The sequence below is a fragment of the Schistocerca piceifrons genome, chromosome 4, assembly GCF_021461385.2.
Source record: "Schistocerca piceifrons isolate TAMUIC-IGC-003096 chromosome 4, iqSchPice1.1, whole genome shotgun sequence".
Lineage (NCBI taxonomy): Eukaryota > Metazoa > Arthropoda > Insecta > Orthoptera > Acrididae > Schistocerca > Schistocerca piceifrons.
The window spans coordinates 545,854,596-545,998,774 of NC_060141.1; the positions used below are offsets into that span (position 1 = coordinate 545,854,596).

The 144,179-nt window shown below is 40.7% G+C and overlaps 1 protein-coding gene across 1 annotated transcript; it reads left to right on the top strand.

Moving 5' to 3' along the window:
• Positions 1–18,223: 18,223 nt before the first annotated feature.
• LOC124795990 lies at positions 18,224–109,773 on the top strand. Its single transcript, XM_047260071.1, has 4 exons — positions 18,224–18,259; positions 24,672–24,824; positions 94,605–94,882; positions 109,524–109,773. The coding sequence occupies exons 1-4, from the start codon at positions 18,224–18,226 to the stop codon at positions 109,771–109,773; spliced, it is 717 nt and encodes a 238-aa protein (XP_047116027.1).
• The last annotated feature ends 34,406 nt before the right edge of the window (positions 109,774–144,179 follow it).

Genomic DNA, 144,179 nt, shown 5'->3' on the forward strand with positions numbered 1-144,179 from the left:
GTTAAGACATTATCAAGAACTCTTCAATTTGTTAATGGTAGTGAGAGGGGGATTCTGTAGAGGGAGTGCAAAGTATGAATAGAGTAAGCAGGTTCAAATGGATGTAGGTGACGATAGTACTCTACAGATGAAGAGGCTTACGTAGGATAGATTAGTGTGGAAAGCTGCATCAAAATAGTCTTCGGATTGAACACAACAGTAATCTAGCAGCTGCGAATGACGTCTGTTCTCACAAGCAAAATGTTTGCTACTATTCCCTAGGAGCATCAATTGACAGTTTTATTCAGAAGGTTGAAGGATGTCGACACAAATGTGATTCGCCAATAACAAAATCAGTTGATCAGTTACATTTATATGTATTAAAGTAACCCAGTTGTTTGGAAAAGTCATTATGACTCTTAAAAACATTGATATAACTGCAGATGTAAAACACTGACCCTGATTGCAGTTGCTACTTAATGGATCCGGAAGCAGCCAAATAAAAATCTCAATAAAAGACCTATTTGTAGATGGCTAACCACCAAATAAAAATCAGGAGCCAAGACATCCACTCACTCAACGTCGCCTCCGAAACGCTTCTTGAGCGACACGGTGGTGTTTGTATACTCGTGTAAGACAGCATTATCAGCACCTAACAGGGGTTTGAAAGCGCCATCATTTTGTGTCGCCATTCGACCAGGTTGTCGAATCATGTATCCAGATTTGTATGACGTTCAGATGTCAGTGGCCCGAAGATGGACTGTTGGGAACGTGAGGGCAGGTGTCCTCGTCTAGGTTCCAGTCGACCGTCTCTCCACCACCGTCCTATTAGAACACAACCAATGGTCCGTGAGAGCAACACTGCATTTCGGAATTGTTGACCAGTGACCATTAGTTATGCTGAACACTTAGAATAGTTTTTAAATGATAACATTGCTACCATTGGACTGTTTTCTTGTAATTACCATTGTCACTTGACGATGATTGAGAAGTGGAGATTTATTATAGTAGAAATAATAATAATAAGCGGACAAAAGTCGACAGTCTGTCATTTTGAAGTGTGAAGCAGTATATGCATGAATTAATTTCCGTTCAATAGTAATACTGTTCCTCCATCTCTAACGTTTCCTTTATTTCCTGAAAAATTTATAGAAACACATCAATGCCACTATAGCACTTGTTACAAAAATCTGAACTGTAATTACCAATATTCTCTGAAAAGGTGAAAAAATAAAAGTATAATTTTCGTTAATAGTACACAGTTTCTATAAGGTAAATTGGAAATCTACCTAGCGAGGTGACGCAGTGACTGGACTCGCATTCGGTGGGACGACGGTTCACACCCGCGTCCGGCCATCCGGATTAGGTTTTCCGTGATTTCCATAAGGCGGCCGTTGTGGCCGAGCGGTTCTAGGCGCTACAGTCTGGAACCGCGCGACCGCATCCGTCGCAGGTTCGAATCCTGCCTCGGGCATGGATGTGTGTGATGTCCTTAGGTTAGTTAGGTTAAAGTAGTTGTAAGTTCTAGGGGACTGATGACCTCAGAAGTCCCTTAGTGCTCAGAGCCATTTGAACCTTTTCCCTAAGTCGCTCCTGACAAATGCCGGGATGGTTCCTTTGAAAGGGCACGGCCGATTTTATTCCACTTCCTTGACACAATCCGAGGTTGTCCGTCTTTAAACCCAATCTTCCTTCCTTTACAGACGAATAGCAAAGCTGGTAGAAGCCGACGGTGAGGAAGATTAATTTGGATTCCGTAGAAATATCGGAACACGTGAGGCAATAATGACCCTACGACTTATCTTACAAGCTAGATTAAGGAAGGGCAAACCTACGTTTCTAGCATTTGTAGACTTAGAGAAAGCTTTTGACAATGTTGACTGGAATATTCTCTTTTAAATTCTGAAGGTGGCAGGGGCCAAATTCAGGGAACGAAAGGCTATTTACAATTTGTACAGAAACCAGATGGCAGAGTCGAGGGGCATGAAAGTGAAGCAGTGGTTGGGAAGGGAGTGAGACAGGGTTGTAGCCTATGCCCGATGTTATGTAATCTGCATATTGAGCAAGCAGTAAAGGAAACAAAAGAAAAATTTGGAATGGAGAGATGTATCAAAGCAGTTTCTGGACTGATGACCACAACTACTTCCATCCTTCCTTTGAGGAAATCTTAGCTGAAAAAAACCATCCGAAGAAAGTTTTACGAGTTACGAAAGACAAGGAATTGATGTTTGTAGTAGATGGGTAGTAGTAACTCCGACGCGGATTGTACCTCTTCGGTTAAGTTTTTCCTTCCTGTTCCTGTTAGTCGGTCTACGGCATAGGTTAAACCATATTTGCCGTAACTTGCTCATTTACGAACTACCATAAATAGCTGGAATTTCTTATCAGCGGTTGTCCTGACTTCCAGATCAGTATTCTAATAATTTATCTATACACCGACTAATATGAAATCACGATAGTGCTGTAACTGCTACTGATTTCTTCATAAAAACTGAAATTTTCTGGAAAAGTATGTTGAACGCGAAAACTGCCTTTGTCACCCATCGATTATTGCACACAGTTCTGGTAATACAGAAATTCAGTGGGAGAGCGGACATCTCTAGGCACTTCAGTGCTTGCTATCATGTAAACCATGTCATATGGGCCACAAGTTGCTCTAGCAGTAAGTTGAAACTGCTGCTTAGAACTAAATAAAAAATGTAATACAGCAAGGGAGGTACGTCAGGTCACTATCAAAAAATGTTAGATTTGCACTGGCACTATTTGGTTGCTTGCCGTCGGATCACAACAAAGTACCTTAATTTTGTTGGTTAAGATGGGTTTGCGTTTTTTTCTTTTATCATTTCATTCCCCTCGCCCCATCTGTTGACACAGATGAAGAGGCAACAGAATATTTCACGAGAGCTAAAAAAGTAAATAGTCGGTGTGAAGTAATGAGTGGGCCCGGACTGCCAGGAAGTGGGGATGTAGCAGTTGGGGTGGTGCTAAAAAGGGTGTCTGTGAGGGCGGATGGATAGGTGCGGGCGGATGGATAGAGGAGTAATGCGGGAGAGTAAAGAGGGATGCCATTTCGGACCAAAGTTCAGGATCTGAGTGGAGAGGAGTTGAAAAGAAGGGAGTCCTGACCGGCGGAGGTGGGATTTGTGCTTTTACATCTGGTAAGATGGTATACGTAAGGACGGATTTCATGGTCGAGCAAGGGAATGCGATCGAGGATCGGTAGGGTGTGATAAAAGGAGGGATGAGCAGGAATCCACGCATGTTCATAGCAGGCGTTTGCGTTTACACGGACCAAATTTTACAGAAATGTGTGACCGAAATAGTGTTGCGTCAACATTACTGCAATGTGGCTGCAAATCACGATATTTTGTGGTATGGCCCGACGATATTGCTTATGCAGCAGGCTGTTAAGAGTAGTTGCCGAGGTGTTGCTGGTGTCACCAAGGGTGGAGGAGTATATTTCATATGGCCGGGTGATATCTATCTTATTGTTGTCTGTAATGCTTGCCTCTCTTCTTGTCACCTATTTCTCACCTTGGTAGCGCTGTTGTACGAAGTCACGTAGTCTGAACGGTGAAACAATTGAAAAGTGTACTCGATTTGTGAGTCTAGAAGAACACTGAAATGGGCAATTAAATTTTATCCCTACAACTATGGCCAGAGCTATCGAACATAGAAATTAATGTCTGCAAAGACAGAAATCTGAGAAAGGACTTCGCGAAACTACGCTCGCCTTTAGAACTGCAGTAGTAAGTGGGGGTGAAATAGAGACGAACGTTTTTACGGAAATATTTCATTTTGAAGCAACGTCTATGAAAATCTGTATTTGGCTTCTTTGTTGGAAATGAAAAATACTTGTTCATTTTTTTTTTGGAAAGTCAACCTCTAAGGGGTGAAATAGCGCCAGACTGATTCATTGATTCATCCCCCAGCCTCAATCGCTAAGGATAGAAACTTTTCACTTGTATCTTACACAGTAGGCATCGTTTAAGAAGGAAATTTCCGAAATTTTACCCCTAAGGGGTTGAATTAGGAGATGGGAATTTTTTTGGAAATATCTCGCTATTAAGGGAATGTTGGAGCTAGAACAACGAAAACTCACACAAATAAGAACATACGTGTTCCGGCATTTTTGGAAACTGACTACTAAAAAAATAAGACAGTAGGTTAGAATATTTAAAACTACATTTATGGAATTTGATATTTGACTTCAATGCTAAAAAAACCCTAAGCAGGTGAAATAAGGGACGAAAATTACGAAGAAACTATTCCTTTATATTAAAAAATTTTAAAGCTAAGCCTATGAAAACTGTTATTTTACTTCTCAGTTAGATACAAAGAAATATTTGTATGGAAATATCTCCAAGATCGCAAAAGGCATGATTAACAAAATATCGGATTCCAGCTACCAGAATCGCATCAAAACCTTGGGGCTCCAGCTACCAGGATCACTTTTTGATCAGAAGTGAATTCGGAAAAGACCATGCTTCTGAGGGCTTAATGAGCGTGAATTTTAAAAGGTGTTGCAATTTGTGAACCGCAGAAGAGTTCGGTTAAAGAAAAATAAAAAATAAAAAAATGTGCAGGCCATACAGTCTATGCGAGCGAAGCAGCGGACGCTAAGCTAGTAATAATAATAATGTAAAACTACTAACAGTACAATATCTTGTTTATGAAAAATCGCGTAACATGTTTCTTATGGAAAACATTGTGGTTTTTTTCGTAACAGCTTAGCAATAGCAAACAACATGCTGCTAGTAATGTTAATTAAGTTAATAATTAAAACAAATATTAATTTCCATTAATTGTGCCTCTAATTATTACACATGAAATAACTAAAAAGAAATTTACCCGATAAAAGACCTTCCAACATTTACAATTTGGTAATGGCATTCCGATATTCACACAACGAAGATTTGAAGCAAACAACGAAAGTTCTATTTTATTACTGTACACATTTTTATTTTTATTCATTGAGTACGCGAATAGCATCCTCATTCACACCGCAGCAAAACACGCCATAATGCTGCTTCATCGAGAGACACTCATCGTCTGTCCGAGCTATTTAATTATGGGTCACTTAATTTTGACATATCACTCGCGTTAGGACCTGTAAGTCGGAAGAAATTTTTATTCAACCGACAGTCATGATTCCGCTGTATTACCGATTTCGGTTGTCAAGCAACAAACAGCAGCTCATATGATAGCCATGCCAGTATACCAAATTAATACACGTTCAAATAAACCTGTACTGTCTTCATTCTGTAAAAGAAGCAAAGCTTGGTAGACTTCGCTGTCGCGACACTGTTTGCTTTACAAGTAGGAAGACTTCCCGCTGGTATAGTCAGTAGTTTGCCACGGTGCGTCGCCACACACAGTTCGCAAGGTATCGCTGCAGACAGTGCACTGATCCCTTCTGGGTTTTAGTCTCAAGTTTCCCCCATTCTGCCCTCTCCTGCGTGGTTCTCCGCCAACCTCGTATTCTGAAGGATTTTATATCTTCTTCCACATCATCTATCCACCGTTTTCGTGGTCTTCCTCTGTCTTCTTCCGGTTGGCTTCCATTCAAATATCTTTTTAGTTCTAACATCCATTCTGAGGACATGCCTAAGCCAGACTATTCTGCTTTTTATAATTCTTACGATATCAGCTCCTTGTATGAGGTGGTCCAGCTCAGTATTCGTTCTAGATCTCTAGAAACCATTATTATGCTGAACTGCCCCATAGATCTTACGCAGCACTCTACTTTCAAATATCCTGAGGTGTTGCTCATCAACACTCGTTAGCATCTGTTTCGTATCCGTAGGTTACAAGTGGCCTGATCATTACCTTACATAGACAGTTACAGCTTCAGCTGCCTATTTAATAACCTAGAGGCCAACAATGTCTTAAACGTGTGGAAGCATCTCACTTAGGATGCGCAGTTTTATTTCAGTTGAAATGGAATTAGTGCTGTTGACATTAGAGCCCAAATAGTCAAAGTGCTTCACATGTTCAAAATTGAAACCGTCTGCTGATAGTCTATCGCAAGTTATCATTTTCCTTCCTTGGGAAATTCATTTACTGCGTTTGTTTCACTTATAGAAAGGCCTCTAGGTCCTCTGGCTTCTTTCAGCTCACATATTGTCCTTTCTAATGATAACCTTCTTTTTTACTAATTGCTAAATCATCAGCATATGCACATATCTGAGTCGACTTTATGCCTATGTAACCAGATATCTGAAGCTTTTGTATGGCTGCTTCAAGATTCAGATTGAAGAGCATTTTCTGACTCCTTTACTAATGCTAAACCAATTGCTCAGTTCTCCGTCCACTCGCACTGTAGCCTTGGAACCAGCCAATGTTGCTTGAATAAGTGAGACATACTTCAATGGTATACCAAGCAGCAGCAAATCATTTAGCATTTGTGCTCTATCGAGACTGTCACACTAGTAAATGGCTTTGCTGTGTGCTAATGTTTTTATCCAACCTAGTATCATGATTTCAGCTCTCAGGACCGTGAATCACGCTCATCCCGTGCTACTGTCACCCGAATCATGTGCCTTTAAAGGGTTGAACGTTTTCCTTCAAAATGGCACCGCCGAGAAGTCGTAGTTTATCTTAGCTATGGATCCCACTGCAGCTAAAATATCATTCAAAAAAGATAAAATCTTCTGAGTCGTTAGGCCGCGTCATATTCCTTTCCAAACCTCTTCACTACTCCGGCGAGAGACGGTGTTACCAAACGTGTTCTTCGTTTGATTTTCTAAAACCGAACGGAGAGAGCGATTCAAAAATTGGACTTGGGACGGTAGTAAGGATCGAACCCGACCCAAAAGCTGAGCAGTCTCTGGCGCTATCAGCTTACTGTGAGAATAACTGACACTAATTGTATCTGGTGGGCCGCTTGGATTTCCATTGGCTAATTTCAGTGCTAATAAACTCGGAAACGGCGCAGCGTTTCGAATTTTTTTTTTTTTTTTTTAAATTACTTCTCAGCACAGCCTACCCGCAACACCCTTAGCTTTCCAGATTGTTTCTGATCACCCTGTATATGCATATGAATTCGACTGTCTAGAGACATCAGTGCATAAACAAATACAAACATAACTTGCCGACACACTCGCGTTCAATGTTCGTCAAACACCTAAGATTTTAAAACTCCCGTCACTTAACTTGCAGTCACTCTTAATGTCCGACAGCCATGTAGGATTCAATATCTTTTCTCATCAATATAATATGCGTCAGTCAAGTAAGACTTTAATAATATTAATAAAAATAAAACTTGTAAAATGTATAATAGTTTATCAGAGTTTAGTACAATTCAGAGAAGTATATCCCGAGTGAAACATATGTCCAGCAAATTGAGGGGTAGGCAATTTTTTACGCAATATAAAATACTGTGCTCATTATCAGCATTTATTTAGCACTACTGTAGTGAAAACGTGTCTATGGCTGTGTATGTGTGAAGATTTGGAGAGTGCTGTTTTTTAGTCGTTTTCGCCTGTGTTTAAGTCGGTCCTTTACGAAGAACAAATTTGGCGGCTCTGCCTCTGGCAGGCTGCTTGAATTTGCCCGCGCGGCGACCTGATTGGCAAACTTCAGTGCTACCGGTAATTAACTCGGAAACGGGGCAACGTGTCGAATATTTTTCTTGATAATTATTTCTCAGCACAGTCTACGCTGCAACACCCTTCCATCTACATCTGTCATACTCCACAAACCACCTAATGGTGTGTGGCGGAGGGTACTTCTCGTACCAATGAGCCCTCCAGCCCTGTTCCACTCACGAATAGCGCGTGGGAAGAATGATTGTCGGTAAGCCTCAGTGTTGGATCAAATTTCTCGAATTTTTTCCTCATGGACATTACGTGAAATTTATGTGGGAGGAAGTAATATGTTCTCAGATTCTTCTTAGAAAGTACTCTCTCGAAATTTCAATAGTAAATTTATCCGCGATGCACAACGCCTCTCTTGTAGCGTCTGGCAATGGAGTTGAGAATCTCCGTAACGCTTTCGTGCTGACTAAACGATCCCATAGGAGAAACGTGCTGCTCTTCGTTCAGTCTCCTCTATCGCTTGTATCAGTCCTATCTGGTAGGAATCCCAGATGAAGAATACTCAAGAATCGGTCGAACAAGCATCTAATGAGCCACTTCCTTCGTGGGTGTGTTACATTTCTTTAATATTCTTCCTGTGGATCTGAGAATGGCATCTGCTTTTCCCACTATTTGATTTATGTGGTCATTCCACTTAATGTTGCTATGGATATTTTACGACAGATAACCGTTTCAAGCTGTTTGTCATCAATAGCGTAGCTGTACAGTAGTGGATTTCTTTTCCTTTGTATGCGCACTGTGCTACATTTATTTACGTTCAATGTCAACTGCCAGAGCTTACACCATTCATCAATTCTCTGGAGGTCATTCTGCAGATCGTTACTATCTCCTGGTGTTGCTACTTTGTTATAAAAAGCCGCATAATCTGCGAACAGCCTTAGAGCACCCTATGCTTTGTACTATGTCATCTATATGTATTGTAAACAGTAACGGTCCTGACACACTTCCTTAGAGTAATCCGGAAATTACCTTTACATTTTGCGATTTTGTTCCGTTAAGAGCGACGTGTTGAGTTCTATCTGCAAGGAAGTCTTGAATCCAATCGGAAATCTGCTCCGATACTCGATAAGCTCTTATTTTTTCACTAAATCGCAGTGCGGGACGGTGTCAAATGCCTTTCTGAAATTAAGGAGCACGACATCAACCTAATCGCAGTTGTCTCTCCCGCTATGGATCTCGTGTAGCAACAGAGCGAGCTGATTTTCGCAAGATCTCAGCGTAATTCATATTAATTTTTATAGAGGAGATTTTCATTCTCCGAAAACGTCATAATTGTTGACCATAAAACATGTTCCATAATTCTACAACAGACTGACGTCAACGATATAGGTCTATAATTGTGCGCTTCTGCCCTACGGCACTTCTTAAAAACGGAAATGACCTGAACTTTCCTCCAGTCGCTGGGTACCCTTCATTGCTTACGTGCTTCCAGACTGTTTCTGACCACCCTGTATGTATACTTATAATGCGAATTACGTAAGCTTATTCTTTCGAGGTGATAAGTATTCTGTCGCTACCGAGGTTACCGACGTAGTCATATCCTGCAGTCAATGCGTACCAGCGTGCATTGTGACTCATCAGGCGACTAATTCCACACTTCGAGCGTCCAGTAATGTTGTTCATGCGCTCATGCTAATTCTTTGTGCTCTGTGACACGAGGTGACCAGAAGTATGTGCGTGGATGGTAGCTTCCGTGTGCCACAACGAGGATACAGCTTCGAAAGCTATGTTGGTCCAATAGTTGGTGCTGTCAAGCACTGAATCGGCGAGTGAATTGTTGCTGTCAATTACAATCCCCAACAGTAAACGGCGACGCCTGTCCCCTCCTGTTCTAACACGTTTAGCGCAAGGTATTGTTTAATTTTGTTACTGAATTGATGATACCAAAATAGAGATTTACGCTGAGTCTTTCGCCAACAGAAGCAGGAAAGCAAAATACACATCTGCTTCGGTAACACGAAAATTGTTCCAGACACTGAATTCAGAATTATACCTACTCATTCCTCTCTACAACCCCTCCAAGTGCATAAGGAGAACACAGGAAACTGTCTCTTTATGATCATTAGATAGATATGTGTTTTCAATTTCGTATTACTCATTCCTTTCTACACAAGCTATATCTTCTAACAAATCTATATCTTCTAACAAATCCACCTTAGCTTTAAGAGTTCTAGAATTGGAGCCATTTAATAAAGGGCATTTACAATGTGTATAATTTGGCATCTAAAATACTATCTGGGTTACTCTCATCTTAGAATTCTACAGGTTTCTAAGCGTTATGAAAAGCTAAAATCTTCTACTTTTTGAAGTATAACGCTCTTCTCATTTGTTTCAGGTGAACTCTACAACCCAAGTACTGAAGAAATCAAGAAATGCAGGGAAAAATGACTGGGGCTCTGCAACGGAAGCTGTCATCACTTACATCGAAACCATCTGAGCGTAACCACGGCACATACTAGGAACTGTACTAACATCATATAACCTACTTAATTTACGAAAGACTGTCCATTTTCAATAACATGCTGAAACTCACTATTCTAAGCAAATAAAAATCTTGAAATGTAGCTGCTCCGTGTGTTAATTATTTCATAAATCTCTTTTTTCAAGTTAATTCAGTACGTTTAAGTCAAGATAATTCCACAAATCACACATGACGGTTTCTGTACGAAGGGGACATCATTTCACAAACAGTATTGAAACCAACAGTGACAGTTCAGTTTGCGCAAATGTAGGGCCAACGTGAACAGTCTCTTAAAATGTATCTCTAAATAGTGTAAGTGGTGCTGCTGATATCAGAGAAATGTAATGATTGATAGTGTCTTAGGTTCATCTCACATTCACCGAAAGATGTGCCAAGTTAATTGCTTTGTGAGGTCGTGCTAACATCAGACGTGATAAACTTATGAACCTCGCTCAGTGAAAGTTTGCTGTGTGCTGCTGTACACTAAAGCAACGAAACGCCCGCATAGCATGCAAGTTTTTATTTTTAAAATTGTAATGGCCTTTGGTGAAAATACATTAGATTGACTGATAGTCGAATACCAGGGTATAGTGCTACATGATGGAAAATTATTACGTTAATCTCTTACGTTGTGCTAAAAAGGGGACAAACACAAAAAAAAGTATCGTACTTTCGCGGATCCTAAGACAATTTGTAATTTTAATTAAGCAGAATTTGTTGTAAAGAAAATTATTCGCAAGAAGCTCAAAATAAGTGTCGTGCATAACCAAGTTGTCTTACAGTCGCTTGAGTACGGTATTCATCTTCGGTAATTCTAAATACACGTACATTCTTTATAATTCAAGCCATGTCTTAGTTTTTACTAGTGTGCATTTGAACGCACTTTTTTCACGAAAAATCTGTTCGTATCTTAAATGATGAATCTATATATTCTCTTTAGACGAAAACCACAAATGGATGCAGAAAAACACTGCGGTTTGTCTTCTAGCTGCATACAAGATGTGCGATATTGGTGTGCAAGACACGGAAGAGCAAATAGTCGCTCGACCTTTGAAAATATGAAAGAAAACGAAGACGTCGTTGAAAGAGTTCTTTATTGGAGCGTCTATATTGCATATATAATATTAATATTCAATACGCATTCGTAAACAATACTGTGTATTCTATACTGTGCAGAATTACTGATTACGAGACATTTTTCCGATTTAAAAAATAATTAGTGCTAAATATCATTACTGTTTTTCCTATTTCAAGAGAATGTTTATTACCAGATACGTTCTTCAACTAGAAAAACTGCTTAACGCTATTTTGTGTTAGGTAATTCTGAACAAGAGAATGTATATTACCAGATACGTTCTTCAACTAGAAAAGCAACTGCTTAACGCTATTTTGTGAGGTAATTCTGAAACAGTAATTGTGGCTACACAAAACTAGTGCATTCCCAACATTCCTAACTGATCAGTTTCATCTGAAATAATCGCTGCTCTCCAATTATCACTCACTCGTTTCTCAACTAAAATTCGTGTGTGTGTGTGTGTGTGTGTGTGTGTGTGTGTGTGTGTGATATACTATCGAAGGATACACGTTTCGTTAAGGCACATTTAAGAATGCCTAGCACTGAAGTTCACCACCATACTGAAAGATACATCGGCAGCTCATCTGAAACGTTGATGTAAAAGTATCACAGTTCTGCAGAGAACTGTTGACATTTTTGTTTTGTAATGAAATCGTTGAGCCTAATGTGGTTATCGTTATATCAAGACATTTTTCTAATTAGGATAGTGATAATTCGTGTGAAAGAAAGTGGTATAGCAGTTTGTAGGACAGACGAGTTTTAGCTAGTCTACAGAAATTTTGATTTGCGCCGTAGTTCCAGGAGCTAGCTTCTCTGTTGTGGCTTGGCCTGAACTTGCGCTGAATATTACACATTCTCCATATTATACCTAAGTCAACGGGAAAAGCGTGCGAGGCAGCTGTACAAAAGTGAACTACATCTCAAACATTAAACGTGACATAACGCAAAATATCTGACGGACCACTAATCACCTGTTACTGCACAGAAGACAAATATTAACAGATTCTGCCCTTGTTTCTCAGTTAAATGTAATTTACAAAATAAATAGTAAAAACAACTGCTTGTTTTATACTTGTATCTATTCATGTTAATAATAGGTTTTCCGCTTGCAAGTCCATCCGACAACTATTAGATCACACGTGGACAAAGATTTTTTAAAATTCAAGATGGCATTGGTTTCGCGCCATACACCACCACTAAAGCATAAAATTTCACATTATATAATGGGAATCGAAGCCTATAATAAATATGTTTGAAATGCACTTGCGCATCAAAAAATTTGTACTGCACGTGTTAAGATGGTAAAGATTTTAACTAGCAGACTGCACAGTAAATGAAGACATGATTTTGAGAAAAACAGAATATTCAGTACTGCACAGTTAATATACCAACAATTGATGTAGCACATCAACAGCGGTCAGTAAACTGGAAAGTGGTACAAATTTCTGGCTCAAGTGTTAACTTCAGCCGCTTTTGCTCTTCGCACAACTACTCGTCTTGGAAACAAGTGAATCAACCTCCTAATATTTTGTGATTCCACTCAATACGAATTATGGAATAATTTTCTGGGGTAACTTTATCACTTAGAAAGCAAGCAGTAATACGGAAAAATTACCTTCGTTACTTATTATTAAAGCTGACAGAGGCTCAGGAGTTCAATATGCAGCAACAATAATTTTTGATTAGTTAGGACGGCAAAACAAATTTTAAATGTAACCTAAACTATTTCTTCTGGGCAGCTCCTTTTCTATAGACAAAGCCTGTAAAAAGTAAATTTAAAAAACTTTTTAAAAAATGTAGTTGCATTAGATATCCTGTAAAAAGACTCGTTCCACATTGTTTCGCCAAAAAGTCTTTCAAATAATCCATGGAACGTGGAATTAACTAGCATATAATACTGAACATACAGGTATGGAATGGGCGAATCTGATTAGTCCGGAAATGGGTTAAAATCACTTCATTCCCAACTCACAGTTAAATGAATATAACATAATAATAATGTTTATCAATTAGCCGTTTGAGCATGATTTTTAACACTGAATTTCGAGACGTGTGAAACGGCTCGCTCCTAGTATACGAATACATAGTTGTATTTTTGCTTCGTAGCTGCCTCTTTGGACAACAGAGTACAGACACAAGCTCCTTCGATGAGCCAATGCATTGTCCCTTTTCTTTAGAAACTGAAATTTTTGAAGACAACGAGTTCTTATCAGTAACGGACCCATATCTTTGCAGTAAACTATACATATACATCAAGCGTATGATTTACGTTGTCTTTTACGTGAATAAACAAACAAAAATTACAGAACTGAAAAGAAAGTAGTGATGAATATCGGTACATCCCATGTAAGGTACAGTACATAGCACAAATAAGTTCATCTGTTCCCTGTTCCATATGCATCTGAAGCGAATGTGACAATCGTTCTCTTCGTAATGATTGGAATATTGATTGTATTGTTCTCATGGTTTGCAAGAGGAGTATAACAGGGAGGCAGTACTATTATTTTACAGTAGCGTACATCTGAAATAGTAGTTCCTACAAAGTTTTGGGAGAACATCACCTTTCTTCTTAAGAACGTCATTTAAAAATCATCGGTAACTTAACAGTTCCGTATGAACGAAACTGGATAGTTACTTTTCTAGAAGCACGTCTCTAGACGTCTTGTTGCAGGAATATTTGACGATAAACCCAAACATGAAAATACTGCAGAATATTCCACAATAGAGCTTGATTAGCAACGTCTTTAGCACAAGAGATACACATTTCCAAACATCAATAAATCTGTCTTACATTAACCAACCATATGGTTCAATGTGCTCATTCTAATTTATATGACTTTATGTGAATGTGATTATCGAAATATCTTTCATCAATTTGATAGAATACAGAGGTATTCCATTCTGCTGTAGTTTGATACGTCGTTTCTATTTCCTCCTGCTTGTACGACTTGAGTTACATTTATCCACATTTAAGACGAGCTGTCATTTGTTTCGCTAAATGAAATAACTAAAGCTCGGTGGAATGTTTAAGTTGGCTAACAATAACTTTAGCAAATAACGTCTTCTGCGACCACAAAGAGTGCTCCTCGCGTTACGTATTCACTGAGAACAGGAGCGGTCCAACGACGTTTCCTAGAATATATAACTTTTAGTTTTTCTGTCAAGAACTCCCACAGTCGATCGTATATTTGAGAAGACACTCGTCACTTAATATCTGTTGTCAGATGCATACAGAAGAATAAAGTGAGCATTCGGATTCGTTTAACAGAAATTTTGTTGTCATCATACATTGCCTCTGCATTCATGTTGCTATATGGTACTTAACTGTGAAAAGTAATTGTTCCTCCTCCTACATATTTCGATTTACATCTGTTGCAGCAACAATTATTTCCCATTGATGTTACAAATAAATAAACTTGTAACAACAGGACAAATACGAGTAAGACCAGGTCCATACATTCGAGCCAATATAGGCGCCAACAGTGTTCAAAAAATGGTTCAAATGGCTCTGAGCACTTTGGGACTCAACTTCTGAGGTCATTAGTCCCCTAGAACTTAGAACTAGTCAAACCTAACCAACCTAAGAACATCACGCACATCCATGCCCGAGGCAGGATTCGAACCTGCGACCGTAGCGGTCTTGCGGTTCCAGACTGCAGCACCGAGAACCGCACGGCCACTAAGGCCGGCGCCAACGTGTGGATCTATGAAATAGCTTTGGAATCAACGTTGGCCCCGCTGTTTGTACGACTCCGTTGCTTGTCGGTATTTCGACCAAACATCAAAGGACACTGGACCAATATCAACAGCCGACCACACAGTGGCACCAACATTGTTCGTTTTCTGTGTTTGTCATATCGAAACCGATCTTGTCCGTTCGTTCGTCGTCTTCGTACTTATCTTGGCTACAATAATGTGTTCACTATGCTGTTCGTAGTAGCTTATCGGCGCTCCTATTTTTAATTCATTATTAAACCTACTCCTGCATTACCGTTATTTGATTTTGTATTTATGACTCTGTATTCACCTGACCAGAAGTCTTGTTCCTCCTGCCACAGAACTTTACTAATTCCCAATATATCTAACTTCAGCCTTTAGCTACCAATCGAAAACATTTCCAGTAAATGGCTGCTGTCTCTAGGAACGAAGGGGTGGGTATGATAGTTCAATGCGAACACTGATTTACAGAAAGTATAATAAATCAGCGAGCTCTCAGTTTTTGTAGTAAATTTGTGACAGTTTCTACCTATGATTTCGACTGTGGCTATAAACTTGGATATAATCCTCTCCTTGACCTATTCTCTTTTGACTTCGCTATCTGTGGACCTTTTTCTCTCTATAGTCGACGGTACAAGAGTTTTTACATATGTTTCACCAAACTAAACTCTAGTGACGGACCTCCGCTTTTAAACCGGATTTGTCGAATGGTGATGTCTCAGTAAAATAATCTCTGCTTACCGCATGGAATAAATGAAAGCATCATCAGTTTGGTGCTATTGTCTCAACAAAGTATGCAGAAAAGTTATAATACGCCATGTGTAGCTAAAGAGTAATTTGGAATTTGGCTGAACAGTTGTACATTGGTAGGGGCATCGCTTCCAGTCTTTCTAGCATTGCTGGAAACTACTGCGGTCCATCTCGGCTGACCCCCCCCCCCCCCTCCCCTCCCCCGTTTGTGCATATCGACTATGCCAGTACTGTGCTTTCGCATAGACTTTAATTTCTAGGAGCAAGGAAAAATAGCTCGAAGTCACTTCCGGCAACGTGGTTTGAGTGAACATAGAAATGTTCTTTTCTGTAAAAAAAAATGGATGCGAAGGATTTGTGACAGAGAGCACAGTGTTCCCAAATCAGTCCTTCTCTGATGACGTCGGGCACTTGTCTTAAAAGAATTTGGTTTAAAGTATTTTATGCAGGAAAAATAAAAAAATGCTGAACAATAAATTACTCATTGCAAATTATCAATGAAATTGGGGAAATATGGGCTATTTTGTATTCGTATGATATTGCAGTGCCAGTTTTGTTGAGAAGAACGACGCAGTGTTCCTTAAACATTCCACCGAGATTTAGTCATTTCATTTAGCGTAGCAAATGACAGATCGTCTTAAATGTGGATAAATGTAACTCAAGTCGTACATGGGATATGCATGCCGCAACAACAATTGTTATGAAGTACATGAAATGTAGTCGTAGTTGCGAATATGAACAACAGTCATCTATATAAGGGAATGACGAGAGTGAAAATCTGTGCCAGATCGAGATAGAACCTGGATTTCTCTCTTTACGTGAGCAGTCTCCTTAACAGCTTTGTCCTCCGTGCACGACTCACGGCCAGATCCAAACATCCATATGTTGTCGTTCGTCATACATAACAACCTGCACTCGCACACATTATGCAGTTCATATACAGGGGTGGACATTTTAATTGGAAATGGCTGCCTGTATTGTAAAGAAGTATGACGTAACGTTCCTTCGGGAATGCATGCATTTGCTCATCGGCAAAAATGTTCATTGTCGTCATTCCCTTATACAGCTGATGGTTGTTCGTATTCGCAACTGCGAATACATTTCGTGTATTGTGGATTCTGTTCACAATGTCACGGAAGACATTCTTCTCATTATCTTATTATTCAATAGGTTTTTTTAACCGTCTTGAGGGAGACCTTCCTTTTTATTTGTCTTTCGCTTGCAAATACTCTACCGACTGAGCTGTTCATGCACGACCCACGCCCCACGAAAAGGCTAAGCTTTCGAGTTCGAGTCCTGGTCCGGCGCAAAGTTTTAATCTTCCCGGAAGTTCAATCAAAAAAAAAAAAAAAAAAAAAAGGTTCAAATGGCGCTAAGCACTATGGGACTTAACATCTGAGGTCATCAGTCCCCTAGAACTTTGAACTACTTAAACCTAACCAACCTAAAGACATTCCGCGCATCCATCCCCCAGGCAGGATTCGAACCTGCGACCGTAGCAGCAGCGCGGTTCCAGACTGAAGCGCCTAGAACCACTAGGCCACAGCGGCCGGCGAAGTTCAGTCCCGTATATTCCTGTGCAGAGTGAAAATTCAACCTTCAAACAATCCCCTAGGTTGTGGCTAACCCGTTTTCTTCGCACGGTCTTTTCTTCCAGGAGTGCTGGTCCCGCTAAGTATGAAGGAGGACTTTTGTGAAGTTTGGAAAGAAAGACAGAAGCATTAGCGGAATTAAAGCTGTGAAGGTGGGAAGTCAAGTTTCAGGAAAGAAAACATCGGAGGAAATCATCTGCTACGACCAGCTGCGACTGTAATGTGCAGAACTGATCAATAGTAAAACATTGTTTCGTACTGTATAACAGTTTAATACTATGTCAGGCACACAATTAGCGAAGAAAATGTGCTTTGCCAAAAGCGAATTACCGTGGCAAAAGCGGCTCTGAAAAATTGTTTGAAGGTAATATTCCTACTGATGGCACCAGATAAAATGTTTTATTATGGCATTTGTGAAAAAAATTAACTTTGGGCTACATAATAAACATACAGCTGAACGAACTACGTGCACGTGAAACAAATATGAAATAAAATTTTCTATCACAGTACTTTCTAGGTGCAGAGCGATGCAGCCATATTACACTTATATCATTATCACATCTCATTTTATCAATTTCCGAAGGAGCTTTGTTTATTGCAAAGCCAGCATGATACTACAGTATATGCAAAGGGAACAAATGGTTGTCTGGTAAAGTAATAATAAATAAAACGGCGAAAGAGTGTCAGAGTAATAGCTGGAGTGATGCTAATAACACAACTCTTCGATTTTTCGTTTGTGCAAGAGGCCTGCTTGAGATCCACAAAACATTGCATGTCAGTTGAATGTCTCATGTGCTGAAGCCATATAAATCACTACTGTAGACTGGTTTATTCCACATAATAAATTTTCGTTTATAAACCTAGGCAGACTTTCGTAAATCCCGTCCTCCTCGTACTGCATCAACAGCTTCAATATCGTTGTCAAAACTTCAAAACTGTTGTGCAGTGATTCCACTGATACCAACACAATCTCGTGGATATTGATAAACTCAAGGCTAATCATAAGTATTTAATCAGCTGGACCGAAACATCCGAAGTCATTCACGCTAACATGGCGCTGGCGACAGCTGTACAGATTGCGTTGCTGGTAAGTGAAGTTTATATCTTGTTACGCTGCAACTCTTTGTTAACATCTAAGGCAAATAGAAAGTTACACCAATGTGAGAGAAGGACTAGATTTATCCTTTATTTAGAGAACCATCATGACAAACATCTAACTTGTGGCAGGGGGAAGTATCCTATGGTTCGCATGCTGCATAATTACTACACAGGGCTGTCACAACCAGTCTGAAAAGCTTGTAAGTATGTTGCAGGGTAGGTTGAGCTAAAAAAATAATTTTTAAGAGAAAAATTCTATACGCTACGCTGATTCGAGTTATATAGCATTGACGTTCGCCGATCAAGTTGTTGTATATGCGAATTCAAACACTTGGACGCGCTAGAATGCTGTAAAGCACAGATATCACTGGGTGTGATTTTTTCGGAAATGAGAAACTGAAGCTAGATGAGCAAAAGCTACGTTTGTACGGTCTGAGAAAAGCATACGAAGAACACTTTTCGCGATGCCATCTCTGGCAGGCTGCTAGAATTTGCACCCACGACAACCTGACTCGCTGACTTCAATGCCACATAACTCGACAACGGTGCAATGTATCGAGTTTTTTCCTCCAGTATTATTTCTGAGCACAACCTCCCCTGCAACACCCTTACACACTTTTTAGACTTTTTCTATTCATAATGAGATAATACGTTTCATAGGGAGGCACTACCTTAACGCAATCCCACTCATGTGAATATACTGCATCATTTATTTTTAGACACCTTTTAGCAGGCAATCTGTTGGAATAAATGCACAAATACAATCGGAGCAAGAAGTCAAGGTACGTTACAAAAGATGGTAGTTTACTTAAAATGAATTATTGAAAACAGCGACATGAGCATTTTTTCAAACAAGAGTGCTACACAAAATCTTATTTCAGAGTTCTATTCCACAGATCAAATGTTATCGTTTGATAATCATAACAACAATAGCCCATTCAATGTTTATTTTTGTAATATTATAGTAACTTTCGCTTCTTTGTGTGTCTAACAGTACCATTCTCACCTCGACCCAGTTGAATCAATATCTTACAAACTTTTTTCACATAAACATTCAAGTGGTCCACTTACATTGGCCTTCACCTTGATTTAAGAAAACGATAACTAACACAAGTTATCTAGTAATTGTGAATTACAGACGGCCATGTATGCCATATTTGTAATATGTGTAGCTGTCAGTGTGTTTGCATGACATATTTTATGTTGGCAACATATACTGGATCCTTTTTATGAAGTAATTTTACTGCAGCAGTTATTTGTTATTAATATTTTATCACCTCGATGCGTATTGGCAGCAAGCTGCCATCATCAAGTGCATTTACATTTACTTTTACATTGGAATTAATATGAAGTGAAGTGGGGTGAGTTTTCTTTGGTGTGTGTGCCAGTGAGTTTATGTATCGAAAAAGCGCCTCAGCAGGAAAATAAATATGTTAGTGTACATTATGTGATAAGCATGACTATTCATTTTGTTATCGCATTTACTTAAATTTTTTTTGGTAATTTCGCTGTCTGGGACACAGAGCACAGTAACAAATACATCACAACGTAACACTTCTACAATCATTTGTTTACTTCAATCCAAAGTGTCTTAAAATCTAAGATAGTTTAGTTTCTGCTGCTAAAACAGTCGTGTACAGTGAAGAGAATTTTGTATCAAGATGTATTTATGTCATGGCACAAATTGAGTAGCTGCTGAAAATAACATTTTCAATGAAAGAGGCCTTCAGCACTGGAGAAGTTTTTAAGGAAATTAATACTATTACTTTCAAGTTGATCACTTAGCAACATGTCTCCATGTACTGTGCCATGAGTGAATATTTACAATTCTTAATTTAAGTCCTTTTGGTGCCCATTGCCCATTTTATTAACGTACGAAGTTCACGTGCAATATCATGAAATTGGCGGCCTTTTCTTTATGTCTGTGACTGACGCTGATTTATTATAGTTGTTAGTGTGATAGGCATTTACATGTTCGTTGTATCTTTTTTGGAATTCTCTCCCAGTGTGACTTACGTAGAGGGCTTTGCAGATACTACATACTGTTTTATGAATGGCTGATTCTAAGTTTTTATCTGCATGTATGTTAATGCTGTGTCTCAGTGTGCGTTGCAGTTCATTAAGATCCATATGACATGGATAAGTTTAATGTTGGGTCCATTGAAATTCTAATAGAATCTCAGGGCAATAAACACATAGAGTATCCAGAGTTCTTTATTTGACTCGTTGGTGATACCAACTAAATCAACATGAAAACCCGAAGAGAAGCACTTGAAGATACGACAACGATCAGAAAGAATTAAAAGATAAGTATTATACCCACAAAAACCGTAGATTTGTCGCTCTTCAATTTTATGTTCCGCTTTGGGATTACGAGCATTAATTATATCTGACTCTCACTTGTTTTCAAAGTGTCAGATATTTTTTATTTCAATTGTAAAGTAATATGAGGCAATAGAATTTCTTTTATTTTTTTTCATTTTACACGTCTAATTCTTTAAGACCAAAGTGAGGAGCAAATCTCCAAAGACATGCAACGTATCAGCATGAAATTGCAACATAAAAGTAATTACAGATAAAATAAAATGTTTATGAAACAAAAAAAAACAAGCCAAAAGTTTATGCAAAGGCATTCACCAATATAACGCAGGAATCAGGTTAATTTTTTAAGGAACTCCTCAACAGAATAGAAGGAGTGACCCATGAGGAAACTCTTGAGCTTCTATTTGAAAGCACATGGATAGCTGCTAAGATTTTTGAATTCTTGTGGTAGCTTATTGAAAGCGGATGCAGCAGTATACTCGAAACCTTTCTGCATAAGATTCAAGGAAGTGCGTTCCAATTGCAGATTGGATTTCTGCCCAGTGTTAACTGAGTGAAAGCTGCTAATTCCTGGGAATAAGCTGGTACTGTTAACAAGAAACGAAAATATAAAAATATATTTACTGAGTGGCTAATGTCAGAATAATCAGACTACTGAACAGAGGCTGACAAGAGGTTCACGAACTGACACCACTTATTGCCCGAACTGCCCGTTTCTGAGGCAAAAATATCTATTGAGAATGGGAAGAGTTGCCCCAAAATATAATACCATACATCATAAGCGAATGAAAATAAGCAAAGTAGAATACTTTCCGTGTCGAACTATCACTTTCTTCAGATACCGATCAAATAGTAAAAATGGAAACATTAAGTCCTTGAACATGATTCTGAATGTGGGCTTTCCACTACGGTTCACTGTCTATCTGAACATAAAGAAATATGAACTGTTCAGTTTCACTAATCATAAGCCCATTGTGTGAAATTAAAACATCGGGTTTTGTTGAATTTTGTGTTAGAAAATGTAAAAACGGAGCCTTGCTGTGATGTAGCGCTAATTTATTTTCCCCCAAACCATGAACTTTTGAACTGCACTATTTGAAACAGTGCCAATGTTGCACACGACATCCTTTACTACTAAGCTAGTGTCACCAGCAAACAGAAATCCTCTGTAATACTAGAGGGCATATCATTTACATAAATAAGGAACAGGAGAGGTCCCAGCATTGATCCCTGGGCCACCCCTCATTTGACCATGCCCCACTAAGACCCAATATCATAACCATTCTCAACACTATGAATAACGACCTTTTTCTGCCTGTTGTTAAAGTAGGATGTGAAGCAATTGTGAGTTATTCCACGTATTCCGTAATGGTCGAACTTTTGGAGCAATATTTTGTGATCAACACAATCAAACGCCTTAGTTAAATAAAAAAAAGATGACTAGCGATCGAAACCTTTAGTTTAATTTATCCAGTACCTCACAGAGAAAAGAGAATAAAGCAATTTCAGTTGTTAAACCACTTCTAAAACCGAAATGTAGATATGATAGCAAATTATGTGAAATAAAATGATCAATTATCCTTACATACACAGCGTTTTCAATACCTTTAGCAAACACTGATGGCATAGCAATAGGTCTAAAATTGTCTTCGTTATCCCTTTGTCCCTTTTTATAAAGCGGCTTTACTAATGAGTAGTTTAATCGTTCAGGATACTGACCGTTCTTAAAGGAAAAATTACAAGTGTGGCTAAGTACAGGGCTAACGTTCGCAGTGCGGCACTTCAATATTCTGCTAGGCACTCCATCGTATCCATGAGAGTCCTTAGTCTTCAGTGATTCAATTATTGAGTCGATCTCCCCCTTGCCAGTATCACAGAGGAGTATTTCAGACACCAGTCTCGGAAAGGCATTTTCTAAGAGAGTTATAAGATTCCCTGGAGAAATAAAGTTTTTGTTTAATTCACCAGCAATTCTCAGAAAGTGATTGTTAAATACTGTACATATGTCTGACTTATCAGTAACAGAAATATTTTCACTACGAACTAACTTTATATCGTCGACCTTGTGCTGCTGACCAGAGACTTCCTTAATGACTGACCATATGGCTTTAATTTTATCCTGTGAATTAGCTATTCTATTTGCGTATCGCGTATTCTTCGCCTTCATAAAAATTTTTTAAGAACCTTACAGAACTGTTTGTAATGGGCTACTGAAGCTCGACTGAGACTACTTCTAACATTTTGATACAATTCCCACTTTGTTCGACATGATACCCTTATCCCACTAATCAGCTACCCAGGCTGCCTTTTACTGCTAGTACCCTGTTTATAACGTTCTAATGGAAAGCAACTTTCAAATGGGATGATAAATGTGTTGAAGAAAGCATTGTATTTGTCATCTATGTTATTGACACTATAAATATCCTGCCACTCTTGTTGCTTAACGAGGTTTAAAAAACTCACTATTACCGTTGGATTGGCTTTCCTACATAGTTTGTAATTATATATAACGGTTGTTTGAGTAGAAAAATCTTTTAGTATTAAAATCTGTGCATCGTGGTCTGAAAGGCGTTTTCCCTTTTATTAAAAGAATGGCCATCTAGTAACGAAGAATGAATAAAAATATTGTCTGTGGCTGTGCTGCTGTTCACCTGCATGCTGGTTGGAAAAAACACGTTCTGCATCAGATCATATCAATTTAGAAGATCTTTTAACATCCTTTTTCTTGCACAATCACATACAAAATTAATATTGAAGTCACCACGTATAATTACTTTCTGGTACTTCCTATAAAGTGAACCAAGGAACCTCTGTAGCGTGAGGAGAAATGCTCTTAAGTCTGAGTTAGGAGACCTATAAACAACAACAATTAGAAGTTTAGTTTTACTAAATTCAACTGCCCTTGCACAACATTCAAATACCTGTTCAGTGCAATGCCGAGATACGTCTACGGACTCAAATGGAATACTGTTTTTTACGTACATAGCGAATCCGCCACTGCGCAAAGAACTCCCTGAAAAACAGCCAGCTAATCTGTAGCCTGGTAAAGGAAGCCTCTGAATTGTCAAATTACGAGTATTTAGGTGGTGCTCTGATATACCAATAATGTCAGAGTCAATATCTACAAGCAATTCACTAACTTTATCTTTAATACCGCTTATATTTTGATGAAATATACTAATTCCTTCACTACTTGTATATCTAGTCTCCTCTTAAGGTGAGTCCTTTGTTAGAGGGACTTCCTTTAAGAAGGGATACCTCTCAGCTGTCTTCAATCCAAAAAAGGTGCAGCTCTAACACCAACTACCACATGACCATCAGCGCCTTCTCCAGCCCATGTTAACACATGTAACAGCAGCATTAAGATGAGGCCGATCATGACGCTGAAGCAGCTGCACGAACTGCACAGTAGTGCTACCTGTTTGAGTAGCTATCTTTACCAGGCCACCACCTACATCACACTCTTCGTCCCGGTCAAGACTATCTAAGCTCCACCCACAATTACTACCTGATCATCTTTCGTAAAATTACTATTTAACTCCCCTATGTTGTCAGTTACCTGACCCAACGCTGCACTAGGCTTCACAATGCTTGTGACCTGGTACTCACTATTCAACACTTCCTGAAACTGCTGGCCCACACCTCTGCCATGCGACTACCTAGCAGCAGAACCTTCTTTTGTCTATTAGAATTTGCAACTGACTTAGGCTTCCTAACTGCTGAGGACTACTGCATGTTTCCTACAACTACAGATACAAAAGGCTCCTCTCCATTAAACTCTGACAGTTGCTCAAATCTATTGGTTACACGCAAAGTACAACTGTCTAAATATCTCCTTCTCCTAGCTGCCTTTTTAACAATTGGCAGTTGAGTATGTAATTAGCGTGTGTACAATCCAGTTAAATGTGTCTTAAAGCATACCCAGTATGCAAGCTGTGCAATATTTTTGTTCCAATGACCGGCAATATAAAGTTTCCGGAATCGCACTTTGAGTATCATTTCGATGACAGAACTGTGAGACACACTGGAACTGCTGTGGATTGTTGTGAAACACTGTGTAGAGCTCATACGTTTCCCAGTTGCAGCTGCTGAGTGCCGTCCACACCAGTCCGGCAGTCACCACGCCAGAGGTGTCTCCGTGGGCAATCACCACGCCGGAGCTGTCCACCGTCACCCCGTGGGCAATCTGCACGGCACCTAATGAGACCATCTGCACCAGCGACTGCTCGCAGGTAAGTTTGCTGTTTCCGACGGGTTTTAGGTGGCCAAGGCTCGTGCAAAGTAAATTGGCCAATGAGCAGAGATACTGGGCTGCTGTGTAAGTTCGTAGCGTTTTTCCGTAAGATTAATAAACACAAAGGGTACACATAACCGAAACCTTAGCCATCAGTAATGGCTTTTCCTTCACTAATTACAAGTCTACCAACCCTGGGATAGCTTTTCGAGTCCGCGACTGTAGAAATCACATGGTTTTGAGACGAGAAACTCGTTGAGCCGTGTTCGGAGGGCATTTTCATCCAGAAAGGATATTCTTTGGAGATTGCTCGATAGAGAACGGAGAAGATGAAAATCTGAGGGCGCAAGGCCAGGTGAATAACCAGCCAAAGTCCTGTATAGTGTTTTTTGTCAGTCTGTCAGAATGCGGGCGGATGTTGTGGAGAAGCATCACTTCATGCAGTCTTCCTGGTCGTTGTTCTTGGTTTGCGTCTGCAAGGACGTCTCAGTTATTGACATTAAATGTCAGCAGTGATGATTATACGTCAGGGCACCAAGTCGTAATATCGTAATACTCCATGCCATCGCTGTTCCACCAGACGTATAACATTACCTTTTGTGGATGCTCACGTCTTTGTACAGGGAGTTGCTGCTTTGTTTGGGATTAACCATTCCTTTCTTTTTCTATTGTTAGCATAAAGACACCATTTCTCTTCAATAGTAGCGACACGGGACAGCAATGGTCGGTGTTGTTCAAGAGCCAATTGATGCCGAACAAACAGAGATGCACTTATTGGCACCTGTTGATTTTTGTGATTTTGGGTTAGAGCATGCGGTACCCGTACACCTGATTTTTGAACCTTCTCCAGAGCAAGCAAATGTCGCACCGTGGTGGAATGATCACATCTCCCAGTTCTCGAGTGCTTTTAAACCATAATAAAACCCAAAAGGTTTTCATGAAAGTGGAGAGTCATTAATGTCAAAACGGTCCTCCTTAAAAGCACAAAACATTTTTTGCCGTGCTTTGTTAAATGGCATTGTTCCCATACACGGTGCAAATGTTTCTGGCTGCCTCCATTGCTTTCACCCCTATATGAACTCAAATGGAAAAATAAGTCAGAAATGTTTCGATTTCTCCACTTGACATTCCATTTTCTAGCGTTCACAGCTACACTCATAATCTACAAATGAGAAAATGGCAGTACGTAAACTCAAATAGCAACAGTGAATTACAAACAAAAAAAATTAAAGTCGGTAAATAAACCTATAGCAGCTGGAATAGCAACATGGAAAACGAAAACGCTACTTGTGCTCTAACCTAATACATTCTCGACCAGAGCGCAGTGAGAGCCTATTCCTCTGTGTCAAAGAGGCGGCCACGCCAGTTGCCTGTCGCCTGCTGCACCGTGTGTTTCACGCGTTAGGAATGGCCACAGCAATTATCTGTTTTGAAATTCTACACTCCTGGAAATTGAAATAAGAACACCGTGAATTCATTGTCCCAGGAAGGGGAAACTTTATTGACACATTCCTGGGGTCAGATACATCACATGATCACACTGACAGAACCACAGGCACATAGACACAGGCAACAGAGCATGCACAATGTCGGCACTAGTACAGTGTATATCCACCTTTCGCAGCAATGCAGGCTGCTATTCTCCCATGGAGACGATCATAGAGATGCTGGATGTAGTCCTGTGGAACGGCTTGCCATGCCATTTCCACCTGGCGCCTCAGTTGGACCAGCGTTCGTGCTGGACGTGCAGACCGCGTGAGACGACGCTTCATCCAGTCCCAAACATGCTCAATGGGGGACAGATCCGGAGATCTTGCTGGCCAGGGTAGTTGACTTACACCTTCTAGAGCACGTTGGGTGGCACGGGATACATGCGGACGTGCATTGTCCTGTTGGAACAGCAAGTTCCCTTGCCGGTCTAGGAATGGTAGAACGATGGGTTCGATGACGGTTTGGATGTACCGTGCACTATTCAGTGTCCCCTCGACGATCACCAGTGGTGTACGGCCAGTGTAGGAGATCGCTCCCCACACCATGATGCTGGGTGTTGGCCCTGTGTGCCTCGGTCGTATGCAGTCCTGATTGTGGCGCTCACCTGCACGGTGCCAAACACGCATACGACCATCATTGGCACCAAGGCAGAAGCGACTCTCATCGCTGAAGACGACACGTCTCCATTCGTCCCTCCATTCACGCCTGTCACGACACCACTGGAGGCGGGCTGCACGATGTTGGGGCGTGAGCGGAAGACGGCCTAACGGTGTGCGGGACCGTAGCCCAGCTTCATGGAGACGGTTGCGAATGGTCCTCGCCGATACCCCAGGAGCAACAGTGTCCCTAATTTGCTGGGAAGTGGCGGTGCGGTCCCCTACGGCACTGCGTAGGATCCTACGGTCTTGGCGTGCATCCGTGCGTCGCTGCGGTCCGGTCCCAGGTCGACGGGCACGTGCACCTTCCGCCGACCACTGGCGACAACATCGATGTACTGTGGAGACCTCACGCCCCACGTGTTGAGCAATTCGGCGGTACGTCCACCCGGCCTCCCGCATGCCCACTATACGCCCTCGCTCAAAGTCCGTCAACTGCACATACGGTTCACGTCCACGCTGTCGCGGCATGCTACCAGTGTTAAAGACTGCGGTGGAGCTCCGTATGCCACGGCAAACTGGCTGACACTGACGGCGGCGGTGCACAAATGCTGCGCAGCTAGCGCCATTCGACGGCCAACACCGCGGTTCCTGGTGTGTCCGCTGTGCCGTGCGTGTGATTATTGCTTGTACAGCCCTCTCGCAGTGTCCGGAGCAAGTATGGTGGGTCTGACACACCGGTGTCAATGTGTTCTTTTTTCCATTTTCAGGAGTGTATATTTTTCAGATCATTAGTAGACATATATACACTGTTTATACGATTTTTAAGAGACTCGATAGCTGTAGATTATAAGTTCTGCGAGACAAACATTTTTGCGAAGCATTCAGCTGTGGAGCTCTACGTCCCTATGGAACGATGGCTGTTAGCAAAGGGATCCCACCACTACATCTGCATACATACGTACTTCGAAAGCCACCGCACGGTGCATGGTGGAGGATACCACGTACCATTAACAGTAGTATCCTTTCCCGGTCCACTGGAAATATAGCGAGGGAAAGATGACTGTGTATAAGCGTCTGTACGGTCCCTAATTCGGCTCATCTTACCTTCGTTGTCTTTACGTGAAATGTACAATGGTGGTTGTAGAAGCGTTCTGCAATCGGCCTAAAATGCCGATTCTCTTAATTCCCGCAGTAGTGTCTCGTCAAAAGAACGTCGCTTTCCCTGAAGGGATTCCCATGTAAGTTCATGAAACATCTCCGTAAAAATTGCATGCTAACCGAACCTACCGGTAACAAATCTATCAGCTTGCCTCTGAAGTGCTTCGATGTCTTCCTTTAATCCGAAGTGGTGGGGATCACAAACACTCGAGCAGTACTCGAGAATGGGTAGCTGTAGGGTTTCGTATGCTGTCTCCTTTGCAGATGAGCTACACTTTTCCAAAATTCTCCCAATAACCCGAAGTCGACATTCACCTTCCCTACTACCAAGCTGATGTGCTCGTTCCATTTCATATAACATTGCAACGTTACGCCCAGATATTTAATCGATGTGACTGTGCAAATCGGCACACTAACAATGCTGCATTCGAATGTTACAGCTTCTTTCTCTAATCATCCGCAGTGACTTACGTTTTTCTACAGTTAGGCCCAGCTACAATTCAGCACATCAATTGGAAATTCTGTCGAAGTATCCTGTATGCTTCTACAGTTACTCAGCAATGACACCTTCCCATAGCCACAGCTTCGTCAGCGAACAGCAGTAAATTGCTACTCATCCCTACTGACAGATCATTTTCGTATACAGAGAGTAAGAGTGGTCCTATCACATTTACCTGGGGCGCTTCTAACAATACCCTTGCTTCTGATCGACGCTCGTCGTCGATGTCTGCGTTCTGGGTTCTACTGCTTAAGAAGTCTTCGAGCTACTCACATATCTGGGAACCTAATCCGAATGCTCGGACGTTCGTCAACAGTGTGAAGTGGGGCACCGTGTCAAATGCTTTTCGGAAATCAAAGAACATGGAATCTGGTTTCAGTCCTTCATCCATGTAAGGAAAGGACAAGCTGCGTTTTGCATGAGCGATGCTTTCTAAGTCTGTGCTGGTTCGTCGGCCGAAGTGGCCGAGCGGTTCTAAGCGCTACAGTATGGAACCGCGCGACCGCAAAGTTCGTAGATTCGAATCCTGCCTCGGGCATGGATGCGTGTGATGTCCTTAGGTTAGTTAGGTTTACGTAGTTCTAAGTTCTAGGGGACTGATGACCACAGCAGTTAAGTCCCATAGTGCTCAGAGCCATTTGAACCATTTTTTGTGCTTATTCGTAGACAGAAGCTTTTCCGTCTCGCGAAGTTTTATTATATTCGAACTCAGAATGTATCCAGGAATGCATGAGGACGACGATGTTAAGAATATTTTGGCCCGTTCTTTTACCCTTCTGATGTACAGTAGTCACCTGTGCTTTTCTCCAGTCGCTTGGGACTTTGCACTAGTCGTTGTCTGCCCCCTTCTCATGACTGGGAGCCGAAGGACATGCATCAAGTATGATTGAGCAGTTAACTGCGGTAACAGTTATGCTATTTTTTCTACTACAGCCTTGAAAGAAAAGAGTGCTTCAAAAATAGAATAGATATGTGAAACAGGGAACTGATATATAACGATTATTGAATAATAATTTCATATTATGAGTTTATTGTCAAGATACATACTTACATTGCATAACGACATCACTAACAGCACCAAAAGAAAATGACAAAAGAATGTGGCCATAAGCACTGGCCTAGCATACCATGTATGTCACTAAGTGTTGAAATGCCCACAGTCTACACTCATATGCGTTTGCAGTTGTTCGCGCCAGGAGCTTTGGGCGAACTGAAGCGGTACCTTACATATCATTGCACATGCACATAGCACATGCTACGTTTTAAATCCGTTTCGGCGTCGAAACGTGTACATAGACTTCAGCCTTGAGCTTACCCTAGAGAAAAAAGTCTAGTGGTGTCGTTTCTGGCGAACCTGTGGGAACTTGTAACATCTTCACATCCCACCCAACATCCAGGAAAGACGTGAGAGAGCGCTTTCCAAGCCACAAGCAAGTAGTGCGCCGGTCACCGATCGTGCTGGTACTACATACATCTACGTATTTCAAGTGGTACTTCCTCTACGAGAACCGTCTGTACTTTGTAAGAAATTGTATGTTTCTCTTACCCCTTAAGTTTTCCTCGATGAAGTATGGTCAATCTCGTAGTCTCCAATAATTGCACATCAAATGTTCACGCTCCACTGCCTCTAATGTTCAAGCTTGAACATCAAAACAAAGCGGAAGAAGTCCACGTGTCCTCTGCAGTCCCGCTGGTTAATCTGCTAGTGACGTTACACATGGTGCGGATGCAAACTGTCTGAGCGGGAAATGCGAACAACACTGGCCTGACTTATTCCGCAAGCACTCGCACTTCCTCTTGGGATTACATAGGGATTGTCGTCAACTGTTGACTCAACAACTACTTCGTTCGCTCGTTTCAGGCTTGTTCCTTACTCTTTAAATAGTATTCCAGTGCTCTTAATATAAGAATATTTTACACGTTCGCTGAAGAGTGATTCTTGCTGAAAAAATTATATCGCGATACCTTTAAGCGTAAAACTCAACTGTTCTCTTAGCGTTGCTTCTCTGTTCTACATGAAGAAGTGGCACACCTAACTTCGCTTTGCTTCTGAAAGACGTTTACGAGGTGTTTGAGAAAAGTAATGAGACTGTCAACACTGCAAGGGATCTGGAAACGCTATATTGTTCTGCTTGTTTAACCAGTGAGTTCATCCCTTCCAGATGCTCAGTCCGACTTTCAGCTCCGTAGAGCCATCATGTGATTTTTGATGGCGCCATCAGTGAAGTTGTGTTTTGTTGTGTGTCAAAAAAACGGAACAGCGAAATTTAGAACAACGTTATGCAATCACGTTTTGTATTAAAGTTGGGGAATCCGCGAGTGTGACCTTTGAAAAGTTGAATAAGGCCTACAGGAACATTCCTCATCAAGAGCACAAGTTTTTCGCTTGCACAAATCATTTTTGGTAGACCGAGAACATGTTGAAGATGAATCTCGCTCATGGAGACCTTCAACTTCAAATAACGCCGGAAACATCGAACGTATGTGTGCTCTTGTGAGATCAGACCGACGTTTAACAATATGGGTGATGTGAGACCTGTTCAGCTTAAAAATTTTCACTGTCCATCAAATTTTGAACGAATGTTTGCACATACGAAAGGTGTTTGCCAAAATGATGCCGAAAAACCACAAAACGGAGGGCAATTGAAGAAATGTGTGCCCTGATCTTCTTGAGAGGATTGCCAATGACCACGAATGGTTCAGCGTGTTATCATAAGTGATGAATCTTGTAGTTTTTAGTACGACCATGAGACAAAACGGCAAAGTGAGGAATAGCACACTGAGACATCTCTTCGACCGAAAAAAGCTCGAATGAGAAAATCAAAGATCAAAACACTGCTGATATTTTTTTTTTGGACAGTTGGCGAAAAGAGCATAAGAGTTTGTTCCTCCAGGACAAACCGTCAACCAAGTGTTTTACAAAGATAACCTTGAAAGGCTCAGGAAAAGAGTGAATCGAGTAAGATGGGACACTGCAGACAAGTGTATGTTGCATGATGACAACGCCCCATGTGACACAGATACTCACACTACGGAACTTTTCACCTCAAAAGCCATTTCCGTTTTTCCACAGTCGCCACCCTACCCCCTTCTCCCAATTCACCTGATCTGAGTCCTTGTTACTTTTTTTCCTTCCCCGAAATTCCGAAACTGAAAGATGTGTTAGAAACGCCGTCGTGTCAGGAATCAAACGAATGTGACCAATATGTTGATATGATAAAGTCCGTACCAGTTGTTGACGCCTTTCAGCGCTGCTACCAAGACTGGGAACAACGACTCCGCCGGGTCGAAGGGAACTACACCATGTGATCAAAAGTATCCGGACACCCCCAGAAACATTCGTTTGTCATACTAGGTGCATTATGCTACCAGATAGTGCCAGATACTCCATATCAGCGACCTCAATAGTCATTAGACATCGTGAGAGAGCAGGAATGGGGCCCTCCGTGGAACTCACGGACTTCGAACGTGGTCAGGTGATTGGGTGTCACTTGTGTCATACGTCTGTATAAGAGATTTACCACTCCTAAACACCCCTAGGTCTACTGTTTCCCATGTGATAGTGAAATGGTAACGTTAAGGGACACGCACAGCACAAAAGCGTACAGGGCGACCTCGTCTGTTGACTGACAGAGACCGCCAACAGTTGAAGAGGGGTTGTAATGTGTAATAAACAGACATCTATCCAGACGATCACACAGGAATTCCAAATTGTTTCAGGATCCACTGCAAGTACTATGACAACTAGGCGGGAGGTGAGAAACCTTGGATATCATGGTCGAGCGGCTGCTCATAAGCCACACATCACTGCGGTAAATGCCAAACGACGCCTCGCTTGGTGTAAGGAGCGTAAACAATGGACGATTGAACAGTGGAAAAACGTGGTGTGGAGTGATGAATCACTGTACACAATGTGACGATCCGATGGGAGGGTGTGGGTACGGCAAATGCCCGGTGAACGTCATCTGCCAGCGTGTGTAGTGCCAACAGTAAAATTCGGAGACGGTGTTATGGTGAGGCCGTGTTTTTCATGGATGTGGCTTACACCCCTTGTTGTTTTGCGTGGCACTATCACAGCACAGGCCTACATAAATGTTTTATGCACCTTCTCGCTTCCCACTGTTGAAGAGCAATTCGGGGATGTCGATTGCATCTTTCAACACGATCGAGCACCTGTTTATAATACACGGCCTGTGGCGGAGTGGTTACACGACAATAATATCCCTGTAATGGACTGGCCTGCTCAGAGTCCTGACCTGAATCCTACAGAACACCTTTGGGGTGTTTTGGAACGCCGACTTCGTACCAGGCCTCACCGACCGACATTGATACCTCTCCTAAGTGCAGAACTCCGTGAAGAATGGGCTGCCATTCCCCAAGAAACCTTCCAGCACCTGATTGAACGAATGCCTGCGAGAGTGGAGGCTGTCACCACGGCTAAGGATCGGCCAACATCATATTGAATTCGAGCATTACCGATGGAGGGCGCCACAAACTTGTGAGGCATTTCCAGCCAGGTGTCCGGATACTTTTGATCACATAGTGTACTTAGAAGAGGACAATATTGGTGTTTGGAAAAAATAAAAACTTTCGGAGACAAAAATAAGTCTCATTACTTTTCTCAGACACATCGTATAGTTTCAGACTAACCAGCACTCGACAAACGTGAGCGATGCAGGCAAAATGAAAGCTACATTTCCTCTGCGCCCCTTTTGTACAAGCATCGCGGCTGTGCAATACTCTGTTTCCACCTTATCCCTTGTGGCCCATTTCCATAATTGGAGATGAAATCACGAACTTCTGCCTAAGACAGATATTGGCTAAATGTTTAAATGTGATAAATCTAAATTTATAAATATTATAATTTTCACAGAATTGCTAACTGGATTTTGAAGACTGTAAAACCATTGAATTAATCTCTTTCACAACTACGATACTAATAATAGAAATTAGTTTCTTTTAAAAAAACGAATTTGCCACCGATATCTGTACATTTAATGTAACTTCGGTTGGTGAGACCTTTCGCAGAATTCACTTGGATGGAAACAGAATCACGAATTCCTAAACGCTTACGGAAAAATTTGATGTGAAAGACAGCTAAATCCCGACCCGTCAGACCCAATGTCTGTAGGTACCGTAAGGAAGAGCACCATTACAGAAGAAGAGAGATTAATTGGGGAGAGACAGTATTCTGACTTTGATTGCTGTGCTCCTGCTTCTCGCCTTTTCTGTCACTCCACGCATCGTGAATTCGGTCAGAGGTTCAAAACTTTTGGAATCCAGCCTACGATTTTTGTGGATGTTTGGAAGTGAATATCTAAGTTTACTTAAATACTGCTCTCTGTAGTCCGTAAGTGTATGTTATACTTTTTTATCCCTGAGACTCTGATGAAAAATTCCCAATTATACAGCCAAAGAATGTTTGGTCTAAGGGGGCTGCAGATCACAGGGCAAAAGAACCAAAACACTGCGTACGAAATTTAAAATGATGATTTGTGATGTCACACAGTAATTTAAAAATAAAATTGAAGAAATCCTAAAAAGGCTTTTTCTCGAGCTCCATTTCACCACTCTTCTATTAAGATCGTTACGTTAAGAAGAAGACAGAAATCTCTAACGAACTTGCTAACAAGGTTTAGTTCCATAATTCGTAGGGGGTATGCGCTCCACCAGATACGAAATACCCCTGCCATTTTCATTTATTTTTTAAAAAGAGTGTTTTATAACGTAGGTGATTGTAATAAGTATTTCTATCAAACTAAGAATTATCAGTTGTTATTTTTTTGGATTTATTACACTTTCTTACTGCACATTACTCTGTTTTTGCAGGTAATGGTTTGTATAGGCGATCCTTCAACTGCGTACCTGCCTACGGTGGTGGAAACATGCGACTCCAGTACGAGGTGCAGCTCAGAGCAGGCCGCTTGCGTTGCACAAGAGGACTCAGACTGTGCGGCGTAACCGCCTTGCTGGAAATAATAACTGTCGAAAAAATAAATAAATCAAAATTTTCACGAATATTAATCTTGAAGGAGGTAGCGAATAAAAGTTCTTGAAGTCGAACGGGTGTAATTCAGATTGTTTGAAAAAATGTTGGTGCGAATTTAACTTCCTTTCGTTGTTCAGCTGCAGTTGATTCTTCCTGTACGTTTCTTAACTGATGACAAGCCAGAGAACACCAAGCATCTCTAATAATGTGAAAAGTCAAAAAGAGACTCAGGTGTACGCAAATTTAGAACTCTGAATGTTGTTTATTTCTTGACTTGATGGTACATCACACATTGCAGCTCAAAATTTGCAATATATTGGCCCCCTCCCACAATTTCTAGCAGGTCTTATACACGTTTGTTAACAATCAGAGCACTGCTACTTGTAGTAACTTCGATAATTACAATCACAGAAGTTGATCTAAATTGCAGAAAATGTTATCATTCGGTGATTACAATTGAAAGATATGGAGTAGGATACAAGGTCAAATACATATCTGTCGTTTTCGTGGAAAAATAAGTGAAACAATTCAGATAAAAAAATGCTAATTATTTTTGTTATATTAACTAAAACTACTACAGGAACCTGGTCTCAGACTCCTACAGTCGTCAGCAGAGAACCAGGTGGGTCGCGGTGGTGAGGACCTAGTTACGCTTGAGAGCGCCAAGAAATCATTGAAATAACACATTTATTAGGCAGTTATACAATATTGTGGCTACGCCACAGTCGGGCTGGAAGAGCAGCGCCTCGTCAGCAGATGAATGCCAGTGTGCACACGACTTGGAGTATCGCCAGCACAACAAGCTTCGGGTGCCGGCTGCTACATCATGGGGCGGCTGTCGACGCAAGAACTGTGGCGGCCTCCAGCTCCACGTAGTGATCTCCAAAGTGCACTCGTTGATGTCGTAGATTCACACTCAGGAGGCAGGCCCCAGGTTCCTCTGAAGTACTCTCTGGCTCGCAGGGAGTGGCTCACAGCTCCTGTTTAGCAGACAGGATCCGGCAGCATCGGTGTCTGCCACAGGAGTGGCAAGAGCAATAGCAGTGCAACTCTTCTCGAAGTCTCGAAGGTGGGGGATGGACAGTGTCCAGGTCACGCAGGTCAAACTTCCAGCAGGCCTGTAGGGTGATGGCATTATCTGCAACCCACCAGTGTTGTCTCGGAAGTTGCCAGTGCAGCATCCTTCCACCGAGACTCGTTGTTACATAGACGATCGAAGGCAGCTAGGAGTGCTTAAGCTTCGACCTCCATAGCCTTCCCTCACGCTGGATAGCTGACACAAGGGCTAAGACTATGCAGCAGGAAGTTGGCCCACTCAGCAATCAGACATTTATTAAGAAAGGTGGGCATTTATGTTGGTGTTTTCTGTCCACTCCACAGCGGTGGGATGGCTACGACATCATGTGTCCAGGTTTACCATCACTGCCAGCTCTCCTAGTGAATTCACACTTTCGCAACTTCACCTTTCAGAGGCTCTTTCCTGATGCCTTGACACCTGAATACTTATTGCTGCGTTGTACCTAGCAATCTTTACGAAAACTTACTTTGTCACTAGTAAGATGGTATCTCTCGGCTTCCACGATGTCATTATGGTTTGGCTGCACACTTGGGCACTTGGCCGTCCCCTTGCGCTGCGATGCCTTCTGTGTCCGCCGCAGCTCGCTCAGCATTTCCCCCTAACTAGCAGTCTACAGGTCACTGACACAGGCGGTTCGGCTTCCAGGCTCTGCCAAGGTAGAACTTGATGATTGCAGTAATTACGAATTAATTGTGCAATCAGCACTCAGTAATCAGACATTTATTAAGTATTCCTACCGTGTTCTCTTCTTCAAACATGCCAACAGTGTAGATAGGATTACAATATACAATTCAGTAGCCTAAATAAATACTTTGTTTAGCTACACCCTCAATTTAGTTTTGTGTTGTGAATTACAGTAATCGAAAAAATTAAATGTTGTTATATTAAAAATAGTGTAACAAGTTGACAGTATGACATATAGAGTTGTTACAGGTTTTTATATTTCATAAAACAGTATGTACTTGCTGCTTTTTTTGTTATTCAGTTGTTTGTAAGCGAACAGTGCTAACTGCAACTAAACAAATCGACGGTACATGTCTCTACCAATGGACAGACGTACTATTAACTAATACTATGGCATGAAGTTGTTGAAAATCATGTTGCGGAACTCAAAAGATGAAATTACATAATGGGTCCTATCTAATGACGTGGCAGATGATCGAACGATACAAATTAGCTTCGAAACCATATGAAAAAATGACTATTACTTTTCAATATACTCCCGAAAGCATTGTACACTCACAGGTAGGTCAAAAGTTTTGCAGGCAATCCACAAAACAGCTAACAAAGTATAATAACTTATACAGTCACACTTATGACAGTAATTACAACACAAACAATACATCCTTTAGAATCGATCAGTCATGTGAAACAGTAATACTATGTATAGGACGTAGCTCTTTCAACTTCTGTTATATAATAAAGCACCAGTCTTCTTCATTAATGTAACTCATTTTCGATTGTGTTGGATCAAGGCAGACAAATCTAACATATCTCTTAAATTTCATTTCGAGACAGGCAAGCACAACTCATATCTCAATCTTTCACATCAAAATAACATTTAGTGAAAGAATTATAGATCCCCCTATACAAGATTTTATTGCCAGTTATCAGTATATCATTTCTCAAATCACAGCCTATCAACCATCAGTCTCTTCCCACTGCTAAAAGATACAATAAACTGTCAATATTTTTTCAGTGTAGAACGTCTACATTCAAATACACCTTTTCTTTCCACACAAAGCATATCAGCATAAGTTCTCTTCCTTTCTGTGACAGAGCTTTCCAAGTAAAATAGCATTGTGTTCTTCACATGATACAATTTACATTTCTGAGTATATATAACATACGGCTTTATAATCCGTATAAAGTTTAACTTCATGACCAAGTAAATAACTCCTGAATGTTGCTCATAGCTCCTTTTCTGTGATGATGTAATAGTTCTCACCTTTCCGTAAAGTTCCTCAGGCGAATGCAGCTGAATGATGTTCTGTAATACAATTTACTACTTTTTCCTGAAACAAGTGAACACCCAAGCCTGAATTGCTGCTATCAGTCATTAAACAGAATGGAAAAGAAAGATCTGATCAGTGTAGAATTTCACTCTTACTAAGTTTTTCCTTTTTCTCATCAAAGGCAATTTGACTCTCCTCACTCCATTCCCATATATCATTATTTTCCAGGAGATGGTTTAAGCAAAAAAAAGGTGCACTTAAAGCTTGACATACCGTGTATAGAAACCCACAAAACCAAAGAACGATTTTAGAACTCTCTTAGGCATAGTCTTAGGAAATTCTACATTGACGTTGATTTTCCCATTGTCAGTCATAATTCCCTCCTCTGTTATTCTGTGGCCAAGAGAATTAAGTTGTATAACATTAAATTTGCCTTTCTCTAACTTCAAAGTTATACCTCCTAGTCTCAATTTCTCCTTCGTTTCTCTTAACTACGCATATGATCCTTCCAGTTCTTCTCCCCCCCCCCCCCCCCACCCCCACACACACACAAAAATCTAACCATGTAATAAATTCAGCTACAGAAACGTTGAACCCAAATGGAACCACACAATACTGAAAACACTAACCATTTTGTGAAAGTGCAGTATACTTTCTAGAGTCATATTCTAATTCTACGTGATCAAAACCGGAAGTATCGTTAAGACTAGTCATGTATTTTACATTCTCAGCTTTATTCATTAACTCATCTTTGTTTTCTGGGTGATCAGTCTCTGTCTCCAAGTATTTATTCAAATATCTAGAGTGCAGAGCTAGCCTAATCTCACCATCTTGTTTAGAAACTACCACCAACAGGTTATTATATTGACTACAACGCCTTTCCGTTGTTCTCCATTTTTATGTTTTCTGCAACTTCCTTTCAACTGCTTTTCTCCGATAGCTAAGTACACCATAAAGCTTAATGAAAATGAGTCATGAGGTTTCAACTTTAGTTTACATTTATAATTCTTCACTCAACCTGGTCATTCATCAAGCATGTAGGTATATTGTCATAAAACTTTTTATAGTTCCTCTTTCTCCTCTGTATTCAAATTTTCTTCCCCTATCTTTTTTGATACAAGTTCACTATAAAAATCATTAATCATTTCCCCATCACAAAATATTCCTCATAGTATCTTCTCTCACCAAATTCCTCTGCCTCCTGATCTGATTGCTATTACTATTATTTATTATGACATTATCTACCTCCCCAGAAATTCCGCTCTTAGGATTTGTAAATGATAATTTCACTTCATTCCTATTAAAACCAACTTTAGCTTTGACAATCCAGATTATTCCCAGTATTAAACTTTCATTCAACTCCTTAATCACTAAACACCCCTGCCCAAAAGAAACATCATTTATCTGGAAAAAACAATAAACTTGTCTGGTAATTGTTTTACTACTTTCACAGTGGCAACTTTAGTTTTGACTCCAGTTAGAGGAGCAAAGTTCTCCCCATATTTCACTCTGCCTCTAAGCTCTTTTGATATTCCACAAATAGGACTTCCAGGGTCGACCAGGCAGTTACCCCTCCAATCATCAGGTTGTAGACAAGTACACTGAAGAGCCAAAGAAACTGGTACAGGCATGCGGATTCAAATACAGAGATATGTAAACAGGCAGAATACGGCGCTGCAGTCGGCAACACCTATATAAGACAACAAGTGTCTGGCGCGTTTGTTAGATCGGTTACTGCTGCTACAATGACAGGTTATCAAGATTTGAGTTAACGTGGTGTTACAGTCGGCGCACGAGTGATGGGATACAATATCTCCGAGGCAGCGACGAATTGGGGATTTTCCGGTTCGACCATTTCACGAGTGTACCGTAAATATCAGAAATACGGTAAAACATGCTATCTCCGACATCGCTGCGGTCGGAAAAAGATCGTGCAAGAAAGGGTCCAACGACGACTGAAGAGAATCGTTCAGCGTGGCGGAAGTGCAACCCTTCCGCAAATTGCTGCAGATTTCAATGCTGGGCCATCAGCAAGTGTCAGCTTACGAACTATTCAAAGAAACATCATCTATGTGGGCTTTCGGAGCCGAAGGCTCACTCGTGTACCCTTGATGACTGCAAGATACAAAGCTTCACGCCTCACCTGGGCTTGTCAGTACCAACATTGGACTGTTGATGACTGGAAACATGTTGCCTGGTCGGACGAGTCTCGTTTCAAATTGTATTGAGCAGACGGACGTGTGCCGGTATGGAGACAACCTCATGAATCCATGGACCCTGCATTTCAGCAGGGGTCTCTTCAAGCTGGTGTAGGCTTTGTAAAGACATGGGACGTGTGCATTTGGAGTGAAATAGGACGCCTGACACGTCTAGATACGACTCTGACAGGTGACACGTACGTAAGCATCCTGTCTAATCACGTGCATCCATTCCTGTTCATTGTACATTGCAACGGTCTTGGGCAATTCCAGCAGGACAGTGCGACATTCCACGCGCCCAGAATTGCTATAGAGTGGCTAGAGGAACACTCTTCCGAACTTAAACAATTCCGATGGCCACCAAACTTCCCAGACATGAACATTATTGAGAATATCAGTGATACACTGCAACCTGCTTCGCCCTCTCGTACTCTTACGGATTTATGGATAGCCTTTCAGCATTCGTGGTGTCAGTTCCCTCCAGCACTACTTCAGACATTATTCGAGTCCATGGCACGTCGTGTTGGGGCGCTTCTGCATGATCGCGGGGTCCCTACACGATATTAGGCAGGTGTACCAGTTTCTTTGACTCTTCAGTGTATATGGACTCCCCTGTACATCATAGTTATCAATGTCTTTATCTTCATACAACAAATCCTCTTCTGTCTCTCTGAAACGCATATCTTATTCCTTATCTACAGACTCTCCACTTTTCACAGGCTGTAAGCTTTCCAAAACTATAAGTAATCTGCTGGCTCTTCATTAGCCTCAAAACTCATCCACATATCCTGAAAAAATTTCTTGCAAAAATCAGTACCGTTGCAAATATTATCAAAATATCAGAAGAAACCATCAAAATCGTATCACTAATCACCTCACTTTGCTTACCAACATCAGAATAAGTGGACACTATTTCACTGATATTAACTGGTAGAAGCGGATCATTAAGTACTTCCCTATTCTTCACTAAACCATCTCAAGACTAACAATTGTACTCTTATCATCATCTTTCAACGTTCTTTCTTCTTTGATCGTGACATAAATCTTCCCATCAAATTCTTTATAAAACACAGTTTCATCATCACTTTTCAACATCAGAACATAACCAACGGCATCATTACCTAAATCCTCATCAATAACATCACTATTCAGAGCACAAGCATCATCAACACCACATTATCATCATAGCTACTGCCTATCATATCTTCTGCCCTCTCAAGTAGATGATTCTCAGCCTCAACACATTCACCCTCAACACAAATATGTTCACCATTCTCTCTATGTCTCTATATCATTCATTAACTTCACGAAACCAAACTTATTACAATTATCATGTCTAGGAGCTTCAGTCAGAACTCTGTTATTGCTACAAGATTCATCAAGTAAGTCCATGAAGACGTCGTTATCAAGATCAGTGTCATCCCTCTACTTCTTATTCTCTTCCTCATTCATTTCCCTTAATATATCTTCCCAAAATTTCCTGCTAAACTTCGTCTTATTTACTTGGAGTCAACTACTGTAATCTCTACCGTGTAACTCCTCTGAAGATTACATCTTACTCTCCTAACATTATGAGCCTGATTTTGGGATCTGTTTTTTCTCACCCCAAACCGACAAGCTCCCCATGCGAAGTTTAATTTTCTGATTGATTCCATCTGTTTACAAAATTCGTCTCATCAAACCTTTTGTCGTTACCCTCCCATTGATCTACTTCTTTACTCATGACACCCTTCATCAGTCCCACGCCTAACATTCATATTATTATTTCTAATGTCAGCATCCCTGCAATTGTCATTCCCTTGGTTGTCCCTCCCATTCCTATTATCATGAGAATTGTTCCTGTTATCGTTTATTCTGTCTCTGTCTCCATGATGATCATTGAGCCACCTCCCCCCCTCCCCCCTACCCAATTGTGATAAAATCCATGTTCCTTTTGCCTATCCCTCTGTCCCTCATTTAGTTCCCATAACATATCTATTTAAGCAAAATATCTTAAAAAATTGTTCAACATAGTCATCCGGTACGTATATTAACCCACACTATACGTTATATAGCAGTTGCCTCTTTGATGCATTTATTTGTACTATTTCACCTAATAGTGTGTCTAAGTGTACAAGTTTTTTAAGTTACTGTTCACGAATACCTTTCATGCAAATGCTAACTTCCTCGAAACATGGACAATTCAAGAATTCTGATTTGTTCCTAGCTTATTTAGTTTAGGACCAAAATTTGTTCACAAATCATTTTTAAAATTCTGTGAAAGTCATATATGTATGTATACTTTAGTTAGCTCATAACGGTGCCTCCCCATCTAAAAATTTCCTCAAGAATTTAATTTTTAAGTTGTCCAACAAAATAGTCTCTAGAGGGTCAAATAAAGTCCACAGGGTGAAGCTTGTTTTCCCTGGGAAAATTCTTTATGTTTATACTATTCCATGTACTACCATTGTTGCAACAAAAATTTCTGGTTCTAACATTTTTATTGATATCATCTACACTCCTGGAAATGGAAAAAAGAACACTTTGACACCGGTGTGTCAGACCCACCATACTTGCTCCGGACACTGCGAGAGGGCTGTACAAGCAATGATCACACGCACGGCACAGCGGACACACCAGGAACCGCGGTGTTGGCCGTCGAATGGCGCTAGCTGCGCAGCATTTGTGCACCGCCGCCGTCAGTGTCAGCCAGTTTGCCGTGGCATACGGAGCTCCACCGCAGTCTTTAACACTGGTAGCATGCCGCGACAGCGTGGACGTGAACCGTATGTGCAGTTGACGGACTTTGAGCGAGGGCGTATAGTGGGCATGCGGGAGGCCGGGTGGACGTACCGCCGAATTGCTCAACACGTGGGGCGTGAGGTCTCCACAGTACATCGATGTTGTCGCCAGTGGTCGGCGGAAGGTGCACGTGCCCGTCGACCTGGGACCGGACAGCAGCGACGCACGGATGCACGCCAAGACCGTAGGATCCTACGCAGTGCCGTAGGGGACCGCACCGCCACTTCCCAGCAAATTAGGGACACTGTTGCTCCTGGGGTATCGGCGAGGACCATTCGCAACCGTCTCCATGAAGCTGGGCTACGGTCCCGCACACCGTTAGGCCGTCTTCCGCTCACGCCCCAACATCGTGCAGCCCGCCTCCAGTGGTGTCGTGACAGGCGTGAATGGAGGGACGAATGGAGACGTGTCGTCTTCAGCGATGAGAGTCGCTTCTGCCTTGGTGCCAATGATGGTCGTATGCGTGTTTGGCGCCGTGCAGGTGAGCGCCACAATCAGGACTGCATACGACCGAGGCACACAGGGCCAACACCCGGCATCATGGTGTGGGGAGCGATCACCTGCACTGGCCGTACACCACTGGTGATCGTCGAGGGGACACTGAATAGTGCACGGTACATCCAAACCGTCATCGAACCCATCGTTCTACCATTCCTAGACCGGCAAGGGAACTTGCTGTTCCAACAGGACAATGCACGTCCGCATGTATCCCGTGCCACCCAACGTGCTCTAGAAGGTGTAAGTCAACTACCCTGGCCAGCAAGATCTCCGGATCTGTCCCCCATTGGGCATGTTTGGGACTGGATGAAGCGTCGTCTCACGCGGTCTGCAGGTCCAGCACGAACGCGGGTCCAACTGAGGCGCCAGGTGGAAATGGCATGGCAAGCCGTTCCACAGGACTACATCCAGCATCTCTACGATCGTCTCCATGGGAGAATAGCAGCCTGCATTGCTGCGAAAGGTGGATATACACTGTACTAGTGCCGACATTGTGCATGCTCTGTTGCCTGTGTCTATGTGCCTGTGGTTCTGTCAGTGTGATCATGTGATGTATCTGACCCCAGGAATGTGTCAATAAAGTTTCCCCTTCCTGGGACAATGAATTCACGGTGTTCTTATTTCAATTTCCAGGAGTGTATTTTTGCCGTAGCGTTTGAAATATTACTAACCCATGCACCAATATCACCGCTGACATCTGACAGTTCTGTATGAAGTATTCTGTTTGATTCACTCAGTTTCAAATTAATATTGTCGCTTTCATTTTTAGTAATAGAATGTAAGGTTTTTAAGTTCCTATCATTTCTATCTATATCATTGATCAGATCATTACCTACCTTCTCAGTTTTATTTTCTGCAGAACTAATATGAAGTTTCATACTTACTATGTTCTCCGTTGACACTCATTTTAAAATTCACTTTCTAACACCTCAGTTATCTCTATAATTTTCTCTACCTGAACTTTGACATCATATAAATATTTTCTGATACTTTATTGTTCTAGACCTAGACTCTCTAAGTTTTTATCCAAATGGTCAAATTTGTTTCCTTGTTGATCCCACTTTTTGTCTAATATATAACTCTGTTTTTCAAGTTTTTCCAAATCTGACTGTGTAGCTTCTCACTTCGTTTCTCCAGTTCCTCCACAATGAGTCTGGCAAGGATATTAAGAAGGTTGCTACTATCGCCAACTATTTCCTCATGACTAAAAACTTGGTCAGAGGACGGATATTGTCTAAATCTACACCTACAGCTTCTCCTCTTAATTGTATATCACTATCATTCACTTGAACCTTCTCCTCATTATTTTGTATCAAAGTTACTGCCTCCTCCACTTCTTGGCTGTGGGCCCTACTGTCATCGCACATGATGAAAATATTATATGAAAACACACAAGAAAAGAAGAAACTCCCTAAACAAAACGTTGTTCATGACCTACAGAACTGCTGATGTTGAAGGAAAGATAAAAATATAGTAGCAAATATAACTCGGAAATCACGATGTTCAAGATCGCTGTAGCAATAGTACTGACAGTTTCACAGGCCAGTTTCCCTGTCCTTCTAATTTTTTGGTTCTAGAGTGTTTCAGCGTGCAGTCTAAAATTTTGCTTCCGAAATAAAATCATCTTTTAGTCTTGGTGTTAGAATGGTACTCCTGAAACTCACAAGCTAACTTCAGCACTCTGATTCAAATTCAATCACGATACCAGCTCCCAGTAACATATTGCTCTGTAGGTGCCTTGGTGGGGGTAATAATTCTCAAAAAAGTAAAAGTCTTTACGAATATTAGTCTTGAAGAAGGTAACGGAAATAAAAGTTCTTGTAGTCGAACGGGTATAATTCAAATTTCGAAGGAAAACATTGGCGTGAACTTAACTTGCTTCCTGTAGACTTCTTTAAGTGATGATGGGTCATAGAACACCATGGTTCTCCATTAACATGAATGGTCAAAAAGTAATTCAGGTGTACTCAGAGTTAGAACTCTGCATGTTGTTTATTTCTTGACTTGATGTAACGTCACAAAGTACAGTTCAAACTCTACATTGTGTTGCCACCCTAGAGGCATTTCTCGCGGGTCTTCCATACATTCACTGACAATCAGAACATTGTTACATTTAGTAATTTCGTTAATTATATTCACAGAAGTTCTTCAAAATTACAGAAGATGTTATCATTCTGCGGTTACAATTGGAATATATGAACTAGGATACATGGTCAAATACATATCTATGATTCTCATGGAAAAATTAGTGAAATGATTCAGATACACAATGCGGATTACATTTTTGTTAATTGCAATGGAACTACATAATCCCAAGTATTCATACCATGTTTCCTGCTTCAAATACGTGTACAAATCATTTTTAGTGTGATTCAATATGTAATACAGGTGCCTAAATATACACTTTTTTTTACATTATCAGTGCAGTTCCTTATTGGGAATTACAGTAATTACGAAGTAATTAGGTATCGTTATGTTACACAATGGTATAGCAAGTTGACAGTATGACAAACAGAGTTGTTACAGGTTTTTAAAATTATAAAACACAGAAAAGCACTTCTCTTGCCATCCAATTATTTGTAAACGAATAGTGCTAACTGCAACTAGACGAATCGACAGAACATGTTCCTACTAATGAATAGATGTACTACTACCGAGATGAAACTGTTGAAAATCACACTTCAGAGCTCAAAAGCACTGCATGTTTCTTACCTAATAACGCAACAGTTAATCAAGTGATTCTAATTAGTTTCGAAATCGTATGAAAAATGGACTGTTACGGTTCAGGCAACACACACCACAGGGACGGATGCTTCCCTGACCCGTCCGATAACTAGAAATATATCTGTACTGAGATCAAGGCAGGGTCTGTGCGTGGAACTTGCAACGACGCTACGGCCTACAATCCTCTGAGAGCAGACTGCAGGTGAGTCAAGTGATCCATTTTTCTGCTGCAACTACACTACTTCTTCTCACAATAGGTTTCAGGAGTCATTTCGTGGTAAGGAAGACACCTCGCTGTGGTTGTTGTGACCTTTAGTCCGAAAAATGGTTTTATGCTACGCTCCATGCCAATCTATTCTCTGCAAGCCCCTTCATCTCAGCATAGCTGCACCCTACATCCATCTGAACCTGCTTTTTTGTAGTAAAACACTAAGTTTTTAACGTCTAAGCTTCCGTCAATTACCAATTAGGCGAGCCACACTGAAATGTGTGACACAGTCCAACTCCCCATTAAAGAATTCTCAGTGCTGGCGTTCACTATCCGTGATAAACTCAAATCCGTGCAACGCTCGATAAAATTACTATTAAGTATTAACTGAAGCAAAAATATTCAGGGTATGACTCGGCTGTCTGAGTTATTACTCAGCTCGATGCGGATTTATTCCACGTTCGCGCCAGCTCTACACATGAAAATCACAAATTTAACTGCACCAAAGACAAAACTATTCTAAGTGTTAGCTGGTGCTGCCGCGAAAAACTGGTAATTACGTGAAACTGAAGGATCCAAACCACGGCGCAGAAAGGCACAGATCCTGCCTCAGAGTGCCTCGGCCAGTATAGCCTAGATCAAAGATAGCTGCCTGTTTTTATAAGATCGGTTTCGCTCCCACTGGAATTCCCGAGCATGGACATCATTCAGAGCGTCAGAGAGATCACCAGCCTGAATTACAACTTTTGATTCAGGAATGCGATCTTACGGCTGGGGCTGTCAGTAGACGAGCACTGAAAAGTTGTTTGAAATGATATACTACAATAAAAAATAGATTAAGAAGTTCGCCCACAATCATAGTCAGTAAGATTGCACAACTCAAATGAAGACAGGATCTTCAGTTTTTTTTAATTGTGCTTTGAATACTTACAATACATACATAAACGGCACATCCGTTTTATAGGAAACGATCTCCTTTTTCCATTACTGTCCATGCAGATTTATATCTCTGTGATTGAATTTAAATTTCTGTTGAAACTGAGAAAAATTCTGATTGATTAATTGAAATTAGCCATTTAACTTTAAAATGTTATAATCTAACTGTTGATTATGAAGTGTGTCTACGGTATCGACTACATGCTGCCATGATGTTCATGTAGCTATCTTGGGTAATTCATTATGCTGACTTTAATTAAACATCTGCTTGGATCGTGTCTCATTGGCTACATAACTACGTAAATAAACATATAAGTAGCTTACTCGATGCGTTTAGATGTGCTCTTTTATACGGTAGGTCAATCTCTTTGGAAGATCAATTATTACGCTTGCTATTAAAACTATTGTGATAGTTCGTTACATGTACGTTCTTGGGTCATTGACTAATTAAATGTATCATGTGGACAGTCGATATATATATATATATATATATATATATATATATATATATATATATATATATATATATATATATATCAGCTACATCGAGTATCTAGTCTTTGTGTGCTCTGTAACTGCTCGCATGACGTCACATTTGGACTCATGCGAATTTGACAGTATGGCGTGAACCGGCCACAACTGCCTGTTACAGGACCGACAGCCACCGCCCTCCGCCAAACATAGAATTGTGCTCTATCAAAACTATGGTTCGGGGGTTTTGCTACAGTACGTAAATGGCGTACTAAATTATAGAACTACCGGTAATATTGGTAGGGAAGGAAACATGAATGAATATGTAAGAGATTAAATGGCAGCCAACGATTTCGCTTACTTTTTTATTTATTTGGTTGTTTGTTTTGCACATAATTAGAGCCGCACATCATTGAGTATTAGTCCATTGTGTATCTTATATTGTTACAAAATGTAAATAACAATTTAAAAGTAATAAAAGTTGGCTGATGGATTAACTTCTGCCCTTTTATGTAACCAAAGCAGTTACCTTTGATGTAAGTCCTGTTTACATGCATAAACATAAAAAGACATATAATTAATGTTATTTAGTACTCAATAGAACTTTCATCGTCGTGATCAAAGGCTATAATTTCCTGCTGTTATTGACAAATCCAGAACTCGTTTTTAAATAACAGCAAAAAAAGTTAAAAGTGTTCAGAATGCAACCATATTTGCTACGCAAATGTAAGATCACTCGTTCCACACCATTACGGTCTATTATGCAAAAGATACATGGCACATGTAACTAACTAACTAACCGTAGCTTCGACGAAGTATTGAAGCGATGTCTCATACATTTTAATTTTGCAATTTTTTTCATTTTACCCTTTTGTTTTTGAGGAAATTGTGTTTATCAGCGCTATATGAAAAATCTGTATTGTTTCCTTTAATTTTATCACAATATCCTTTTAAAAATTTCACTTTACAAATCAACAGTTTTAGAATAAAATTGAATTAAAAATTGATTATTTCAATTTTGCTATAAATACTGTTTACTTTTTATGTAACAGACAGAAGGATAGCTAAGTAGAACAAAAACGTTCCGTAGGTTACACTCAGTTTCTAGACGGTTCACCACTTCCAGTTTCTAGGAGACGGTAGTAAGACACTGATCACATATTTTTAAAAAGCTGTCGTTGTGAGTTAATGCCCGATAGGTACGCAGCACACCTAATGTACAGGTAACGTGGGTGTCACCTTATCTGACCAATGCTACTAGGAAAACTACGTAGGCTACTCGTACTTATACAGTAGTGTGAAATTCAAATCAACGGCCCTCTGGCCGAGACACCGCGCTGACAAGGAGACCACAAAACAATGGCATGTTTCTACTTTTTTTTATATTTGTGGTAAGTGAAGATTAAAGTTCAAATATCTCTCGCCCAAAGTAATTCGATGTAACTGTCTAAAATTCTCTTGAAAATCAAGTTCTCAGTTTTTTTAGTGTCTTCAGTGCCCTGAATCAAGGTCATTTTTCAGTGGCTAGCGTTACTTGGGTATAGAATGCATGCCTACGACAGGGAAGGTCCGGGAAAGTAGCAGTGGTAAATTTTCAAACAAAGGTACGAGCATTTCCATGAAGCTTAAAATTCACAAATATGAGAAAATTATATTTGTGATATTATTTTAATGTAAACAATCTTTTATAAAAGCTCGGTAATTTAGAATTTATACACTGACAGGAAAGTAATCACGTCACCAAGAAGGAGTTGTGTGACAGAAACGAAAGTTGGTAGGCGTGTTTCTACAGCTGAAACGTGATGTCTGTTGAGATCTCGCACCAGTCGCGTAAGAGGGGCGCTAGTAGCGCCACCATGAGGATAAAAATCAGGTTTTCTGTAAATACACGCTGTAACGATCGTGAGCGTTAGTTTCCTTTGAGACTGGACGTGGTCAGTTGATGTTAGTCAAGAGTGCTTTTGCGGTGACAAAGTCGCCATTATCAACACCTCATTGAGTTTGAGCGAGGTCGTGTAATAGGGTTATGAGATGGTAGGTGTTCCTTCTGCGATATTGCAGAAAGACTTGGCAGCAATGTAGTCGCTGTACATGACTGCCGGCAGCGGTGGACACGAGAATATGCGGTCGCAAGAAGACCGGACCGTGGACGGCCACGTGGTACTAACGAGAGGGAAGACCATCTTGTTCCGCATATAGCTCTGGCTCATCGTACTGCACCAGCAACTGCAATATGAGAAGCAGTTGGCATCACACTGACACAACGAACTGTTACAGATCGGTTACTTGATGGACAGCTCGCCTTGTACCATGCATTCCACCAAGCCCAGACCACAACCATTTGCGACTACAGTGGACTTAAGTGAGAGCTGATTAGACGGCTGGGTGGAGGTCTATTGTGTTTTCTGTTCAAAGCTAGTTCTGCCTCGGTGCTAGTGATGGTCGTGTATTAGTTATAAGGAGGACATTTGAGGGCCTACAGCTAACCAGTCTGTGTGCTAGACACACTGGACCTACACCAGGAGTTGTTCTCTTGGCTGTGATTTCGTATGGCAACAGGAACATACACCCTGGAGGCAAAACTGTACGTCGATCTGGCCATTCGACTTGTTGCGCTGCCATCCATGAACTGTATTCCAGGGGGTGTTTTCCAACAGGATAATGCTCGTTCACGTATTGAAGTTGTAACCGAACATGCTCTACAGAGTGTCGACGCGTTGACTTGGCCTGCTCGATCATCAGATCTGTCTCCAATCAAGCACATATGCGACATCACCGGACGACGACTGCGTCATTCACGAACAGCATTAACCGTCCCTGTATTGACCGACCAAATGCAACAGCAATGCAACACCATTTCACAAACTGAATTCCTGCACCTGTCAATATAATGTACGCATGTCTGCATTCATCATTCTGACGATTACACTGGTTATTAATGTACTAGCCATTTCATATTTTCAATGGCTTATCTGGCTTATCTCACCCTTACATGAACCTGTGGTCTTGCAGTGTTAATCACTCAAATATGATTAGTTTTTGGTGCTGCACCTTTTTCTGTCAGTGTATCTGCAATTATAAGGGATTTTTTCGTGTGACATGTAATTGGAAATAAGAAGACGTGCGTTTTACTTAAAAATAACAATTAGACAACCATTAGTTAGCATATATTCAATGAATGTTGTGTTTAAATGTCACAAATATTCAGATTGAATCAAACAAAGAAATAAAATTAATGTCTGAAACGAGACTCGAAGCAGTGATTATGTCTCGAGCCCTACCAATTTTGCTCAATCTTCGTGTATTTTACTCTTCACGGAAATGCTCATAGATTATGTTCGTCCGTTTAAAAATTTTCTTCAGCCTAGAATCGTGCCCAGGGTCCCCACGTAGCAGGCGAGTATTATCTCAGAGCGTCACGCTACCTGTCGAAAGTACATGGTATTAAAAACGCATCCAAAACCTTGAAAATCGTTTTTCCCGAGAGTTTTCTGAGAAATGCATGGAATGGAAAAAACAATGAAATGCTTTGATCGACTGATACTTGAATGCTGAACTTCACGTACCAAAGCCGGCCACTATGACCGAGCGGTTCTAGGTGCTTCAGTCCAGAACCGAGCTGCTGCTACGGTCGCAGGTTCGAATCCTGCCTCTGGCATAAATGTGTCTGATGTCCTTTTTTTTTTTTTTAAAAAAAATCTCTTTATTGATACAACAACAACATTATAACTCAATTGAACAAGTTTTGATACAAATGACTCATAAAACAACGAAACATTGTGTGATACATACTGACCCACCACCTTACATAATTAGTGGGTCCAATATTATATATCTTGAAAAAACATGCAGCTTATTTATTACTATTATTGATTGATGGCACTAGCTACGGACAGGGTTAATCTAACTACGTGTCTACTTTGGTTATTCTACGACTAGCTACTCTGCAGCGTTACAAGCGTGCCAGATGATATATATAAACCTACTGTATGGCCTGCTCACTGAGCTAACCCCAGCGAGCGTGCCCCTGGCACTAGGCTGGCCAATACTTTGATTTCGCTGCAGTCCCTACCTATGTTAATTGTTTTAGTGTTCTAATTCCACATTTTTCTAATGTATCTACTTCCTATAAAATCTAGTGCGTAAGTCAAGTCGGGGAATGGTGCTCCTGCTTCCCTGATCCGATAACGCGGCGGATTCCAGTTGTATGACAACCGGCCAGTACCGCGCTCGGCGGCAACTGCAGGTGCACCTAAGTCTTTATCAGGTTGCTTTTCAGTCGTATTGATTTCTAATGAAGTCCCTCAGAATCTTTTTAGAGATTTCATTTGCCAAATTGTTGAGGACATTGAAGGTCTCAGGACGTCGCAGTAATGTGTAAGTGTCTCTATTTGGTAGTTGATTTCTAAGTTCGAGCACCACGTCGTCATACAACATACAGTCATAGACGACGTGTTCGGGTGTTCCATCCGGAGCACCACAGTCGCACGCTGGTGTTGCCCGCTTTCCAAATCGACATAAATATGTCGGATATGGCCCGTGACCCGTTAGAAAGTGCAGCAGACCTCTACTCGGCTCAAAGTAGCTCATTTGTAGCCTTTCTTCGACATTTGGTAGTAGCTGGAAAACCCTCCTTCCCGTTTCCTCAGTTTCCCATTGCTGTTGCCATAGCTCTTCGCCCCTTCTCTTTATTGCGTACTTATCCCCCACTTGTACCCCCATGATTTCCCTGGTTTTATCTATTTTTTCTTTGGAGACCCAGTACCACGCTCCCTGCTCTCTTATTTTTATGTCTAAAGGACATAATCCTGTTATTATTAGCAGGGCCCCCCCAGGTGTTGTTCGATATGCCCCAACAGAGCGCAACAGCATGTTTCGCTGCACCCTTCTCACGGTCACTGCAGGCACCACCCTCGTGAGCCTGTGTGCCCAAACCCCACTCGCATATCCTACTAGGGACGTTAAAACGCTGTTATGATATAGTTTTATTAAGTTAGGAGGTAGGTGGAATCTTCTATGGCCTATACTTATGAGATTATTTAGGACTTCTAATGCACGTTGTGTTATGTTTTCTATATGGGTATTGTAACTCCATTTTTCATCTATTATGACTCCTAGGTATCTGGCCTCTCGACGCCGAAGAACTGGTGTTCCCTCAATTCTGACAGTTGGATTCCTGACTAGACTACCTTTCATTAATAAATATGTTGATTTATGTGGTGCAACTTTCATTTTTGTTTCTTGGCACCATCTCTGAAGTACTATCATTGTTTGTTCTACCTTAGGCTCAAGTTCCTCTCGGCTACGGCCGCCTACCAGCAGGAGGAGGTCGTCAGCGTAAGCTATCACGTCTAGCACGTCCTCGCTTTGTTGTAGTTTCTCTAGGAGGGGTTCTATGTTAATATCCCAAAAGAGTGGCCCCAGAACTGATCCCTGGGGACACCCTTTCGTAATGGTTTTACTCGTTCTTCCGCTAGGCGATGATAGCCATACCTCCCTGTCCATGCAATAGCTCCTCAGACAGCCATAGAGGGGCCCTGGGCACTCCTTCTCACGCAAGCGGGAGAAGAGCGAGGGCCACCACAGGTTGTCAAAGGCGCCACTGATGTCCACCATGATGCCTACCACATGCTTGTGCGGGGTTGAGCCACAGACCTCAGCCGCGAGGGCAATTGCGTCGGACGCCGATCGCCCCGGCCTGAAGCCGAACTGCCTGTCGCTCATCCCGCACAGTATCCTGTGCGCTGTCAGTCTGTCAGCTAGTAACTTCTCTAATAGTTTTCCTAGGTTATCTAAGAGGCAGATTGGCCAATAGGATTTCGATTCGGTGGGGTTCTTATCCTTCCCTTTCTGTATGATTATCACGTTTGCCCTTTTCCAAATTTTAGGGAATCTCCCAGTTCTCAGACATTCATTGTACAGTCCTGTGAGGGGTGTTACTAGCTGAGGGGCGAGATACTGCACCACCTCCGCGACTATGCCGTCTGGCCCTGGTGCTTTGCCCTTTTTCAGTGATTTAATTTGTGCAGCCACTTCTTCCTCTGAGAAGGGGTACACCATGGTGTTATTTGTGTATTCATGTAGATCCTCTCTACGGATTTGTTAATGAAGTTCACCCTCCTCATTTTCTTCGTCATCCAGCAGCAGAGTGTGCAGGAGAACTTCAGCAGTTTCCTGGCACGACTCTGTCATTCTGCCTCCGTCTCTAATCGTCGAGAGGACCGCAGGGGACCTGATTTTTTCTCTAACCAATTTGTATGGTATTCTCCAGGGGTCAGTGGCTAGCTGGCTCAGAACATACCTTTCCCAACTTTTTATCCTTACCTCCTTCAATTCTTTTTGGAATTTTTCCTTTTCCTCCCTGTACTGCTGCAGCCAGAATTGTTTTTCCTGCCAGACGGCACTTCGCTGGTAGTACCTTCTCGCCCGTCTCACAGACTGACGCATATGCTCAAGATCAGCAGACCATGGCGATGGGGAAGCCGCCACGGCTCTCCTCCTGGTTGGCACAGCGGCCTTGACCGCGCTGACTATAGACCCTACCAGCTCTTCGGCATACCTATCTACATCCAGGTCACACTCCGGCAATGGCGGAATGTCACACCCCCGAGCCAGGCAGTCCCAATCGGTTCTATTGTAGTTGAGTTGGATTTCCCATCCGAGGTCCCAGCGGCACCCTTCTTCTCTGAGGCAGAAGGTAATCAGGTTGTGATCGCTTGTAGTGGCATATTCGATAACTTTCCAATCCTCAATGATACTGATGGCATTGGCAGTTGCCAGGGTGACATCAATATTTGTCCCCTGCCCTCCGCCTCCTCTGTAGGTTGGGGGATTACCAGGTTTGTTTGCCACTACAAGTTGGGAAGCCATGATTAGTTCCTCAGCCTTCTCACCATTGGTATCCCTAGTGCCGCTGTACCACATAGGGGACTTGGCATTGATGTTAGCCGTGACAATAACCCTGCGCCCACGCAGCGCCGTGATGGTTCTCGCGAGGTGGTCCGAGAAATCTTCGAAATTTCCTCCGTATTGGAAATACATGTTAACGAGGTGTATTAATCCAACCGGGGTTTGTAGTTCAACCACATTGCAGTGGCTGTTTGACAACTGTGTTAATCTTGTGGCTCTTAGGGCCTTATTTGTAACTATTGTGACTGCCTTCGGCTCTTCTCCGGTGGAGATTACCTGCCAGGTGGTAGGCATGAAGGAGATCTGTCCCGCTCGGGAGTATGGTTCCTGCAGACAGACTACATCCAGTCTCCTCTCCTCCACTACCTTTCGAAGCTCCTGCATGACCAGCCGACTATTATGGGTGTCCTATAACAATTTCGGATGTCATGGAAAGTAGGTGTGAAAATTGCAGTCAGGCCATGGTTTGTTATAGTCTGAAGCAATTCGGCCATTTGCAAGGACAGATTGCACGTAGATCTCTTGCATATTAAACTCTTCACCTCTTCTCTCAAATACCCTTCTGAGAAGGTCACGCAGAGCTCCGAAATCCGTGGGAAGATTCATTGACTTTAACTGAATCCTGTCCACAGCCTCCATTGTCGAGAAGGTGACCCTTCTGCCATATTTGTGACCTATACGTACGATGTGCCTGAGCGCCGTGGTGAGGACAGCCGGCTGCTACAAGCGTGAAAGCTGCATGGCAAGCTCCAAGTTCGGGTAAATCCTTCTAGGATCCGGATCTGGGGCTCTCGGAACTACTTCCAATTGTTTCGTACTTGTAATTGTGTTGTCTTGAAGAACACTTTGGAGAGTCCCTTTTTGAACTGGAACAATGCTATTCCTCTCTGCCGGTTGCAGACTGTCTTCCGTTTCTTCTTCTGGCTCCGTCTGTATGCACAGATCAACCATGACTGTTTGTTGTGGGCATATTTGTTCTTGGTTGGTGACGAAGCTTGCTGCTTCTGGGTTGAGTGTTGATATGACACTCAGATGCACCAGAGTCTTAGGCTCTGTCAGGTTTTCTGAATCAGTCACTTCCACTACTTCTTCAGTCTTTATTTCTGGATCTGTTTGGGTGCTTGAATCAACCATGCTGTTTTCCTTTTTCACTGTCTCCTGAATAGACTTTAAAATTTTTTTGAAATTCTCTGCTCTTTCCGCATCCCTTTTCTTCTTACTCGGAGACTTTCTTTTGGTTGATCTAGTTTGGTTGTTGCCATTAGCCATAATCTGTTCGGGATATTAGGCGTTGTTCAAGCAACTTATATGTGGGGCAGATCCTCCCGGTTGTACCGCAGGTCTTTTTGCCCCTTCGTGTGCATGGTATGCATACAGCGGATTTTCTGCATTCCTTTCTTACGTGGTTTTCCTCTCCGCACCTGGAGCATGCCGGCTTCCTACTACAATATTTATGTACATGATCAATGTCCCCACAATTGTGGCATCGGGGTACGATTAAGTAGTCTTTCACGTTTATGGCGTGAAAGCCTATGTATACCCTGCCCATAGCTGTTAATTTTCTCCATAATCCCCCTGTGACTTCTGCAACATGGTGAACAACATCTCTGTCCCTAGGTCTAGCCCTAAATCTGAGTTTGAAGTCTTTTAGAAATGTTTCCATACTTAAGTCAGAGTCCTCCAGGTTTTGCCGATATAGGGTCTCACATAAATCTTCATCTGTCATTGATTTGGGGACATCATATAAGATAACAAGTGGATTGCGTTTTCGGGGGGGTTCACACTTAACTGATTTACATAGCTTTTGGTTCCCTAGCAGCTTGTTCTTGTCATCCTCTGAGGCTACGTCTACTATAACTACATTTTTTGTCACTTTAACCTTATTAATCCTAATCTTTTCCCTGATGGGATTTACGGTGGTGGCAGAAAACTTCCTGCACCTTTTTTATGTCCTGGTCGGGTAATGGTCTTAAAAAGACTGCAGTGTCTGGTCGTTTAGAGACCTTTGCAATAGTCTCTTTGGTCGTTTGGGCCGTTGGTGCAGCCTGTGCCGCGACGCCGGCCCATGTCTTGCCTGGTTGTTTTCTAACCCTTTCATTTTCCCTTTCGAGCTCCTCAATTCTCCCTTCAAGCTTTGCATTGGCTGTCGCCCATGCCGCTAATTCATTTTTTATTGCCTGCACTGCGGCCTGACTAATTTTCCCGTTTTTAACGTTTTGATCTAGCAATTGCGTAATCCTCATATGTCTCTCTATGTTACTCTCTTCCGTCATCTGACCCAGGCCTTCCTGTGGGGAGGGGTCAGATAGCATCGAAGCCCTTGTGGGCGCACTTAGATCGCTTGTCTCTTCAGTAGCCATCATTATTGGACAAGCGAAAAAAGGGGTTGGAAGCCCGTCTCTTACCCCGGACCGGCTCCTCTGGCATGGGGGGGGGGGGACTAAAATGCAGCTCGCCCACCAACCTCGTCCCTAGGTCAAGGGCATCCCTAAGCCGCCGAGTTCAGTACACCGTTGCCAGTGTCCTGGTCTCCTTCAGTGGCCTCGTCACCGTCGATTTCTCCCAGTGTTCATCGGCAAGTGCACCCCGCACTCCGGAGAAGTGGATGCACTTCTCGTCCTTCGCCGTCTACTAGCCCGAGCTCCCACCTACAGGCCAGGAGCCCCGCTCCTACTCAGGTGGCGGGCCGGTCGCCCAGTCGTTCGACGGTATGGACCCAGCTAACCTGGCCCAGGCGATGTCACCACCCCCTGGGTTTGGCAGAACACGCCCCGGTTACCCACGGGCGCGGCGAAGCGCACTTGCCGACTCGCGCCGAGGTCCCACGCCGACAAACGAGGTCGCCGGCATGCAGAGCACCAGCTGGTGTTGTGCCCTGCGGAAAATAAGGAGGGACAGATGGATTGTCCCTCAGACACAGCCCCCCCTGTGCCATGCACCCTTCGCTTTCGCCTTGGGTTGGGGGAGTTTAACGTCCTACCTTGACGGGAGTTTAACGTCCTGCCTTGACACAAAGACAACCCTCACCGTTCCACAGCCCGGAGAAGTTATGAGAGTGATGATGTGATGTAAATGATGGTATGGCCCGGGTCTTATGTTGTGGAGTTTGACATCATCGAGACGGTGCGGCACTCAAGCCCGAGTTACGTTCCCCGGAGGGCCTCCACACGTACTGGGGGATCATGGCCGACCATGTCTCACCCACCGCTTTTGATAATTCACGGTGGGCCAGTGTGGTTCAGTGAGGATTGCACCCAGTTAAGGGCTAGCCTTTTAACGTCATGCATAGACGGCCATTCCCGTGTTAGCTTCACCCCATCTACGGGAGTTACTGAGCGCCGGGGCCACGTCAAGGCCACGGGATAGGACATTACGGTCCCCGCCCCACTCAGGTTCCTCTGAGCCACAGAGTACTTCAGACTTTCTGAAGATTTCCGGGAATCAGAGGGTCTCCTGGCGGTTTTAACCCAGTTTCGGAAGGCAACACACCTTCCCCAGGTGGCGCCACGCAGACCGCATTCCCGTGCGGTCTGATGTCCTTATGCTAGTCAGGTTTAAGTAGAAACCTCCTGGCAGATTAAAACTGTGTGCCCGACCGAGACTCGAACTCGGGACCTTTGCCTCGGGAGCTTTACTTCTGCCAGTAGAGATGGCAGAGCACTTGCCCGCGAAAGGCAAAGGTCCCGAGTTCGAGTCTCGGTCGGGTACACAGTTTTAATCTGCCAGGAAGTTTCATATGAGCGCACATTCCGCTGCAGAGTGAAAATCTCATTCTTTAAACATCCCCCAGGCTGTGGCTAAGCCATGTCTCCGCTGTATCGTTTCTTTCAGGAGTGCTAGTTCTGCAAGGTTCGCAGGAGAGCTTCTGTAAAGTTTGGAAGGTAGGAGACGAGATAATGGCAGAAGTAAAGCTGTGAGTAGCGGGCGTGAGTCGTGCGTCGGTAGCTCAGATGGTAGAGCACTTGCCCGCGAAAGGCAAAAGTCCCGAGTTCGAGTCTCGGTCGGGCACACAGTTTCAACCTGCCAGGAAGTTTCATATCAGCGCACACTCCGCTGCAGAGTGAAAATCTCATTCTGGAAACATCCCCCAGGCTGTGGCTAAGCCATGTCTCCGCTGTATCCTTTCTTTCAGGAGTGCTAGTTCTGCAAGGTTCGCAGGAGAGCTTCTGTAAAGTTTGGAAGGTAGGAGACGAGATACTGGCAGAAGTAAAGCTGTGAGTAGCGGGCGTGAGTCGTGCGTCGGTAGCTCAGATGGTAGAGCACTTGCCCGCGAAAGGCAAAAGTCCCGAGTTCGAGTCTCGGTCGGGCACACAGTTTTAATCTGCCAGAAAGTTTCATATCAGCGCACACTCCGCTGCAGAGTGAAAATCTCATTCTGGAAACATCCCCCAGGCTGTGGCTAAGCCATGTCTCCGCTGTATCCTTTCTTTCAGGAGTGCTAGTTCTGCAAGGTTCGCAGGAGAGCTTCTGTAAAGTTTGGAGGGTAGGAGACGAGATACTGGCAGAAGTAAAGCTGTGAGTAGCGGGCGTGAGTCGTGCGTCGGTAGCTCAGATGGTAGAGCACTTGCCCGCGAAAGGCAAAAGTCCCGAGTTCGAGTCTCGGTCGGGCACACAGTTTTAATCTGCCAGGAAGTTTCATATCAGCGGACACTCCGCTGCAGAGTGAAAATCTCATTCTGGAAACATCCCCCAGGCTGTGGCTAAGCCATGTCTCCGCTGTATCCTTTCTTTCAGGAGTGCTAGTTCTGCAAGGTTCGCAGGAGAGCTTCTGTAAAGTTTGGAAGGTAGGAGACGAGATACTGGCAGAAGTAAAGCTGTGAGTAGCGGGCGTGAGTCGTGCGTCGGTAGCTCAGATGGTAGAGCACTTGCCCGCGAATGGCAAAAGTCCCGAGTTCGAGTCTCGGTCGGGCACACAGTTTTAATCTGCCAGGAAGTTTCATATCAGCGCACACTCCGCTGAGTGAAAATCTCATTCAGGTTTAAGTAGTCCTAGTCTAAGTCTAGGGGACTGGTGACCCCAGGGGTTAAGTCCCATAGTGCTTAGAGGCTTTTGTAACATTTTGAACGTATCATAAACATAAAATATTACAAACATCCGATTGCCGTGTAGTCGTTTTGTGATACGTGCAGACATGCTCTGTCTACATCCAAATTAACATCTCCATCTACACGTATACTATACAAGCCACCGTACGGTGCATGACCTAGGGTATTCTCTACGAATAACAGTCATTTATTTCTGTTCCTCTCGAAAACAGTGCGAGGGAAAAGCGACTGTCTACAGGTCTCCGTAATAGCACTAATTTCTCTCATCCTTGTGGTTCTTACGCGAAATCTACGCTGGTGGCAGTAGAATCGCTCGATTGTCAGCCTCAAATACCGCTTCTCTAAATGTCCGCAATAGTCCCTCGCGAAAGGAGCGTCGTTTTTGCTTCAGGAATTCTTGTTTTGAGTTCACGAAGCATTTTCGTTATACTTGCGCTCTGATCAAACCTACCGGTAACAAATCGAGTAGCACGCTCTCAATTGCTTGGATATCTTCCTTTCATCCGACTTGTTGGGGATCCCCAACACTCGAGCAGTACTCAGGAATGGGCCACACTAATGTTCTATACGCCGTCTACTAGATTTGCTACACTTTATTAAAATTCTCCCAATAAAATGAAGTCGAGCATTCCAATTTGGTGTTTTGGAATCCTGAAAAAAAAAAGCGCCTGCCAATCAGACGAGAAAGCATTACATTATTTATTGACGCCTCCCGTACCTTCTGCCGTGAACTGTACGGTGGCTTTAGGTGCGCATGTGCAAGTGATTAGATTTTTATGTCGATCAGCTTAGCTAAACCAAGAGGATATGGATGTGAAACATGGATGATAAACGGTTTAGATTAAAAGAGAATAGAAGCTTTCGAAATGTGATGCCACAGAAGAATGCTGAGGATTCGGTGGGTCGATCAGATACCTAATGAGGAAGTACCGAATAGAATTGAGGAGGCAAGAAATTTATGGCACAACTTGACCAAATTAAGGGAACTCTTACGGGAATCGTCACCTTAGTGTGCGCGAGTAATGAGTGGATGGGCAAATATCTATTAGGTACATTAAGTATGTAGACTGTGGACAGTTGGGAATGTGGGTCTCATAGGGGGCGTGCAAGGGATAAGTAACTGCAGTCGCGCTACTCATCTGTGTCCTCGGTCGCTCAGATGGATGGAGCGTCTTCCATGTAAGCAGGAGATCCTGGGTTCGAGTGCCGGTTGGGGCACACATTTTCAGCTGTCCTCATCGAGGTATACAAACAACACCTGTCGCCAGCTGAGGATTTCAATTAATTATCATTTACTCTAGAGAAGTTGCACGGTCATCAATGGTACTTGTTCTTTCGAGAATAATTACTATCTTCATGTACAGTTAAAGGCTACCCAGCCATTGACCTTCGTCTGTGCGAATGCGCACAGGTTGCCCGAACTCTTACGGGAATTGTCACCTTTTGGGCGCAAGTAATGAGTCGATGGGCAAATATCTATTAGGAACATGATGTATGTAGATTGTGGACAGCTGAATGTGGGTCTCACAGGGGTCGTGCAAGGGATAAATCCCTGCAGTCGAGCTATTCATCTGTGTCCTCGGTGGCCCAGATGGAGCCGATACGGTAGCTCAGCGTGTTCGGTCAGAGGGCTGCGTGCTCTCTGTAATAAAAAAAAAAAGAACTGAGTAAAGGAATCAACGATCAACTCGAACAGATGTCTTGTGACGTCCGTCCAGACCAAACACAACGAACTATATCGAGAGAAAACAAGGAGATGGATGGAGCGTGTGCGATGTAAGCAGGAGATCCCGAGTTCGAGTCCCGGTCGGGGCACATATTTTCAGCTGTCCTCATCGAGGCATATCAACAACACCTGTCGGCAGCCGAGGGTTTCAATTAATTATCATTTATTTTAAATGAAGGGATCGGTTGGAAGGACACATTATTAGACATCAGGCGATCACCAATTTAGTATTGGAAGGACGTGTGGGAGGTAAATATCGCACAGGGAGAGCAAGAGATGAAAACAGTAAGCATATTCAGAAAGATGTAGATTGCAATAGTTGTTCATAGATGAATAGGCTCGCAAAGGATAGAGTAGCATGGAGAACTGCATCAAAAAAGTCTTCGGACTGAAGACCACAACAACTTTGGTGCCATTTAAGTTAGACGTTACCGACTGAGGTAGCGCAGTTGTCAGCAGTCTGGACTCGCACGAGGGAGGACGACTGTTGAAATCCCCGTCCGGCCATTCAGATTTAGGTTTTACATGTTTTTCCTAAATCGCTCCAGGCAAACCTTGTATAGTTCGCGTGAAAGGATACGGCAGATTTCCTTCGTCATCTTTTCCGTAATCCGAGATTGTGCTCCGTCTCTGTTGACCGAGCTGTTAAAAAAAAATAAATAAAAATGATTCAAATGGCTCTGAGCCCTATGGGACTTAACATCTGAGGTCATCAGTCCTCTGGAACTAAGATCTACTTAAACCTAACTAACCTAAGGACATCACAGACATCCATGCCCAAGGCAGGATTCGAACCTGTGACCGTAGCAGTCGCGCAGTTCCGGACTGAAGCGCCTAGAACCGCTCGGCCACAGCGGCCGGATGACCGGGCTGTCCACAGGACGTTAAACACTAACATTACTTTCTTCCTTCTCTAAATTGCATGTTTCTGTGCGCCATAATACGTTCTCAGTGCACTGGAAACTATCGGTTTATTTCCCCAGACTGCAAAAAGAAACTAATTACTTGTATAATGACGATCAAATATCTCTTTCGTCGACAACTGGCTGGAACGGCAAGTGTCGACTGTCGACCACCTTTCTTCCTGATCAGATTTGTCAATAAAAGCAAGCTCCGTCCGATCATTATTTCTGTCGTTACAGTGAGAGAATTCCTCATATACGAGGGTAATCCCAAAAGTAAAGTCTCCTATTTTCTTATAAATACATAGACTTGTTTATTTCTACAATCGTTTAGATTAGTTTACAGCTTGAACATTTAGCTATTTTCCGACATAATTACCATTTCCGTCGACGTATTTTTGTAGACGCCGTGGCAATTTTTGTATGCCCATGTCATACCAGCTCGCCGCCATGCTGTTCAGAAAATTATGAACCTCTTCTTTCACCTCGTCATCGGTGGTGAATCGCTTTCCGGCCAGATGTTCTTTTAACCTAGGGAACAGGCGCTAGTCACCGGGCGCCAAGCCAGGACCATAGGGTGGGTAGGTTATTTTGTTCCACTGAAACTGTTGCAGGAGAACAACGGTTTGCCGAGCGATGTGTGGGTGAGCGTTGTCATGAAGAATTTGTGTACGCAGTTGCTCAACATTCCTCTTCTCCGGTTCTGAATTGCCCGTTTGAGTTTTTTTTAGAGTCTCACAGTACCTGTCAGCATTAATTGTGGTCCCAGTGGGCATAAAGTCGACCAACAATACCCCTTTCCGATCCCAAAAAACAGTTGTCACGAATTTGCCGGCAGACTGTGTTTGTTTGAATTTCTGCGGCTTTGGCGAAGAAGGATGCCGCCACTGGCGTGATTGTTGCTTGATCTCAGGTGCGAAGTGGTATGTCCAGGTTTCGTCACCCGTGACAATTGAGTCCAGAAAGTTGTCCTGTTCGGCTCCAAGGTGGTGAAGAAATGCGCGGGAAGCATCAACTCGTTGCAGCATGTGGTCCTCAGTCACCTTGCGTGGCACCCATCTTGCGCGCACCTTCCGGTAGTTCAATGTTTCCGTTAAAATTCTGTGAACGGTGCTTCGGGAAACCTCAGGAACCAACGTGCAGAGATCATCCAGGGTGATCCGCCGATCTTCACACATGCTTTGCTCAATCTTAAACACTGTCTCCTCAGTAACTGACGGTCTCCCGCTCCTTTGTTCGTCGTGAATTTCGGCGCAACCAGCTACAAACTCTCTCCACCACTTACGAACATTTTTGACATCCATGCACGTCTTACCATACACTTCCGTCAACTAGCGATGGATTTCAATCGGCAATCCAACGGGAGCTCCATTCTCAACGGCTGCCAAGCCGAGACTGAGCGCCGCAGCGCGGCGTGCGCATGTTTACACACAGCGCGTGAAGCACTCTTCATGACAGTGTGACCAGACCAACTTCCACACAAACAGAGTTCTGTACTTATAAAAAAGTAGTAGACCTTACGTTTGGGATTACCCTCTTATTACGTGTCAGATACGTCAGCAATTAGATAAAGACGAAAATAAGAAGAGATTACTTTCTTATCATGCCATACTTTTCTGAGATAAGAGCCCGCATTGTCAATATAATGAAATCTCTCGTATTGCAGAAGAAGCTAGGTTGTCGGAGGTAGCTGTGACAATGCGGATAAGCGAACGTCAAGCGAAGGGTAAGGTATGTTTTCGTACTCAGCAAAAAGCTAGAAAGTCGATAGTGTCTAGTAGTAACCAAGTTCAAGTTACAAAAATGGACAGAAACCTCGATTTGCAGAGAAGGTGGTTGCTGGCCTCTGACGCTTTCATATTGTTGGTTGGAACTTGACTTATTCTCGCCTTTGTGTAAATAACTCTTTTCCTCTCACATGAAATTTTAATCACTTCAGTTATTCATGACATACTTGTTTTTCTGACGGAGTTCCTTGACAATATTTAGGGACGTTAATTTCTAATGTTGACACAAATTTGAACGGAATATATTAAATTTCATAATAACATCTCTCTATATATATATCTCTTCCCATACCACCTACCTTGACTTATACATAAAACAGTGTAATCTGTTCCTATTAACAAGCCTTATTGTTTTAAGCTGTAAGATGCTACACTGTTTATTGCCATTAATTATGCGTCTTGGTCAGATAGTCCATATAGTACCCACTCCAGGTACAAGAAGTCACTCTCGCTCTGCCAACGGCCTTGTCAAAGAGGGGAGCGGAAAGAGTTTCAGGGCACTCTCTTGCCCTTGGGGTGGGAAACTGCCCCAAAAAGGCACTAATCACGCCGTGGGGCTGAAGAAGGCAATGGATACAGCTGCGTAAAAGTCATGAAGATCTCTCAATTTGCAAAGGATTGCGGATTAGTTTCTCCACTCGGATCTTTGTACGGATCTGCCAAGGGAGCGGCGACCGTGAGAAAAAGATGGAATAACCAACAAACGATTGTCTTTCTATGAATCACAACATGAAATGTCAGAGGTTTCAACGTTGTAGCAAAACTAGACACAAATCTAGAGACAGTGGGACTAAGTCAAGTGAAATGGAAAGAAAATAAGGATTTCTGATCAGATGAATAACGGATGATACCAACAGTAGCAGAAAACGATAGGCTTCGTTATGAATATGAACGTAAAGCAGAGAGTGAGCTACTGAGAACAGTTCAGTGATAGTGTTGTTCTCATCAGATTCGACAGCAAACCAATGCCGACAACGATAGCTCAGACATACATGTCGACTTCGCAAGCAGAATATGAAGAAATACAGAAAGTATATGAGGATACTGAATGCGTGATTCAATATGCAAAGGAAGATGAAAATCTAATAATTATGGGGGACTGGAATCCGGCCTTAGGAGAAAAGGTAGAAGAAAAGGTAATGGGAGAATATGGGCTTGGAAGTAGGAGTAAGAGAGCAGAAAGACTGAATTCTGTAATAAATTTCTTATGATAATAGCGAATGCTCTGTTCAGGAATCACAAGAAGAGGTGGTATATTTGGAAAAAGTCTGGAGACATGGGAAGATTCCAGACGGATTACGTATGTTCAGAGATTCCGAAATCAGATAATAGACTGTAAGGCATACCCAAAACCCAATATAGACTCAAATTATAATTCAGTAATGATGAAGAGTAGACTGAATTTTGAGAGGACACTGTGGAAGATACAGTGCGGAGGTAAGTGGAATGCCGAAGTACTGGGGAATGATGAAGTGCGTTTGAAGTTCACGACGGATGTGGACGGTGCGTTAAGGAATATCACAGCAGACAGTACAGTTGAAGAGACAACAATAAACAGATCAATCACAGATGTTCGACAGACAAACATAGGCACAAGAAAGGTGACACCAAAGAATCCTTGGGTAAAAGAAGAAATGATTCAACTGACTGACGAAAGGAGAAAGTACAAAAATATTCAGGGAGTGACAGGAATGCTGTAATATAAATCGAACAGGCATGATGAATAGAAAGTGCAGGGCAGTCAAGGCGAAATGGCTGCAGGAAAAATCTGCTGAAATCGAGAAAGAAATGATCGCCAGGACTGACTCAACACATAGAGAAATCAAATCAAAACAGCCTTCGGTGAAATTAAAAGCAACGGTTGTAATATGAAGAGTGCAATGGGAATTCCACTGTTAAATGTAGAGGAAAGTGCAGGTAGATAGAAAGAGTACATTGGAGGTATCAGTGAGCGGCAGGACTTGTCTGGCGACTTGATAGAAGAAGAAACTGGAGACGATAAGAATGGGGGTTGCAGTATGAGAGTCAGAATTTAAAAGAGCTCTGAAAGACTTGAGATCAAATAAAGCAAAGGGGAAATTGCAACCAAACGCCTATTCACGTAAGTGTGTAGAAACTGCAGACTTTCGGAAAATATCATCCACTCAATTCAAAATGGCAGATAGGTGCGAAAACAATCACACAATCTGCTTAACGGCTACAGAAGACTGGAAAAGAAAACTGAGGATCTGTAACGTAATGCTCAGTTTGGCTTTAAGAAAAATGGGCTGCTTATGAAGGAACGGATCCAAAGGAACGGTTCACAAAAGTGAAAGAAAGGACTGAGGAGTGACTTCTAAGGAACGATTGTTCACCGTTCACTTCAGACGCGGTTGGTCTTGTTCCCAGAATGGTCGTTCATCATTCACCGCAGCTATTCTCATTCCTCGTTCTAGTTTCTCCGTTTCTCGTTCCCGCCTTGGTCTCGTTCGGCAGGTCTCGTTCTTTTCACTCTTTCCAGTTCCATAGCTGCTCATTCAGTAAGAAGTTTTCAGTGGTTTTTTCACTACCTCGCCTGCTGTTTAAATCTCGTCTTGTGGTTCTTTGCATACCATACGAAGCGTCTACGACCTCTTGTTTATAACTTTTTTAATTATATAACATACATAAAAATTAAATAGTATGTCATAAACATTTTTCGGCCGACACAGAGAGAAATCTGGTTCTCTCTTTTGTCATTTTGTTCGACTGTAGAACACATACCTACCACAAGACAACTTAATTTTTTGTTCGTAGATTTTCTTAAGTTTCATCAGCTTGATTTAATGACTAGTTTCTTAGATGCTTTTAATCATTCTTTAAAAATGGGGTGGAAAAAGTTTACGTAAAGCTTGCGATTTTCGCAACGCTTCCAAAAGTAATACGTGACTGTTATGGAGCTTCTTATTTTTCAAGTTTGGCTGTTTCCTTATGCTATCCCCTAACACAAAAATATTAGTTGAAAGTGGTTTCAGCTCATAGGAAAAGGGGAAAAGTTTCCTGTCCATTTGAACAATCGTAAAATGATATAAAATAGAATTGACTTGTTATCTCAAAAATTACTGTTCAGAGGTAGTTTTTCAATAAAAATTTTTCTTACGTTAAGCTTTGTTATTGATACTGTATTTTTGAGTTAACTTTAAAAACACAATCTTTAAATTTAGAATTTACTAAGGATGTAAGGCAAATGTGACAAGAAAATCAAATTTTCTTTTAAAAATATTCTTGGATAAACCTTTTTTTTTTTGTCTTGGAACCTTATCGGGATACTCAGACTCTGTGGCTCATTCCTTGTAAGTTGCCGGCCGGTGTGGCTGAGCAGTTCTGGGCGCTACAGTCTGGAATCGCGTGACTGCTACGGTCGCAGGTTCGAATCCTGCCTCGGGAATGGATGTGTTTGACGTCCTTAGGTTATTTAGGTTTAAGTAGTTCTAAGTTCTAGGGGACTGATGACCTTAGAACTACAATCCCATAGTGCTCAGAGTCATTTTTTTTTCTTGTAAGTTATTTATTACAGTGTTCCATGAGTTCGACACCTGTGTTAGCTGGATAATTTACAACTAGGTGTAGAGCGTTTTGCATGTCACCTTGAAGAATTTGTCTTAAAGAAATTGTCTCTCAAATCAAATCTGCTTAAATATCCTCTTATTTTATTGGAAACGAACTTTTCAGTACTATTAATCATAATTTTTGGTATTTGATCGATACCTACTTGAATTCTTATATATTTTTGGCTGCTGGTTCTGATTCACGATTCAATGCAGTGATTCAAAGGATTAAGGCGACTTAACGGTGGGCAGAAACCATAAATGATTTTTCAATTTTTATAAAGCGAAACACTATCAACGACCTAATATATACTCTGAGCGAGTACAGAGAGACATTTGACGTTTAATATAATATTAAATGATAAGTGAGGTTGATTCCCTGCATGAACTTTGCTCTCTCCTGATAAAAAACTGGTTATCTTTTTCGATGTCGTCAAGGTTTTGAGAAAACTTGACGTTCCGATGTCTCCCAGCATATTTAAGTAGTTGCCGTCTTAAGTATGCATTTTCTCAGCTCCTGGGTCAGAATTCGTGACTTTTTCCGAACAAATCACTTCCTGTTCAGCTGGGATGGAACTTTGATGCGCACTTAATTTACACTCCGCTGACCGTAAAATGGATGTACCGTGTTAATGTTGGATTCACGGATGGCAGTTGACTACCAGTTATTTCACGCTAGAATGCCCGCACAAATATATGTTATTTTCTGTAAAAGAACTGAAAATTAAGGCGCTCAGTTTGCTACGACTATAAGCTTCCCTGCAAAGTGAATGACGATTGAGATGGCCCGTGCTCGTTATAAACAAGTTCTGTAATCCATACTTCCGTTCAACCTGTTCTATGCTTTCTGTACTTCTGGCCATTGGCCCATCATGTCACCCGACTAATGTGAATCATCTACAGTTCCTCCCCCCGCCTCCCCCCTTCTCACATGTAGAATCTAGCGGTGTAAAGCCCATGTAGCATGCTCCATTAGAAAAAAGAAATGGTGAACGAGTAAAAATCAAGTTTCCAAAAGGAATGATTTCCAGTGAACTAGTTGCTTGGATGAACAAGTTTTCCCATCTCTTTCAGGCATCAGAAGAGGCAGTTCTGACTTGGCACTTGTTTAATGGAAGCAAGATTGAAGAAAACCCAAGATACGCTGATAGGATTTGTCGTCTAGAAAAAGCGTTGAGCAACGTTTTGTTGGAAGATGATCGATATTCTAAGAAAAATAAGAGTAAGATACAGGGAAAGGCGAATGGTATACAGTATGTACAAGAACTAAGAGGGAAAAATGAGATTGGAAGATCATGAAAGAACGAAGTACTTGGATAAAAAAGGTGTAAGACACGGATGCAATCCTTCGCCCCCACTGTAAACTCTCTACATCGAAGAAGCAATGACGGAACTAAAAGAAAGATTTACAAGTGCAAGTAGAAATCAGGGTGAAAGAAAAACAGTGACAGGATTCGCTGATGACGATGCTGTCCTCAGTGAAAGTGAAGAAGATTACTGGATCTTCTGATTGGAATGAAGTGTCTAATGAGTACAGAATTTGGACTGAGGGTAAACTGGAAAAAGACAAAAGTAACGAGAGGTAGCAGAAATGAGAATAGTGAGAAACTTAACATCAAATTAGCGATCACAAAGTAGACAAAGTTAAGTAATTCTGGTACCTTGGAAGCAAAATAACCCGTGATGGACGAAACACGGAGGGCACAAAAAGCAGACTAGCACAGTCAACAAACATAGGCCTCAATTTGGGGAAGAAACTTCTGAGAATGTACATTTGGAGTACAATACTGCATGGTAGTGAGACGTGGACTGTGGGGAAAACGGAACAGAAGAGAATCGAAGCATTTGAGATATGGTGCTACAGAAGAATGTTGAAAGACGAGGATTGAGGGTTTTCTCCGCAGGATCGGCGAAGAAAGGAACACATGGAAAACACTGACAAGAAGAAGGGATGCATAATAGGACATGTGTTAAGGTATCGGGAAATAACCTCCATGATACTAGAGTGCAGGCCTACTGTAGAGGGTAAAAACTTGTAAGTGGGCTGTTTAGGTTTTTATGTTGGTAACGTCACGTAGCGCTCTGTATGAAAATCACTGGCTGGCTATGTAAGTAGGCTGTTTAGGTTTTTATGTTGGTAACGTCATTTAGCGCTCTGTATGAAAATCACTGGCTGTGCTGTGTGCAGTCTGTGGGTGGTTAGCATTGTTGGAATATTCGCTATTGTGGTGTTGGGCAGTTGGATGTGAACAGCGCGTAGCGTTGTGCAGTTGGAGGTGAGCCGCCGGCAGTGGTGAATGTGGGGAGAGAGATGGCAGAATTTTGAGAGCGGACGATCTTGACGTGTGTCCATCAGAAAGAGTAAATCTGTAATCCTGGATATCATGAACTTATATATTTATATAATGACTTTTGAACATTTTTAACGTAAATACGTTGTTTGTTCTCTATCAAAATCTTTCATTTGCTAAGTATGCCTATCAGTAGTTAGTGCCTTCAGTAGTTAGAATCTTTTATTCAGCTGGCAGTATCGGCGCTCGCTGTATTGCAGTAGTTTGAGTAACGAAGATTTTTGTGAGCTAAGTGATTCATGAAAGGCATAGGTTATTGTTAGTCAGGGCCATTCTTTTGTAGGGATTATTGAAAGTCAGACTGCGTTGCGCTAAAAAAAGTATTGTGTGTCAGTTTAGTGATGATCAGAATAAGTAAAGAGAGAAATGTCTGAGTACGTTCAGTTTCGCTCAGCTGTTTGAAAATCAAATAACGTAAGAGGTTTATCAGCACAGTAATTCATAAATTTTCTAATGGGAGGTTTCAAACTGTAGAGGAAGACAGAGATTGAAATACACCCAACAAATAGTTGAGGACGTAGGTTGCAACTGCTGCTCTGAGATGAAGAAGTTGGCGCAGGAGAGCAACTAGTGGCAGGCTGCATCAAACCAGTCAGAAGACTGATGAATAAAAAACACATTAATTATTTCAGTCTGAGCACTGTATATAAAACCGTTATCAATCGTCGTCCTGCTATGTTAATGGCTGCGAGCTGGAAAATTTCACATGAACCCCGGTTGTAACAGCCAAACAATTATTCTGCTCCATTTTTCCTATCAGATTCTTTTAAGAAATCTACACTGAAATCTCCAAAAACTACTGTCTCTTCTTGTTTGTCAGTTTTCTCAATAACGCATCTATATTTCTCATAAATGGTTGAAAGTTTCCTAAAGTGGATCTCTAGACTGTTACAATTACAAAACACTAATTGTAAGTATACAGTGTTCGGCCAGAAAATTAGGATCGCCGACCTATTTTACCGATATAAACCTGTCCAGGCGATAGCGTGCCACCTGACGAGGACAGACTGCTAGTCATACACGTGCATCGTGCACGTAGTACCAGAGAGCGTGCTGTCCGTGTGTAGAATGGTTAAGGCGCGCAGTCTGAGTCTGGCCGAGAGCAGATTGTGATGGCCCGGTGGCTCGGCTCGAGCATTTCGGAAACTGCACGACATGTCGGGTGTTCGAGGTGTGCTGTGGTGAATATCTTCAACAGGTCACGAAACCAAGGTAAAACAAGGCCCAAACGTCGTGAAGTTGAGGGGCCATCGCTCATTACAGATGTTGTAGGTTGGGACAGACAGGACAGGAGGCGAACTGTGGTGGAACTAATATCAGGCTTTAATGCTGGGCTGAATACGTGTGTATCTGATCACACAGTGCTCCGAACATTCCTTACGATGGGCCTCCGCAGCCGACGAGACATGTGCCACTGTTAACACCACGACATCGGCAACTACGAGTGAAATGGGAATATGACCATCGACACTGGAAGCTGGCGCAGTGGCAGATCGTTGCATGGTATGATGAATACCTAGACCTTCTTCTTCTTACCGATGGGAGGGCGCGAATCCGTCGTCTTCCAGGGGAACATATCCTTGACACCTGCACTACAGGACGCAGACAAGGTGGCGGCGGCTCCATTATACTCTGGGGAACATTCACATGGGCATCCATGAGTCCAGTGGACCTCGTGCAAGGCTCAGTGAGGGCCAAGGAGTATCGTACACTGGTTCAGACCACTTAAACCCCTCCCTGAGGTCATGTTTCCCTACGGCAGTAGAATTTTTCTATAAGATAAATCACAATGTCACAAAGTCAGGAGTGTGGTGGAATGGTTCAAAGAATACGGTGGCGAGTTCCAATTGATGTGCCGCCTCCCCCCCCCCCCCCCCCCCCCCCCCCCCCCCCCCCCCCCCCCCAACTCACAATTGTGAACCCGATCGAACACATCTGGGATGTAATTGAATGTGGCTTCAGAGCTCATCGACCCTTTCCCCGGAATTCGCAGGAATTACGTGACTTGTGTGTGCAGATGGTGTGCGAACTCGCTCCAGCGATCTACCATGGCCTCGTTGCTTCCATGCCATGACGCGCCGCCGCGGTTATCCGTGCCAGAAATGGACATATCGGCTATTAGGTAGGTGGTCATAATGTTCTGATTGGTCAGTGTAAATAGCTCAAAGTCTGGTTGGTGTCCAAAAACTGTGCTCGAGATCGAGGTATAAAACCTCTCCCAGCCAAAGTTCCTCTAATTGAGCTACCCGTGCCTTACCCATACTTCGAAGTAAACCCCAGGAACTAACCTGGCATCAAATGTTTTATACTCTTTAGCAGAGGGAAAGATGCCTGTTAAGTATTTTTTGACAAGTTAAATCCTTGTGTCAGACATCGTCTGGAATACCTATTTTTAAAGAAGTGATCTCTCATTCAAATAATCCCAGCTTACCACATGGAATAAACCAGAACTTTTTCAATCTGACACTTTTTATTAACACACAAAGTGCACAGAAAAGTACGCAAATGATATCTACTTCAAGACAATAATCTTGGATAGTAATATTTCGGTGGAGGAACTGTTTCTAATCTTTGTAGCAGTGCTGAAGAGACCCTACTGTAGCCCGGCTTGCTGCTTACGCCCCTTTGCGCTTAGCAAGTATTACAAGATGTCTTTTCGTATGGTTTTTCATCTCGAGAACCATGAAGTTCAGTGTGAAGTCAGCACTGATACTGCACGCAGTGGGAACTGTTGTCTCGTAAACTAAATAAAATAGCGTGGAAATATCAATATAACAACTGAAGTAATTCAAATAATTATTACATTATGAATAACAATGACAAACAACATTCAACACTCAATAATCATTCAAATTATAATAAAAATTACAACAAGTAAAATGTCAAGAATGATGACGTACGCCGTCCGTTGTGGCCGAGCGGTTCTAGGCGCTTCAGTCTGGAACCGCGCGACCGCTACGGTCGCAGTTTCGAATCCTGCCTCGGGCATGGATGTGTGTGATGTCCTTAGGTTAGTTAGGTTTAAGTAGTTCTAAGTTCTAGTGGACTGATGACCTCAGATGTTAAGTCCCATAGTGCTCAGAGCCACTTGAGCCACTTGATGAGGTACTTCCAAAAGTCACACAGCTGTGTGAAAGTGCTTTATCATTAACCACAGGTTTCACGTCAGTATATACGTATCTTCAGGTTTATCATGGCTATATTTCCATAATACAGATGGTCAATTGCGGAGTCCCAGTTTTTGGGAAATTATCCACGTTAGAAGTCAAACCACAATACTGGTGTGTTATAATAAAATTGAGTACACGCAAAAGATGCTTGTAAAAACAAAGCATGGCTATTAAATGAGCCAGGCCGGATGGTACAACGTAGGATGTATTACGAGATTCGGTAGACACCAACTGTATAAAACTATTGAAGTAAAACCTAAAATCCCGTGCGTATTGCTAACAGGCCGATGTGGCGTATACAACCCATGGAAGCTAGCAAGACTGTATACGGTGGAAGTAAGTACATTACACGAGATTTTAAGGTTTACTTCACTGGTTGTATACAGTTGGCATCTACCGGATCTCGTAATGCATCTACTGTGGTGGTGTCACGCCTGGCTCATTTAGCAGTCATGTTTTGAGTATTTTTAGAAGTATCCTTTGGGTGTACTCAATTTTATTATGACAACCCACGATTGTGATTTGAATGTAAACGAGGATAACTTCTCGAAAGCTGGAACTCCGTAATTGTCCATCTTTATTACGGAAATATAGCCTTTATAAACGTCGAGATGTTTCTATCCTGATGTGTAGCCGTAGTTGCGAATAAAGAACCTTCATACAGCTTTTGAAATACCTCATCATTCTTGACTTTTTTAACTGTGTAATTTCCTTGAGATCCACAAAACACTGCATTTCAGTTCATGTCACATATATTTAACTGTATAAATCAGTACTCTAGACCAGGATTTCCCAATTTTTTTTTCTGACTGAACGCTTTGAGAATCCTGGTACTTCGACGCAACACGTTGGTTATTTTGAAGGTTGATCAAAATTTTTAAAGTTGAGCAAAACTTGTTCATTGAGTGATTATTTCAATTTTAAATCATATCTAATGACACAGAAAATGTAACAAAACTTCAAACAATTATTAGTATCGTTAAAATGTCGACAAAACATGCAATGTTATTAGCAGTTTTTCGCCAAGTGTTTATTCACCTCCGGCGAAAAACCAATGATCACGTGCTCTAGACGCAGTTATTCCATATAATCAAATTCAATTTACGAACCTAGAACTATTTTCGTAAATTCCCTGCTCATCATACAGCATCAGGTATTTCGATAAGAGCTGTCAAAAGTGTTGCGCAAGGATTTTTCTGATAGCAACATTATCTGGTAGGTCCCTTGATAAACTCTTGGCTAGTCATAAGTATTTAAACAGCTGGCTCAATACATTCGGAATCACACAGGCTAATATGGGGCCGCCGAGAGGTGTGAAGACTGTCTTTCTGGTAAGTGTGGTTGATCTGATTTTATTAGATAAATATGGCTGTGTTTACATTTATAGTTACGTTGCAATCTCTGTTGACATCTAAGCTACTAGGTACGGAAAATTTCAGAGTTACACTAATATTCGACAAGGAATAATTCTAGCCATTTTTAAACCAATAATCGTAACAATAATCTAAACTGGTGTATGGGAAATTATGATGAGATGATAGGGTGGTCCAATATATGTTAGCATCATGTTTGTGTGCAATAGTAACTTAGTTTCTGTGTAAGTTGCTACTCAAAGCACCAAGCAAGGACAAACCGATCAGTTTGTTGATTAGACATGTCGATTTTGTTAGATACCTCTCGTAAGTCTGCCATCCAACGTTCGGAAATCGGTGTCGAGCCCTCGATCCTCATCTGATCGATGTCAAACTGTCAAACTATTCTTTTGTTCTACAGTTTTATTTCTGACATATGAAATGTTGGTGCGAATGTGACATTATTACAATTCAAGATCGTCAAGATTTTCTGCTTCTTTTCAAACCGTTGATTTCACCCACATGGTTGTAAAAAAAAAATATAATTTTTGCTGTAAGTTTCCTTTTTAGAAATTACATCTAAAGTTGCTAACATTTACTGACAGCAGGGACCAATTTTTATTCATGGTGAGGTAAGTATTATGGGAAGATAGTTTTCTTGAGCCAATTCCACGAAACGTGAGGTGCATATACTGCATCATTTGATTTTACACACATCTTAGGAAAGAGCCTGTTGAAATAACTGAACTAACTCAATCGTAGCGCAAGTCGAAAAACCTCATTCAAAATGGTATATTAATGAATACCAGAAAATCAAAATATCAATTTCTTTTCAAATACGTTGCTTACAAAAATTCCCAAGTCCTATTCCTCAGATCAAATATTATCTTTTGATATGCGTAACAATGATACTCCATTTAACTTTTAGTTTGATAACATAACAGTATATTTCGTTTCTTTATGTCTGTCAATCTCTTAAAAATTTGGTTCACGTGCATAATCAAGCGGCACATTGTGATGGACTCCCTTTTATGTTATGAATTAGTGAACCAAAACATTAACTGACCATCACCCTGAACTAAGGAAATATTAATCAATAGCTGAGATGCGAGTAATGTCGTAATCGTCACATATGCTTGTAACACTTGTATCTGTCAGCGTGTTTATGTGACACAGACGTTATGTTAGGAACATATAAAATGTGCCATTTGCTAAATTTTTCTGATTTTGAACACTGAATTTTTGGTTTTTAGTTATTCACTTGGAGAACGGATTTTTTAAAATATCTGTCAGATGTAATATGACTGCACTGAAATGTTTGTGTGAGAATCTATAGCTTGCAAACTTTAATCTTGATTCTTCAAATTCCCAAATCTTTATCTTGAAACAGTGTTCTGAATTATTTTCTACTTTCAAGAAGTATTGAACTTCATGTATTATGCACAATGTTATCTTCATGGTGATGGGCAACTCCGTCAGTCTTTTATTGATGTAGATTCATAGGCTAAATGAATAAATGTAATAGGATACCTATAATTACTATTTCTTTTGTTTTATGGCAATAACTGTTAGCATACGGTGTTAACATTGCTTGTATTTTGTCTCATCACATTACACACTATGATACAATAATAAGCTCGATAATTTTGTTATTCAATAGTTACCTCCATCTTGCATATTATGTCTAAAATTGTTTATTGTCTTACTATTTCTACAGCTCTCCCACATCGTTCACCAACTTTGACTCCTACATCCACCACTCTCGACGTCCTAGCCGCTCTGTTGAGTAATGATCTACGTTGCCGTCTCCTCCAACTGTTCAGCGTCCCACGTCGCTCACTATGTGCTTGTCCCCAGTGGCATCACATAGTGTCTCGTGATTTGCCGATGATTGAAATACTCTTCGAAACAATTCCCTTTTCTTATCAGTGCTTTATTGTCACCAAACTGTTATATGAACATGGGGCTGAGATTAGAGTGAATTTAAATATTCAGTGAACTTCTAATTATTTGGCAATCAATAAAAATGGGAGACGACATAACGAAAATATTCTTAAATAACCTTTCCCTTAATTAAAAAAAAAGTTCATGGTTGTTGAACTTCCATAATATAATTGAGAACGTGAAAACTGAATCACTTTAACTTGAAAGAAAAATCTGTAAAACCATAACTACTGTCCACATTTCCCTGACTCATTCTAAAGACTAACAATTGTGGGAAATCTAACTAACCCACCTATACAATTGGTGCCTTACGCATTATGCCTTTATAACTGTAAAAGTGTTTGAAGTTGGCTGACTTAGAAGCCAACACCAATTAAAATTTCTTTTCGTAAACTCATTAACATTTATATACTCATTATGAAATTGGTGTTGGCTGTTGAAACGTAGTTACTTATTAGATGACTTGTACTTCTAAGAATGAAATAAATATCCATTACTGCTATTAGACAGCGAAACTCCATTTTCTATCATGTTCTTCCTAATGAAAGGAAAATAAAATATCCTTGTTCTTCGTCTCATTGTTGTGGTACTGATGGTGTGTTAACACTGTAAATAATGTGACTAGCCGTCTCTGAAGTGACATTGCTACCTTGTCCATCCATATTTTGTTCATGCACATTTCCCTTCTTGTAACCTTGTTTCGTCATCTTAGTTACTTGTAATTTCTTTTCGACGACGTAATATTTGGATTTCAGCATTCCCTTTCCTTATACAGGGTGCGTAAAAACGAACTGACCAAAAGTGTACTGCACAAAGACCATCAATCAAAGGAATTTGAATACAGAAACTAGTTGCATATTTTCGGCGCTACAGGAAGGTAACTGAAATCTGACATATGCTCGTCTTTATTCAAAATGAAATGTATTTCATATAAACTGAATACGAAAACAAAATGTTTGTACAAAGTGTACAACTTTGCTTCCGCCATTTTTTCCCCAACATTTGAGGCTTTAATGAAACAAATTGGTTGCACATGTGTCATTCAAAGTATTTTCCATCGCTGGCCACTACTTTCTCCCATCTTTCTGGCAGTGTACGAATCCCGCGTCGAAAAAATTGTTCATCTTTTGAAGCGATCCACGAATCGATCCAATTTGTGACTTCTTCATGAAATCGGAAGTGTTGGTCAGCCAGACCATGCGCCATTGTTCTAAACAGGTGATAGTCATAGGGAGCAATGTCTCGAGAATACGGCGGATGGGGTAGGACTTCCAATTTTAACGTTTCCAAGTACGTTTTGACCTCTTTTGGAACGTGGGGTCAAGCGTTGTAGTGCTGCAAAATCACTTTATCGTGCCTCTCGCTGTATTGTGGCCGTTTGTCTATTAATGCTCTGCTCAAACGCATTAATTGCGTTCGATAACGAGCACCTGTGATTGTTCCACTTGGTTTTTAACACCTGATATTACACAAACCGAGCTGGTCCCTCCAAATCCAGAGCATAACCTTGGAGCCGTGAATAATCGGTTTGGTCGCCGACGTGGAAGCATGGCCGGGATATCCCCATCTTTTTTTGCGTTTAGGGTTATCGTAATAAAGCCATTTTTCATACCCGGTCACAATGAGATGCAGAAATCCCTTCCGTTTTTGCCTCTTAAGCAACTGTTCACAAACACACAAACGCCGTTCAACGTCTCTTGGTTTCAGCTCACACGGGACCCAAGTTCTTCTTTCTGAATCATGCCCATAACCTTGAGACGTTTTGAAATAGCTTTCTGTGTCACTCCCACTAATCGTGCCAATTCTTCTTGAGTTTGACGTCAGTCTACATTCAGCAATGTCTCCAATTCTGCATCTTCGAAAACATTCTCTGTTCCATCACTATGCCGGTCTACAACGTTAAAATCATAGTTCGTGAAGCATTGAAACAACTCAGCACACGTTATTTCACTAATAGCGTCCTTACCATACGTACTTGAGAGCATTCGATGAGACTCAGCCGCCGTTTTCTCCATATTGAAACAAAACAGTAACACCTCCTAAGCCGTGGCGAGCTGGCGCCAGTCTTATTTTGTTCATGTGTCGTTGAGATTGACTGTGGTTGAGGTAAGCTATCTTTGCTTTTCGCGTGTCGTATCTTGCGGCTTCGCAGGCGAAGCGGGTTGGTTGTTAGCCTTCGACGGGTAACCCTCGAGATCTCGTGACATTAGCGGGGAGACCAGTGTCAACGGCTGCCGAAAGAGCGTGGTGACCGTTACACGTTATGGTGTGAAATTGGTTGGGCGTTTTGGCGACATGGGCAGCTTGGAGATACAAGTTCTGTGACTTCGCTGGCAACAAAATTTGAAGAGAAGCGGTGAAGCTGTGGAACCCGCTCCCTCATATTGTGTACCTGATGTAGAGTAAGTCGTTGTAATTGTTTGTTCACCGACGCACTCAGAGATTTTAAACTTTATTATTATTGTGAGACTTTCATAGTCGAACCTTAAGACGGCATGGAAGAGTTCAGTTGGCCTAGTTAAATGGTGCCCATTTTTTGAAAATTTTCTCAGAAGTTTTACTAGTGCTTTGTGCCTCTTGCAATCAAATGATTTTATGTTGCTGTTTTTAAAGCCTGCACTCTGTTAATACAGTTGTTCATGTGTAAGTGAGTCAAAGGTTCTGCCGAGTGTTTCTATGTTTCAGAGATATTGGAATGTCTTTGTGATCTGGGCAGAAACTTTTAACTGTGCCACCGCCTTGGCGGGGAGTGAAATGTCATCCGAAGTCTAGGCCTGGCAGTGCTTAAGAACCTGGCCACTACCGGAGGTGTTCACATATCCCATTCCGAAGTTTATTATTTATCTTCCTTCCGTCTAGGCGGGTTAAGCTTGTAGATTTATAATATATTATACGTAGCCTGTTTTTATATGAACTTGTTTTCTTAGATATTAAGGACTGGCAACTGGCTAAATCTTAAACTGTAGAGCATCTGCTGAGTTCCTTGTGCAGCTTTTTCTAGTAACTTTTTATTAATATGTCTGAGCACGTAAAAATTTATTTTTTAACGATCAATGTCTCTTTTGTAGTTTTTTTTATTGAAGTGAGTCTATCATGTTATGTAATGGCATCTTAGTTTGGCACTAGTGTTCAAGTGTTATTAAGTCACCCTTTCCCTGTAACTGTTTCACTGTATCTATTTGGAGGGAAGTCCTATATGGGAGTTTGAAGTTCTCAAGTTTGTCAGTAACCCTGTTTTCTTATTTATTGGCGACTCCATAGTGTCCTGTGCACTACGACCAGATAATGGGTATACTTCGAAGGAGAGACAGCATTGGTCGTATATTTTTGTTTATTATCGCAAAATCTATGTGATCGCCGTAAGCTTATTGACACCAGTGCTTACTAATTTAAGTTATATATTACAGCACTGAAGATGGTCACTAAGTGACCGAAAATCGATTTTGCGATAATAAACAAAAATATACGACCAATGCTGTCTCTCCTTCGAAGTATACCTGTTTTCTTAATTTGCAATTGTTTGTTAGAGTACTGAGTACGTTGGGTTTCTAACTGTATTTGCAAAGTTTTATCTAGTGGCTCGTTCACAATTTGTAATTGTCAGCTTTTTTAAAGGGGTAATGACAATAAACTGTCTTAATTATAAATTGTGACTACCAACCATGATTCCACTCCGCTTTCTATTTTATGGTATTTAAGATATGATGTGTAAGTGTGGTACGATTAAGGAATCACGTATCACCTCCCGCAAATGATGAGAATTAGGCTCGTAAACTGACATTTTCAATAAAGAACAACTTTATGATGCAGACAAAAGTCGACTAGTGTTTGGATGAGGTTATGTTGACAGAGGTCCAAGCTAACTGCACGACATCTGCGGTCTGTTTCTTTCGACCGCTACTTACCGTTGTCGCCACCTATCGGCAATCGGCGGAAGCAAAGTTGTACACCTTGTACTAATCAATAGTCACGATGAGAACAAGAGAAACTTATGGCATCACATACAAGTGCACCGTACTTAGCTGACGTACTGTACAGCACTTAGAAATGAAAACAATCAAATGTCCATGTTGCATGCTTCAATATGTCCTGAAGGGTCGACAGAAGCGTCCGATCCCACGCGTCGGCTTTGACCCGTGACGTAAGGGTGTTGTCGTGTGTGACGTCATGACGGCGCGGAGATTGGTTTGAGTGTGGCTGTCTCCGGTTCTGTTTTATCTTATTTTATTTACTTTTCTGATCTGTTCGTTCTATCTCGTAAGATTTTTTTAAAATTTAAAAACACTTATTACTTATTTTAATTATCTGTTTCCTCGAATTTCTGTTTTAGTTTATTATATTTATCTTTCTGATCTGTTCGTTCTATCCCGTGAGATTTTTTTTTTAAAGACAAAAAACACTAATCAGCTACTGAAGCATCTTTATCTTCTATGGGTTGCAGGGGTTACGACCCCTGGGGAGGTGGGTGGGTATTCACACATGGCTGTCTTCACTTACACGTTGTAGCTACGCAAGGCGTCTAAATTTGTTTATATTTAGTTTGCTCCCCACCCAAAACACCCCATTTCCCGCGCGTGTCCCGTTAGTGTCATTAGTCTTCTTGTGGAAAGTGTGTGTGTTTGTTTTTGTTTCCGCCATATTTGTGACGTCATGGGTCAAAGCAGACGGGTGGGATCGGACGCTTCCGTATTTCCGTCCTGAAAAGGACATCACTTAATTAACATCAGTATATTGTACCAAATGTTCAAATTTACCACCGTTTTCACGTCTAGCGCCGTAAATATTCAACTGCGACCCCTAGTTGCTGTGCTCAAATTTCTTCGTTTGATGCTGCCGTTCTGCCCTACACTCTTGGTTAAATTGTTTTTCCGCAGACTATAATTTTTTTAGTTCCATCCTTTCTCTTTCACTTTTCTTCGGCATACGCTGTAAATCGACTTTGAAGATATTCCACTCACCTTGGTGTTTAAAAACTGCCAGATCACTGTTTCAGATAATACATACATGCAATAAGTTCTCCAATTCAAGGCTTTCGAAATGATAAACAGATAACATAGCCACACAGCCAAGAGAAACCGTCGAGAGAAACTTATGCGAAACGGATCTCGGGAATGCAGGCATTAATTATATCTAACATCTACTTATTTTCGTTTTGTTCAGTACTTTGTACGAGTATCTACATCAGCATCTGTACTCCCCGATGGTACCGTTATCTCTTCCTGCCTTTGTCTACATCTACATCTACATCTACATAGGTACCCCGCAAACCACCGTACGGTGCGTGGTGGAGAGTACCCTGTACCACTACTAGTCCTTTCCTTTCCTTTCCTGTTCCACTCGCAAACAGAGCGAGGGGCAATACGACTGTCTATATGACTCTGTATGAGCCCTAATTTCTCGATATTATCTTCGTGGTCCTTATGCGCAATGTACGAGGGTTGTAAGTAAGGTTCCCAATGAGCTACATCCTCGAGGGAAGATGCTGGGCTAAATCCGACAACAGTGCAGTGCGCAGTGATTCCCCCACTCTCGAGCCCTCCCGTCCGCGATTCACTACGTCGCTCAGTCTTGGCTTCGCAGCTGTCAGAGATAGAAGTGTCGATCGCCGCTCCCGCGAAGTGCGAGGTTCGAACAGTAATCCGGTTTCTACACGCAAGGAAGTTACCGCCGATGGAGATTCATTGGCGACTGACTGAGTTTTATGGTGCAGAGTGCATGTCATTCAGCACGTCCGCAAATGGTACAGGACTTTTCCTGAGGGTCGCTCGTAAGTTCAGATGAAGAACGGAGTGGAAGACCGCCGGTTTCGGCTGAGATGGCTCAGAAGATTGGAAGGTCACTGTCCGTGAACTTGTTGAACGCATTCCTGAAGCTTCCAATGGAACAATTGAAAGAACTTTAACAGAAACGTTGGGTTATCGCAAAGCGTGTGCTCGCTGGGTCCTCCGGATGCTGACTGACGGACACAAGGTGCAACGCTTTGACTGTGCTCGCAAGTTTCTTCAACGAGGAGAAGTTGTTGGACTCTATCATCATGGGAGATGAAACGTGGGTGTTTCATTACATCCCCAAAACAAAAGAACAATCTCGTCAGTGATATCACTCCGGTTCACCGCCACCAAAGAAATTCAAACAAACGCAGTCGGCAGTAAAGGTTATGGCGACTGTGTTTAGGGATAGGAAGGGGGTACTCCTCATCGATTTCATGGAACCTGCGCCGACAATAAACTCAGAGAGATATTGTGAAGCATTGGCCAAACTCCGGCGAGCAATTCAGAATCTCCAGAGAGGACGACTGACTGAGAGAGTAGTGCTTCTTTACGAAAACACTCGACCCCACGTCGCTCATCAAACACAGGAGCTTTTGAAGAAATTTGGATGGACTGTTATGCCCCATTCCCCGTACAGCCCTGACTTAGCCCCCAGCATTTATCACCTCTTCTCCAAGCTAAATGAACACTTAGGAGACAAACGCTTCAAGAGCGACGATGAAGTCTGAGCCGAGGTCACACACTTCCTCAACAGGTTGGCGGGAGATTTTTTCTATTTAAGAATACAAATGCTGGAGCACCGTCTACAAAAGTGTGTCGAAAAAATGTTTTCTATTTGTAAAAAATACGGGAATCTTACTTTTGGTACAACCCTCGTATGTTAGCTGCAGTAGAATCTATTGGCAGTTGGCTTCATGTGCTGGCTCTCAAAATTTTCTCAATAGTGTTTCACAAATAGAATGTCGCTTTCCCCCCTGGGATTCGCGAAGCATCTCCGTAACAGTTACATGTGGTTCGAACCTACCGATAACTGATCTAGCAGCCCGCCTCTGAACTGCTTCGATGTGACCTGGTACTAACCCGAAACACTTGAGAAGTACTCAAGAATAGGTCGCACGAGTGTCCTGTATGCGGCCTCCTTTACAAGTGAACCACTCTTTCCTGCAGTTCTCCCAATAAACCGAAGTCGACCATTCGCCTTCCCTACCACAGTTCTCACATGCTCGATCCATTTCATACCGTTTTACGTTACGCCCAGATATTTAAACGACTTGACTGTGTCAAGCAGGCCACTAGTAATACTGTAACCGAACATTACAGGTTTCTTATTCCCATTCATCCGCATATTGTATTTTTCCACATTTAGAGCTAGCTGCCATCCATCACACCAACTAGAAATTTTGTCTAAGTCGTCTTGTGCCTTCCTACAGTCACTCAACTTTGGCACCATGCCGTACACCACAGCTTCATCAGCAAATAACCACAGATTGCTTTCCTGTTCAAAAAAAAAAAGTTCAAATGGCTCTGAGCACTATGGGACTTAACATCTGAGGTCATCAGTCCCCTATAACTTAGAACTACTTAAACCTAACTAACCTAAGGACATCACACACATCCATGCCCGAAGCAGGATTCGAACCTGCGACCATAGCAGTCGCGCTTGGTTGCGGACTGAAGGGCCCGGAACCGCCAGGCCACAGCGGCCGGCTATTAATACCATGTACTCAGCACGATGGAAGATTGCGCAACATCTCGTACTTCAAACAAATATTTTCCGCCAGAAGCATTTTCTGACTCAGCACCTGAAGAGACATTTCGACAGTGCGAGCGGGCAGCACGGCTATGGTGGCTGGCATCGATGCTCCGGTGTAGCCACCAAGCTTTCAAGGGCTTCGCACCAGGCGACCTGCGAGGTAACGCAGGCGCCAAGCGAGACTCGTCCGTGTTGCTGTAGCTTTAGAGCTACATTCCGTAAGATTCTCCCAATAAATCTCAGTGTGACATCCGCTTTTCCTGCTATTTGTTTTATATGATCTCTCTAATGCAGCGCAAAGAAATTTCAGGATACCAGACAACGATAATGTAATTATTTCGTGTATAATCAGTATTAAATGTAGCTACAAGCACAGGCCATATACAAGCTAGGAAACGTTTTTCCCAATGAACAGTAATAAAACGCTACCGGAACCACATGTTAAACATAATTTCGGATAATGATCTGTGAGCCACACTGAAATTTCTGTGGGTTGTTATGAAAAGCTGTGTAGAGCTGGTACCGTTCTGTGTTGCAGCTGCTGAGTGCCGCCCTCGTCAGTCCGGCCGTCGGTATAGCGCCGCGGCGGTTCCCAGTCACTAGGCGGGCAGTCTGCACGGCGCCTGGTGAAGTCATCTGCACCACCAACTGCACACGGGTCTCTATTATTCCATCTCACTGTTTGCGATTCTGCTGTTTCTGACGGTGTGGTGGTGGGTAGTCTGTTATTGCCCGTTGTGGCAAATCTGTACATGAGACACTTTGATGCAAATGTAGTAGGATCTGCAGAGTCAAACTAAAAGAGTTTCTATCGATGATTGGACGACACGTCTGAATTGTAGCCTCATGGAACGAGAAATCTGGCCAAGTATGAGTATCACTCGCACACTGAGGCTTCCTTACAAACTTAAACACACATACACACACACACACACACACACACACACACACACACACACACACATACATACATACAAGCACACATGATAAGAAGGGCTAATTTCAATAGTGGTACAGGCCCATTTTTGTTCATTTTGAGATACAGAGTCCTAAAGCGCTGAAAAATCTGCAGTTGAGATACCATAAATATTCAAGCATATGACATTTTGCTAGAGATGAACCTTTCTTTCCGTTTGTTTGGATCATTAATTTCAGAAGCGTTTTAGGCAGAAATGTGGAGGTAATGGACTTGTACCACTATTGAAATAAGCCCCTCATATATAGTTCATCCATCCCGGCAATCTAGAATCTCAGTGATTTTGGCTCGTTATCGATATCGGTACTGGCGAGATACTGATCCCGGGAATTCCAAGACCGTATAAAAAAAAAAAAAATTCCTCAGACTAGCCCCGACATCCAAAAGGAAGCGAGCAGTTTATGTATGTAAAGAGAGGCAGTTTAATAAATTATTCTTTATACACTTATTAAAACATGATTACAACTTACGTGTTATGTTTCCGTGGAGTGATGTTCGTCTATCATGTTTTTGACGGTAGAGAATGTAATGTATGTTCAAATGGGAAAATATAGTTTTCTGTGATATAATTAAAATCAGGAGAAAGAAAACTGGCGTTCTACGGATCGGAGCGTGGAATGTCAGATCCCTTAATCGAGGAGGTAGGTTAGAAAATTTAAAAAGGGAAATGGATAGGTTAAAGTTACATATAGTGGGAATTAATGAAGTTCGGTGGCAGGAGGAACAAGACTTTTGGTCAGGCGAATACAGGGTTATAAATACAAAGTCAAATAGGGGTAATGCAGGAGTAGGTTTAATAATGAATAAAAAAATAGGAATGCGGGTAAGCTACTACAAACAGCATAGTGAACACATTATTGTGGCCAAGATAGACACGAAGCCCACGCCTACTACAGTAGTACAAGTTTATATGTCAACTAGCTCTGCGGATGACGAAGAAATTGAAGAAATGTATGACGAAATAAAAGAAATTATTCAGATAGTGAAGGGAGACGAAAATGTAATAGTCGTGGGTGACTGGAATTCGGTAGTAGGAAAAGGGAGAGAAGGAAACGTAGTAGGTGAATATGGATTGGGGCTAAGAAATGAAAGAGGAAGCCGCCTGGTAGAATTTTGCACAGAGCACAACTTAATCATAGCTAACGCTAGGTTCAAGAATCATAAAAGAAGGTTGTATACATGGAAGAAGCCTGGAGATACTGAAAGATTTCAGATAGATTATATAATGCTAAGACAGAGATTTAGGAACCAGGTTTTAAATTGTAAGACATTTCCAGGGTCAGATGTGGACTCTGACCACAATCTATTGGTTATGAACTGTAGATTAAAACTGAACAAACTGCAAAAAGGTGGGAATTTAAGGAGATGGAACCTGGATAAACTGACTAAACCAGAGGTTGTGCAGAGTTTTAGGGAGAGCATAACGGAACAATTGACAGGAATGGGGGAAAGAAATACAGTAGAAGAAGAATGGGTAGCTTTGAGTGATGAAGTAGTGAGGGCAACTGAGGATCAAGTGGGTAAAAAGTCGAGGTCTAGTAGAAATCCTTGGGTAACAGAAGAAATATTGAATTTAATTGATGAAAGGAGAAAATATAAAAACGCAGTAAATGAAACAGGCAAAAAGGAATACAAACGTCTCAAAAATGAGATCGACAGGAAGTGCAAAATGGCTGAGCAGGGATGGCTAGAGGATAAATGTAAGGATGTAGAGGCTTATCTCACTAGGGGTAAGATAGATACTGCCTACAGGAAAATTAAAGAGACCTTTGGAGAAAAGAGAACCACTTGTATGAATATTAAGAGCTCAGATGGAAACACAGTTCTAAGCAAAGAAGGGAAAGCAGAATGGTGGAAGTAGTATATAGAGGGTCTATACAAGGGCGATGTACTTGAGGACAATATTATGGAAATGGAAGAGGATGTAGATGAAGAGGAAATGGGAGATACGATACTGCGTGAAGAGTTTGAAAGAGCACTGAAAGACCTGTGTCGAAACAAGGTCCCTGGAGTAGACAACATTCCATTAGAACTACTGACGGCCTTGGGAGAGCCAGTCCTGACAAAACTCTACCATCTGGTGAGCAAGATGTATGAGACAGGCGAAATACCTTCAGACTTCAAGAAGAATATAATAATTCCAATCCCAAAGAAAGCAGGTGTTGACAGATGTGAAAATTATGAACTATCAGTTTAATAAGTCACAGCTGCAAAATACTAACGCGAATTCTTTACAGACGTATGGAAAAACTAGTAGAAGCCGACCTCGGGGAAGATCAGTTTGGATTCCGTAGAAATATTGGAACACGTGAGGCAATACTGACCCTACGACTTATCTTAGAGGCTAGATTAAGGAAAGGCAAACCTACGTTTCTAGCATTTGTAGACTTAGAGAAAGCTTTTGACAATGTTGACTGGAATACTCTCTTTCAAATTCTGAAGGTGGCAGGTGTAAAATACAGGGAGCGAAAGGCTATTTACAATTTGTACAGAAACCAGATGGCAGTTATAAGAGTTGAGGGGCATGAAAGGGAAGCAGTGGTGGGGAAGGGAGTGAGACAGGGTTGTAGCCTCTCCCCGATGTTATTCAATCTGTATATTGAGCAAGCAGTGAAGGAAACAAAAGAAAAATTCGGAGTAGGTATTAAAATCCATGGAGAAGAAATAAAAACTTTAAGGTTCGCCGATGACATTGTAATTCTGTCAGAGACAGCAAAGGACTTGGAAGAGCAGTTGAACGGAATGGATAGTGTCTTGAAAGGAGGGTGTAAGATGAACATCAACAAAAGCAAAACGAGGATAATGGAATATAGTCGAATTAAGTCGGGTGATACTGAGGGTATTAGATTAGGAAATGAGACACTTAAAGTAGTAAAGGAGTTTTGATATTTGGGGAGCAGAATAACTGATGATTGTCGAAGTAGAGAGGATATAAAATGTAGACTGGCAATGGGAAGGAAAGCGTTTCTGAAGAAGAGAAATTTGTTAACATCGAGTATAGATTTAAGTGTCAGGAAGTCATTTCTGAAAGTATTTGTATCGAGTGTAGCCATGTATGGAAGTGAAACGTGGACGATAAATAGTTTAGACAAGAAGGGAATAGAAGCTTTTGAAATGCGGTGCTACAGAAGAATGCTGAAGATTAGATGGGTAGATCACATAACTAATGAGGAGATGTTGAATAGAACTGGGGAGAAGAGAAGTTTGTGGCACAACTTGACTAGAAGAAGGGATCGGTTGGTAGGACATGTTCTGAGGCATCAAGGGGTCACTAATTTAGTATTGGAGGGCAGCGTGTAGGGTAAAAATCGTAGAGGGAGACCAAGAGATGAATACACCAAGCAGATTCAGAAGGTTGTAGGTTGCAGTAGGTACTGGGAGATGAAGAAGCTTGCACAGGATAGAGTAGCATGGAAAGCTGCATCGAACCAGTCTCAGGACTGAAGACAACAACAATAACATAATTAAAATCTAACAACTTTCAGCTTTTTATTTAACTTTTACTGTGAAACGTAGCTTCTTGTCGGCTTTTATGATTCTAGATCAACAGGAAGCACCCTGTAGATTCTGATGAGTGACTTTTCAAGTATCAAAATATGTGACACAAATAGCCGTATCTTTCAATTGAAGTGACTTAGAAACTTAAAATTTGTACGCCTCCAAGGGACCATGGACCTTAATATGTGACATAAATCTGAACCTGATATGTCTACTTGTTCCTGAGAAAATGGGTTCTCAACAATCGGACAGACGACAGACAGACAGACCGACAATAAAGCGATCCCGTAAGGGTTCAGTTTTTACAGATTGAGACACGAACCCTAAATCCTTGACGAGTTTTCGGAGGGGAGAAATTCTATCCACCTCGACTGAACTTGAGAAAGGGACCCACCTTTAAGCGAGGTGTTGGTGGAGAGTAGAACGTACGGGATACATGATGTCCCAGGAGGAATGGTCAGTATTCAAGTGATATGACAAGAAACGAAAAAGTGTGGTAAACATCGGTTCTAAAATGCATATATTAAGAGCTGTGAGCACTTCTTCATCTTTGATACTCTTAAACAAATCTATTCTAATGCAGGTTCTCCGCTTTCAATGGTTCAAATGGCTGTGAGCACTATGGGACTTAACATCTCTGGTCATCAGTCCCCTAGAACTTAGAACTACTTAAACCTAACTAACCTAAGGACATCACACACACCCATGCCCGAGGCAGGATTCGAACCTGCGACCGTAGCAGTCGCGCGGTTCCGGACTGAGCGCCTGAACCGCTAGACCACCGCGGCCGGCGTTCTCCGCTTTCCACATTTTTGGACGAGGTAGTATGGACCAATATGAGAAACAATTGTCTAGTAAAAATGAGCTCTAAAATGCATACAGTAAGAGCTATGAGCACTTATTCAGTAGCAAAGACGACAAAATGTTCATAGCTCTTAAGATATACACTTTAGCACCCATGTTTACTGGGCATATTTTTTTCTAATTAAGATCCGCACTACCACCTCTCAAAATATGGAAAGCAAAGAACATGCGGTAGAAGAGATCTGTTTCGCAGTATCGGAATGAAGAAATGCTCATAGCTTTTAAGATCTACATTTTGGAGCCCATGTGTACCGGACATTTTTGCTTAGAATGATCGTTCCTATCATATCCCTGAATACTGGCCATCACTTCAGCGGCACCCTGTGTAGAAAAACCATGTACACTCATCTGGCTATCACCATGTGTCAAAAGAAATTCTGTGCTCTCATCCGTAGTGCTCGAACCCTCTCAGACAAAGAAATTCTCTCCGAAGAATTACGACACCCACGTCTAGTGTTCTGATGAAAGCGTACTCACATCGACAAACCGAGTGGGCGTTACAGCCAGAATTAACAAAGCCATGGCCCGGCACACACTTTTAATCTACCTGCATGTTTCAGTCAGCGTACACTCCGCTGCAGAGTGGACCCTGTGTCTAAGCCATTTCTCTGCAGTATCGTTTCTTCCAGGAGTGCTAGAGGCATGGCGGAGAAATGCTGTGAAGTTTGCAAAGTAGTACAGAGTTTCTGGATGTGACAGAGCGAGGCGGATAGCGCCTTGGATGGCTCAGCTGAAGAGCACATTCTTGCGAAAGGCAAAGATCTTACTTTCGGCACACGGTCTTAATCTGCCAGGAAGTTTAAGAACTAACGACACCTGAGAAAATGAGAAGCCAAGAATCTGCTTGATGCTGGCCGAATCTCAAAGATGGCTAGAGTCTTCCGGAAACATGGTATCCAGTGCATTTCACTCCCGTCATCGAAGAGCAAAAGTATTCTTCATGATGGTAAAGACGATCTACGGCCCCGAAAGCCGGGTGTGTACCGCATTAGTAGCGAATGAAGAGGGGTGCAAGGGACATCAACGACAATTCCGACTCAAACAACCAAGTAAATTAACTGTCTCCGGACACTAGCTCAAACACAGTCACGAAATAAAATACCAGGAAAGCTGTATCTGGGTGAAAATGGCAAGTTATTAAAGACTCGAAATAAATATGTCGGATAACCTAATAAACTGGGCCGTAGGTTTCAGTTAAAAAAAAAAAAAAAAAAAGGAAATGATAATATGGTGTCAGTGGCCGGGAGGTCCCAGGATGGATGTTCGGCCGCCAAGTGCAAGTCTTATTGAGTGCGACGCCACACTGGGCGACTTCCGCGTCGACAGTGGGGATGAAACGATGATGACAGCACAACACCCAGTCCCTGAGGGGAGAAAATCTCCCACCCCAGCCGGGAATCCAATGCGGGCCCCCGTGCGTGGCATTCCAACGCCCTGACCATGCAGCTAATGGGGCGGACTTCAGTTTCAACAAACCTTGGGTTTCGGCACTCAGTTACGAAAGTCCGCGCCGATCATCTTACACACCAGTGGCAGTAAACGTTGAGAATTGGCGCATTTCACAGAATAACAGAGCGGACTCTGAAAACAAATGAGCATCGAAGGAAGTAGCAGGTGCCGGGAATCGAGCTCCGCTATAAATAGCGGTACGATAACAAGAGTACTTCACAGCCTTTTTGTAGTTCAGGCAGCGAGTGTGCGTAGTAATATAGCTCTCAGCAGTTAAAGGAAACGGCTGAGTTCGATCGTCGAAATACTGTCTGTAGAATGAAAGAAGAAAAAGCTCTCCTGGACACCGGTGATAACAGCATTAACCAATCACGCCGAGAAAACCTGAGAGATCATATGGATCATAGGTTATTTGTGCACTATATTTGTGTACTTCAACTTTCAATTGAGTTTCTGCGGTCAAACCGATTTCAGATTTGCAGCACAGCTTTTATAAGATTTAAAGATGGCTGCAAAGCTGAAAGTGGTTATTTATTCAAATAAACTAAAAAGTGAACAAAGTAGCAAAGTCTACAGCTTATTTTGATATCTTCGCCAACGGACTCTTACAAGTTCAAAGTGAACTCATTTCGTATATCACGTTATAACCATAATTTTTTCTAGTTAATTAACAAACGTTATACCACATGATCATAAAAAAATCAGTAAGCAAATATCTACTATAGTACGTACTGTTAAGGGAGATGAAATATTTCAGCGTTGTCCATAATTCGGCCAAGGGGAGGCTTGCTGTAGGTCCTTTAGGTCGAAGTGTAATTTCTTGGTTTACAGTACTATAGAAACAAAGATGTAGCTTTCTGAACCTCATCTTGAGATGAGACGGAAAAGTCAAGAAAACTGTTCAAGGGAATAACAAATACTTCAAAAAGTTGCAGTTTTATGAGTTATATGCAGTACACAGTCACGTGTTCTACAGTATCCACAATGGATAACCTTAATCTCAAAAATTAAGGTTTATTGCAGCCAATACGTGTTCATGCACAAATGACCTCCGCTTATAACAAAATGGGAACATGTGAACAACCGACCAGATGTGGCCCCCTGATATCGGGTACAATACATAGTAACATTTGTACAGACACGCTGATATCGGGTCCTATAATCGTAATTGCCAAGGACCAATACGGATATTGAGCTTTGTCGGATCTGATATCAGGGGGCCCTCGAGGACACACATTACCGTTCAAGGGACCCAAAATAGATGGCTACCATTGAGCTGTGTTCACACGTTTCTATTTCATCACAGGTGTACTGCTGGGAGCTGTGGTACATGCACAGCGGCGCAGTGGTTAGAATTAATGGCTGAGGTGCCGCGGGACGCCATTTCAAGTCCGACCATTAGCAGTTATTTGTTATTTCGTATTTATCGGTTCTGGAAGATTCTCGAAACACAGGGTGATAACAATTAAACTTCAGCTGCTTTAGTAGACGAAAAACTATTTACCGTTTGGGTACCGACATTTATAGGAATGGTGTTCAATCTGTGCGCTACATGATTTGTGTTGTTTTTAGTTTGTTGCAGACATTGGTCGGGGCAAGGTGAGCAGAGTTTTACCTGTAAAGCTGTTTTACCAAAGCAACAGCAATAGTGCTGCTGCTCCTTGCGAGTATTGATACATTAAAGGAATAAGGAGAAGTCTTCTTTCCGCACTGGTGTTGAAGAACATGATTCGGAAATTGGAATCAACTGTCGGCTTGGGATTGGTATCGCAAGAGGCCGACGGCTAACTGCATCACAAATTGTTGAAGTTACTGTTGCCATGGCTGAGAACGGTGGACGCAATGTGCGATCTTCAAAAAATGCACCGGTTTAACATTCCGTAGTACATCGTTCGAAAAGTGCTCCGAACAGTTGTGAAATGGTACCTCTAGTGCGGATGGTCGCAACGTTTGTAACCTGGAACGTAAACATGGCACGTAATTAACAAATTTTACTCTCTCATGTGGAAATTAAAATGGTTTCTTTCAGCGGTTTATTCGCTATATCTCTTCAGTATGTCCTTAACAATGTTTCCACAAAGTTTCATTGTCCTGTGATCACTCGTTTGTCGTGAGGGCCCTGAAGTAACGAAAGTTTAATTATAACCACCCTGTATCTTATATCTGTAATGTTTGTATGTTTGGAGTATTCGATGTTTGCATAAATAGCAATCGGGAACATTTTATGTTGGTGTAAATAGCTTCCACTGCTAACTGTTAAATTTCATTGACGATTTGGTTTACGGATTAGGACTTGAGCCCACGCTATCTAACTTTTTGTGCATGAAAAATATCAGCTTTTCGTTTATTTACATCATGAAAAAATGTCACAAACTGGTTAATACATTTATTCCTTTTGGTGCATTGACATTAACTAATTTCATGCGTGCGTGGTATCGAACATTGTTCTGTCTCGCATGTTGATACCCATTGTAACATGACTATATCATGTAAATAAGGATACCGGAGATCCAGAAAACGCAGGACATGTACTATGTCTTAATCTTCTGCTTGTCATCAGGGAGAAAATTTTTAAAAAAATCTTGAATGTTCTACATTGTGAACAGTTTTATTGTTGTTATCATTATTGTCATTAGTACTGAAATAAACGTTCTGGTTCATGTTCACGGTGACCTGAAAACAAGCAAAAACGTGACACGTTTGACTACAGTATACTCCTCCGGTCAGCTATTGTGCAGTTTGCATGTTGTTAGGCCCACTGAAGGAGTGGAGTTATATGTGACGCTGTGAACAATGATCTGTTGGAAGATAGCTGTCTCCAAATGTGTGTTGCACGCAGGTCCATTCGCTCGGCAACTGCTTAAGATGGAGCAAAATTCACTGACGGCAGAAATTCGTGTCGGGTTTGAAACCGATTGTCATTCACCAGGCACGCCGCTCATCTAGATTCCCTGTCAGTTAGAATCTCTTTTCGACCAGTGTTTTTAAGCTGTATTACACCATTCCTTGTGCGTCTTGATAAACTAACATATCAGGCAATTTGATTCTGGTGTTGTCATAGACACGTCCAAACAAGATAACTCCATTCTGTCACTGCTTTATGCCGATCCATCTCGCAGCGCTGATTATGTACGGGTATAACCGACTTTAAATACACGCCCTTTCACTGCTATGAGTGGTGGAGGGTTGGGCGACCGACTAGCAGTACTCCAAAGAGGACGGCGTGCTGTTTTCTAGTGGCTGACTACTTTTTTGTCCCTTTGAGCTTACTACTGAAATCTTGATTGTATTGTTATACTGACAAACTGGAGTGAGAGTTGGAGTCGGAGGGGGGTGGGGGAGGTGGTCGCCAAATACATTAATCGCCAAGGCCCAATTTATTTATTTCTCTTTTGAGCCATCAGTCCTCTGACCAGTTTGATGTGGCCCTGTCACGAATTCCTCTCCTGTTCTAACCTCTTCATCTCTCAGATCTCTCAGCAGCACTTGCAATCTACGTACTCGGTTATTTGACGGACGTATTGCAACCTCTGTCTTCTCCTACAGTTTTTGCCCTCTACAGCTCCCTCTAGCACCATAGAGGTTATTTCTTGATGTCTTAATATGTGCCCGATCATCCTTGACCTTCTTCTTTTGAGTGTTTTCCATTCAGTGTTTTCGTTTCCTACTCATTCCTTACCCCGTCAATGTACTTAATTTTCAATTCTCATCTGTACCACCACATCTCAGATGCTTAGATTCTCTTTTGTTTCCAGTTTTCCCATAGCGCATGGTTCACACCATACAGTGGTGAGCTCCAAACATTCATTTTCAGAAATTTGTTCCCCAAGGCCATCAGGAACACAAACACTTGTAGCTGACACTGCTTCCAATTTGGATGAAGCAGTAACAGGTTCCGTTCGGGATATGATTGAAGTCACCTCCCAAAATATCGCATGAACTGCTCTACGGTAGCAAAAGAAAATCCATATCGTTGTAACAGAAAGAATATTGAAATGCGATCACCTCTGCAACAGTTCCGTTGCGTAGATGTTTGGAGTAAGTATATGCATAAGATTACGCAATAACTGCCGGAACTTTTTTTTAAATTTATTACGTTTCCTGAGTGTATGTTGCACTGTTTGCACAGGTAGTGTTGTGTTTAGGCGATGGTACAGGTGGGTACATTCCTACGGTGGTGGCAACATGTGAATCCAACACGAGGTGCAGCACGGAGCAGGCCGATTGCGTTGCAAAAGAGGATTCTGACTGCCACCCGCCCGCCGACTTCGCGTGCCACGACGTCGGGTTCTTCCCTGACCCCTACGACTGCCAGAGGTTTCACGTCTGCACTGAAGTCAACGCAGATTCTGAATCTTTTTCGTGCTCTGGCGCTACGGCGTACAATCCTCTGACAGCAGACTGCAGGTGAGCCAAGACAAAAATACGACTTCTTCTCACATTGTGTTCCAGGACTCATTTCGTGGCAAAAAAAGACACTTGGTCTTGGTTGTTGTGGTCATCAGTCCGCAGACTGGTTTGACGCAAATCCCCAGGTAGTATGTCTCTGCAAACCTCTTCATTTTTGCATAGATAGTGTAATCTTCTGAACCTACTTACTGTAGTAAATCCTTGGTCTCCCATTGCAATTTTTACCCCCTCCCCCAAATACACTCCATTACCAATCTGCCGACTCTGTGATTCTTTGGGATGTATTTTATGAAACAATTCCTTCTTTCAATCTATTTACGTTATAAATGTTGAAACGTCCCCTTAGAAAAATTTATGAATGACTGTGCTGGTAAACCCCTTACGTTATTTGATTTTCAAACAGCTGAGCAGGACTGAACGTACTCAGACATTTCTCTCTTTACTTATTCTGATCAACACTAAAGTGACACACAATATTTTTGGCGCAACGCAATCTGACTTTCAAAAACCCCTACAAATGAATGGCCCTGACTAACATTAACCTATACGTTTCACAAATCACTTACCTCACAAAAATCTTCGTTACTCGAACTACTGCAATACAGCGAGCGCCAATACTCCCAGCTAAATAAAATATTCAAACTACTGAAGGCACTAAGATTTTGATAGAGAACAAACAATGTATTTACCTTAATAGTATTCAAAAGTCACAATATCTATATCAGTCCATGATATCCAATATTACAAATTTACTGTCTCTGTCCAGATCAGACGCTCTCAAAATTTTGCCATCTCTCTCCCCACATCCACCACTGCTGCCGGCTCACCTCCAACTGCGCAACGGTACGCGCTGTTAACAGCCAACTGCCCAACACTACAATGGCGAATTCCAACAATGCAAACCAACCACAGCCTTCACACAGCACAGTCAGTGATTTTCATATAGAGCGCTACATGGCGTTACCAACATAAAAACCTAAACAGCCTACGTACAATGTCGTTTTTCCGCTATTCGATTTAATACCTCCTCTTTCGTTATCCGGCTAAGCACCGAATCTACGACCTTCTCGTGTAGCATATTTCTAACGCTGCTTTTCGATTCTTGTTGGAACTGATTGTCGTCTACATTTTAGTTTAGCACAAGGCTACAGTTCGGACAAATTCCTTCAGAAAAGACTTCCTAAGACTTATTGTTTTTAGTGTTAATAAATTTCTATTCATCAAAACGCTTTCCTTTCTGTTGTTAGTGTACACTATACCGGGAGTCCCTAAAAACACCAACAAATTTTAGGGACAGGTTCAAAACAAGAAAAAAATATGTGATAAACAATGGCCTAAAGCACATATTTTAAGAGATATGAGCATTTGTTCATCTTCTGAACTAGGAAACACATCTCTTCTACTGAGAGCACTTTGCTTTACGTGTTTGGAAGGAGGTGGTAGGGACCAAAACAAGAAAAGGAATCGAGTGAACATGGGTTCTAAATGCATACCGTAAGAGCTATGAGCACTTGGTCGGTGGAAGAGATGTGTTTCACACTAGCGACGATCAACAAGTGCTCACAGCTCTAAAGTATGCATGTTTACAGACTTTTTGTTTTGTTTTGGTGAATGCGTCCTTCTCCCAAAATACAGAAAGCAAAAACCTTGCAGTAGAATAAATCTGTGTCATAGTATCGAAGATGAACAAGTGCTCATATCTCTTAAGTTGTGCATGTTGGAGCCCATATTTAGTAGACATGTTTTACTTTTTTCTATATAATATATCTGTTCCTAATGTTTGTCGGTGTTTCTTTGGGACACCCTATGTATCAAATGACAGTGTGTCCGAGAATCGTCATACCTATCGGTTAAAACACTTTACTGTATACTGGATCGTTTTTTCTAGATATTTTTTTTTTTTATTTTTGTATAAAGTACCAGTCCCCAAAGTTTGTCGTTGCTCCTTTAGGACAACCTGTATATCTTAATGACAGACCTGTATATGACAATGTCAGTGTGTCCCAGAAGCCTCCGTACCTCTAGGTCAAAACACTTTACTGTATACTAGATTTCTTACATTTAATAGCTATCGATCTAACGAATCTATAGGTGCACCATCGTGCCTTAAGCAAAGATCACTCCATGTTCTCCTTGACATCCTGAGGAAAATCTCAGAAGGTGTGCTTCGAAGGGCATTCTCAAGACTTTTGTAGAATTCTACATTTGTCTTGTATAACGGTTAACGGCGTAGGATATAATTATTCCCAAAATGAGCTGGCTGCCATAGTGATTTAAGTTACTCGAGGTGACGACTTCAATGGCTCTACAGATGTTGTTGGAGTTATCGAGATAATTGGGATTCCAAACACTGGCAGACAATCGAGATTTAGATTTTTGTGATTTCTCTGAATAATTTTGCCAATGTCGAAATTGTTCCTTTGAGAAAGAAAATCCAATTGCCTCCCGAATTCTTTTGCAAAACGAGCTTGTGTTCCATGGTGTCATCGCTGGCGAGATTTTAAACCGAAAGGTCTGACTACAAGTCAGGAAGGAGTTCGTAAACATGATGTTAGGATAATAGTGTACACGGATGTACCAGAGATAAGAGATGCTCCACGAACGTAAATGTGAACCTTTGAAAGAAAAATGAATTGCTCGTGAAATATTGTTCGGAAAATTTAGAGAGTTAGTTCAAATGGTTCAAATGGCTCTGAGCACTATGGGACTCAACTGCTGAGGTCATAAGTCCCCTAGAACTTAGAACTACTTAAACCTAACTAACCTAAAGACAACACACACATCCATGCCCGAGGCAGGATTCGAACCTGCGACCGTAGCGGTCGCGCGGTTCCAGACTGAAGCGCCAGAACCGCTCGGCCACCAGCGGCTGGCTTAGAGAGTTAGTATTCGAGGAAGGTTGTGTGACAGTTCCCCTGACTCCATTGTACGAGTATGTCTCAGCTGGCGATCGTGAGAATTCGCTAAGACTGGTCAAGGGCTGGAAGTAGATAATTTGATAAAAGACACTTCCACCTTGCTCTGTAAAAACGCTTGTTAACTTCATATACAGGTGACTTTGAAGTCGGTAAACCAAGAGGATATGATTGGCTTCAATTGTATAAACTTTGGGTAGTTTAAGCTAGGTGTTACCATAAGCCGTCGAAACTGCCTGGTGCACTGGAAACTGTTGCTGTATGTCTCTGAGCAGGAACATCATGCAGTTCTATAGTCACAATCAAAGTAGCTTTCAGCGACTACTAGTCAAATCGGAACTATGGAACAGCTTTCGTTCTGATCATATTTATCAATAAAAGCAAGTTTCGTGAGCTCATTACTGATGGCATTCCGGCGTGAGAGATTCTCAGTTATTAGAGGTGAAGGAGATTAGTGTTTAACATCCCGTAGACATCGAGGTCATTGTAGACCGAGCAAAAGCTTGAATTAGGGAAGGATGGATTAGGAAAGCGGCCAGGCCCTTTCGAAAGAACCATTCCGGAATTTGCCTTAAGCGATTTAGGGAAATACGAGAAAGCTAAGTCTGGACGGCTGGACGTAGGTTTGAGGCATCGACCTCTTGATTGCGAGTCCAGAGTGCTAACCATTGCTTCACTTCACTCTGTCTCAATGATTAAGTATGAGCTGAGTAGTAAACTCTAGATAAAGGCGCAGTGACGAATAGTAGGAAGAAGTTATTTACCAAACAAGCGTCACTCCATTGAATAACAAGAGGCGGCATTGTTGGTATGTTGTATCGCTATCGCTCAAACTGCACAAGAATCTGGCGTCTTGGATATAGTTGTGACGATAAGGATAAGAAATATCAAGGGACGGCGAAGAAAATATTCGTACTGACCAAAAAGTTAGCGAATCTAAAGTGGCTACTACGGACCAAGTTTGAGTTACAGGAGTGGAAAGAAGTCTCAATTTACGGGGAATGCGATTACCGGCGGCTGACGCTTTCACGTTGCTGGTTTCTAAAACGTCTGCAAGAATTAGCCATTACACTTCGTAGCCAGAAGCACACATAGCGTTTTATTTCCAACACCTCTTATCCGACAAAGTCATGTCTACGAAGCTGCAATTGCCGTGCTGTGCAGAGGTACGATGCAATGATGCTTTCACGTCTGAAGGAACGTTGCTTCCTATTTCTTCACAAAACGAGCACTGAAACGCATCGGCCTATACCGGGATTGCTACTTACAATAAAATGTCCCGTCTGTACGGGAATAACACTAAATGGATGTACGAGTGCAGGTATGACACATGGAAGGCGACATGGGGAAGTTTGAGTCTGGTCGTGAACCGTCCTCGGATAGCCAAAGTGGGTTGGGCGACGGGTCGCAAATAGGGGAAATCTGGGTTAGAGTCCCGGTCTAGCAGAAATTTTCACTGTTGTCATTCCGTTATACAGCTAGAGGTGATCCATATTCGCAACTGTGAGTACATTTCATAAATATCGTAAATTTGACTGAGAGTCTTTGTAGAGTTGTGCGATCATTATAAACAAGTGCCATCATTATAACAAAAAAACTATAAGATACTTTAAAAAATCTGGATGATCATAGAAAAACAAGTACTAAGTATTTTAAGTCCCTTTTATTTTATTCCTTAGCAAGGGCTTTGCCGCAGTGGATACACCGGTTCCCGTGAGTTCACGGAAGTTAAGCGCTCTTGGGCGTGGTCGGCACTTGGATGGGTGACCATCCAGCCGCCATGCGCTGTTGCCATTTTTCTGGGTGCACTCAGCCTCGTGATTCCAATTGGGGAGCTACTCGACCGAATAGTAGCGGCTTCGGTCAAGAATACCATCATAACGACCGGGAGAGCGGTGTGCTGACCCTGCGCCCCTCCTATCCGCATCCTCCTCGGAGGATGACACGGCGGTCGGATGGTCCTGGTAGGCCATTCGTGGCCTGACGACGGAGTGTGTATTATTTTATTCCTTATTACGCGTTTCGGGCTCTGCCAATCTTCAGACGACTATTTTAAATACGTGTTAAATATAACTTTGGCAAGTATGTCAAAAACCATCATGAAGACCATAGAGTTAAACAAGATAACAGTAGTAAGTAGATGCGATGATCTGACACGTTGTGCAATGTACGCTCAGTTGCGTATTTTTATTCTTACACAAGCAGGCGTGCCTCGATGTCCAGACTTGTGTTATTTACTCAGATTTTCAGCTGGCTTCTCATAATTGTTCATTTTGCAGAGTAATAATTTTTAACCTCTTGTTTCGCCCAGCAGAAGAAAATATTATTTTATAAATGTGTTTGGACAACGAGGTACGCAACTGTTCGTACTGCGCACATCACGTCAGGTTATAGTATCTAGTAACTGCTGCTATTATGTTTAACTTTATGGTTTTCTTGGCCGTTTTTTACGTACTTGTCAAAGTTATATTTTTATTAAAACTAAATCATGACCCCAGCATGCAACATCTTCAAAGTCGCATGATGTTTACTACATTCTTGGATACGCAAATGATTAGAGTTTCAGTGCAACCAGAGTAAGTACATAGGTGTAAGGCATCAGTATTATGTATGGTGCGGTTCTTACTCAGAAATCACATTCGATTGTTTTCTGTTGTGAGGTCGCGTTATGCCTCTTGAAAACGCTGAAACTCCTACAAGTACGTATCGGAATTCCAAAGCTGTAGGGTAGTGGCTTATCAACACTGTGATTCGCTGTTCGCATCAGTATGGATTCCAAGACTGTCATGTTGTTGTGATGGGTACGTCCAAACACTATAACTCCTTCTTCTTATTTTATCATGTCTCCACGTCGACCGATGTTACTGCGCTGATTCCGTACGGCGAACTGGTATAGACACACACACCTCCCTACCATAACTTGGGGCCGTTGTTTAGGCTCACCTGAACGGCTGGTACCAGTTACACTGTACCTCAGATCTTCAAAGCACCTAAATGCTCTTTTAGAGCGGGTGACTCATCTGTTTCCGATGATGAAATTCTTTTGGTGTTGGTAGCGTGTGCTTAAACGGAATGGGATTAGTCGCAGGTTACAAATTTTGAGCTGTCCGATGTAGTGAGCGTGCGTAGTTCAGTCGATAGCTATTGCACACGAAAGACTTGTGTCGCATTTTATCGAAATTGGTCTCTTGTTTAAGTCGCCATGTTCGAATGGAATCTCAGTTCAGCTTCACAAAGAGCACTATTTGGCCGTAGCCTCTTGCGTTTATCGCGGATCTGTCCCTCAGAGCAAAGTCCCAACTGACTAGACAGGTGACTGATGACTCCTATACACAAAAAAAGGTAAAAGCACAGACCGGCAAAATTGTAGACCAATATCTCTATGATCTGTTTTGCTGCAGAATTCTTGAGCATGTTCTGAGTTTGAGAGCAGTAAATTTATTTGAGACTGAGAAGCACCTTTCCACAGTTCAACATGGATTTAGAAAATAATCGCTCGTGCGAAACTCAGCTTCCTCTTTTCTTACGCGATATACCGCGAACCATGGATGAAGGATAACAAGCGGGTTCTATATTCCTATGTTTCCTTAAACCCTTTAATACTGTGCTCACTGCATATAGTTGACGAAGGTCCCAGCACATGGTATAGGTTCTCAGATATGTGAGTGGCCTGATGCGTTTTTATGAAATAGACTGCAGTACGTTGTTCTGGACGGCGAGTGTTCGTCAGAGATAAAGAGTGTCGTCAGGAGTGCCCCAGGGAAGTGCGTTAAGACCGCTTTTCCTCTCTGTACACACAAGCGATCTGACTGATACTGTGTGGAGGAATCTGCAACTGTTTGCTGATGACTCTGGTGGCACTGAGTGTCTACAAGAGGATACAGGATCACTTACACAGAATCCCTATTTGGTGTGATGGATGGCAGCTTGCTCTAAATGTGGAAAAATGCAAGTTAATTCAGTTGAGTAGGAGAGACAATCCTGCAATATTCAGATACGGTATTAGTGGTATGCTGCTTGACACAGTCACGTCGATTAAATATCTGGGCAGAACATAGCAAAACGATATGAGATAGAGTGAGCACGTAAGGACTGTAGTACGGAAGGAATGGACGACTAAGGTTTTTTGGGAGAATTCTAGGAAAGTGTAGCTGATCTATAAAGGAGACCGCACGTAAAAAAACTAGTGCAACCCATTCGTGAATGCTGCTCGAGTGTTTGGAATTCGGATAAGGCCGAATTAAAGGAAGACATCGAATCAGTTCAGAGTCTGCTCCTAGATTTGTTCCCGGTAGGTTTACTCAACACTTGAATATTACAGAGATGGTCCGTGAACTCATGTGGGATTTCCTGGAGGGAATCGGCATTTGTGGCTGTCTGCAGGACTATTCTTCTGTCATCAACCTATATTTTGCTTAAGGACTGTGAGAACAAGGTAAGAAAAGTTAGGGCTCGCACAGAGGCGCACAGATATTCGTTTATCCACCGCTTCATTTGCGAGGAAAATGAATAGGTAGTAGTGGTACAAAGTACTATCCGCCATGCTCCGTATTGTGGCTTGCAGAGTATGTATACAGATGTAGATCTTCTTGTGACTCCAATGGATAATGAAATACGGTGTGTTATATCTCGCTGGGAACACCTTTCGATTCATACATACTATAGTATTATATTTCTAGTCGAAAAGTGGGCGACATTTGTATACAGATGTAGAATTTTGTGTGACTCCGTTGGCTAACGATATACTTTGTGTAACATCTCGTCGGAATCGCATTATGTCTTCTTTCATTTCATTTGATAAGATTACATATTTCGCTCAAAAATGGGCGACATTACAGAAAACATCTAAGAAAAAGCCTTCTTACAGGAGCCTGTTTTGGAAATTTTCTCGGTATATACCACTAATGAACACTCGTGAACAATTTAGTATGCACAGCCGGAAGATGCGCTCCTTCTATAATTATTGACGGATATACATTGTTTCCTGGTTACTTGTTTTAAGGCAATACTCGTCATCATTGTCATCAACCATTTTACGTGGTCTGTTGGGTAAAAGTCTCCACTAGACTTCTCTCCTCAACACAGTCTTCACTCATGTGCGTCCATGTTGTTACAGCATATCTACAATGTCATCTATACATTTAGTCATCGTGTCGGTCTTTTATTAATCTTTGGAATCCAGCAAAGAGCTTCGCTACTTCTTCCATTATCTATTTCCCCGATTGTTGGTCCTGCTCTCTTTCAATTCATTTTTATTTCGGTCATTGCTGTACTTTGCAATCCAGTACGATTACCGATTAATTTGTTTTTCGATCTTTCCTGGTAATTACCAAAATTCCCGTTTCCATTGATCCATGGTTTTCGAATGGTTTCCGTATTAAAAGACCATAGCTCGCTGCCAAAAATAAAATCTGGTTGCAGAAGAGTTACTCTACTGAGAATGCCATTTACATGTTCATTCGCCATATTTTATAAGCAATAAATAATAAGACGGCGCAGGTCGGTATTTTTTGCGACCAATCTAACGTATTTGTCTGTGTGAATCACACTATTCTCCTAGATAAACTGAAGTTTTATACGGTTAATAGTATAGTCAATAAAAAGAAAATGTCATAACTAACAAAAATAATGCAGAAAGTTGTACTTCGTAATTAAACCAATATAGTCCGGGGACGCAATTCTGATTGGGAAGCAATCACCTATGAGGTTCCCCAAGACTAAATCTTAGGTCCACTATTATTCCTCATATGTGTAAACGAACTTCCATCCAGCATACAACAAGCAGAATTAGTTATTTTTGCAGGTGATACTAACACTGTAATCAATCGAGGAATGCCTACAGAAACATAAGAAATGGTAAACAACGCTCTTAAAAGTATCACTGAGTGATTTTCTGCGGGTGGTCTCACTCTTAATTTTAAAAAGACACAGCATATTCATTTTTGCACATCTAGGGGAATTACACCAACGATAAGTGTGATAAAATATGATAAGGAAATAAGAAATAGGATGGAAACTTCAAAATTCATATGTGAGAATTTAAACTGGAAATGGCACGTTTTAGAACTCTAAAACAACTTAGTTCAGCCACATTTACACTTAGAATCATTGCAAAACTTGGGGAGAGAAAATCAGTATGTTGGTATATACTGCATATTTTAATTCAATAAAGTCATATGAAATAATGTTCTGGGGTAACTCATCTTTAAGAAAGGAAGTATTTGTCGCTCAAAAACGTTCTGTAAGAGTAATATATGGTGCTCACCCGCGATCATCTTGTAGACATCTACTTAAGTAGTTGGGCCTTCTGACTACAGCTTCATCGTATATTCATTCCTTCATGAATTTGGTTGTAAATAATCCACTACGACGGTACAGTTCAAAAGGAACAATGATATATGTAATTACAGTACCAGAAGGAAAACTAACATTCATTACTCCACATTAAGATTGTCTTTAACACAAGAAGGGGTTCGAAATGCCGAAAGAAAAATTTTGATCATTTACCAGCGATATAGAAGTGTAAAAGCAGAGTAAAATTTGAAAACAAACTGAGAATGTTTGTCCTTGACAGCTCCTTCTGTTCGGTAGAAAAATTTCTCTTACTGTAGTGTGTAAAAGGTGTTGGGTAGGAAGCAGTAACTTGCATCTGTATATCTTCTTTCGTTTTTGTACGGAACTTCAGAAATGTTCAGCATGCATCCATATCTACAGATTAATTTGCAATGCGAATGTGAAATGACTCGTCTCACATGATTACGATTTTCGTGGACTAAGATCCATGGAACATGAAACTAATTAATTGACTTACAAGCTTTTCAGACTTTTTCTGACCAGCCTGTATACACTACGAGGACTGATAACAACGCCAAACACAAACAAATCTAATGCGCCCTGTTAGTCATTCTACCTGCCACAAGGAACTGCAACTCTAATCGTTTCACACCCGTCAATGGTGTGTACATGTACGAGGTCACATTGACGTCTGACCATGTCTTCTGGATGCTTCGCTTTCTTTGTCAGGGAGTGAATACATATAAAGGTTTATTATTTTATTCAGGACTGTAATTTTTAGCAAATTTGGCATATATTTTTCAGAATAAAATTCACTCATCAGTTTCAAATATATTTTATTACGCTTTACCAGTTTCATAGGTGACCATCCAGTCTGCCGAGCGCTATTGGCAAGCGAGGTGCACTCAGCCCTTGTGAGGCAAACTGAGAAGCTACTTGACTGAGAAGTAGCGGCTCCGATCTCGGAAACTGACATACGGCCGGGAGAGCGTTGTGCTGGCCACATGCCCCACCCAGTGACGCCTGTGGTCTGAGGATGACACGGCGGTCGGTCGGTACCATAGGGTCTTCATGACCTGTTCGTGAGGAGTTTAGCTTAGTTTTACCAGTTTCGACTTACTGATTCTTTATCTCCAGAGATTTAGTATTGGTTTAGCACATGTTATTCAGTTGCTGTTGCTAAATGTTTTGAATATCAATTTTCTTCTACTCTTTGCGATATTACAGCACCCTTACTTTAATTTTGTATTCCTTTCTAAAAATATGTACCGAATTTGAAAATGACAATGTCTTAAAATGTTACTACTTCTATAATTTTGTTTGTTACTGAGCAGGAACTGCACTCTTAAGAATCCCTTGCTGTTAGTTGACGTTTTTGGATTCAGCTGTTGGTTGCTAGACGGATATTATCATAAAATATGAGTGGAGAATTCCGGGCAGCCCGAATACTTGGTTCGGGCCTCGACGACCACTGTGCTAGGCCGAGCTTCGAAAATATATTGTCCCACTTATATACGATGATTACTGACCTTTTCTTGTTAAAAACTACTGTGCCAATTTACTGGATAGGCAGCAGACCTGGATACTAGACTTTGCTAGTTCGGCGAAATCTCGTTGTCTCACGGCCGGCGATTTCAGTAAAACGAGGCCAGGCGTTGTCAGGAAGCGTCAGCTAACATTCCGTTCATGACAAAAATTTTTGCCATGACTTGATTTTTCAACCATAGACTTTTGTTACAAAGAATTTAAAACAACCTTTATCTATTGATTAAGTTGTTCAAATGTTGTTATTGTGGTGTTCAGCGTATAGACTGGTTTGATGCAGCTCTCCATGCTACTCTGTCCTGTTCAAGCCTCTTCATCTCCGAGTAATTACTGCAACCTAAGTCCTTCTGAATCTGTTTACTGTATTCATCTCTTGGTCTCTATGATTTTTAACCCATACGCTTCCTTCCAGTACTAAATTGGTGATCCCATTATGCCCCAGAATGTGTTCTACCAACCGATCCCTTTTTCTAGTCAGGTTTTATCACAAATTTCTCTTCTCCCCAATTCTATTTAGTACCTCCTCATTAGTTGCGTCATCTACCCATCTCATCTTCAGCATTTTTCTGTAGCAGAACATATCAAAGGCTTCTACTCTTTTCTTGTTTAGACTGTTCATTGTCCATGTTTCACTTCTACACATGGCTACACTCCGTACAAATACTTTCAGCAATGACTTCCTGACAATTAAGCCTATACTCGATGTTAACAAATTTCTCTTCTTCAGAAACGCTTTTCCTGCCATTGCCATCCTACACTTTATATCTTCTTTACTTCGACCATCATCAATTACTTTGCATCCAAAATAACAAAACCCATCCACTACTTTAAGTATCTCATTTCCTAATCTAATTCCTCAACATCACCTAATTTAATACGACTACATTACATTATCCTCGTTTTGCTTTTGTTGATGTTCACGCTATATCCTACTTTCAAGACACTGGCCATTACGCTCAACTGCTCTTCTAAGTACTTTCCTGTCTCTGAAAGAATTACAATGTCATCAACAAACCTCAAAGTTTTTATTTCTTCTCTCTGGACTTTAACTCCTACTCCTAATGTTTCATTTGTTTTCTTTACTGCTTGCTCAGTATACAGATGGAATAACATCGGGTATAGGCTATAGCCCTGTCTCAGTCCCCCCTCCACCACTGCTTCCCTTTTGTGCCAATCTACTCTTATAACTGCCATCTGGTTTCTGTTCAAGTTGTAAACAGCCTTTCGCTCCCAGTGTTTTACCGCTGTCACCTTTAAAATTTGAAAGACAGTATTCCAGTCAACATTGTCAAAACTTTCTCTAAGTCTATGTTACAAACGTATGTTTGCCTTTCATTAACCTGTCTTCCATGAGACATCGTAGGGTCAATATTGTCTCGCATATACCTACCTTTCTTCGGAACCCAAACTGATCTTCCCCGTCGTCGGCTCCTACCATTTTTTCCATTCTTCCGTAAGGGATTCGTGTTAGTATTTTGCAGCCATGACCTATTAAACTGATAGGACGGTAGTTTACACACCTGTCAGCACCTGCTTTCTTTGAAATTTGAATTATTGTATTTTTCTTGAAGTGTGATGGAATTTCACCTGTCTCATACGTCTTGCTCACCAGATGGAAGAGTTTTGTCATGGCTTGCTCTCCCAAGGCTATCAGTAGCTCTAACGGAATGTTGTCTACTTGCAAGACCTTGTTTCGACGTAAGTCTTTCAGTGCTGAGTCAAATTCTTCACGCAGTATCACATCGCCCTTCGCATTTTCATCTACGTCCTCTTCCATTTCCATAATATTGCCCTCAAATACATCTCCCTTGTACAGATTCTCTATGTACTCCTTCCACCTTTTTGTTTTGCCTTCTTTGCGTAGTACTGGTTTTCCATCTGAGCTCTTGATATTCATACAGGTGGTTTTCTTTCTTCCAAAGGTCTCTTTAATTTTCCTGTAAGCAGCATCTATCTTAAGCCTAGTGATACTTGCTTCTACATTCTTACATTCGTCCTCTTTCCATTCCTGTTTAGTCATTTTTCACTTCCTGTCGATCTCATTTTTTAGGCGTTTGTATTCCATTTCCCCTGTTTCAGTTATTGCATTTTTACATTTTCTCCTTTCATCGATTAAATTCAATATCTCTTGTGTCACCCTAGGATTTCTACTAGCCCTCGTCTTTCTACCCACTAGATCCTCTGGTGCCTTCACTATTTCATCTCTCAAAGCTACCTGTTCTTCTTGTACTGCATTCCTTTCCCATATTCTTCTCAATCGTTCCCGAATATACCTTCTGAAAGTCTGTACAACGTCTAGATCTTTCAATTTATCCATATACAATATTCTCAAATTTCTTTCTTTTTGTAGTTTCTTCAGTTTTAATCTGCAGTTGATAACGAATACATTGTGGCCAGAGCCCACCTCTGCCCCTGCAAATGTCTTACAATTTTAAACCTAATTTCTGAACCTCTGTCTTACCAATCTGAAACCTTCCGGTGTCTCCAGGCCTCTTCCACGTATACAACCTTCTTTCATGATTCTTAAACCAAGTGTTAGCGATGATTAACTTACGCTCTGGACAAAATTCTAGAAGGCGGCTTCCTCTTTCATTCCATATTCACCTACTACTTTTCTTTCTCTTCCTTTTCCTGCTATCGAATTCCAGTCTTCCATGACTATTAAATTTTCGTTTCCATTAACTATCTGAACGATTTCTTTTATCTCTTCATATATTTCTTCACTCTCTTCATCATCTTCTTCACCATGGTTCATGGGGATGGGGGTGGGGGGGAGGCTATTCATGTAAACTGTACATTTACGCCTCCTTTCCGTGAAGTATGTAAACATGTTCTACTGTGGTAGGAGTGGGCTTCGTGTCTATCTTGGTTACAATAATGCGTTCAATATGCTTTTCGTAGCAACTTATTCGCGTTTCTATTTTTTGGTTGATTATTGAACCTGCTCTCGCATCACCCATATTTGATCTTGTAACTGTAACCCTATATTCAACTGACCAGGAGTGTTGTTCCTCCTGCCACCGAACTTCACTTTTTCCCACATTATCTAACTTTAACCTGTCCATTTTCCTTTTTAAATTTTCTAACCCACCTGCACAATGAAGGGATCTTACATTCCACGCTCCGATCCGCTGAACGCCAGTTCTTTTTCTCCTGATGACGACATCCCGAGAAGTCCCCGACCGGAGATCCGAATGGGGGAATAATTTACCTCCGGAATATTATACCCAAGAGGACGTCATCATCATTTAACCATGCAGTAAAGCTGCATGTCCTCGGGAAGAATTAATTCTGTAGTTTCCCCTTGCTTTCAGTCGTTACAGTACCACAACGGCAAGGCCGTTTTGGTTGATGTTACAAGGCCAGATCAGTCAATCATCCAGACTGTAGCCCCTGCAGCTATTGAAAAGGCTACTGCCCTCTTCAGTTCCACACGTTTCTCTGGCCTCTCAACAGATACTCCTCCGTTGTGGTTGCAACTACGGTACGGCTATCTGTATCGCTGAGGCACGCAAGCCTCCCCACCAACGGCAAGGTCCATAGTTCATAGGATGGCTGTTCATATAAGCTGTACATATACGCCTCCTTTCCGTGAAGTATGTTCAAGAAATTGACTAGAATCGTCATGCAGAAAAAGCATTCACTTTTTATCAGTGAATCATTGAAACCAACTAGCTCCCTACAGAAGCGTATGTAGCGAAACAGTATGCCAACTTTTGGGCTACTTCAATTCAATCAACGCTTTGATTTGATAACGACGTAGTGATATCCATTTTAACAACATCAAAATCCTTGGCAAGTGTTACATATTTTGCAATATAATGTTGCATTTCTTACCATTTTCGCTTTACCTAAAGCTAACAGCTTTCTCACAACCTCTTTAGTTTTGCTTCTGATATTAATCCGTCTGCAAGACTTCTCAGACAAAACTCGCTTTATGTTGCCAGCCTGACGAAATCCGACCGAGTGTGCACGGAAGGCCCTGTTGTGCCTTGCTCTCAGCCGGGGCAGATTGGTATTGTTCCAGAGAACCCCGCCATCTACTACATTTGCGTGAAGCAGGAAGACGAAATCGTCCCGGAAATGTACAGATGTCCTGGCAGCCAGATCTTTGACACTGCCGTTGCTGCGTAAGTATCCATAGCAGTTTTAACAAAAATGGAACAAATACATTTCACATGAAGTTTGGCGTTAAACACATCTTTTGCATACTGTCGAAGAACCTACAATTTGCAATGTAATTATTCGACCATTTACTTGTAGCTTTCACTACACTGTCAAAATCGCTGTTTTTTACCTTGCTGGTATAAAGGATTTTACAGACGGAGAATAGCCCGTTTTAAGTATAAGAATTTTTTTGATGATACATCCGAGAACTATCTAGGAAAACCAAGCGTTATCTACCACAGATTTAAAATCATCCCTAAAGTTTCCTTAACGACAGTTTCTCGTAATAATAGGTGTGGTGTTTGCCACTCAATATGCTTTGCTAACAGATTCATTCGTATGTTATTACACGTTCTCCAATCTGTATCTACATCTAAATGTGCATGAACACTCAGAAATTCACGATTAAGTGTTTGGCTGAGGGTTTCATGGAACCACCTTCAGACTAATTGTCCACAGTTCTGCTGCCCGCATCTCGTGGTCGTGCGGTAGCGTTCTCGCTTCCCACGCTCGGGTTCCCGGGTTCGATTCCCGGCGGGGTCAGGGATTTTCTCTGCCTCGTGATGGCTGGGTGTTGTGTGCTGTCCTTAGGTTAGTTAGGTTTAAGTAGTTCTAAGTTCTAGGGGACTGATGACCATAGATGTTAAGTCCCATAGTGCTCAGAGCCATTTGAACCATTCCACAGTTCTGCTCCGGAAAAAACGCGCAAGTACAACGAACAATTAAATTAACCCGCCTGAGCTTTGATTTCTCTTATTGTAGTATGATGATGTAATCACCTTGTAGGTGGGTGTCAACAAAATATTTTGGCATCCGGAAATTTCGTGAAAAGATCTCGCCGCAACGGAAAACTTCTTATTAATGATTACCCCTATTTCGCGTTAATACAAAAATAGATGCACTTCTTTTAATTTCGAAGTGTCCTCTATCAATACTATTCGATACGGATGCCACACCCTGCAGCAGTACTCCAGGAGCGGACGAACAAGTGTAGTGTAGGCATTATGCGCGTCTACCCAATTTAACTACTAACGTGTTTTCTATAATTCTGTCTGTCTGTCTTTCTCTCTCCCTCCATCCTTCCTTCCCCTAGGTGAAAATAAGAAGATAGGGAAATATAGCATTACACACCACATGGTCATTACTTTCTACTACCCACCCAGACACTTTATAATAGGTGTTCCTTCCCTTTCCATGCAATTTATGGGCAGACGGGTGGCAAGGCCAACGTCTTAAGAAAAATGTTGCAAAGTGCAGGACAACCTCCAGATGATTAGGACAAGGAGGAAGATTTCGATCTGCGTTCTGAAACAACGAAATGTTGTATAACGTTACGGAAGAAAACGATAGGTCCGATATTGTTTGATTAACCGGTCGTCCCTTGGCTCGATCGATTGTATAATCTTGTGGGGTAGAAGATACCACACTTATGAAGCGCAGTTAATCTACGAGGGAGAGCACTAAGAGAACACTCGTCCCGCTGCTCCGTTGCTATTGTGCGATTGCTGGTCATATGGTTTTAAGTGCCTCCCAAAAATTATAGTTATGTTGTTAAGTTTTTGACTGCTTTCAGATACATGCCCTACAGTTTTCGTATACATCGAAATGCCTGCGCCGCGGTTTCGTTGCATGCCATCAAAGGGTCCAAAACGAAATGGCGCACGCCATTGATGAAGAGGAGTGTCGTGTGGTGATCAGTTTTCTGATATTCTGAGAGGGAGAACGCCGCAACAAGACCAAAGTGAAATGATGGATTTTACTGTGAAAAAGCATAGTTATATGACACAAGCGTTAGGAGGCGTAGGCGTTTATAATCTGGTCAAACAATTTGGGATGACGAGAAACGAAGAGTCATACCAACTCTTGTGAATCACAAGAAATTTGGAGGCCTGCTGCTCGAAGTTCTGCGTATTACAATCAAGGCGACAGTGTAAAAAGTGAAACGCAGTCATGAATCAGTTTTCAACATCTCGCACGGGGTTTTGAACATGAAAAGGGTCGCCGCTCGCTAGAGTATGCGGTTTCCAATAGAAAAAGCGCGCCGAACTGAGGCACGAGCGTAAACGTGGCAACATTGTCACAACAATCCAGATTACTTCTTTAGCTGGCTATTCACCATGGCTACAGAGAGGAGGTAGCGTAGAGATTAGCACCCCGAACTCACATTCGTGAGCACAACGGTTCAAACCCCGCCCGGCCATCCTGATTTGGAATAAAAAGTTCTCGAGTTTTCAGCCGATTCAAGTGATTAAAATTACACGAGCCTTCCGCCAAGCACTCCTTGGTCATTGCCAACCACTTTTCCATCGCCAAGGCGTGCTTGGCCGAAAGCTTGTGTAATGTTAATCATATGACGCGGCTGGAAACCGGAGAACTTTTTATTCAATGTTACCGCCAAGAGACTCTGTATTCTTGGACCCTGATTTCCTTACATCACTTAAGGCTATTGCCGCGATGGTTCCTTTGAAAGGGCACAGCCGATTTCCTTCCTCATTCTTCGTTAATCAGAGCTTGAGATCCGTCTGTAACTACCTTGTTACCGAAGGGACACGAGATGGTGTCTTTGAAGAGATCACGGGTGATTTCCTTCCCCATCGTTTCATAAGCCGAGCTTGTGCTTCGTGTCTAAAGACTGCGCCCTCAGCGGGTCTTTAAACTCTAATCTTCCTTACTTCTTTTCAACGGGACGTTCCTTCCTTCTTTTAATCACCATGTATGAGTGCTGGACGAAACACCGTGACAAGGAGACAAAGAAACCAACCAAAAAAGTAGAACGACGTGGATTCATCACTACTCTCACTGGGCAATCTGAAATTTAGTATTTTTTGGGACTGTCATGATTGACGCTAACACATTATGCTTGTAAGGGCCACATCGTCATACGAGCATGCTTCCGCAGTCTCCTGACGAGGTTACAGGAGATCGTCAAAATGAAGTGCCGCAGAAGCTGTCTGAGGGGCTGTTTATACTGCATGACAACGCCCCACATGATAAAGTCACACGTGCTGCTTCTTTGGGGTATCAAATCTTATATCATCCCGCCCCCCTCCCTGATATTCTCCTGAGATGTCAAACTGTCACGTTCGCAGTTGGCATTAGGTGTCGTATGAAACATTTGATATGTAATATTTGTTTTTGAAGACTGTACCTACACACTGCAAAAACGCAGTTGCAAATATCTACCGAAAGACTGGCGAAAATATGCCTGACAACTCTTAGGACGGATACGCCGTGTATAAATACGAATATTTGAGCAATGTAGGAATGTGGCAGGTGCCAATCGCAATTTAACATCTACATCGCTAATGATGTAACATCCTGGACTGAAGATAGCTTCCCTCTCAATATACAGTTCGAAAACTATAAATATGTTAAGACTCTAGGCTGAAGATCAAGTTAGAGTTCAAGAAAGTGAGACTAAATTTTAAATGGATGGTCAAAGCAGTACCAGACAATTTCTGATTACACCTTTGAAATAGATTTTAACGCGAAAACTAAAGTAACAGGTGTCCTGCGAAAAGTTCCTGTACGATCAGGTATCGTCACCTATGGGAATGTTCTCACGAATATAAATTTTCGAATTCCTTGGGTATAAAATACTTGTAAGGCAGACAACTATTTAATTAATTAGACAGATACCTATCGGAAATAACGCGGAGCGGGTGCAACATCTGTCAAAGGAAAGGATAGAAAAGGAAATCAAGTGAATTTCAACAAGATGATTGTTCAATAGCAGTAACTGCGCAACTGTCCAGTAGTCGAACTCCACTGTCACATGATTAGTACAATGTTAATTAAGTCTGTTTTATTATAACAAGACAAAACCATAACATCCAGTTTAGGTACGACATTAGTCTGAATCTGTTATGGCTGAGACTTAGTGCGATACACAGTATAGTCACTCTCCAGAAATAATACTGTCCAGAGCTAAGTCCGTTAAGGACGTCAGCGAGCTGTTACGGCTGCAACGACTGATGTACCTACTGAGTGATGACATCTGATGAAGATTGTAGAATGCTGATTCAAAGACAAGACAAGACTGCTGCTAACGCTCTGGAGCACTAGTATAAAATAGCCGCGCAGATTGATACTAGGAATCTGTGTGAATAGTTGCAGCTGCTGAGTGGTATCACACTTCCAGTCATTGGTTTCTCGGGCAGAGTGATGTCATCTATCTGCAGTATTACAGCACATGACGCAGACGTGCAAAACACTACATCTGCCTCTAGCACAGTCTGAGAAAGACTGTTAAAGTTCTCACTACTTTGGCTTTACCTTGATGAAGGCCAGACCCTCATGTGACAGGGGTTGTGACATGTGGCACACATCCCGCCACGTCCAAGGGGTAGAGACGAAGCTTCTTCTTTTTCGGATGCTGCTGTCGTTGCTGAATGAGGTCCACCTCCATCCTGGCCTTCGCACCATCACAGCTGGGTTCTGAGTCTATCAGTTCTGGTGGTGGCAGGGCATCTGTGCTGGTAGGCTGCTCTGATTCTGTGGTTTCCCCTTCGTTTACAAGGTAGAAGAGTCCCCACCTGAAACAGGCCTGTAATTCCTGGAATGAGACAAAGTATCAAGTCGTGGTTGGAACTGATCCACATGTTTGTGTCATATATCCTCTCCTGCCATCAGTGTGACTTACATCACACTACACAGGCGACAGACCACAGCCCCAGTATACCACTTCTCCTTCCATACCATATCTTAGAGTAGGACACATTGGCAACCACCTCAAAAGCATTCTTCCGAAGCCACTGGTAATGGTGCTACTCCAAGGATGAGGTGCAATAAGAAAAATAATGGTCTTCATTTTCCGTCTATTAAGCATGTTCATGGTAGATGTGTCCTTATGGGAAAAACTACTGTAAAGAGAAGCAATCACCATCAAGCCCGTCTCTTAATTGTATTCAGCAGTGAGTTTTATTTTGAGCCTTGAAAGTCCAAACGAAGTGTTCCAGGAACCATTTTGACTCTGGACGAAATGGCATGCTACGAATATGCTGAATTCCTTGAGTAGTGCAGAGAAACTCAAATTTTTAAGCAGTGAACTGGGCGCCATTATCTGTAACATTAGCTGTTGGGAGACATTTCGCTCTGAAGACCTGTTTCGGGATGCAGACCGTTTGGGATTCCCTGTCCTGCTCAGCCTTTCGACGTAAGGATAGATAGTGTGCGCATCCACAACAATAAGCCAATCAGTTCCCAGAAGTAGTCCAGTGTAGAGGATATGGAGTCGAATCCAGCGTTTCATTTCCTGTGACTAAGGAAAGTTAGATTTTAGTGATGAGTGTGGTGCCGGCCATAGAGTTATGTACATGGATATGTTTTGCCGCATTATGAACCGTGAAACCCAGTTGCTGAAAAATATGAACTCCCATTATTTTGGTCGGTGTTTGTGATGGCGTCAGCAGCAGCATTGCCAGCAAATGTTTGTTTTTATATAGGGTAATCACTATACTATGACCTTTCGTTTTGATCGGCTGATCAGTATAACTCGCAGCCTTGAAATTCGACCAGCCGTGGAGAGCCAATAAAGTTATTAGTAGCACTATTTATTGTCTCAATTTGAAATCGCGCATTTCGTCAATTGAATCAACATCGTCGAAAACCGCTTTAGTACCTAGAGAAATGATAATACGAATACTGTCTTCGACGTCATCTTCTATGCAGCCATCCATCTATCTAGTCACCCATGCAAGTAGAGTACATGACAGGGTGACGTTGGTTCTGTAGAAAAACCACTGACTTTTTCCTCTCTTTTCGACAATGTAAACACTTCATATTTTTGTCATAACATCACAGTCTATCATGAGTAACGAAGCACCGAATACGAAACTTCGCTTTGGATGGCTAATTTCCAACAAATTTCAACTTGTTGACCTTTGGAAAGATGGAACTACCCCATACAGTTTGGTGGGTTCTACCTTCTGTCTATCATCACAAGTGAGAGATTTGTTGGCACTATGAAAGTCTGTCTTAAGAACCTCGTTACTCCGCGAGGGAAAGCCTACTCTGTTTCCTTTGTTTGTTGAAAATCTAAATAACAGACAAAGATTTTTCCAGCTTGCCTAACGTCTTTTCGCATCCCTGCGTCTAGTGCATTAACAGTAAGCACATTCCTAAACAGTGTATCGGCATAAGCAACATTACTGCCGTGATTTCCCTGCTTTAACTTATAATCCCTAGTGAAACGTTGGAGTATAGCTACCCATTCCCCGAAATATGCCCTATGAAACTTGTGGCGTACGCTGCCAATAGAATCTTACTTTCAAAATATTCAGTCATTTGTCCTTCACTTCGGCATAAACTAACACATATGAGTTTTCTCACAGAAACAGTTGTTGCACCAATTCATAGATACGAGTACCAGCATTGGATATTAAAAAATGCACATTAGGTTACGTCACCTGTTATGCAGTGTGTCGTGAAGTGTTGCCCGTCTGGCAATGTAGCTGGACCAAGTTTCCTTTGCAGCACCATATGTGTGGTATGCTGGTGGCGTGTGCTATACTTACTCTTTTTCCGTCGGCCCCAATCATCTAGCCTTCATAGTAGCTTGTCATAGATAGAACTAATGCTTCCTCCCCTGTGTTGTCTATAGCGATAACAGAGCTCGCTTCTTCATCAGTGTCATGTTTGGCTGTCCCTAACAGCTTAGGGGTGAGTTGTGGCTGTTGGTGACAAATACTGATCAAAAATTTTCCTTCATCACCTAAAATTCTTAGATCGTTAATGGCATGTAGATTTCCTTTGTGAGCATGCAGTTGACAAAATCGTCTCGATTGATGACCGAGACTCGTATCATTGATAATGACACGGTAAAAATGTGGATAACAACATCTTCAATGGTAAACAATTGCCCAGAGCAAACTTTGTCATGTGTGGTTCTTGGAACAGCTTAATCAATGTGGAGCTCTGATCTTCCACAGCCATTCATTCCTTGTGATGCATAAAGAATTCCCACCCAAGAATAACATCATGATTGTATATGTTAAAATGACAAATTCTAAGGGCTGTGTTCTTTCAATGATAGCTATATTTGCAATAGATGTTCCTGTCAGCTGGACTGTTTCCCATTTGCGACCTTCAACACAGACGCTTTCGTATCATGGAACATGGTCTTCATTAGCTGGCGACAGTAAGCATTCGAAATTAGAGAAAAAGAAGCACTGAGTCTACTAGCGCCCAGACAGACGTCTATGAAATTTCCTGTCGTCTTGGTATCTGTTTTATATGGGTGATTCGTGTCAGTCCCATCTCCACAGACTGTGGCCTAGCTAAGATTTTTTGAAGTCTACTGGTAAGCGAGTGGCTAGTACCTCTGTATGGTGACGAGGGGAACGACTGCAATCAGCAATAAGCATCTGCTGTTGACCAGTGTGAATAGGTCTGTTTTGATGTTTGATGTCTTGCAGGTTAAACAGTTGTTGAATACTAGTTTTCTTTCTCTGCAGTAATGCACAGTGTGGCCAGCATATCCAGAGTGAAAACTGGATTGACACGTTCTCCTCTGGCCTTAATGTATCTGTACTTGGTGGAAAAAATGGTTACGCCTGCTTGGTCGGATGCTGGGTTCTTGTTAGACAGTGTCCGAGTTGGCCGAGTCCATTCTTCAGGGCGCATTTCAGTCATGGTGGGCGAGATGACAAAGAGTGATCCACCTGTTCTTCAATACTCTCTTGTTTCCTGACTGTGGGATTGACGTTAATGGCCACTATCTCTTGTGTACTTGGTCCAGGAGCTCTGGCTGGCATAAAGTGCTGTGTCCTTTCTCTTTCAACCTAGCTTATGAGTGAAGCGAGGTCATGGTTGTCTTCCACAATTTCCACATGAACCACACTGGGTAGTCAGTCATACCTCATTCATCAGGTCTTTTCCGTTGCATTTCCTCGATACCCTGGCACCAGTTGATGAATTCTTCTGTTGTTAGGATATCATATACCAGAGAAAGCTTCTGCAACTCATTTCATCAAATGGCAGATGTCAGGTTCTTTCTTTTTCAGATTAAAAACGTTGCAAAAGACCAAAACATTCTATTTGTGTGCAAGTGTCGTTTCACCATGACGCTAGGCCCCATTCTTTAGCTGTTTTTCTGATAAGCTGACTTGCTGTTGACTGTCACGAAATTTTTTCTTGAGTTGAATGAAAACTCTACATCATGAAATTCATTACTAAAAGTCTTTTCATTCCTTTATATCTTACCTTAATACTATCATCTTCAAAAAATTGATAATTCCAGCCACTAATTAATTTCATGTATCTGTCTCGTAAAATAATCTTAAATCTATTATCAAGCTCTATATAAATGTTTTCTTCGTGTGTAGTATTCAAACATTCAAAACCAGTACTGCAACATATTAAAATTGTTAGTGCTGCTGAGCTTCTTCAGTAGAAACTCCATTTATATAGCGAAAATTTTTATTAACATAAAATTTAAACCATACACTCAAAATTTATGAAATTATTTGATCAGATAATATCCATATGGCAATGTATCCATTTTATTTTCTAAAACATATTTTTTATTTTCATGTGGCCTAAGTGCCTTTTTATTTATTTTGAGTGAGTAAATTTCATGTTTAATGCTTCATATTAAATTCACAGCTTTGTGTTGTTCTCTGTTGTGAAACAGACAATCTTTATAATCTTCAATACATATTTTATGTTTAACAACACATTTATTAACTTCTTTATATTTTTTATCTTTTTTGTCACCAACATTGTAAGCATAAATTTTTGCCCTTAAACCACAAAACTACTGCTTTGTTTGCCCTCTACATTATATCTTCATTTTCCTAAACATTCTTGTTTACTTGGGAAATGTGTATATTATCTGGTGGAAAGTTACTAGAATGAAATTTGTAAATCATCAATTTCATATATTCATAAAAATCTTGTCAATATATATATATATATATATATATATATATATATATATATATATCGCTAGCTGTAGCGTAATAGCAAAACTGAATATCTTCACTGAATTTTGGTTCATAAACTTATAGTGAAAATCATATATTAGTTATTTAGATAAATTAAGTGTACTCATTACAGTATTTGTATGTTTTGTTGAACATAATTTCTGTTTTATTCATATGGATTACAGCAAGATTATCATTAAATATTGTTCTCCTTTTGAAGTTTAGCTTTGATACAAGGTTATTACACTTATCTCTACCTGAAACTAATTTTAAATCTACTCTATTTCTTATGTTCTCCATTACCTAAAGAAAAATAGAATTATTTACTAACTTACACAAACATTTTTCGAAATCATTCCTTGCTTCCATTCTCATATCTGTGTTAAAATCTGCATATTTGTTTAAACAGTCAGATTGTTTAAATTGTAAAACTCTGTGTTTATTTGTTATTCTCAGTCCTAGAGACACATATGGTTTAAGATTTCTATAGAGAACTACATAATTATGCTTGTCTTCTGGAGTAGCATTTTCACTACATGATGGTAAAACTTTATCTAAATTATGCAATTCTTTTTGTTATTCTAGATTTACTTCAAATAGATATCTAATTTTAGAAGTATTTTTGTAAAATTGAAAATATTTGGTTCATCCCATTCAAGTCAACCATATGGTAAATATTGATTCATGGCATAACCATATGAATTATTTGCATTTAATATGCTAAATAATTTGACATTTTTTTACATCATATTCTTTCATACATTCATTGTTTGCTTTAACATGTCATTTACTACATTGCAATGTACCGCCTCTTGTACCTTATCAACCATTAAAACATATCACAATTGTGTAATAAATCAAGTGGTTGATCTGGTATTTTTAACATCACATCAAACGATAAACCTTGTGCTGTGCAATACCAAGATGGACCTAAATCGTAAGGTCTTATACATATTATCCTAAAATTCTCAAGTGTATCAGCCAATAACAAAACAACAGTTTTATGATATAGATCATGATATTCAGCAAGATTTTTCATATTAAATTTTTGCCATACTAATTTTACGTTTTTGTAATCTTCATCCCTTATTTCACGTTTAGTTTATTGTAAAATTCTTCTCTTCGTGAAATCTGTGTTCCTTCAGATTTTCTCCAGCTGTTCATGTAATCATATTGACAGACACTTTGTGTATTGTATACTGTGTATTAAACCAGGGACCTAGAAGTGACGGAGAGGATTCGTTCCACCATAGCCCTCAGTGGTTCACAACCCCACAACAGGCCACAGCAGTCCACCTACCTCACCACTGCCCCACACTAAACCCAGGGTTATTGTGCCATTCGGCCCCTAGGCCCCCCCCCTCTAATCCCAGGAAGTCTCATACCAGATGAGTATAACACTAAAATGTTTGTATGGTAGAGTAATTATGGTGTACACATATGTGGAGACAATGCATGTGCAGCAATCGCCAACATAATGTAACTGAGGTGGAATAAGGGAAACCAGCCTGCATTTGCTGAGGTAGATGGAAAACCATCTTTCAAACCATTCACAGACTGGCCTGCACATTGCACCTCGACACTAATCTGCCAGTCAGATCTTTGATGGGGACCAGCATGCCATGCCTCTCATGAAGAAGCTTGTTATTCTGTGCAGCTAGCCGGTTGGACTTGAGAGTCACCTTTCTTGATTACTGGATTGAATAGAATTTGTGGAAACAAGTTTTTAAATATTTTCCGTTAATTTCTTTTTAAAATTTAATAAAAGTCTTTCAAGGCTTGAAGATATAAATTTACACATCTCAATAAACCTCATATTCAAATTTTCTGTCTTATTTCCAAAGCTAATGTATCTGTCCTCATTGTTTGTTATTAAATGATATCCATTCTATCATAACCAAGTTCTTTTACAAACCAATGAGAATCATATCATGAGAGACTGTGTAAACAAATTGGAAGAAAAACTTGAATATTTTAGGTTTATATTACAATTCAAACATAACAGATCTATAGATTTTTCATAATGATATCTACATAATGAGCATATATTAGAACTTGTATGTCTTGTTTGTTCTTCAGACATTAATCATCTCATTACTTCAAAATTTCAGAATAAGTTCTTACAATTTCTTCATTTTTCATACATTCAATAATTTTTCTTTAAAACTGAAGTGCATCAAACACTTATCAGAAATAAGTTTTACTCCTTCATGTTTTGTAATTTGACTCAAATCAAACATACATAAATTTCTGATAAAACAGTAGTTTGAGTTACCTCTATTCTTAAAATAAAGGAGATTAACATGTTTTTTCTTTTTCATTTTGTTATTTTCCATCAAATGAATAAATATTAATAGTTACATTAAATATATTCTTTTTCTTATATTATCAGCCTCTGCAGGAAATTCAAAATTCTCAAATATTTGATTAAGACAAAGAGCAACATTTTTATATTTTGTGGTTCTATCCACATTTTTATTTACTGGGTATAAATCTAATTTGACAGACCACAGAAAAGCTTTTTGATTATTATTTTTTACAATAACATCGACTTCCTCATTTTTCATTGTTTCTGGTGACTCAGCATAAGACAAGCCCTTAATGGAATGCATCTATTAATTCCTAATTGCAAGAAAATAGTTCTATTTAATTACCACTATTTCCTTGTGTTTGAAAATTAGACATTTGTGATTAAATATTTTGTTTACCACTCTTAAATTTTTAAGTAATTCTCTCTTTTTCTTTAATTCTACAGTTTTGAGTTCGAAATCTAAATTCCAAAATATTCCCACATGCATGCATTCTGTACACAAATAAGTTTAAAATTTAATTTCAACCATTGATATATTTTTTAGAGAATATTTCATAGTTTTCATAATTTTTGGTTTTGAAACATTTAAGAAGCAAGTTTAAATTGTTCTTGAAATTTATAGTTAGTGGTCTGTAGCAAATACTTTAGCAGCTGGTTAGTCTCTACTTGTTCTTCTGCTTCTTAAATTCTGAAATACTTCAGTAGAAAAAGAAACTATTTTTTTCTGGTGGTTTACTTTCATTATTTTGAAAATTGTAAAAATCATATCCAACTTTAGAATAAAATAATAGTTTCCAAAGATTTCTACTCTGATGTCTATTAAGAAATGTAATTAGATCAGCTTTATTTAATTTAATACATCGAATTAAATTATTACTTCTATAATAACCACAAAGTGAGGAAGTCGTGAATTGGTCTATTTTAGTCTCTTACTTAATATAAAGATTTTTGTTAAGGGCTTTTAAAAAGACTCAACCAAATTACTTATTTTGTATATTCTTAAGTACGTTTTGTCCATTTACTTGTATGTTTGTCTGTACACAATGGATTTGGGTAAAGTAATCTAAATATTTATGACAATCAACACCTTCTTTGGTGTGTTGCTGGTCTCAGTCTGTTGTTCATCATTTGTACAGAATCATTTTTTCCACAAACAGAAGGAATTCTTTTACACTTGTAAAGTCTTATTGGGTATTCCTTTATACATTGCCTACACATTGTTCTATAACCATATTTTGTGTGTTTCTGTGGAGTAATATTGTGAGTTGACTTCCCAGTTTTTCAGTATTTACATGACTTCCATTAATATAGCAAATTTTTTACGAAATTTAAAAATGTATTTGTTCTCGATTTTGCAATGTATTTTTAAGAGGAACTGGAACGATCTATCTTAATTTTAGCAAATAGAAGGAACAATGTTTCTAAAACCATTAAACATATTGCTCTGAAATTTGGACTGCATGTTCAGTGAATATTTCTCTACAAAGTTATAATGCCATGTTAAGAAATATTTATTGGTTTTTGTTTCAGAATTTTTTTAAACAGATGCTTATTTTTTCTCTAAAATTTTGCACTTTTTCATCTATAACCCTTGAATTATACAATATGTTTTTACAATTTCTTATAAAAATGAAGGTAAATAAGTAAACAATATTGTGTATAAATTTCATTGATATACTGTTAGCAGTTTTTGAGAAAATGTTCCTCAAAAATGAAAATTTTAAAATTATGGAAAATGGCATCCGAAGTTTTTTAATACATTCCTGTCCCATATGAAGGATTATCCGCATATTCTTCTTTTTGCAGTGTTAGTTTCCTTCTCACTGGTCTTTTCTTCCCTTTTGCTGCATGTTGTTGGCTTTTGTCTCTTCTTCCTGCAACTCTTAGTCTTTCTTCATCCAGTAGGCACATTGTGGAAATGGTGTTGTGTCCAGGTTGGAAACCTAAACGTTTCAGCACATCATATTTCATAATGTTTCCTTCACTGTATGTTGCCACTGCATCATACACTCCAAAATGCAATGTTTTTATCTGTACAAACACTCTTTTGGGAATTCAAATCCAAATTAAGTTACTTACACTTTCATTTAGATTTTGTGTTTTCCTGTGTAAACACTTTTCCAATAAACCTGGCTGTGATAAATCTCTGAATATGGGCTGAATTACATCTATTACAGCATTTGGTAAACTGTTTTTATGGGCATATTCCTTTCCTGATTGATACTTACACCTTGAGTCATCACCTGTGGGGCACAGTGCATGTTGTGGGTGCACATTCGTTGATGGAGAAAAAAAAATGATGCCCATACTGCTCTCCTCATATGCTCAATGCTTCCTGTATTTTAACTAATTGCACACCCATAATACCTCTGCAATCTATAAATTGCTTCATTTGTCAATCTTCCTTGGAGGAGTCTTACCATCACTAAGCTTCTGGGATCTTCATGTCTGGTTTATTTTGTGCAAGCAAGCCCCCATGCACTTCTGCACATGTCCAATGAACTCCTGTTTTTTAATGTGAATTTAATTGCCATAATGTTTGAGTTCCTCTACAGCTTTATATCCCTTAGAATCACCATCTCCTAGTTAGTTCGTGTATCATACATTATACCACTCCTTTGATCTGGAAAATGTTAATTTCACTCCCTCTACTTCTATTGCTCGACTCGTGGCATGAAAGTTTGCTTCACAACTTTTAATACGTTCGTCCTTGGTATTGCCCTTACATCTAAAATGTTTTGAGAGAATAGCAACATGAATTACTTTGCAGCTGTGTCCACTGGTAGCTGTCACAACTCAATTTAGAGATTTATGACCTCTACATGGCCATAATCGATCTAAACCAGCAATTAAATCTCTACAATTCCCTTTATCTGTCACAGTTTCTCCAACTTCTTTCTTCATTGTTGCTTGAAAAATATCTCCAGCAGAAGATCCCACCAACTCATTATAAAATCCAAACTTGGTTGGTAGTTTTGGCAAGTTCATAATTCCACATAACACTGTCCCTGCAGCACTGCCCTTGCCAATGCAACGCAAGCCATACATTAGCCTAACATTTATATCATACACCTTCTGTCCACTATTACTATTATGAGGAATACTGTTAGAATTAGAAAACGAAACTTCTGGATCACATTTGTTACGCTTCAATAACATTTTACATGCAAAAACAAATGTGTGAAGTTATTTTCAATTCCAGTCCTCTTTCTTTGCAAACTTGGCATAATGCGTTATGTTTCAAAATATTAGAGAGCAAGAGAATGTTACTTATTTCATTCACATAATTACTGTCACTTTCATAGTTTTCAAAGTTTTCTTTGCTGTCACAAAATTTCTTACTGGAAGAATTTCTATCACATTTATTTGGAGTAGTCGGTGAAGCAGTCTGGGCAGCACCTCCCTTCGAAACAACAAAAGATTTCTTCTTCTACTCATTGAGCCTTTTCTTAAACACTCGACTGCTGTAACGGGGCATATTGATATCCACAAACCAAATACGTAAAACAGGTATGAGCAAAATTCGTCAAATACGCAAAATTGAACAGCTAAACAACACAAACCAAACTCCACAAGTCAACACACACGGTATAGAGTTTAAGTTTACCGGTAGGAACAGTTACTTGTCACAGAGATAAAGCCATACAACGTTGGAAAACAAAACACTGTCTAATTCCGCAAAGATACCCTTTTGCCAGCCAGCGAGCGGCTCTGTCAGAGGTGACACACCAAGTCGCTTCAACTGTTTATGTGGTGCGTCAACTTTGCAGCAATAAAAAACACAGAATTCGTTAGAGGGGTGGAGCTTGATTTGTGTTATTCAGAAGATTCCAATAATTTGATAATGAAAAAAGCCCAAAAAAGATTAATTTTGTCATTTTCTTTGTTCTGGCTCGCCTTAATACAATTGTTACCTCAGGAATTAATGTTCATTTACTGCAATCAGTACCAAGTAGTGACAAATCTCTTGTACCAGCTCTAACTCCATTAAAGCACTCAATGCAGAATTCGTTCCACTAGGCATTCCTGGAAATTTTCAAGTTGTAACTCTTTGTGTTTTACATTTAAAATCGCATTCATTTATCTCCACATAGGAAAGTTCATTATCGAATAAATGTGTTCACTTTTAGTAAGCATTGACTACACCATTTAATAAATAATTTTTTAGATAATCCTATACTAGATATCCTGAAATTGAGGATATTCTGAAATTAATTGCAATTTATATGTATTGTATCATCAACAAATAACAAAACTTCACCACAATGTCTTTGATATACTCCATCTATTTTTTATAAATCTTGATGTAAGAATGGTAACCAGTTAGTTATTAAACTTCCTGGCAGATTAAAACTGTGTGCCCGACCGAGACTCGAACTCGGGACCTTTGCCTTTCGTGGGGCAAGTGCTCTACCATCTGAGCTACCGAAGCATGACTCACGCCCAGTACTCACAGCTTTACTTCTGCCAGTATCTTGTCTCCTACCTTCCAAACTTTACAGAAGCTCTCCTGCGAAACTTGCGGAACTAGCACTCCTGAAAGAAAAGATACTGCGGAGACATGGCTTAGCCACAGCCTTAGGGGATGTTCCCAGAATGAGATTTTCACTCTGCAGCGGAGTGTGCGCTGATATGAAACTTCCTGGCAGATTGAAACTGTGTGCCCGACCGAGACTCGAACTCAGGACCCGAGTTCTAGTCTCGGTCGGGCACACAGTTTTAATCTGCCAGGAAGTTTCATATCAGCGCACACTCCTCTGCAGAGTGAAAATCTTATTCCAGTTAGTTATTAATTATGATTTCACATCTTTACCTATCGAAATCCACTTCTGATAAAAATATATAAACATCCATCTGTAAGTAGTAAGTGATCAACATGGTTCCATGATTCAGTCCATTCAGATGACATACTGGTACAGTTTTTGGTATAATTCATTGTGTTGATGTTATTGCAGCATACGAGCTGTGAATAGCATTAATAGCACCTTGAGTAAATACTAATTTTGAATCATTATGGCAAGAATACATTATTGCTTCATAGTCATCACTGTGTTCTAGACCTAATGAGTGACCAATTTCATGAACTAGAACTTCAGATAGACTTGATTTAGCTTATGGCATGTTCCCATCGATCTCCAAATACCACAACTATTTGTTATCTATATGTATTTCCACTGGATCATTTCTCATATCTGTAAAAAATTCACCACCAGCATTACCTTTTCCATGTAGGTGTTCTGAACAATGGCGACAACATATCTCACAACTATGTACTCGTTTTTTATTTGTTATTTAAATATTGTTATCCTTATGAAAACCGAATGTCAATATACTTCTGCTATAATTGAAATGTTGCCTTTGTTATATGGAATACTGTCCTGGTTGCATATTTGTAATGCCATTTTATATGTTTGTCATTCCATTTATACATATTGGTTCTATAGTCAGTATTTATATCTCATACATCACTTATAGGTTTATTTATAAAGTATGGAGTCTCCTCACTTAACTAAGCATTTATTTCAAGGTTGTGTGTGTCCTGAAACATCATTAATGCTTATCTCAATACAACATAAATCGGTTCAGGTTTTTCCCCTGTTGCTGGAATATTCAAAAAATCATTTAAACGTGTTATTGCTGTCTCCTATCGTCTCCAGTTACTATTTTGACAAACAATAAATGTATAAGTTTCTTGATTTATATATAATTAAAAATGTTATATCTCATAAAAATTATTTTTATTAAATGGAGTCAGTCGCAGAGCTCTTCAACAACAAGCTTACATATAATAAAAAGGAAGTGTTTATGATCATTGATGACAAAAGAAATCCATGGTATTAGCCAAAAGATGTAGCTGAGACATTACAATAAAACTAAATAAATGAAACATTTAAAAACAGTGATGATGAAGATAACATATTTTAAAATTCAGAAAAATTGGGACAGGTTAAAATGAAATGAAAAATCAACTATTTTTATCAATGAAGTAGACCTCTATTCTTTAATTTTAAAATCACAAAAGGGAGAAGTCAAACAATTCAAAAAATAGGCTATGTATGAAATACTGCTATCATTTCATAAAGATGGAGAGTATAAAAGAAAAGAAATGTATTAAAGCGTAGTTGCTCACTTAGAAAATTTAAATAATGCTAAAGATGAAGGAATCAGAATGAGAGATGACATATAGAACATTTAATTGAATTGGTTGATAATGTTGTAGAAATAGTACAAGAGAGAAACAGAGGAACAGGTACACTATTACCTTCTGATGATCCTCAAATAGTCCATCAGAATTTGAGAGCAACTTTTATTCATTTCAAAATATTTGATATAAGCTTTGGGCATAATTGTTTTGTCATTATAGTGCATAGAAGAAGTTTGAAAAGGCAAATGTATAGAACTGAGGATAAGCAACCATATTGTGAAGAAATGTTTAAACTTAATTATGATCCCAGTTCAGTGAATTTATTTGGAAGAATGAAAGTAACTTCAAGAATTGTTTGATTCCACAATTACTTCAATATATTGCATGAGTAAACGCAAGAATAATTGATGAATGCCATAATAAATCCTCATTACTTATAACAATTTCTCATCCTGCAAATTTTTTAACAATACTTCTACACACTGGACAAGAACAACTATCTACTAACCATTTACCAAAACATTCTTTATGAAATGAATGATTATTTTGTTTTTACATGTTGATTATTTTGATCTGTTAAGGATATAGAACAATATTCATCTGTAGTATATTATATTACATAAGGTTTTCTTTATTTTTCTTATCAATTATTCATATAAATTTCGAAAGTTTAAAACATTATCCCAGTTAACTTTATTCTAAATCCCATTATAAAATCGTGAGTCATTATTTGTTCAACTGTCATATTATCCCATTTTAACTTGTTTTGAAATTCTCTTATAAATTCTTCAGAAATGTTTTGTGACACTTGTATAGTCTGTCAGTCAAATTTGTTATGAAATTATCTCATAAAATTTTCTAACAACTGTTTCCATCTGATATTGGATACCATTCTATTTTGTCTTCAAATTCTCATATAAAATATGCAGATACTGTTTGCTTGAGTGATACAGTACACCAGCCTAATGTGTCCTGAAATTTTTATATGAAGTTTTCAAACAATTTTTATCACTTTGATATTCCTTCCTAGTTTATTTTGTATTGTAATATCTGCTACAAAATTTTGTTAGTTTTTGATATCTTTATATATGGCGGCAATTTAGTTTGTCCTGAAATTCTTTTGTAAATCTTCACAAATTTTTTAATACGTTAATATATAAGTCCAGTCTAATTTATCTTTAATTTCTCTCTTGAATTATGTTCAATCAAATCAAGGAAATGAATTTTTCTTTATTATGTAATTAATACCATTTTCTCCAAATATTTCATGTGTTAAATACAATTCATATAATCGTACAAAATTTAAATTTTTTGACATAATGTGAATCATTCATGTATGTAGTTCTTCCTTAGCATTTCATTCATTCACATCATAGTTACTGTTGTTATTGCTAATATTCTATTATTGTTACTGCTAATAAGATCAACAAGTTGGTGCTTTGTCATTTTAGAATAACTTTCTTTTCCTTGTTGTTTTGCTCTAGCTTCTAATGTGCTTACTTTTAGCCTCTCCATTTATTTTTGTGAACAAAAATATAAAACTATCCGATTCCAAAAAATGGATATTTTTGTTAAGAAATGTAAATGTTTTTTAAATGGAGCCAGTTCCAGATACAGCTAATAATGAATCATCATTATTGTTATTCAGGAGAAAAACTATCATGTAAAGTTAGGTTTTGATCCAAACATATTTGGATTTCTTTAGTTGAAAAGAAAAATGTTTTTTAATATTTCTTTATGGTATTCCAGAGGAAGTATCATCTGAAGAACTTACAATGTTCAAAATTGTAGTGTCAACTAATGATATTTTATACTTCATTTATGAAGTTTTTCAGGTGGTCAAAATTTGTGCACTGACAATGATGTAGATTTTCATGATCATTAAATAAATTATGAGAATGTTGTACAGAAAAATTATATCATATTTGTTGCAAAAACATCACATTGAATGACTACCCATTTCTTGAAGAAAAACTGACCACAAATTTAAGTTGTTGCTTGCCTGATTTTATAGCATACATAAACAAAAAATATTTCTCTTCCATTTAGACTGTAAAAATAATTCACATTCTCAGTTGTTAATTGATCTTTGAATGTGGATAATCATCATCAGGGTAACAATCAGATATAAAATATGAAATTGTTAATTTTCTTATTCATATGGTATTTTGTTAATGACAGGAAAATAAATTTATTAAATGGAATGAATTCCAACCACATCAACTTCAGAAAAATATTAGGATTGTTCAAACAGTAACTGATGGAGAGACTAATCCATGCTTTAAAGCTAAGGATGTTGTACAAACTTTAGAATATAATCAAATACATAGGGCATTTATGTATATTGAAGCAGATAACAAAAAAATTTTGAAAATTCATGACCAGCCATCTTGGCTACTCTGTCTTATAATGAAAATAATTCCACATTCATTAATAAACCTTATGCAAGAGGGCGAGTGCCAATACCCCCTTAACACGCAATGAAAGATAATCACTGTATTTAACAATGGATCTTGTCTGACGTCTTTAACCTTTCAACTGCTCTGGATGTGTTAATGCATGCACCTTTGTACCTGTCCCTGTGGGCTCTGAATGTGTTTATGTGCACCACCAGGTCTTCTACCTACACATAGAGACACTCAGAATACCAGGTGGAAGGACTGGTGGCACATGTAAACACGTTCAGAGCACACAGGGACAGGTACATAGGCACATGCGTTAACACGTCCAGAACAGTTAAAGGGTTCATTTTATGGTCTAAAAAAGCAGAACCCAAACAGTACAGAACAGCATAAAAATGAATACTGAAATGTGAGTTGGTGTTGGGTTGGGTTGTTTGGGGGAGGAGACCAGACAGCAAGGTCATCAGTCTCAACAGATTAGGGAAGGGTGTAGAAGGAAGTTGGCTGTACCCCTTTCAAAAGAACTATCCTGGCATATGCCTGGAGTGATTTAGGGAAATCACAAATACGAAGGGGAGTATTTAAACCCTTAAGTTTTAATGAAAAACATATTTATGTATACTTAATTTTTATTAAAAAATAAAAAATATAATAATGATAATTTTACATTGAATGAAGGCAATTCCAAACACATCCACCCTGATGAATTAATTTCTGAATGGATAATAAAAAGAAGTTCTTGTGATAATTGACATAAAGGATAATTAGTGGTTTAAAGCTAAAGATGCTACTGAAATATTTTAATATGAGAAACCTCAAAATTCTTTGAAATCACATATAGATGAAGAAAATGTGATATATTTTTCTGATTTTAAAAAGGTCCTTTTAAAATGTACATTCTCAAACAATATTTATCAGTGCATCTGGACAATACAAGCTGAGGTTTAGATGAAATATACCTCTTGTTGAAAAATTTACTAAATGGGCAACTAAAGAAGTTTTAGCTTCAGGTAGAAAACACTGTCAAAATGAACTTCAATGAACAATTGAAAACTTACTAGAACAAATTGAAGCTTTAGAAACTGATAAAGAAATGGCTGCTTGTGTGATGAATAAAAGGAGAGAAGAAATCACAAAATTAAAAAGACAAGGGGAAGTGCTTGTAGAACAAAGGATTGAATTTCAACCACATGTAACTTTACCAATGAAAGATATTAATTTGAGAAATATGTTTGCTATTCTAGGATTATTTGATTGTGAATATGAGTAACACGCCTTCAAATGGTAAAGATATAATAAGAATAGAATACAATCCTTACTCAGTCAACTTGCATAATAAAATGAAATAGGAGTTGAAATAAAATATTAAATTTTACAGAAATTACTTTTAATTTATTAATGGATATACTGAGCATCAACTTTTACAAGACATAAGAAATCTTGTACAAAATTATTTTATTTTTATTAATGCAACTATTATTGAATTATCAAATCCCAAACATTTAACAAAAAGTTTATCACATTTCTATTTCAAAACTGATTCAACAAGTTATACATCAGGATATTTTGTTTTCTGTAATTCTTAGTCAAAAAATTTGCTTCAATATCTTCCAATTTATATGTATCTAGATCAGAATGAATTACATCTTCAATTTCAAACATTTCTGTTAACCGACTTGTTGTGCATCCTTTTTCAAAAATTCTTTTAATTTTACTAATTCCAACTTAATCTCCTATTTTAAATTATGCTTTATCCTGAGATACTTCTATTGGTTTCATTTTTTATTACTGTATGTTTTGTAATATTTAGAAACTAAATCTATTCGTTTATAATTACCTTGTGGAACAAATTTTTTCCACATTTGTTCTTCGAATGTTCTGTTAAATGTTTCGACTACAGATGCTTTTAATTCTGTAAAATTGGGTAGTGATTAATATTATATTTTTTCATCATTTCTGCAAAGTCTTGATTACAAAATTCCTTATCATTATCTCTTTTTACATTTCTTGTTGTCCGTTTTTTAAATATTTTTTCAAAAGCATCAGTTTTTTTCTGCAAGGTTTACAGGAGAGCTTCAGTGAAGTCTGGAAAGTAGGAGACGAGGTACTGGCGGAATTAAAGCTGTGAGGACGGGGCGTCAGTCATGCTTGGGTAGCTCGGATGGTAGAGCACATGCCCACAAAAGGCAAAGGTCCTGAGTTCGAGTCTCGATCCGGCACACAGTTTTAATCTGCCAGGAAGTTTCATATCAGCGCACACTCCGCTGCAGAGTGAAAATGTCATTCTAGAAACATCCTCCAGGCTGTGGCTAAGCCATGTCTCAGCAATATCCTTTCTTCCAGGAGTGCTAGTTCTGCAAGGTTCGCAGGAGAGCTTCTGTGAAGTTTGGAAAGTAGGAGACGAAGTACTGGTGGAATGAAATATGTGAGGACGAGGCGTGAGTCGTGCTTGGGTAGCTCAGATGGTAAAGCACTTGCCCGCAAAAGGCAAAGGCCTCGAGTTTGAGTCTCGATCCGGCACACAGTTTTAATCAGCCAGGAAGTTTGTGATATCAGCGCACATACCACTGCACAGTGAAAATCTCATTCAGACCTCCTGTCTAAAGGTTTACTCTGCATTACTTACGTTGTTGTCCACCTCGATAGATGAGTGGCGCCGACACAGTAGATCAGCATGTTTGGTCAGAGGGTGAGCTGCCCTCTGTGATAAAAAAAATTGTGAGTGTATGGATCAACAAAGAACTACAGCGTGTGTCATGGGACGTCCACCCCGAACAAATACAACGAACAAAATGAGAGTTAAAAAAAAAGTTTTCAGCACGACAGAATGCTATGCAAAGAGGCGTAGGTTCGATTCCCGGCGGAGTCAGAGATTTTTTCCAGTCAGGCACTGAGTGTTGTGTTGTCCTCATCATAATTTCATTCCCATCGACACGCAAGTCGCCGAAATGGCGTCAACTAAAAATACCTGCAGCAGGCGACCGGTCTACCCGACACGAGGCCCTAGCCACATGATATTTCATTTTCACTACGTTGCTGTTACTGCACTTAACGCTGCCATAGCCACAAGTAAGGAGACATCAAACAGATCTGTATCATCACACTTTGGCGCTGCAGTTAGCATATTTATATATCTTTCTTTGGTTTTAAGAATCTGTTCTCTATAAGCAAGGATACTATTGTACACTGCAATCTTGTCGTCCAGAATAAGTAAGTACCAGGAATAACCCCCTATTGCTGTTATGGAGTTGGTTTGCTTGCATACAGCAGCTATAGAGCCTTGTCGCAGGTCCACATACGATCAGGCAACAGCTACGAAAAGGATGTTGACCGTAGAGACTAGGATCAATTTTCAACAATTTCTTATTAGAAATACGATACTTTAGTACGATAACGATGTGTGGCAATATTTATATTCACTTGTACTGATCTGTCTGTGAACTCTAGTCTGGTAATGAATCCATTGAATAGTGAGCAACTGGTAGAATGTGTAGCTGGGCTTTTCCAGGCTGCGACTGATACTGTCGAACTAATTGTTGAGACCCTTGTCTGAGCGGAGCCGTGTACCCGCATAGATCAACGTTTGGCGGCGTTCACTTGGGAACTATTTGCGTGATGTAAGGCTAAAGCACAACAGAGTCCGTGTTGTGTGCACCGTCTATGGCGTCTGACCACAACAATGTTGTGCACCTCCCCCCCCCCCCCTTCCTCCCGGAGGCTGGCCAACCACTGAGGCGCCCTCTCTGTGTCTGGCTGTGTTCCGTATCTGCTGGCGGACACAGCACCTTTCATTGGCTACTGAATGTCATTAAAAGGTACTTCTTTCCAACGAAACAGAAATGTTGCTTCTGTTCCAGTAAATGTGTCTTTGAATCCATTGAATAGTGAGCAACTGGTAGAATGTGTAGCTGGGCTTTTCCAGGCTGCGACTGATACTGTCGAACTAATTGTTGAGACCCTTGTCTGAGCGGAGCCGTGTACCCGCATAGATCAACGTTTGGCGGCGTTCACTTGGGAACTATTTGCGTGATGTAAGGCTAAAGCACAACAGAGTCCGTGTTGTGTGCACCGTCTATGGCGTCTGACCACAACAATGTTGTGCACCTCCCCCCCCCCCCCCTTCCTCCCGGAGGCTGGCCAACCACTGAGGCGCCCTCTCTGTGTCTGGCTGTGTTCCGTATCTGCTGGCGGACACAGCACCTTTCATTGGCTACTGAATGTCATTAAAAGGTACTTCTTTCCAACGAAACAGAAATGTTGCTTCTGTTCCAGTAAATGTGTCTTTGATTTACTGAAACACTTTCGAAATATTAAGGGTAATACGCTGATATGTCAAAACATTATGAGCACTGCCCATCGTGACGTTAAATGCCGCCTGGTTGTGTTGCGTGCACGTGACACAGTCACAAAAGTACGTAAACAGGGCAGACACGGACTGGGGAGTGCTCTAGCGGAAATATGGTATGAAAATGGGGAAATCCAATGTGATAAGCGATACCGACAAAGGGCAGATTTTTATTACACACAGTCTGTGAACGGGTGTGCCGAAAACGGCAAAGATGGTTGAACGTTCGTGTGCTATTATGAGCATCTAGGGTAATAGGTAGAGGGACAGTGAAAATACCACTAGGCGTTAAATGATTGGACGTCCGTGACTCTTCACAGAACGTGCGGTTCGGAGGCTTGACTGCTCTGTAAAGTAGGGTAGATAGTGATCTGTGGCATCTCTGCCGAAACAGTACAAAACTGGTGTACGCACAAGTGTTTCGGAGCGCACAGTTCATCGTACATTATTGAAGATGGAACCACTACTACGTGTTCACGTGTTGACCCAACGACAGCGTCAATTACTGTTGCAGTGGGCGCGATATCGTCGGGATTCGACCGTTGATCAGTGAAAACGTGTCGGCTCTTTGTGTGAATGACATATTTGCTACAGTAAGTCAATGGTCCGAATCCCGTTACTGTGGTGCACGGAGGCTCGAAACGTGCAGCACGCCGTGGACGAAGCGTGGTGAGAGGGGTATTAACTATGGCAGATATTCTCCTGCGCTTGCATGGCACCTGTGATAATCATCGAAGACATACATGCTGACAGCTGCGAATCATCTCCATCCCTACATGCTTGATGTCTTCCCCGACGACAGTGTCATCTTTCAGCTGTATAATTGTCCTTGTCTAGAAAGCAGAAACGGGCTACAGTGGTTTGAGGGGTATTAACATGAAGTCACGTTGATGTCCCAGCGACCAAATTCGCCTAATGAACATCCTACTCAACACATGTGGATCTTCTTGGGACGTCATCACCGCGTATACAAATCGCGAATTACATGACCTGTGCGTAGACATGTAATGCCACATACCTCCACGAACCTACTGACAAACTATCGGATCCCTGATACACAGAATCAGTGACGTATTTCAATCCAAAGACGGACAAACAAGCTATTAAGCAGGTGTTCATAATGTTCTGACTCATTAGTGTGTTGAGTTGCGCTCTACCAAAACTACGGTCCGGTAGTTTTGTTACAAATGACGTAGTAGATGGTAGGATTACCGGTACTACTGATAGAACTGGGAGGCAAAGAAACATAAACCAACGTTTAAGAGAGAAAATGGGAGCCGACGACGTCTGTTTGTATTTTTGTATGTTTAGTAATTTGTTCTCCACATAATTAGTACCGCACATTACCCAGAGATAGTCCTCTGTGTATTATATATCCGTATTGAATATAAATTGCGGTTTATAAGTGGTAAAAATTTGTTGATCGCGTAACTTCTGCCCTTTTATGTAACCAAACCAATAACGTGCGAAGCAAGTGTAGTTTAAATGAACTAACGTAAAAGATTTATATAATTATTGTTGCTATTTTGTTCTCAATACAACATTTTTCACATGAACAAAGACAGCAGTTTACTGTTGTTATAAATGGAAAAATTGTTTATGACGAACAGAAACTTATTTCATACAAGTTCGAAGTGCTGAAGTGATATCTAATATATTTTTGTTTTGCTACTTTTTAGTTTACCTTTTTATTGAGGAAATTGCATTTTCTAGCGCTATATGATAAATTTATATTATTTTCTTTGTTTTTATTAGAACATCCCTCTTTTCAAGTTACAAGTAAACAATTTTCAAATAAAACTTGAATTAAATATAGAAAATTTCAGTGTGCCGTAAATACTGTTTATTCTGAATTAACAGACAGGAGGATAACTGTAGAACAAAAATGTTCCATTGTTTACCCAGCCCTTTATATATGCTCACTCAGTTTCTAGACAATTCACCGCTTCCAGTTTTTAGGGGAATCTAGTGAGACGCTGATCGCATATGTAAAGAAAGCGATCGTTATGAAGTACACCCGATTTGTATGCAGCACAGCCAACGGACTGGTAATGTAGGAACGATATTAAATGACCAAAAAAGAGAACTACCACAGTCTACACCTGCTTGTGAAATCTGTGGTAGCCTACGATAGTTTTACAACTCTAGCAATATGACTTGGATTCCGATATGCATAGATGTAAGTTGAGATCAGTGATGAGGTAACAGCTAAAACTCGGAGTTATGTAGAAACAGACACGAGCGCTATTCAGGATGTATGATTAAACGAACAGGCCTCCAAGTTTCCTGTGTCGTCATTGAAGTTTTTCTTTTGCAGCTGTGTTGAGACCACATCCACAACCATGGCGATTATGGGAATCTAACCGGTAGCTACGATATCACGAAGCAGCCACAACCCTGATTCGGAGCAGTCATCGTGTTCAGATGAAGTACGACAGTCGAGTGGATTGGCACCGTGTGCGATGTTGGTTTATCTCACATCCTGTGTCCACTGAGAGTGTGTCTTCACTTTTGCCCAATCAAGGGCCGTAATTATTTATTTTAGCTAAAATCGTTAATTTATCAAAGTATATTATTTAAAGTATACGAAATAAATTATTTCATTATTTTTATGTCTGTGTAGGATATGTTTACAAATATTGCCGTTAAACATCGGAAACCAAAACATTATGCCTTGCTTCATTTTCTCTTACTGAAGATGGACGATGTTAGTGGAAACAGAAGACTAGGGAACCTCCTGCAAGAACGTAGTTAACTAATTGAAAAATGAAAAAATGCATGGCTGACGTCGTGTTTAAATGGAAATGGTGGATGCTGGAAGTAATAAAATCAGCGCACACTCACTTCAGAGTGAAAATTCATTGTGGAAATAACTCTCCAGGCTGCGGCTAAGCCTTGTCTGCACAATATCCTTTCTTCCAGGAATTCTGGTCTGGCAAGGTATGCACGACAACTTCTTTGAAGTTTGGAAGGCAAGACACTGGCGGAAGTGAAGCTGTAAGGGGGAGTCGTGAGTCATTTCGGGATAGTTAAGTCGGTAGAGCACTTGTCCGTGAAAGACAAAGGTCCCAGGTCCGAGTCCCTATTCGGATCACAGTTTTAATCTGACAGGAATTTCGAGTCACTGGTAGCCTATATTACCTAAGTTTCCAGCTGTCCATAGCTAAACAGAAATCCTAATCTGATATTGTGAGGTAGTGATGAAGTAGCCATTGAAATCACGTAAAAATGGTTCAAGAGAAACTACATATACTAAATTTTCCTTTGCATCACACACCCAAAATGACAACAGTCCAGTAAAATTGTTTTCTTTCCTCAGCACACAGCATAGCTCAGAATTCACAGTTCTTCCAACTCATGGTTAAACATGAACCGGATCAATCAGATATCAATCAGACATTGAGTTTAATGTCCTACGCACCACACTGTTTTTACTACAAGCGGCACACAAAAACTTGGTAAACTGGAGCGGGACGAGACATTACTTGTCTAATTTTCACCGAAGGCTCAAATTTGTTTAGTGAAAATCAAGTGCGCCCACGGTAACTTAAAAGTTCCGTCTCAGTTGGACCGAATCTTCTTTTGTTATAGATGATGAGAATGATTCAGGTCTGGTATGCGGGCCACATCTGCCGCTTCCATCTGTTGAGGGAATCGGAGTGTTCACGTGTAGACTCAATGTCAGTGACAAGATCAGAGGTTTCTCTCCGTTTTGCGATTGATGTCACTGTCGAGAGGCTCCGCTCAGTTCGTGTGTGCTCATACGTGTTGAGGTGAATAATTTCTGTGTTGTTTCTCCTTGCTTTTCTGTTCTGCGTGTTCTTCGGTCTATTTCACATTAATAATGCCAAATTGGGGTGTCGCTTTACGTGTAAACTACATTCAGATAAATATTAATAATTTTCTCAAATATCCAGAGACATATTACCTGTGGGTTCAGCTCTTTAGAAGATCTCATGGCGACAACGCTAAAGCTGCTACTGTCTGTAGCATAATTTTAAAGATCGCCAGGCCGGATTATTGAAACTCACACAGATGAAGATCCTAAAGTGGACTGCAAGGCGTACACTGTACCTTTTGCATTACAGCCGTTCATACTGCTGCTCCATTCTCTACTCAATAGGCTTCATGAAAAAAAAATTGCTTTGTATAATCGCAGGCGCTTCACTTAGTTGCTAATATCACTGCTAGTGTGTAATTTAGGACCCGTTAAACACAAGATTATTTTGTTCAGGCACTTATTTGGAACATATCACCAAAGTTTATTGTTCGGTTTATTTTCTTCTAAGAACAGTTGTTGCAGTTTGCTACGCAGCTCGTAAGCTAACGTATGACATATTTTATCTTAGTTAAGTAATGTTACATCGCATTTTCACTGAACTAGTTTCTTTCCTTTTATTCATAAATCTAATATTAACCATTTTCATCTCTGAAAACGGAGGTACTCTGGAGATGTACTAGTTTAAAATCTTTTATCCTACAAAAATTAAAATTTCACTGCACCACATACTTATCTTTGTAACAGAAGAAAAGGGGTTTCTGAAATAAATAATAAAAATTTTGTAAAAACTCGAAAATGTATGGTTAACACACTAGATAGACTTCATCTACGTAGAAAAAAGTGGAGCAAAGGAAAGAAACAGAAAAAGGCCGTAGAGAAGTGAAATTAAATCGGTGCCATGCCTGCATTTTGGTTAGGTGTGACGATTAATCTCAAGCGACTATATAACTGTGCATGTGTCAGGTAATGGGAATTGTGACGTTTTCTTGTTACTTCACATCTGCGTGCAAAAGTGTTAAACACTATTGATGACTGTGACTAGGCTGACCAGACGTCCTAGTTTTGCCAGGACAGTACTGGATTTCACATAAATGTCCTCGCGTCCGGAGAAGATCTTTCGGGACACACAGTTGTCCCGGTTTTTAATCGAGAATCAAAATGCGTCCAATATGTTTCTCATTTAACTAAATATTTGTGAAAAAACATGTTTTCTAGACGTTGAAAGTTATAGAAATACATATTTTCACAATACCCTCCTACAAGGCCTACAACATTTTGTTGAACTCGTCTTATGCCTAAGGAAATTGTAAGAGGTATGTTGAAAAGAAAAGCAGATATTACTTACCCCCGCCCCGAATTTGCCTTCCCGCCACTTTATTTACAAGTAAAACCAAAACCGAAGCCGGTATAAACGAGTATCACTTGAACCATTTCTCCTAACGGGACCGTAACCATGTGGGAAAAGGAAGCATTGCGGTGGGTACTAGCAGTGCTTATTGAATATCGTTTGGTATATACGCATGCTTGCCCTAAGAGTCAGCGCTCAAACGAGATCGTAAATTTTACTATGAAATGTATAATTTGGGTCTGATTACTGACTAGTAATATCACACAGTTTTTAGAGTTGAAAAATTGTACCCAAGGACATAGTTGGTGACTAAACACTGCAGAAAATACATCCAAGCTATTAAAATGAAAAAGTATGTATCAGTCTCTTTTATTTCTGAAGAAATTTTCAGTTATCTGTAATGTCCATACACGTTCCTTTCCAATTGACAAAATGAAGATATATTCTTGCTATGGGTTTTTCAGCTGCTACGCCATCATAGACCTATAATCTACTGTTATCTGAAACTTTCTGGCAGATTAAAACTGTGTGCACAGTTTTAATCTGCCAGGAAGTTTCATATCAGCGTACACTCCGCTGCAGAGTGAAAATCGCATTCTACTATTATTTGTTTAGCATTATCACGGTAACTGACAAGAAAGGTAAGCGTAAATGTAGTAATGAAGTCAAGTATAAACACAAGTCTCCCGGTTTTTTCTCTTTGAGATCTGGTCATCCTAACTGTGATGCAGAAAATGCATTTAACGCCCAGTTCAAATGTTGAAATTTGTATGAATTCCTAAGGGACCAAAGTACTGAGGTCATCGGTCCCGAGCCCGCCGCTGTGGCCGAGCGATTCTAGGGGCTTTAGTCCTCATATAGAACGTTTATTTCAGTGGTAATGACAGTAATAACAACAACAATAAAACTCTTCACAATGTAGGACATTTAACATGTTTCTTAATTTTCTCCCTGATGACAAGCAGAAGGTTAAGACATAACACATGGCCGGCTGGTGTGGCCGAGCGGTTCTAGGCGCTTCAGTCTGGAACCGCGCGACCGCTACAGTCGCAGGTTCGAATCCGGCCTCGGGCATGGATGTATGTGATGTCCTTAGGTTAGTTAGGTTTAAGTAGTTCTGAGTTCTAGGGGCTGATGCCCTCAGATGTTAAGTCCCATAGGGCTCAAAGACATTTGAACCATTTCATCGGTCCCTAGACTTACACGCTACGTAAACTACCCTAAACTAACTTATCCTAAGAACAACACACACACCCGTGCCCGAGGGAGGACTCGAACCTCCGGAGGGAGGGCTTATGCAATACTATTGAAAATTAGATTAGAAGTTGTCTGATAGAAAATATTGAATAATGGCGTGTACTGTGTCAAGAGCAGTCATAATTCATAGTTTCACTCTTGTCGTGGCCGTAGGAAGCATGTTCCTATCGTACCCACACTTCGCTACCTTGCCATTCAGTTTTCGTAAATGAGTGTTAATTTAAGAGGGTTAGTGTCATAACAGAACGGGCAAACATGTACCACGTTGCTACCGCTTCTCAACAGCGACATCATGTGGAAACACGAGATCGCTCCCGAAGGCATGAACGCACCTGCATGTGTAATGTCGGGAATGAGTATTCCAGCATACTGTTCGGGTCGGGCTAGATACCCTCTCCCTCAATGCCGACGGCTGGCTTGGAGGACGGCCGCCGCATGTCGTAGGCGGCGAGTGGCATCTGGCGGCCTCTAGCGGAACTTCTTTGTAGCTTGCGATTCTTGTTTTTGATTCCCGCGTTGATGCGTCGAGACTTCTTTTCCGCTGCACAGCCAAGCCAGGTGGCTACGTTGTCCTTGCCGGAGAGTGCGCAATGTGGCAGTTCCTGCTTGCTTTTGTTCCACTTGTGATTGGCGTGGTTATCACACAGCGATAAAACATAACGCACTGGACTATTTTGGGACTGTTCTATAGAATGGGCACGTGAAATACCGCTTTAAAAATAATTTAGTTTGTTATGGGGAACAAACCTGCACTTCCCTTCGATTGTCAAAATTCATATGAAACCTTCAGTTGTAATTTCTGTTGCACAATACGCTACGGTCAATGACCACTGTCAAGCATAGCTGCCATAAACGGCGGGAAAGTTATACCATAATTTTTGTCTAGAAGCAAGTCCACACTGACAGCTAGTAATACACTGACCTGTTGATAAGTGGTTATAAGTGTATACTAGTGTGATATGTGATGGAGTGTGCATTGAAGGAAAAGCAGAGCAGAAAGAAGTGAAATGAAACTGGGTGGGAAGGTGGTGGGTGGGAGAATGTGAAGGATGGAATAGACTATTTTCATGTAATTTATTCAGTTATTTTACATAGTGTTTGGTTCCCAATATTTCTTTGGTCAGTTAGAAACTGTTGTGTTAATGCTCCATGTATAAGGAAATTTTCTTGGAAGGGGTGGAGGTGGCTGTCTTTACTGAGTCTTATGATATTCATATACTTTTCAATGTTGCTTGATCTATGATATTCTTGTCTTAGATGATCTGCGAATGTTGAATAGTTTGTGCCATATTTAAACGCTCTGATGTGTTCTTTATATCTTGTGTCCAATTCCCTGCTAGTCATTCCTACATATATCCTTCCACAACCTCTACTGCTGAACTGACAGATACCAGATCATTGGTATCTGTCTGGTTTTGATTTCAGTTTTTAGATGTACTTTTGTACTGAATTGTTTGTTTTATAATAAATGCTTATGCCTTCTTCTCTTAGAATGTATTACTCATTTTATGTGTCAGTCTGTTGTGGTAGGTCATTGTATATCAATTTTTGTGGTAGTGCAGGTTGTATGTGGTTTGGTTAGTTGCTTCATTATTTGTGCTTTTATTTTTCTGTATAGTTTATCTACCATTGTTTCTTTGTATCCATTTTAATGCTATTTGTTTTCTAATCTCTGGCTCTTTCAGATAATCAGAAGTGCATAGGGGAATCCTGTTCAGTCTGTTTTACGTGTATCTGACTGCATACTGCCGGTGGTTTGAAGATACATTTAAGACAGAGTCACCTCTGGGTTTTCTATATACGCCAAATGCGTGTTTGTTACTCTCTTTTCTTACAGTTACATCTATCAAGTCGAGTGAATTTTCTTGCTCTTCTTCTATTGTCAAATTTAGGTTTTTGTGTTCTCTCCTTATGTCTTTGTGAAGTTGCCCTGATTCTTTATTGAGTTCATCTGTCATACATATTATGCCATCCATGTACCTGCACCAGTAGAAGATGTTGTAGCTTTTCTTTGTTATTATGTCTCCCAATATTAATTTTATTTATATGATCCATGAAAATGTTGGCTAGTGTTCCTGAAAGAAGTGAACCCATGGGTAATCCTTCCTCTAGTATATGGTTTTCTGGATTGAATTCAAAATAAATATGTTGTGCTATTAGATGTAACGATTTTGTTTCATGTGTGTGTGTGGATGAGGTAGCAGGTTAAGTGATTTCAGGTTTTCTTCAGTTATTTTTATGGTTTTGTCAACTCAGGTAAAACTGTAGATATTTTCTACATCAAAGGAGAGCAGTGTTGCTGTTCCAGGGATTTTAATGTCTTTTGTATCTTCTACTAGCTGAGAGGTTCTATCATTTTCTAGTTTACTGTATTGAGCAAGGTGTGACTGCATTTCTTTTGGTAGTTTGTATGAAGGACATGCTCTGAAATTCACTATTTTCTTTGGTTGATGTATCATATTGGAGGCCTGAGAAATTTTTGTACAAGTTCCTGTTTCTCTCTGTCTGCACATGTGTACTCCATGCATCTGAGTGTGTTTTTAACAAGTGTTTGAAATCTCTGAGTTGGATTTGATTTAACTTTTTAATGTTGTTTTTGTTGATGAATTATACTACTTCTTCAATCTATTGATTTGTTTTCATGAGGGCAACACTGGTACCTTCGTCAGATTTTGTTATAATGATATTTTTTGCTTGCAGTTTTTTATTAGAGTTTTTTTGTTTAATCACAATAACTTTTGAATTTTTTGTTTTTTTTGTTTTAATTTGTGATATGTTGCACATTTTTTCTTTTATTAACTCCATAGATAGCCCTTTATCTACATTACTTTCTTTATTTTTTTTATATAGTGAGAAAATATTCAGATTCAATATGAGATCTTCTGTCTGTGGTTCATTTGCTGGTGGGTCAATGTTGGGTTTTAGACCCTTTTTTAAGATATATTATTCGTTTTCATTTGGAGTTATATCTGTAAGAGTAAGCACCTTTGGATAGAAATGATGTGTGTGAAAGTATTGATTGCTATGGGATTCTGTGTAGTGCAATTTGAGATTTCCAATTTTGCTTCTTATGCTTTAGTCGCATTTTATTTGTAGTTCTTCGTGTTCAGCAGTCGACTTTTCCATGATGGAAAGGAAAATAGCCGGATTATTAAATTTTAGTGCTATCTGAAGTTGAATTTTGTTTAATTCTTGGTTTAGTGTCCGTTTTTTGCATATAGTGATTTAATTTTGCCTTCTATCCAGGCACTTTTAGTGGCCTGTCTGACAACTTTTTCTGCTTTTGTACTGTTTTTAACCTTTACATTTATATATTTTGACATAAGATAATTATGTTTACATTGGTTATTAAATTGATGGTTTCAACTGTTTTATACAGATTAAAATGAATCTTCTCAAACACAGGGAAAATAGAAATTCTTGGCAAGGTGTCATTAAATAGTTCATTTGTGTGGCCATATTGTCAGTAGTTACTTTACAGTTCCTTAGGGTATTTTTGTTCTGTCATTCACCTATGAGAAAACATGTGCTTTTTCACCAGATACATTTCGCTTTTTTGAGATAAGGCATCATCAGTGCTCTGTAGTTAAATATATTTCTAATTTTATTTCCTTTCAAGATTTAATTTAATCTCATTTAATATAATCTCGTTAATAAAATGTTCCATTCTACTTATGATGATTTCCAGTTGGTTTCTCTCCTACATCGGAAAATTTCGTCTGCTACCACATCTTTGGCGTTTTGCCTCATTGGATGCTTATACTTGTAATCTAATTTTTAGTTTCTCTGCATAACTATGCATTTCTTATGTTTTACACAGTACATTGCTACACACACTACTGTTTTCTGTTTATTATTAT

What these genes read in the sequence shown, in the direction of transcription:
- LOC124795990 (XM_047260071.1), top strand. Translation starts at nt 18,224, where the DNA reads ATGGCGCTGGCGACAGCTGTACAGATTGCGTTGCTG. An exon ending in CTGTACAGATTGCGTTGCTG is followed by an intron (nt 18,260 to 24,671) that starts GTAAGTGAAGTT and finishes TACGTTTCCCAG; the next exon opens with TTGCAGCTGCTGAGTGCCGT. An exon ending in GCACCAGCGACTGCTCGCAG is followed by an intron (nt 24,825 to 94,604) that starts GTAAGTTTGCTG and finishes CTGTTTGCACAG; the next exon opens with GTAGTGTTGTGTTTAGGCGA.